A 142,969-nucleotide genomic window follows, 5' to 3' on the forward strand; every position below is an offset into this window, starting at 1 on the left:
CATTGCCTTTAGGGTCTTTGATGCATTGAAGAAGCCATCACAAGCTCATGATTGTTACCGGATTGAAGTGATGGATTGCATTGACAAATTTGTGAAGAATATACTCATTGAGACATCAACAAAGGATCCTTTGGAAGCTTGTATCATGCACAATGGCATGAATTTCATGGAAGATGAGACACTTGAGGCGTTGAGCACACTTGAGGCCGTGAGGCCCTACACACCACACTTGGCTCCCAAGTTTGAGGTATATCCTTCTAACCCTACTCCTTTACGCCCATCAATTGCATGCCCCCCTAATCTTGAGCTTAAACCTCTTCCTACACATTTACAGTATGCTTTTATTGGTGAAAACCACACGTTGCCCGTAATTGTGTCTTCTTGTTTGAGTGATTTGCATTAAAGTAAGCTTATGAGAGTGCTTAGAGAACACAAAGGAGCACTTGGATGGACCATAGCCGATATCAAGGGATTGAGCCCTAGTTTGTGCATGCATAGAATTCTCCTTGAAGATGATATCAAGCCAATAAGGGATGCTCAAAGAAGACTCAACCCTCCTATGAAAGAAGTTGTTAGAGGGGAGATCATGAAGCTACTTGATGTGGGAGTGATATATCCCATCTCGGATTCAAAGTGGGTGTCACCGGTTCAAGTTGTGCCCAAGAAAGGTGGAGTGACCGTGGTAGCAAATGAGAAGGGAGAGCTTGTGCCACAAAGACTCCCCACGGGTTGGAGGGTGTGTATTGACTATAGGAAGCTTAACAATGCTACAAGGAAGGATCATTTCCTATTGCCATTCATTGATCAAATGTTGGAGAGATTGGCGGGCCATTCCTACTATTGCTTCCTTGATGGGTATAGTGGCTACAATCAAATCCCTATAGCACCGGAAGATCAAGAGAAGACCACTTTCACTTGTCCATATGGCACTTTTGCATATAGGAGAATGCCCTTTGGTTTATGCAATGCTCCGGCCACTTTTCAAAGATGCATGATGTCAATTTTTAGTGACATGGTGGAGCGCTCCATTGAGGTATTCATGGATGATTTTAGTGTTTTTGGTTTTTCTTTTGATGATTGTCTTCACTACTTGGATCTTGTACTTCAAAGATGTGAAGAAACCAACCTTGTACTCAATTGGGAAAAGTGTCATTTCATGGTTCAAGAAGGCATAGTTTTGGGGCATGTTGTTTCTCCAAGAGGGATTGAGGTTGATAAAGCAAAAGTGGAGCTCATTGAGAAGTTGCCGCCACCTACAAGTGTGAGGGCCGTGAGAAGCTTCGTTGGCCATGCCGGTTTTTATAGAAGATTTATCAAGGACTTCTCCAAAGTATCAAAGCCACTTTGTGATTTGCTAGTCAAGGATGCACAATTTGTGTTTGATGAGGCTTGCCTACATGCTTTTGAGAAGATCAAGGAGTTACTTATCAAATCTCCTATCATTTGTGCACCGGATCGGAGTATGCCATTTGAGTTGATGTATGATGCTAGTGACTATGCACTTGGAGCGGTTTTGGGACAAAGGAAGGACAAGTTTCTCCATGCCATCTATTATGCAAGTAGAACCTTGAATGATGCTCAACTCAACTACACCACAACGGAGAAGGAATTGCTTGCTATCATCTTTGCTTTGGAGAAGTTTAGAAGCTACTTGTTGGGTGCCAAAGTCATTGTGCACACGGATAATAGTGCATTGAAGTATCTCTTGTCCAAGAAAGATGCAAAACCAAGGCTTATAAGATGGATACTCTTGCTACAAGAGTTTGATATTGAGATCAAAGACAAGCCCGGAAAGGAGAACTTGGTTGCGGATCACTTGTCAAGATTTGCAGAAGGAGGTGATGATTCTCACATCCCTTTGTGTGAATCTTTTCCGGATGAGAGTCTTTTTGTCATGACTACTAGAAAAGATTCTTTGCCTTGGTTTGTGTATTTTGTGAACTACCATGCTAGTGGAGGCAAATTTGTGCCTAAAGAGTTTGACTACCAAGCCAAGAAAAGGTTTTTAAAGGAGGCAAGACACTACATTTGGGATGATCCCTTCTTGTTCAAAATGTGCAAAGATCAAGTAATGAGAAGATGTGTGCACCAAGATGAAGTTCAAAGCATTCTTAAGCATTGTCATTCATATGCGCTTGGAGGACACTTTGGAGGGAAGAAAACCGCACTAAAGGTACTCACTAGTGGATTCTTTTGGCCTACCATATTTAAAGATGCATATGCTTAATTTTGTTACTAGTTGTGATAGATGCCAAATGGTTGGAAACATTTCATCAAGAAATCAAATGCCCCTAACTAATATCTTGGAAGTTGAATTGTTTGATTGTTGGGGCATTGACTTTATGGGACCATTCCCTAGTTCCTATGGCAATCTATATATTCTTGTGTGTGTTGATTATGTGTCAAAGTGGGTTGAGTCCGTGGCATCCAAGACAAATGATCACAAGATGGTTATAAAATTCTTCAAGGAGAACATCTTTTCAAGGTTTGGCACTCCTAGGGTTCTCATTAGTGATGGAGGATCACATTTCATCAACAAGCCCCTTGAAGCCTTACTCAAGAAGTATGATGTGAAATACAAAGTGAGCACTCCCTATCATCCACAAACTAGTGGACAAGTTGAGATTTCAAATAGGGAGATCAAACATATCCTAGAGAAGATGGTGAACACTTCAAGGAAGGATTGGAGTTTGAAGTTGAATGATGCTTTGTGGGCATATAGAACGGCATTCAAGACACCTTTAGGAATGTCACCTTATAGGGTTGTGTATGGGAAAGCATGTCATCTACCCGTGGAACTTGAACACAAAGCATTGTGGGCACTTAAGAAGTTAAATTTTAACTTTATCAAGGCCGGTGAGAAGAGGAAGCTTGATCTTTGTGAGCTTGATGAGTTGAGGTATGAGGCATATGAGAATGCCAAGTTATACAAGGAGAAAACCAAAGCATATCATGATAAGAAGCTTGTGAAGAAGAATTTTAAGCCAAACCAACTTGTGCTTCTTTACAATTCAAGATTAAAGTTGTTTCCGGGCAAACTTAGATCAAGATGGAGTGGTCCATTTCAAGTAGTTCAAGTCTTTCCCCATGGAGCCATTGAAATCAAGAACATGAAGAGTGGGGATGTGTTCAAAGTGAATGGCCACCGTTTGAAGCCCTACGTCTCGGCTAGCTTCAATGAAGAAGAGGAAGTTCTTTACTTTAAGGATGCTCCTTGTGCACCATAAAGGCAACCCAAGTGTTGGAGGTCTACAAAGGGGAGTTTTTCTTGACCCTTATCTTGTTTTAAATTTATTTATTTATGCTTTGTTATTTTATGTGTTGTTATTGTGTGTTGTTTATCTTTCACCCTATGCATGAATTTTTCATTACAAAACTTTCAAAGTCACTTTTTAACATTGAGGACAATGTTAGATTCAAGTGTGGGGGGAAGGTAACTTTTGTTGAAAATTTTTAATTTTTGTTGTTTAATAAGGGCTAAGAAAAGAATGAGCATGTTTAGGTCTTAGAAGTTCCTCTCTTGTTAATGGTGAGTTATGAGACCTTGTTTGAATCTATTTACACAAACTTTGTCAATTTGATGCATTGTAATGAGAGAAGCATAGTAAGACTTGTGTGAACCAATTATGCCATATATGTGAGTTTTGAGCCTAATGGAAGTGCATGTATTGTTCCTAGCACTTTGTTCTTCATGTGTGATCAATCTTGTGCATATTGCATCTCTAGAACTTGCTTAATATCTCTCAAAGCTTTGTGTCATGTATGAATCCATTTTGGAAATGATCTAGGCATTAGGTTTCCACCATGGCCAAATGAGCATAATCCATAAATATGTTATATCTATTAGATTGCCATTTTGTGCCTTTATGTTAGCCTTTCATTTCTTTCCACTACAAATGTCTTACCCTTTTGCTTAAACACTAGCCTTACCCTTTTCAAGCTAACTAGTGAGTAATATGAGATTGAGTTATGTTAAGGTGCTTGCAAAGAAATAAGTTTGGGGGTTTTGGGAAAGACAAGTGTGGGGGTGTTCTATGTATGCAAAAAAAAAAAAAAAAAAAACAAGAGAATCGTGATTGTGATTGCATGTCCAATTGTCAAACAGGGTGTAGATGTGATAACTTTGAAATGCAATTGCATCTCTGGCTTGAAAGGATTGGATAAAAAAAAAAGTGTTATTCAAGAAATAAAAAATGTTTTTAGTTTAAGTTTGGGGGAATGATTTGAGGGTTGAGTTTTGGCAAGCATCTTAAAGTCTTTAAAGTTTTAAAATCCCAACAAGAGAATTGCTTATTATGTTTGCTTAGAATTTGTGATAACCTTTCCTTTTTATTTCATTAATCCCTCACCCTAAACCCCATTACAACCTAATAAAAGTCCTTTTGATCCAAAATATTTTGTGCATGACTAGTGGAGATGAGATTGAGTAGCAAGAATATGGAGGCATATGCACAACATTACATTGAGTGCATACACTAATCCTTAAACACTTGTGTCAAATAGAGAGCATTCCAATGAGTGTTTGGTTATCCAAATTTGAATTGCATATCTTGTGAATGCATTGAATTGACATATGGTTTATAGTGCACACACTCACTCAAGCATGTGTTTCATGTCTTGTTATTAGCACTAGAGGAAAATCTAGAAAATATTTTGTGCTTATGAAATTCATAGCCCTATCTTGTATTTTTCTTTCTTGTGTGTTTTGTTTGCTCGAGGACGAGCAAAACCTAAGTTTGGGGGTATTTGATATGTTCATAAATATATATCCTTTTATATTCCTCTTATTTAAATTTTGTGAGTTCATTTGATTAAAAGCTTTAAATTTCATTTAGTTTTGTGTTTTTAGATTCCGAACAATAAAATGAGAAATTTCACCATTTATTCTCCTTAATAGATTTTAACATGAATTCAATTAGAGATAGAAGCTAACACCTTGAAATTATTCCAGGTTAAATTTCGTGACATTTGAAGACTTCTAGGGTGTTCATTTTGAATTTCAAAGTCAGCCCAAAACTGCACCGGAGAAAAACTAAGTTAGCTGTATTGTGTGGGGAATAACTTTTTGGTTTGAGCTTGGATTGAAGAATATAATATATGGTTGGAAAGAAGACATCCAGGGCTTTCTATTGATATATAAAACGTAAATTTCGGAGTTGGTTAAGGCCTCCAAATTGCTCTTCAAACACAGCTCAGAAATCCTGTCAGCAAAAGGATAAAGTGGTCCCAAGGCATCTTTCCATTTTGGGTAATTGCCTATCACATGCTCTCTTTCCTTCCCCTTTGTTTGCCCATTCTAAGCAAAATTCAGAAACCACAATGTGAAGGCTCTAAATGAGGCAAAGAGAACATCTACCTATCTCAACATCCTTTAAGGATCATCCATTGAGGGATAAGATGAAAGATTCTCATTTTTGAATTAACCAAACCTTATCCCTTCATTTTCTTTTAATCCTAGCCACATATTCTAGACATTACAACTCACCCAAACCATAAAACACTCTCTCATTTTCGAGCTCCCCCCTCCATCCTCTCTAATTTCACTCATTTCATCATTCATTTCATCATCTCATCTCAAAAACACACATCTCATCTTCCATCTTCCAAAACCCTAGCCTTTTCTCATCTCTCTACATCATTTCTTTTCTCCATCTTCCCTCCATTAACTCTTCCTCTCCAAAAAGCCAAACACTATCACAACACCCATCTACCATATTCACCACCATTATTGCAAGAGGAGCTTGGAGGCACTTGGGACAAGAAGCTATTTTGGGCATCCTTGGAGGAGTGACACCCCTTGGGAGCTTGGCTTCAACATCTAGAGTTTTCTCTTTTCCTTCTTGTTTCCATTTATGTTTCAATTTGTGATGTTGTTTGTAACTTTTATGGCTAGTGAGTAGTTTCTTGATTTGGGGCTAGGGATCTAGCCCTAGCCCAACCATGTAATGATTTTGTGATTTTTGATATAAATGTCATTTTGGATATATATGCTCTTATGCTAGTTTAAAGATCATGACTTATATGTGTGAATTTACCACTTGTGCATATGAGAAATGTTGTCATGTAGAAATTGAAGATTGGTAACCTTTAGTTTCTAAAGTTTGTTGCATAAGAGCATGGTAATTTAAAAACACCTTGGTTGAATTGTTTTAATTGCTTGGATTCCTCATCCTTAGAACTTTATGCACCTAGGGTTTGCTATGGCATTAATCTTAGGTAGTTATCTATCACCTTGGTTAGGATAGTTGATAACATGAAAGAGGATGTGCCCTAATTTACCTTGATCGGGGGTTAGGAGGGAATTTAATCTATCTAATTTGGCATAATCATTAATTGCATTGTTTGTTACATGGGAGGGTTAGTGTGAACCCCTAATAACCCCGAATCCTTCATCATCATTGAATTTAATTTGTACTTCAATTTGCTTGTATTTTCATTTGTTAGTTTCAAATATTCTAGTGTTACGTACCATCTATCAACCGAACAACAACTCAACACTACACATTTGCACATACAATTATGTTTAGTCTTGACTTTACATATTACATAGTAGGTCGTTTGTTAGTTTTATAACCCTAAAATCAATCTAGCTTATGATTGAAATCCTAATCCAATCTCTTGGGTACGACAACCCCCTACTTCCATTTCTATACTAAAACTTGACAACCTTGCACTTGAGGTAGGATAACAACACTTTTCTGAATGAGAATTTGAAGGAAGATATATACATGGAGCAACCTGAAGGGTTTGCAAAGAAAGGAAAAGAAAATTTAGCTTGCAAATTAAAGAAATCCATTTACGAGCTTAAACAAGCTTCTAGGCAATGGTATATAAGGTTTAATGATATGATTACCTCATTCGGATTTAAGGAAAACACTGTTGATCAGTGTATATATCTGAAAATCAGTGGGAGTAAGCTTATCTTTTTGGTTCTGTACGTGGATGATATTTTGTTAGCTAGTAGTGATCTTGGGTTTTTACACGAAACCAAGGAATATCTTTCCAAAAACTTTAAGATGGTTGATATGGGCAAGGCAGCTTATGTTATTGGCATAGAGATCTTTAGGGATTGATCTTGAGGGCTACTAGGACTGTCTCAGAAAGGTTATATCAATCGAGTTTTGGAGAGATTCAATATGCAGTTGTGTTCAGTCAGTGATGCACCCATAGTTAAAGGTGATAAGTTAAATGAAAAACAGTGTCCAAGAAATGACTTAGAAAGAGAAGGAATGAATAAGATTCCATATGCATCAGCTGTGGGGAGCTTGATGTATGCTCAAACTGGTACCAGACCGGATATCAGCTTTTCTATTGGAATGCTAGGTAGATATATCAGAGTAACCCAGGAATGGAACATTGGAGGGCAGCAAAGAAGGTTATGAGATATCTTCAAGGGACGAAGGATTATATGCTCACATATAGTAGATCAGATCAATTAGAACTGATCGGATACTCAGACTCGGATTTTGCTGGTTGCCAAGATAGCTTAAAATCCACATATGGTTTTGTGTTTATGCTAGCTGGTGGGGCAGTCTCGTGGAAATGTGTAAAATAGTCTATAACTGCTTCATCGATGATGGAGGCCGAGTTTGTGGTTTGTTTTGAGGCCACGAATCATGCTTTATAGTTATGGAATTTTGTCTCAGGACTTGGTGTTGTAGACTCCATTGCCAGGCCACTGAGGATATATTGTGATAATACTACAACAACTTTCTTCTCTAAGAATGGAAAGTACTCTAGTGGTTCTAAACACATGGAACTTAAGTACTTGGTTGTTAGAGAAAGAGTCAAGGAACAACAAGTGTCAATCGAAAATTTAAGCACCACTCTTATGATAGCTGATCTGTTAACTAAGGGATTGCCTCCAAAGACATATAAGGAACATGTTGCAAGGATGGGTCTTTTGAGTAATTCATGATATGTGGTTTTGTGTGTTTTAATAATTATTGACATATTGAGTAAAAGTTGTTTATGTTTTTTTCCTGTTTCAACTTGTGCACATATTGTTTTGGCTGTTTTATTAGCAGGAAATGTCTTAACAAGACAAATTACAGGGGTTGTTAGGCATAATAGACTGGGTTACAAAAGGTTATCAATTTTGTGGTACATAGAAAGGAATATGACGTAGATGTTATACAACCGCTATGACTCATGTTGATGATTTGGACTAATCATAGTATCATAGCTTTAATAAGTATGGACTTACTGGCTGTTTTGAAAGATTTTTGTGATCACATATCTTTTTAGTGTGGAATCCAACTTAGTCAAAAAAGTTTTAAAATTGCATGTTTTGAAATATTCATAGTCTGCAATTCTGCATCTTGATAGATTAATGGGTCAAGTGCGAGAATTTTAGTTTCACGTTGGTGACCCATTTACCCACTACATGTTTTCATGTATGTTGGACTCCACAAATTAAGGAAGCCAATAAACACATAACTGCTTTTAGATAAAAGTCCATGTGATGAGTGGTTTTCTTAATAGCACGTTCTTATCAGTTTCTATGGCCCTCTACTCTCCTCTATAATAGACACAGACCCTTGAACATATTGTGTAACTTAACTATTCCATCAGTAAAAGAAATAATCTGTGTAAAGAGAGACAGAGAGTAGAAGAAGTCTTAGGATTAAGATTTGTCTAAGAAGTTTCAATCATCAGTCTCCATCAATTCTCAATGGCCAACAACGGTATGTAACTCTGATCTTAACTTCATTATCCTTAAGATATATTGTATTCAAGTATTGAAGTTCTGCATAATTTTATTCATTAATTTTCTAATATATCTTGCTCAAGTAATCTAGGTTTCTAGCCCTAGTGATCTAGATTGGTCAAAGAAAATAGGGTTTCAAGGTCAACTTTGCAACCCTTGGTATTTCTAGTTATCAAATCCTAACACTAGGCATATATAAGTCTCATATACATGTTTGTTCAAGCAAGAATATGTATGTGATCCGAAAGGATCACTTGAGTGTTCAAATAATCATTAAAACATGTTATAAAAAAATGCATTAAAACAATTTTTTTGGATGAAGTAAAAACATACAAGCTCTTGCCATTCTTTGGGATTCGAAATCACCAATTAGTAAACAAAGTCATGCTAATAATTAAATTATCCAAACATAAGCAATTAGGTCCAAGTGTTGTGCACAAGTGGTCATGTTCTTAGTTTTTGTGAAATGCTAAGCAAGAGACATACTTAAGTTTACTCTAGTCAATTGTTCATGAGAAGAAATTTCTCAACTGAGCTAAGGTTGCTCGATCACCTCTTTATAGATTTTGCAGGTACTGAAATAGAACCTTAAAATTTCTGAAGCATTAACATAAATTGTATAAATGTATAAAGCTGTATTGTGTGGCTAGTTTATGTAAAATATAGTTTATTTTTGAATTTTATTTATTTTATTTATAAGTGGTTACCTATTATTTATTTTCGGATTTTATTTATTTTCAATTATATCTTGATTTTAGAAATCATATTTCTTTAATTAAGATATGATTCATTCCTTAACTCAATAGAATTAAATTAGTACGAGTTGGGGCGTGACACATAGCTCAAGTGGTCTTCGCTTCGATTTGACTTATAGAAATTAGTGTTTTTCTTGCCAGTTAAATTCTCTAAGATTTAGACACCTGTAGGTTAAGACACCAAGACTATACAAATTAAATTTCACAAAACCATCCATGTAACATACAGCCCAGCCAAGTTAAAAAGGATGGAGAAATTATTCGTATAGAGATCAAACCTCTGTAACATAGAGATAAAATATCTTCGAATCATACATAACAGCTACAAGGACACTGATGATTTATTTCATTTTTTTTAAATAAGGTTCTCCTTTCTAAAATCATTTCTTCTGCTGTAAATCTGTTTTCAAAGTTTTAGTTAAATCCAATGTCGTGTTTGTGAGCTCTAATCACCAGTACGGCAACCGCCTCGAATTAAGGCCACCGAAAGGCCCTGTGTCGTGTTTACAAGCTCTAATCGATGGTCACAACTAACCCCTCGAATTAAGGCCACCGAGTACACCCCACCTTGTTTACGAGCTCTAATCGATGGTCACAGGGGCCGCAAAGCAATGCTGGATCTGACATGGTGCAAGTAGTGCAACCGCATAGGGCCAACCACAATAAGGGCCCCCATTTTTTAGACCAATGTTATATAGGTTTTATTGTTCACTAAACTCTGAAATAGGCAGATAACTTGTTGGGCATTTGTCTTATGACCCGTGTCTCCAACTAGCGTGTTGAAAAGCTTCCAAGGCCCTACAAAAAGAAATAGCGTGGCACAACTTACATTAATAATCTGATGTCAAACTAATTAAAATTTGTAAAAGTAGCCATAAAAGATAAATAAAAATAAAACGTTGGACTTTAATAAATTATTTTATAAGTTTTATATTTGGTCCAAAGAAAGATAATTTTACTCTTCATTTTGAATTATGATTTTTCTTTGTTTTTTATTTAGATGTATTGGTATGTTAATTCAATGCTTTTCTTTGATATTGTTAGGGTTAACAAAATTATAATTTAGCTCTATATTCTTAACTTCAAACATATTAATTTTATATTTTATATTGTCATTGTTTTAAAGAAATGAACAAATGTCATATTATTTCTTAAAGTTTGGATTTGCTTTCTAACTCAATACTAAGCATAGTTTCTTTGTTTTCTTAGTAAATGTTATAGACTCATTTCATTAACTTAATACTAATGCATTTTATTGTAAATAAATATTTCAAATAAGCATCTAATATGTTGCAAAAAAAATTCTACAATAATAAGGGCCCCATTTTTATATTCCGCACAAAGCCCTGTAAATCTTATAAACGGCCTTGCCACCAAGTACATATAGTACAACCACATTCCTTTTGGGTCTTTCACCCTAGTGGGATACCCTTCTTAATTTCATGCCTGGGCCAACCAGTTCACCAATTCCATCACAATCTTTCATTTTCTTTTAAAGCTATATGTCATTCAACTATACAAACATATGAATAAATAATAGGTAAACAAAATCCACCATAAATCAGAGAAAGGACTTTTCTAGTTATATTATGGATAAAATCTTTTCACTAGAGATAAACAATTAGATTACTATTGTTCTCTTTATATATAATACTGTTAGCTTTGATAATAATATTCCAATATACAAGGCCAAATTTATTTCTCATAACCAGATAATATTTAACTCCATCCTTTTAATATCTCAACGTCCAAACAAAATGAAAGGACTTAGAGAAAAATGTAAATGACTAACCTTTGAACTCAATCAGCCATGAATTTCATTACAATAAATGACACAATGCTTAAGCACTAGTGGTAAATTACAAAGCCTTGTTTGTTTGATTAGTTGTTCTTTTTTTTTTTTGGCCTAAAGTCTGATTAGTTGTTCGAGTGCAGGTAATTTAAAGGTGTTGTTTGATTACAAAACCCACTCAAATTACTTGTGTCTTTCTGGCCAAAGAAGGGTGTTCTCTTGTCTGAGACCCCGATAATTTTCCAAATTTATTTTGGACTAAATTTTATTTTTGGTAATTTTCTAGAACTATTCTAGAATTATTTGAGTTTTTCAAGAATTATTTCAATTTTATGGAATTTATTTGGAAAAGTTGAAAATTTTTTGAAAAATTCTGGAAGTCAAAATAATATTTTGATCCCATAGATAATTAGTACTCATTGAGACGAGTCCGTATAATTTTTTGGTGAATTTTTCCGAGTCCCAAGCTATTTTTGGCGAAATTTTATGAAGTTGAAAAAAATAAGAAAAAGTTAACTCGGTGCCACGTGATTGGGCTACGCGTTTTGACATTCAGCCCAACCGTGTCTCTCTCTTTTGGGCCGCCCATTTTGAATTGTGTTTGTTTCCCAACTTTGCTATTTTGAGACCCAATAGGTTTTGAGATCCATTAGGTTTTGAAGCCCATGTCCATATTTCGAAAGCCCATTTGATTTTCTTTAGAAAGCCCATATTATTTTTGAAGCCCAAAAAGTCCAACAAAAAAAACACTCTTGATCCTATTATTTTTTGAATTAATTAATTCAAAAATTAATTATTTTTGGATCTAGATTCTATCATTAGATCCTATCCATTCATCTGAAATGAATCATAGCCATTAATTCTACCCTTGCCCACCTATAAATATCTCAACTCATCCATCATTTTCATTCACACCTATTTGGAATTTTAAGAGCTCTCTCTAAAATTCTCTCTCTTTCTAAGTTAAAGAGGTTCTCTCTCTAGGATCAAATAGAAATTTTTTTCCTTTGATCATAACTAGAGTTCTGGAGGTCCGATTGGAAAGTAGGCGAAAACGCGCTCATGGAGGTGAGCTCTACCATCTAGGGGCATGTTTACCTATCTGGAATGTGAATGGGAAGAATGGGAATCATTCCCATTCCTGTGTTTATTAACATTTGTGAATCATTCTCATTTTCATTTCTGTGTTTACTTAACAGTTGGGAATGATAATCATTCTCATTCCCTTGTTTACTAAACTTGGAGGGGAAATGGAATGCATGTGGGGCCCAAGAATAAGATTCCTTAGGGGGGTCCGGAATGAGGAAGGGGGAATCAAAATGAAATTTTCATGTCCAAAATGCTCCCATTTTTTTTATGAAAAACCAAAAATATCCTTTAAATGAATATTCATCTTTTTGAATATTTATCATTTAAAAAATTGTAATTAATAAATAGTTGATAGAAATATAATAGAAAGCCTTTGGTAATCCATTAACTCTAGTTGATGTTCTGCCAAATATTTCTTAGATTAATCTCTTGTTAATTAGACTCTTTTTGTCCTCTAATTAGCAACTCAACTAGTATAAAAACTCTACCTGTGCAAGGTTTTCGTCAGGTAATCCCTTCAACTCAACTTATTTAAAAGTTATTTATTTAAGTTGAAACGCTACCCAACTTTTAGTAAATAAAATCAAGGGTTTTTTTTTAAGTCTAAAACGAAAAAGGCAATGATCGGCCGACCCACTTCCAAAAACGCGGTGACAAGTCGATCTAATTTAATGCGTTGAGCGCTCGGTACTATTCACTGATCTCTCTGCAATTGCCATTGTACGACAATACCTATTTTAATTGCATAAAACACCTGTGTTATAGTACTGTTATCAATTGCCATAGTGTGACAGTGATAATTTGCCCAGTTTAAAAAAAAAAAAAAAAAAAAAACACGCCGAGCGGTCGCCACCAAAAACATGGAAGAAAATATAACGTGAGATTTATTTGTACAAAGTGGACCTATTTATCATTGCAACTTTTTAGGTGGGTTTGTTTAACATTAAGAAGTGTAAAATGAAATTTAGAGTAATTTACTTTAAAATCAACCTAATTAAATATTGAGACCATATCAGTTGTAACCAAACGACGTGATGACTATAGTCAGTCCATGAGTATACTAGCGTTGGGTATTGTGCCAGAGCTCCTTTAGTTTCCCCATGCACTAACCTGATCACGTTGTAGGTTCATAACTGATTAATATCCTCTACCTAATGAAAAATGGAATTAATTAGAAACCCATTAGGTTCCATAAACCAAACCGTTACTCGGAAACTGGAAGATTTTGGAATGACTTGACCTTATGAGTCAAGTCATGCCAAAACAACGATTCTGAGGAGCCTAGCAACTGAGCTAGTGCCAATCCTTTGAATCGGTTAAACCGGATCTTACACCGACAAGGTCATCAGTTTATGTGGAATCGATTATTAACGCCAGTTTTTGTCGGACTATGGACTCCAGTTACCCAAAGGTGAACAAGTTGACATTGGAAAATCTGTAAGTTGGATTTTTCGTGGGATCAAGCTAAGCACTGGACTCCATGTAGGGGAAACTCACACCCTGTCTAGAAACCCTTTTTATTGCATGTATTATTATTATAAATAATAATGCATGTAAAAGTTGCATTGTTTTTTGTTAGCATTTGTGAATGGTTTTTATGATGAGATGATATCTATTTTTGTTGGATGACTTTAGAGTAAGGGGTCACGATGATGATCTTGGATTTCGATTCCCTAAACCTCCGAAGGGGTAATAGGGACGGACTGGTCAGATTGTGCATACTTTCAAAATGTTTTTCACTGGCTATATATGTAGTAAATATTTTTTGCTACTATTATTAAACCTAGTCAAGGTCCCCCGAGGGGAAGCTATGGTGGTTAGATCCTTTTGCTAATATTTTCTTGTCAGCTCCAAGACTTATCTGGTTTAGATTCTTTCTCTAGGCAGGTCTACCTCGTTGCTGTTTAGTACCATCTTTTGTGGTTTCCTTGTTTATATATTTTTCAAACAACTGTTGTTTCTGTTGGGTTGGTTGTATTCTAAATATGTCGAACATCATATTATTTATGCATTTTTCTCAAGGTTACTTTTCCTAATTAAACTCGTAACCTTGAGAGGTTGGTTTTTATTAAATATATTTAAATGTTTTATTTTATTTCTCTTGGCACAAAAACTCTGATCCAACCCATTTTTCGCAAACTCAAATGGCTTAACTTATTTTGGGAATATTCGGGATTACAATACTCGAAGTACATGTATTTTAGTCTTGGGTGTTATCAAGATAGGTGCCTTTGTTACATACCCAGATTTTGGGGCGTGACATCTAGGTGGAGCATTGGGCTCATCCACTAGTGCAGGTGGGTGTGAGCTAAAAAACGTTTTGTGTTGGGCTATTGTATCCTGGAGGGGACAACTCAAATGACAAGACTGCCCTCGGATTTCACCCTGAATATCGGAGAGGTCTTGTGGGAATCCAAAATCAAGAAAAATTCTACCGAAAATTCGGCAGAATCTCACTTGAAAATGGACTAACCCAAAATTTATTAACCTGTAAAAACACTTCTAAAAACATCAACCGCCTCTACTACAACCAAAAAGGGTCTCAAACCCTACAAATACAAAATAATCTTAGAATTTAAGTATGATTATCAAAGCCACTAGTCCTATTACAACAATTTTTTTTACAGTTAAAGAAAAGGAACTTCCAAATTGGAAGCGATGCCTACAAAATCCGAGTAGAGGAAATGGACGCTATGCCTTGACGTGATTGGCTCGACCTCGACCACTGCTATTGCCTGAGGGGGACAATTTAAGACAAAACAAGAAAATTGTGATATAAACTCAATGAGTGATCTGTTTAATGGAAATGAAATCAAAGGTTAATTATCTTTTTAAAAGAACCCTTTATAACCATGTTTAACTCTAAGAGAAGATAAATTAAAGTACACTTCTTAACAGTCAACCATCTAAAATACAAGAGTCATAAAAATGATAAAATCGAAAATCTTTATAAACTTGAAAGGTCTTTCTCACTTAAATATCATACTTTAGTTACTTTTGGAAATAACGATTAAATTCCACCATGCTTATACCCTGAAAAACCTGACCATACACCTGTACGAAATTCTTGCATCGCACAGGCAGGCAATATCATGGCCATACACACGCGCGGAGTAAAATCCATACACGTGCAGTCAATCCTGGTCATACGAGCACGCATAGCGGCCCCCAAAGGACTAAGCATCCGACACACGGCCCAAAACCTAAATGTGTGCCGTGATGGGTCCCAAACACTTGTCAAATCCAATAACCTGATGGGTACTGAAGCGGTGGTTTTGAAAGCCGATAACAACGTAACAAATCACATTCCTTTACCCTTAAAATTTCAGCTCTCAAACATTTTACAAAGTTTTTTTCTTAAAAAGTAATTAGTCGATATAATTCAAATCCCATCTTTCTCGCAATAGGCCAAAAATAAAATAATCATGAACTTCAGAAAGAGAAACTATAATATGTTCCAAGAAACCTCTAACCCAAGAAATCAACATATAAAAATCAAGGTTTAAAAAAATTACTCATGAATATAATCGAAAGCCCAATGTTCAAATCCATACGTCAAATCTCCAATTAAAACTCATATCATGAAATAATTGAAATAATATAGTTTTCATAAACTTAGTCAAAAAATCAAACATCCAACTCAAAATTCTTATTTCTCTATCAATATCAAGAAATCAAATATGAATTAAATCATAAACATTCATAAACATTTTCAAGACAAAAGTCCACTCACAAAGATAGCCCTAGCTTCGATCCTCTGCCGGATCGTCTCGAGCCACGGTTGTCTCGCCTATAACATAAACAATAAAATAAGAAATTAGTCTCAATCCCCAAGACGTTAAGTTTGTGTGTGTGTGTGTGTGTTACACCTAATGTCCCACCCGACTTTCGTTCGTACACGATGGTTTACGATCTACACAAGTTGACCAACAACACCTCCACAACCGCCCCTAAAGCCTCATGGCTCAACCTAACCACATTCAATATAACTAATATCGATAACCCACTCAACTAATTGTCATAAATACTCTAAAATTATGGAATATCAGTGGGGGATCAAAATCACAAAGGTTGCTGCCCAAGGTGGCTGTTTCAAGCACAAAATTAACTAAATATACAAAACATTTCTCAATCTTCGCATACATACAAAACTAAGATCAAATTTTTGGTTTCCTAAAGATGAAATTGTCCAAAACCACACCAAAATTACCCCAAGCCTCAGCCAAACCTCAACAGACCCAAAATGGGTTCCAACCATATAATTCCAACCTCCTAAAACTTAAAGTCCTCCAATTTCAGTCTAAGTTTTGGGTTCTAAATGACCAATGGGTATCTTAGGGATATAATTCATCTCAAAAAACAAAGAGAAAATCCTTCAAATTCAAAATCTACAGAGGAACCCAAAATTGGCCTTTCAATCCTCCAAATCCAAGTTTCTAAATACTCAAAATTGATCAAGATAGATATAGGGAATTAAAGCCCATAAGGAGTGGAGAAAAACCCACCTAAAAACAAGTTGGACTGAGGCCGAAGGTGGCCTGAATCAACAGAGAGAGAGCGGTGGCTAGTGGTTTTTCTGGCGAATTTTCGACGTGCATGCAGGGGGGCTGGGTTGCCTGGAGGAGAGGCTGAGGAAGTGGTCTCAGGTGGCCGGAATGGCTGACGACTGCTAGAGGTGGCAGATGGCTTCCTCTGGCCTTGTTCGCTCGCGTGTGAGGGCTGGGCTGCAAGCGGGTGACTGAGAGGTGGTGGTCGGCACGGTGGGGTCACGCTGGTGAGGTTGGGTCGGCTGGTGGTGGTTGGCGGCGAGAGTGGTGGTGTTGGCTGGTGTGCTGGGGTGGGTTGTGGGGAAGAAAAGACAGAGAGAGAGTGCGGGGAGAGAGAGGAGAGAAAAATGAAAAGAGAGAGAGATAGAGGGGCTGATTTAATTGAGGTGTTTGGGTTTTTGAAATTACTCAAATGTCCTTTTCTAGAAAAAAACTCTTCACACTTCCTACCAAAATTTTCAATTAGAATACCGCTTTCGCCTACACGTTTGGAAACTCGAGTTCTAATTAGCCGACTTGAGCTTAAAGGCCACAAATTTAAATTTTTAAAACGCCCCTCTAAATACTAGAATTCCCTTCCTAAATTTTAATAGTCCGCCCAAAAAGATTAAATTTTTATTTAAAAAAAAATAAGACTTGGTGTCGGGTCGTTACAACCTCCCCTCGTTAAGAAAATTTCATCCTCAAAATTTGTACCTGTCATTCGAAAAGATGCGGGTATTGAGCTCTTATTTGTTCATCCGGCTCCCACGTTGCCTCTTCCATAGTGTGGTTCCTTCATAAAACTTTAACCAGGGGAATGGTCTTAGTACGAAGTACCTGATCTCTACGATCCAAAATCTCAATGGGCTGCTCCTCATAAGACAAATCATCTCTCAACTCAACGGGTTAGGTCTCTAAAATATGAGAAGGATCCAGTCTATACTTACAAAACATAGATACATGGAACACATCGTGGATCTGAGAGAGCTCCATAGGTAAAGCAAGTTTATAGGCAACTGGACCAATTAGCTCCGTAATCTCATAAGGTCCAATGAAATGAGGACTTAACTTCCTGCGCTTCCCAAAACGCACTACACCCTTCCAGGGTGATAACTTCAAGAAAACACGATCACACACCTCAAACTCAAGATCCTTCTCTGATGTCATCTGTACAAATTCCGGCCCAATAATTTTTTTCTCACCAACTTTGTCCCAACAGATAGATGTCCTACACTGTTACCCATACAAGGCCTCATAAAGAGCCATACCGATACTCGAGTGATAACTGTTGTTGTAGGCAAACTTCATCAATGGTGGATGAGAATGCCAATTGCCCTTAAACTGTAGTACACAAGACCTCAACATGTCCTTCAAGGTCTGTATAGTTCTCTCTAATTGTCCATCAGTCTGTGGGTGGAAGGTGGTACTAAAATGTAACTTTGTACCCAAAGCTTGCTGTAAGCTTTCCCAAAACCGAGAAGTAAACCGTGAGTCTCTATCCAACACAATAGACACGGGGGCACCATGCAATCTCACAATCTCATCCACAAATAATTTCGCCAGTTTGTGCAAAGGGTGAGTCTCACGAACGGGTAGGAAATGCCCAGACTTCGTGAGTCGATCGACAATCACCCAAATATCATCGTGTCCACTCTGAGTACATGGAAGTTTGTATAGAAAGTCCATAGTGATGTGTTTCCACTTCCACTCAGGAATCAGAAGTGGTTGTATGAGTCCTGAAGGCTTTTGGCGTTCCGCTTTTACTTGTTGACAAATCAGACATCTTGCAACAAATTCTACTATTGCTCTTTTCATTCATGGCCACCAATAATGTTCTCTGAGGGTACAATACATTTTGGTGCTACCCGGATGCATGACATAAGCTGAACTATGAGCCTCCTCCAAGATCTTCCTCTTAAGCGCCTCATCTGCCGGAACACATAACCTCGTACCCATGACCAAGACTCCGTCATCTCTAACCATATAATCAGCTTTCAACCCACATCCCGCTTCATCCCTTAACTTCATCAACAAGGAATCCTGAAGCTGTGCCTTTCCTACCTTATCAATCAACACTGGTCTTACTCGAAAGCTTGCTAACAAGGCTCCAAAACGATCTACATCCAAAGTAGCTCCTGAAGTCCCCAACTCAACTAATAAAAGTAGGCGTATCGTCTTAAGATGTGCCAAAGAGTCTGAAGTCTTCCTGCTAAGAGCATCCGCCACCACATTAGCTTTTCCAGGGTGATACTCAATAGTACAATCATAATCCTTAATTAACTCTAGCCACCTTCTCTGTCTCAAGTTTAATTCTTTTTGAGTGAATAAGTACGTACTTGAGGCTCTTATGATCACTGAAGATTTGACAAGTCACTCCATATAAATAATTTCTCCAAATCTTAAGAGCAAACACGACTGCTGCAAGTTCTAAATCGTGGGTCAGATAGTTCAACTTATGCTTTTTGAGTTGCCTAGAAGCGTAAGCAACCACTTTACCATGCTGCATTAATACACAACCTAGGGCTTGGCGTGAAGCATCGCTATAAATCACAAATCCACTGCTGCCATCAGAAAATGTCAAAACAGGAGCAGAAGTCAGTCAGTTCTTAAGCTCTTGGAAACTCCGTTCACACTCATCGGTTCACACATACTTCATCCCCTTCCTGGTCAACCGTGTAAGAGGTGTTGCTATATATCTTGGAGAACCCTTTTACAAAACGACGATAATAACCCGCCAAACCAAGGAAACTCCTCACCTTGGTTACACTAGTAGGTCACTCCCAATTCATAACTGCCTCAATCTTCTGTCGGTCAAAAAAAACACCCTCATCTGAAATCACATACCCAAGAATCCCACTCTATCCAACCAAAATTTCCACTTGCTGAACTTAGCATACAACTGATGCTCTCTCAAAGTCTGCAAAATTGTTCTCAAGTGCTCCACATGATCTCTGTCACTTTGAGAATACACCAATATGTTATCGATAAATACAATAACAAATCGATCTAGGTAAGAACGAAAAACCCTATTCATGAGGTCCATGAAGTCTGTTGGGGCATTAGTCAACCTAAATGGCATGACCAAGAACTCATAATGTCCATATCGAGTTCGAAAGGTAGTCTTGGGTACGTCGGTCTCTCTAATTCGTAATTGATGATAGCCTGATCTCAAATCAATTTTAGAGAATACCTTAGCGCTCTGCAACTGATCAAACAAGTCATCAATACCAGGCAAGGGATATCGATTTCGCACTGTGACCTTATTAAGTTGTCTGTAATCAATGCACAACCTCATAGTTCCATCATTCTTCTTCAAAAACAACACTGGTGCACCCCAAGGAGAAACACTAGGTCGGATGAACCCTTTCTCTATCAATTCCTGTAATTGAGTTTTCAACTCCTTCAACTCGGCTGGAGCCATTCTATATGGTGCTAAGGAAATGGGTGTTGTGCCGAAAGGTCGTCTGGAAATACATCTGGAAAGTCCTGTACCGCAGGTATGTCCTCAAGTCTCACCTCACTAGCTCGACTATCAATGATGTGGGCTAAGTATCCTGTACAATCCTTCCGTAACAGATGTCTAGCAGTTAGAATTGAGATCATACAAGATGGAAAGATTCTAGGCTCACCATGAAAAACAATCTTCGGTTGCCCTGGAGGTCTTAAAGTCACTATCTTCTGAAAACAATCAACAGAGGCATGGTGAGTAGCAAGCCAATCTATACCCAAAATAAGGTCGACGTCAAAAATGTCCAAATGAATCAAATCTGCCTCAAGTTCATGGCCGTCAATTAAGATGGGGCAACCTCTAAAAACGTCACAAGCTAAGAGTGAAACCCCGGCTGGTGTAGCTATAACTAACTCAGATTCCAACAGAGTCAACACCCTATCGACGGATAAAGCAAGTCTACGTGCAACAAAAGAGTGTGTGGCACCAGGGTCCATCAAGATACATGCAGTTTGTCCAAAAATAAAAATTGTACCCATAATGACGTCTGGTGAAGCTAAAGCGTCCTGCTGTGTCATGGCGAAGACTCTGCCCTGAGCTCTGGGGCGTCTTCGCTGACCTCTCTGCTGTCCTCCACCTCTACCAGCATGACTAGATTGTGCGCCACTACTAGACGTGGCACCCCCAGTCTGTAAGGCCCTCTGACCCTTACTCTGGGCTCCTGAAGTCTGTCCCTATTGGGGGGGCGATCTAAAAGATCCTCCATCACCCGGTCGTAGCATCGGACACTCCCTCATAAAATGGCCCGTCTGTCCACAATGATAACACCCAGAGCTGCCTATATGACACATCCCATCATGATATCTGCCTCAAGAACTAGACAGAGGACGACCTGTCCCACGAATTCGACTACCCTGAGATCCACTCAATCGTGCTATACTACGAGCTGACTGATGACTAGAACTCTGGCTGTGCCCGCCAGATTCTCGGCTACCCCCTGAGCCATGTCTAACACCTCTGAAACCACCACTTCCTGAAGAACCTGAACTGAAACTGCCTCTCTTGGATAGTCCTTAACTGGGGCCACCCATAGTAGTACTTTGATAATGACGATGTCTCGCCTCGCCTCTGCTCCGATCTGATAAAGACCTTTCAACCCTCATAGCAGCTTCTCTCAAAGAGTTAAAAGTAGAATGGTTCGCTGTGGGCTATTCAAAATTTGAACAAAACTTGGAGAGCATAAACCCCTGTCTAAGCCTCAGGAACTCAGCCTTCTTCTCATCATAATAAACCCACGATAGTACTTCTCATAAAAGACTCTCCTGAATCTGTCACAAGTGATCTCGGCTGCCGTGAGTCCCAAACAATCGGAGTCCCACCAGTGATAAGCATCATCCACAAGTAGGAAAGTAGCCAAGACCAACTTCCGGTCATCGGGGCATCCCATAACCTCAAAGATCCTCTCAAGTCGTATCATCCACTCATTAGCCACATAGGGATCCAAAGTACCTGAAAAATTTGAGGCCCCCAGCTTAGGGGCACGCTCAATGCTGTATTCCTCCTCAAGAAAAGCTCTAGTGCGAACAGCAGTAGTCACTGCCTCAGCTAGCCTATCGATAGACTGTTCGAAACCTTGTGCCGTCTCATCAACACCTTCTGCAACCCTATGGTGGGTCCTCGGTGGTCGGCCACGTCGAGGAGGCATAATACCTTTATGAAAACCAAACACTTATCAATAATGGGGATGCACATTCAGTGCACAATTAAGGAATCTAAAACCTAATACTTTGATACCAAGTTGACAAGACCGCCCTCAGATTCCATCCTGAATCTCGGAGAGGTCTTGTGGGAATCCAAAATCAAGGAAAATCCGACCAAAAATTCGGCAGAACCTCTCCTGAAAATGGACTAACCCAAAATTTATTAACCGGTAAAAACACTACTAAAAACATCAATTACCTCTACCACAAACAACAAGCATCTCAGACCCCACAAATACAAAATAATCTTATAATTTATGTATGGTTATCAAAGCCACTACTCCTATTACAACAATTTTTTTTTACAGTTAAAGAAAAGGAAATTCCAAAATGGAAGCGATGCCTACAAGATCTGAGTAGAGGAAATGAATTCTATGCCTCGACGTGATTGCGCGACCTCCACCACTGCTATTTCCTGGGGGGACAATTTAAGACAAAACAAGAAAATTGTGAGATAAACTCAATGTGTGGACAGTTTAATGGAAATGAAATCAAAGGTTAATTATCTTTTCAGAAGCACCCTTTATAACCACGTTTAACTCTAAGACCTCACGTCACTCTTTGAAATTCCCTAATTTTACAAACCATTTTCAAACTTTTGTAAAACTAATAGAACTGAAGGAGAAGATAAATTAAAGTACACTTCTTAACAGTCAAGTACCATCTAAAATACAAGAGTCATAAAATTAATAAAATCGAAAATCTTTATAAACTTGAAAGGTCTTTCTCACTTAAATATCATACTTTAGTAACTTTTAGAAATAACGATTAAATTCCACCACGCTTATACTCTAAAAAACCTAGCCATACACCTGTGCGAAATTCCTACATCGCACAGGCATGCAATATCCTGGCCATACACACACGCGGAGTAAAATCCATACACGTGCAGGTAATCTTGGTCATACGTGCACGCAGAGCGGCCCCCAAAGGGCTAAGCATCCTGTCACACGGACCAAAGCCTAAATGTGTGCCATGATGGATCCCAAACACCTATCAAATCCAATAACCTGATGGGTACTGAAGTGGTGGTTTTGAAAGCCGATAACAACTTAACAAATCACATTCCTTTAACCTTAAAATTTCAGCTCTCAAACATCTTACGCAGTTTTCTTCTTAAAAAGTAATTAGTCAATATAATTCAATTCCCATTTTTCTCACAATAGGCCAAAAACAAAATAATCATGAACTTCAGAAAGAGAAACTATAATATGTTCCAAGAAACCTCTAACCCAAGAAATCAACATATAAAAATCAAGGTTTAAAAAGATTACTCATGAACATAATCGAAAGCCCAATGTTAGTATCCATACGTCAAATCTCCAATTAAAACTCATATCATGAAATAATTGAAATAATATAGTTTTCATAAACTTAGTCAAAAAATCAAACATCCAACTCAAAAATTCTTTTTTCTCTATCAATATCAAGAAATCAAATATCAATTAAATCATAAACATTCATAAACATTTTCAAGACAAAAGTCCACTCACAAAGATAGCCCTAGCTTCGATCCTCTGACGGATCTTTTCGAGCCACGATCATCTCGCCTATAACATAAACAATAAAATAAGAAATTAGTCTCAATCCCCAAGACGTTAAGTTTATGTGTGTGTGTGTGTGTGTGTTACACCTAATGTCCCACCCGACTTTCGTTCGTACACGATGATTTACGATCTACACATGTTGACCAACAACACCTCCACAACCGCCCCTAAAGCTTCCTGGATCAATCTAACCACATTCAATATAACTAATATCGATAACCCAGTCAACAAATTGTCGTAAATACTCTAAAATTATGGAATATCAGTGGGGGTTCGAAATCACAAATGTTGCTGGCCAAGGTGGCTGTTTCAAGCCTAAAATTAACTAAATATACAAAACATTTCTCAATCTTCGCATACATAGAAAACTAAGATCAAATTTTTGGTTTCCTAAACATGAAATTGTCCAAAACCACACCAAAATTACCCCAAGCGTTAGCCAAACCTCAGCAGACCCGAAATGGGTTCCAACCTTCCAATTCCAACATCCTAAAACTTAAATTCCTCCAATTTTAGTCTAAGTTTCGGGTTCTAAACGACCAATGGGTATCTTAGGTTTATAATTCATCTCAGAAAACAAAGAGAAAAGCCTTCAAATTCAAAATTTACAGAGGAACCCGAAATTGGCCCTTCAATCCTCCAAAATCCAAGTTTCTAAATACTCAAAATTGATCAAGATAGATATAGGGAATTAAAGCCCATAAGGAGTGGAAAAAAACCCACCTGAAAACAAGTCGGACGGAGGCCGGAGGTGGCCATAATCAACAAAGAGAGAGAGATCGGCGGCTGGTGGTTTTTCTAGTGAATTTCTGACGTGCAGGGGGGGCTGGGTTGGTTGGAGGAGAGGCCGAGGAAGTGGTTGGCGTTGGGGGAAGCTCGCCAGAGGTCTCAGGTGGTCGGAATGGCCAGCGACGGCTGAAGGTGGCAGATGGCTTCCTCTGGCCTTGTTCGCTCGCGTGTGAAGGCTAGGCTGCAATGGAGTGACTTGGAGGTGGTGGTCGGCGCGATGGGGTCACGCCGATGAGGCTGGGTCGGTGGGTGGTGGTCAGAAGCAAGAGTGATGGTGTTGGCTGGTGTGCAAGGGTGGGTTGCGGGGAAGAGAAGACAGAGAGAGAGTACGAGGAGAGAGAAGTGAGAAAAATGAAAAGAGAGATAGTGGGGTTGATTTAATTGAGGTATTTAGGTTTTTGAAATTACTCAAATGCCTTTTTCTAGAAAAAACTCTCCACACTTCCTACCAAAATTTCTAATTAGAACACCATTTTCGCCTACGCGTTTGGAAACTCAAGTTCTAATTAGCCGTCTCGAGCTTAAAGGCCACAAATTTAAAATTTTTAAATGCCCCTCTAAATACTAGAATTCCATTCCTAAATTTTAATAAAGTCCGCCCAAAAAGATTATATTTTTATTTAAAAAAAATTAGACTTGGCATCGGGTCGTTACATCAAATGTTTTATCTGCTACACCGGTTCGTGGTCTTACTAAATCGCGCCTCAGCCGAATTATTAATGTGCTACTCGAAGACAATCCATTATTTATTTGTAATTTCTTCAAAAATTTTAAGGAGATTCAAATTTCATGGAGTCTACAGTCGAGAAACCGTTGGACAATCTCAGATATCTCAACAAGCCTTTTCTGTTCAAGGGAGCACACTTCAAGAGATGGAAGGGAAAAATGTTGTTTTATCACAACCTTCTTAAGGTTGCCTATGTTCTTACGAACAAAAATTCAAGTAAGGTGAATACCGAAAACATGACTAATAATGAACTCCTTGATCATGAAGAGAGAATCCAAAAATTTGAAAAAGATGAGTATAATTGTCGGTATTATCTCTTGAATTGTCTAAAGGAATTAGTAAGTGAATGATGCAATTGGTTGTTGTCATTTTGCAAAAAGGAATTATGGGTCTTTTTTGTCTAAATTGATCAACCTTTTCGCATGTGCAAATAATTCCACACATAATTTGACAACCAATTTAGTCAATAAAGTGCTGAACCTAGTTGAAAATAAATTGGTCTAATAAATTGGCTAACTCAAAAGGCACCCTGTTTCATACAAAAAACATTATCTCCATCTAGCTTCACATGTTGCCATCAAAAACCAATATCTCCATCTAGCTTCGCGTGTTGCTTACAAAAACCAATATCTCCATTGTCCAACTATGAGACCCCGAAATTTTTTTTTGTATTTTATTTCCTAAGTTATTTATTTATGTGGTTACTTTAAATTTCTTATTTTAAATGTTAGGATTTTTGTGTAAATCCTAGAGATCCAAATTTGGTTTTAAGTCCATAAGAAATTAGTATAAGTCGCTACGAGTACGTAGTACTTTTCGGGACATTTTTGGATGACCGATTGTATTGTTAGCGAGTGTTTGAAGTTGGAAATGTGTGAGAAGATATAAGTGGATGAGATGACAAGATCTCAACCATTGATCAAGTTGATCAAATGGCTGAGAAGTTGACAGCCAATTTGGAGAGAGAGGTAGGCAGCTGGCGCGTAGGAAGGATGGAGAAGTGAGGAGAGAATAGGAGAATTCGGTGGAAGAAAGTAGAATGCACCACTGAGGGCTCGATCAGTGGAGCCACCAAGCGATTGGAAAGGCCTGCCGAGCGCTCGGCAGCCAATCTATATATACCCCCCCTCCCAGCTTCATTTATGACATTTCGCAATTCAGTTTCTTCATTTCTCTCACCCGCAAACACCAACTCACCATCTCTTTGATTAATCAAACGTTTTGCGTATTGAATTCGACAGTGAATTCAATAGTGGAATCAGATTGATTACTCAATCCTTTGGTAAGATTTCCAAAATGAGGATTTGGTTATTTAATTTCTGATTAAAGTTTTATTATGATTTGAATTTAGATTTAGATTTCTGATTATAATAATTGTTCTTGTTTAGAAGTTAACTAAGGATTACATCAGTTTCCCAATATTTGGACCTGGTGAAGTAAAGAGCTGTAAATTGGATTTGTATTGTATACATCAAGCTGAGCAAAGGATTCCAGGTAGGGGGAATCTCACACCCTGCTAGTGGCCTTATTTTACTGCATGTATTATGCTAGTATAAACTGAATGCATGAGAAATTTGCATTTTGTGATTGCCATCTGTGGCGTGGTTTTTATCCTATATTGTGATAATTGAATTGTTAGGATGACTTGAGAGTAAGTGGTCACCATAGAGTTGACCTTGGGTTTCGATCCCCTAAACCTCCAGAGGCGATTATACAGTTAGGCTGATAGCATTCAATTTATCTTGGCATCCAGTCTAAAGTTGTAGTAACTAGGAATGGATACTCTCGCTACCAAATCAGTTTTTACTGATAATCCAAGTAGAATGGTAGTTGACCAATTTTGAGTTCGGTCATCAGGTATTGTATTAGGAACATTCTGAAATGTTATTAATGATTTTTTTGAGCATGCAAATGGTTTCGAACTGATATTGATTCTCTGGTTGTGCATTGTGCTATTTTGATGTGTTTCATTGGCTATTTAGTATAAATATGTTCGTACTATCTTAAAATCTAGCCAGGGTCCCCTGAGGGGAAGCTATGATCGTATGTGATGCTTACCTCCTACTGTACTCTTTAAGTGCAAAAAACGTAGCGGTTGACGACTTGGACTGAAGGTGCGGCCTTTCTACTTGTCAAGTCTCCGATTTGTTGGATTTTGATCCTTTCTTTCTGGGCAAGTCGGTTATGATATTTGTGGATCACTTTTGCTTTGTAAATTAGCGTGATGTTGTCTTTTGGGTTTGTTTTGTAAATTATCAAACATTTATCTTCGGGTTGGTTACCTTTGTAAATTATCAAACATCTTTGTTTGTATGTTCCTCGAGGTTACTATTGAACTTATTTGTAACCTTGTCGGGTTGGTTTAAATGTAAACACTTTATTTACATTTTATATTTCCACCGGCAATTTATCTTTGATCCAACCAATTTTCTTTATTATTAATAAGGCTTACCTATTTTAAGAATGTTTGGGAGTAGAATACTTGAGGTTTGAGTATTATATTTTCGAGTATTCTCAAGATAGGTGCCGTTGTGATGGACCCGGGTTTTGGGGTGTCACATCCATGAACTTCTAATTTCAATCTCGACCACAGCAAATGCTATAGGAAACATGCCATAGTTGGCATTAACCCAATAACACTCAGTAGTTGCCCTTGGTGGCCCTTTAATGAAGCAGCCATCCAAACCTATCACCCTTCTGCAACCCTCTAGATAGCCCTTCTTGCATGCTCCAAAACAAATGTAAATCATCCTAAACCTGGAACAATCACCTTCCCAATTAGACATTACCTTCACTGTTGTGTTCTCATTAGTCTGTTGAAGAGTATCAAGGTAATCCTATAACTGTGCATACTGCCCCTCAAGATGACCCTTAAGCTCTTTCAGAGCCAAGTTTCTTGCTCTGTAACACTGAGATATGGTGACAGTAATGTTGTACTTCTTTTGTATACTCTCCTAAGATACCCTCACATCCTACTTGGGGTTGTTCCTGAAGTCATCCCCATACCTATTGACCATCCAAACTGCATTGGCATACTGGTTATACAGAGGAGCTGTACAACCATCATTCTCATCAACCAAAGTCCTAACCCCAAACACTCTTTTCTTTCTGTCAATAGATGTAAAAATCCTCCATGGACAGCCATCTGCACATATTGTCCTCACAATGAATCTATGGTTTTTGGCAAAGATGATGTCCTTCCCATTGACAATAGAATATTCCTTCACAGCCTCCTTGAATAACTCCCTAGACTCAAAGCATTGTCCAACTTAAATTTGGGGTCCCTCATATCGGTCTCTTTCCTGAAATAGGTGAACTTGGGAAGCTTTCTCTTTGGCTTTTGACCTTTGCCATCATTGTCACTTTCATCTTCATCACAACTCTCAACACTCCAAGTGTCATCCTCATTGGCCATATCATTAGAATCAACATCCCTAAAAACCCCAACCATCCTCATCACTCTCAATAGTCATGTCTACATAGTCATTATACATCTGTCAACATAATCATAATCTTCATCTTCATCATCAACCTCAGTCTCACCTTCACCAAGCTCATTAGAAGTAAAACTATCATCTTGATCATCCTGATCATCCTCCACAAGTGGTTCTTTTCCCTTGTTGTTAGACATTGACACAGAAGCTTCCTGACTCTCATGTTGTACCTCTATTTTGCTCAACTGAACCTCAATATCATATAACTCAAACAACAACTAACTAGCAAACTCATGTTGATCAAACAAACCATCATCTTCCCACATGTCTGGTATACTAGTCTCTTGCAAATTAGGTGCTCCATCTTGGCCATTCTGTTTCTCAACCTCTTTTTCATCTTGCCCAGACTCTTTAGCATTATGTCCCTCTTCTTCTGTAACAGTATGTGGATCACTCTCTCAAGCATAATGACCCTCAACCTCTTTCTCATTTAGACCCCCCACTTCTGCCTCATTATTTCCCTCAATTTCTGCCTCATTGTTTCCCATAACCTCTGCCTTATGTTGTCCTTCAACCCCTTTCTCATTTGGACCCCCCACCTCTGCCTCATTATTTCCCTCAATTTCTGCCTCATTGTTTCCCACAATCTCTGCCTTATTTTGTGGCTCATCATCTGAATCCAAATTTATTGGTTCAGGTTGGTTTGCATTTTAAGGCTCTCTATTACCTAGCATAACTTGTCCCTTTTCAGATATGATGTATACCTTTGCCACCCTATTAGCATCTTGAAATCTACAGCACCTCAGCATACATTAATTTATCAACACTTAATTTGGTAACTGTATATAACTGAATAAGTATTGTTCTAACCCAAATTAGGTACTACTTTGACCTGTAAACTAGCTAATAAGGTAACTGCATAATTACTAAGTATCAGTTTAACCCTAATTAATTAATAATTTAATCTATTTACTAACTAATTAAATAATTTCAAACCCTAAACCAAGCATTTCTACACCTGCTACCATAAGAGACCATTTATGCAAACAAGTATATATAATGATACTAAAGTTCCCAGCATTTAATCCCACCACAAAAGTTCCCAACTCTAATGTATATACAACCCTAGACCAAAATGATACTAAAGTGCTAAAGGCAAAAAGCACAATAAAGCCCAACAACAGAAATCGACACACCCACACTGTGAGACCCCGTATTTTGCAAGTTTTATTTTGAGAATTTATTTTAAAGATTTTGGAAATTGATTTGAGAATAAAAAGGTTTTGATTTAATTTTAATTTTTGTTTTCAATTGGGCTTGACCTGAAAGTTGACTTTTAAAGTTAGTGGGCTTTCGCTTTTAACTTTGGGCCTGTTGGATAGGTCTCGAGTCCACGAGTTCGTAGACACAAAACACGCGTAAATCAGAGTTATGGTTTGAGAGATATTGACGATTGTTGTCGGGGGCAATTTTATAAAATTGCATTTAAGAGACTTTTAAAAACCAAAATCCCATTTTTTTTCAGAAAATTTCCCATTTCTTTTTCTCTCTTTTCTCTCTCCTCAGCCCCGATCTCTCTCTCCTCTCTCTCCCTACGCGTGACCTAACCGGCCACTACCTCCTTCGCCGGCCACTTTCTTGGCAACCCAAGGCCACCAACGCACTTCTTTCGTCGGCGTCGACCTCCTAGTGGGGTCCGATCAGTCGTTCAGGCTGCGACGACGTTGCAACATGCTAAGACCCGATTGCCAACTCTGTCGATGATCTGCAGTTTCTGGCGACGATGAGACTCCGGACCACCTGGGTCCTCCTCCCCTCATTATGGCGAGTCCACTCATGGCCATTCCTGGCTCCGACGACCCCTCACAGCGGTGAATCGAAGCTTCATAGTCTGACGACTTTTTGAGGTTTTTTTGGCAACTCTGACGGCCTTTGGTCGCGAGTGAGGTATCAAACTTGATCTTCTCTCTCTGCTCTTGCTATTGGTGCTTTTGTTTCGAGTTAATTGTGATTTGAATTCGAACTCATCGTTTTGCAGCCACGGCCACTGTAGCTCCGCCTTGTGTGGCAGCGTTTTGGAGGGTTTTCTTCGGTGGTGAGTTTTGTGCTGTTTTGGGGTGATTTGATATCCGAGCAAAGGCTTCAAGAAGAACAATTTGGTCTTTTTACGTGGTTACACTGTGAGTGAAATTAGATAGTTGATTGTTTGCTTGGTTGCATTATCAGGTATCAGCCAGGTCATGCTACACGACTTAAGGTATCAGCCAGGTCATGCTACACGACTTCAGTTAAAAAGAAAAAAGAGGTTAAGCCCTCTATGGTTGTTTCTGTTCCCCCACCTGCCCTACCCTAGACCCTCCCGAAGATCCCCGCGACGCATCTTTCAAAGCCATTGCCCAACCAGATGACGATTATGTGGAAAAAGTTCTCATCTTGCCTACCTACCCGGACCACAAGGTTCAGGTTAGAACCCAGCTAGCTGTTGGTCTCAAAGAGGAACTCATCCACTTCATTCATGCCAATGCTGAAGTCTTTGTCTGGCCCTATGATGACATGCCCGGGATCTCTCCGAGGTAATCTCTCATCGCCTAAGTCTTAATCCACAGCACCGTCTCGTCCGACAAAAGTGTAGGCAGTACAGACCAAAAATCTATGCTGCTATGAAGTACGAAGTTACAGAAAATCAATTTCATCAGTGAGGTCTCCTACCCGGATTGGCTCGCCAACGTTGTGATGGTCAAAAAGCCTAATAGCAAGTGGCGCATGTGCGTGGACTTCACTGACCTCAACAAAGCCTGCCCCAAGGACAGTTTTCCCCTTCCAAGAATTGACCAGCTAGTTGATGCCACAACAGGCCATGCACTCCTTAGTTTCATGGACGCCTACTCCGGCTATAACCAAATCCTTATGCACAGCCCCGACCAGGACAATACGGCTTTCATTACTGACCGAGGCGTATATTGTTATAAGGTTATGCCATTCGGGTTAAAAAATGTCGGGGCCACCTACCAGCGCTTGGTCAACTAAATCTTCTCAGAGTATATTGGCAAGTCCATGGAGGTTTATGTGGACGACATGCTTGTCAAAAGTGTCCGGGCGGAAGAGCACGTCAAGAAGTATCAGATGCGCCTGAACCCTGTTAAGTGCAAGTTTGGCATATTTTCGGGAAAGTTCCTTGGTTTCATGGTTAGCCAAAGGGGGATAGAGGCAAACCCTCAGAAAATCAAAGCCTTGATTGATATGCAATCCCCAGGACTCAGAAGTCCAAAGCCTAACAGGCCGAATTGCTGCCTTCACAAGATTCATATCCAAGGCCACCGATCGTTGCACCCTATTCTTCAAAACTCTCAAGGCTCAGACAAAATACATTAACTGACTCCGGAGTGTGAAAAAGCCTTCAAAGACCTCAAAGAGTACATGGGCAAATCACCTCTACTGTTTAAACTCCAGCCAGGGGAAGAACTACTCCTTTACTTGTCCGTCTCCCAGTCAGCCACCAGCTCAGTCCTAATTTGACTTGAGGATAGGGTCGAGCACCCGATGTATTATACCAACAACACCCTCCAAGATGCTAAGACTAGGTATCCAGAGATAGAAAAATTAGCCCTCGCCTTGGTCACATCTGCCCAGCGCCTCTGCCCATACTTCCAGACTCACCCTATCATGGTTCTGACCAATCAACCACTCAGGCCGGCTTATCAAATGGTCCATCAAGTTGAGCGAATTTGACATTTCCCACCGAACACGTCCAACGGTAAAGGGACAAGTCATTGCAGACTTCATTTCGGAATCCACATTCCTACCCAAGGCTGAGCCTTCATCTGCCATCGAATCAACCACTGACCCACCTACTTCTTTAACTCCCGCAATCAGGTCGGACTGCCCAATCTGGTCTTTGTATGTTGATGGATCTTCCAACTAGCAAGGTAGTGGTGTCAGACTTGTTTTGATTGCCCCTAATCAGACCACCATCGAGTACCCTTTGCTCGAAAACTTGGGGGACTTCTGTTCGTACCACTTATCCTCTTAGCATAACGACAAGTCACATTAGACTTAGCATCATGTCATGTGGGCCTAAGCAAGGTCTTTATAGGCCCAAAGGTTAAGCCCTTTCTAGGCTCCTGGACTTCTAAGCTCCGACCTCCTAGGCCCAAAGGCTAAGTCCTTCCTAGGCTCCGGCCTCCTAGGCACAGATCTCTTAGGCCCAAATGCTAAGCCCTTTCTAGGCTTCTGGGCTCCTAGGCCCTGACCTCTTAGGCTCTAACCTCCTAAGCCCTAATCTCCTAGGCTCTGACCTCCTAAGCCCTGACCTCTAAAGCCCAAAGGCTAAGCCCTTTCTAGGCTCCTGGGCTCCTAGGACCCGTGTCAACTTATTCAAATCCCCGAAACGGGTGACACGTGATACTCCCACAGAGCAAGTTGTCACAGGGGACACGTGCCATCATTGGATTGGTTAACGCCCTTCCAAAAGTACTATAAAAGAAGTACTTTCTGTCAGAAAAGGACAATTCAATCATTATTATACTATTCACTCACTCTGCTCAAATATTCTCCTGACACTGACTTGAGCGCCTGAGGAGGTTCGGCCGGTACCACACCGATGCCTTTCCCGCTCACTTTTGCCCAACACAAAGACGCAGATCGGAGGGGTCGAGGTCGTGCAGCTCGGGGAGGAGTCGCCCGAGACATTTTTCTTTTAGAAATATTCTGTCGAATGTTAGGACTGTAGGAAGTCACTTCGGCTCGGACAGAGATTTTTACAGACCTGATAAGTCTGTACTATTCTGAGCATCGGGCCGAAAATGGCGCGCTAGCTCGGCACAGGAGTTTATAGACCTGATGAGTCTGCAATATGCCAAGCATTGGGCTGAAAATGGCGCGCCAGCTCGGCACATAAGTTTATAGACCTGATGAGTCTGTAATATGCCGAGCATTGGGCCGAAAATAGCGCCCCAGCTCGGCACATGAGTTTGTAGACCTGATAAGTCTGTCAGTTTGTTATTTTTTCGAAGGAAACACTTAGATCTTTCTTTTTTGTTGGGGGTGTATAGGAGTATAGTCCCCAGTGTTTACTTGGAAAAAATAAGAGTGGATGGGTCAAAAAGGGTGTTCTTCTTTATTGATTAGAAGGATGTTAGGTCGGACAGTCCCTGATCCTAACTACATTTACTGGTAGTAAATCTTGAGGTGTTCAGCATTCTAGCTATGTTTGAGAGGTTTCCAAGCCAAAGTGGCCAAGTTGTAAGTGTCAGGCTTGACTATGCCTGTGATTCTTTAGGGTCCGGTCCAATTCGGATCGAACGAGCTTTCCTTGATGGCAAGAGGGTTCTTCTTCATGACGAGACTGCCCAGTCCAAAGCTTCTGGGTTTGACTCTTTGGTTGTAGTATTTGAATACCTTCTGTTGGTAGGCGGCTCGGCAGAGATTGGCATCGGTTCGCCATTCTTCGATCATGTCCAGGCCGAACCGAAGTTTGGTGTCGTTGGCCTCTAGGTTGTATCTCCCGGTCCAGAATGAGGGAGTCCCCATTTCGACCAAAACAACAGCATCGACGCCGAACGGCAGTGCGTAAGGTGTTTCCTTCGTAGAGTTGCGATAGAAAGTTCGGTAGGACCATAACACCTCTAGCAAGAGTTCTGGCCAATTTCCCTTAGCATTATCAAGTTTGGACTTCAGGGTCTTCTTGATGATCTTGTTGACAGCTTCGACCTGTCCGTTTGATTGCGGATGGTAAGGGGCAGCGAAGTGCAAGTTGATGTTCAGATGTGAACAAAAACTCCTGAACTTTTTACAGTCGAACTGTTTGCCATTGTTCGCGATGATGGTGTGCGGCATACTGAACCAGCATATGATGTTCTTCCACACAAAAGTTTCCATCCGCTCGGCCATAATGGTGGCTAGGGGTTCACCTTCAGCCCATTTGGTGAAGTAGTCGATTGCTACTATGGCCATTGTGGTTTGTCCCTTCGCCTTCGGCATAGGGCCGATCAGATCGAGTCCCCACTGCTCGAATGGCCAGAGACAGGATATGGAGGTCAGCAATTGAGGAGTCTAATGGGAAACCACGGCGAACTGTTGGAATTTGACGCAAGTGCGCGACAGATGATCCGCATCCTTGCTCAGCGTAGGCTTAAAGTAGCCCTACCTGATCGTCTTGTAGGTAAGAGCTCTTCCTCTCGAGTGTTTCCCGCATATCCTTGATGGATTTCTTTCAGCACATCCTGACCTTCCTTAGGCGTGACACACCGTAAGTAAGATAGGGAGAAACTTTTCTTGTAGAGCTAACCATCGATGATGCTGAACCAAGCCGATCTGGTTTTCATGAGACGTGCCTTGTCTTTTTCCTGGGGAAGAATCCCGGAGACCAAGTAGTCGGTGATTGGCGTCATCCAGTTCGGCTCGGCATGGGTCTGCATGACGGTAGCCTCTTCGTCGGCAGTGCTAGGCCTGTCCAGAATTTCAACTGGGATATGCCTGGCAAATCCGGTATTCGTGGCCGAAGCTAACCGTGCCAAGGCGTCAATTCTGCAGTTTTCTGCCCTTGGGATTTGGGATACCTTGTATTCTTGAAACCCCCTAAGCAGTGAGCAGGTCTTCTCGAGATAGGCCACCATGCTTGGTTCTCGAGTCTTATATTCTCCCAATATCTGATTGACGATGAGTTGGGAGTCGCTGAAGATGTTCAGCCTAGTTGTGCCGAGCTCCTTTGCCAATCTGATTCCGGCGATGAGTGCTTCATACTCTGCTTCATTGTTTGATGCTTGAAATATGAAGCGAAGAGCATACTCCATCATGACTTGTTCTGGGGAGATCAAAACAAGTCCGGCTCTGCTTCCCATTGCGTTGGAAGATCCTTGTACGTACAGGGTCCAAGTGAGGAGATTATCTTGGGTATGATCACCATTTGTGTTCGGATCGGACGTGTTTGGGATAACGTCGGCGTCAAGTGGATCTTCTGCTGTGATGGTGGACCCTGACATGGCTTGGCCCTTGACAGCCGTTTTGGGACGATAGGTGATGTCAAACTCGCCGAGCTCGATTGACCACTTGATGAGCTGACCCGAAGTCTCGGGTTTGGTCAGGATTTGCCTGAGTGGCTGGTCAGTCAAGACGACGATCGAGTGAGCCTGGAAGTATGGCCTTACTTTTCGAGCCGAGCTGACCAAGGCGAGGGCCATCTTCTTGAACTTAGGATATCGGGTCTCGGCGTCGAAGAGAGCTCAGCTCGTATAGAAGACCGGATGCTGTACCCTGCCGACCTCTCTCACCAGAACCGAGCTGAGAGCCGAGTCAGAGACGGATAGGTAAAGAAAAAGTTTTTCACCTTCCTCTGGTTTGGATAAGATGGGAGGTTCCCCCATGTGCCTCTTTAGATCTTGAAAGGTCTGCTCGCATTGGAGGATCCATTCTATGCTATTCCCTACTCCCTTCAGAGCTTTGAAGAAAGGGAGGCACCGGTCAGTGGATTTTGAGATGAACCGGTTCAAGGCGGCAACTCTTACAGTCAGGCTCTGGATCTCTCCTTACATGTCCTTGGGGACTTCATGTTAATTAAGGCCTGGATCTTCTCCGAATTGGCCTCGATTCCCCTCTAGCTGACCAGGTAGCCAAGGAATTTGCCTGAGCGAACTTCAAAGACACATTTAGCTGGGTTCAGCCGCATCTGATATTTCTTTAGGACTCCAAACATGTCTGAGAGGTTCTTGACGTGTTCATCTGCCTCGATGCTTTTGACTAACATGTCGTCCACATAGACTTCCACCGATTTATCTATGGAAGATCTGAACATATGGTTGACTAGCCTTTGGTAGGTAGCTTCAGCGTTTTTGAGGCCGAAAGGAATGACTTTGTAGCAGTACATGCCGCGATCGGTTATAAAAGATGTGTTCTTTTGGTCGGATTTGTGCATGAGAATCTGATTGTACCCAGAATAGGCGTCCATGAAGCTGAGAAGCCTGTGTCCTGCCGTCACATTGACGAGTTGATCTATCCTGGGTAGTGGGAAACTGTCCTAGGGACATGCCTTGTTCAGATCAGTGAAATCCACACACATCCTCCATTTACCATTGTTCTTCTTTACCATGACCACGTTGGCAAGCCAGTTTGGATAGTTGACTTCCCGGATGAACCCGTTGTTTTGCAACTTGATTACCTCTTCAGCCATAGCTGCATACCGGACTGGATCATACGACCTCCACTTTTGACTGACCGGTTTGCATCCCGGGTTAATGTTCAGCATGTGGGTGATCACGTCAGACGATATGTCTAGTATGTCATCATAAGATCAGGCGAACACTTCCGCATTTGCACGGAGGAAGTCAAGTATGGCTGATTGCTGAGCTAGGCTGACCTGAGTTCCTACTCGGACGAGCTGATCCGGGGGGTCCTCCGAGATCGGTACCTCTTCCCAAGCCTCGGCTAGGAGAGGTCAGGAGCCTAAGTTCGGCTTGGCTGTGAAGTCGAACGGCTCCACCCTCGACCATCTGCCGGAATCAACGATGGAGGCAAGTTCCTGGGAGTTCGGCAGTTGACCCTTCTGCTTTATGGAAGTGGCGTAGCAAGACCGAGCTGAACACTGGTCTCCCTGAATGACTATGCAGTCATCGCCCACCGGACATTTGATGAGAAGGTTGGCATAGTGGACGATGCAGTCGAGGTCGACCAGAACTGGTCTTCCCAGGATGATGTTGTAGGCTGAAGGTCGCTTGACGACGATGAAATACGTTATGCAAGTTTTCTTGACTGGTTCTTTCCCGAGCGAAAAGGAAAGATAGATGTGTCCGAGGGGTTGGACCACTTCTCCCCCGAATTCGATCAGGGCGGGTGTGTCAGCTTCCAACTGGTTATCGCCGATTCTAATCTGCTCGAACGCACAATGGTAGAGGATGTTGACCGAACTTCCTCCGTCGACAAAGGAACGAGCGATGGTGATTCCGGCCACTTGGGATCGATTCGAACTCCCCACGAAAGTTGGTCTTCTGCCGATCGATCCGATGGCGGCGTCCCGTATGTCAATAGTGTTGGTGGGCCTCTTCAGAGTGGCCTTAGGTACTCTTGGCCCGCCGGTCAGGATTTGATTGATCTTACCCGCCCGGGCAAGAGTCTCAATTCCGTCGCGGAAGGCGTAGCAGTCACCCGTGACATGGCCATGATTGGAATGGTACTTGCAGAAGATGTCATCCTTGATCTGATCTGGAGGTGGCCCCTTGATCTCCTTTGCAGCTGGGAGTTGATCCTTGACCTTGGAGAAGATTGTCTCCAAGCTGGCGTTGAGAGGGGTGTACTCTGTGTATTGGACAAATTTAGGCCCCTTACCCAAAAGTTGGCGTGGTTCCTCAATCCTGGTCTTTTTGGTTTGGACCTGAGGCTTGAGGCTTACGACCTCTCCCTCCTTCCTTTTGGCCAAGGTCGGCTTGGATTTCAAAGCCTCCACCTGAGCATCCCAATCCTCTGCTCGCGCCCATTTGGTGGCCTCGGCTAAGAGCTCGTCATAAGTTGAAGGAGGGTTCCTCATTAGATGGGAGCGAAGTCCCCCGGCGAGCGGACCTTGCATGAGAGCATTTTTGGCGGATCGGTCGTCGCAATCATCGCACTTCATATATTCAATGTTGTAGCGGATCATATAGGTTTTGAGACTTTCTCATTCCTATTGCTTGATCAGCGACATATCATTCAAATTGTAGAGTCGTTCAGATACAACTCGATATCTCGTAAGGAAGGCCCTTCGGAGGTCGGGGAAATAATCAATGGAGTTCGGCTGAAGGGTGCGGAACCAACCTCGCGCCGTTCCCTTCAAGGTTGAAGGGAAGATTCTGCATTTCGTGGCTTCAGACGCCTGGCGAGCTTCCATGGCATATCTGAAGCTGTCAAGGTGGTCATAGGGGTCCTTAGTCCCATCGTACTGATCCATCTTGGGAGGTTTGGTATCCCGAGAGACCTCTGCACCCATAATCCTGCTGGTGTATGGGAGGGGAAGATTTTCCCATTGATCAGTTCTGCTCAAGTATCCCCTAGAGACCTCGACTTGGCCGAGCCGATCATGGACACTCTGGATTTGGTTTTGAACCAAAGTCCGAACAAGATTTTCGACATCGGGTGTGGTCGGCTCGGGAGAAGTTTCGGCCAAGCACTCGATTCGGTCACCGAGTCTCTCGTTCACCGGCTGACGAGTGATCCTCTCGCCCGCAAGATGCCGGTCATACATGACCATTGTAGGTCCCAGCCGATCACCCGCGGATAGTCTCTCAAAATGTGTTCCCGACATGGAAGGGTCTGGGTTGGTCCCGGCAATGTGACCGATGATAGGGCTGAGCCTGGTTCCGGCTGGAACCCTGGGTTCGGTCGACCCAGTTGGATTGACAGTCCCTAATCTGGATCGGATTGGAGGTCGCTGATCCGCGATTGGTTCGGATCGGTCTCCCCCAAGCTTTCGGGAGAGTGTTTCCTGAAGGCCGCCTGCTTTTGCTGAAGGACACAGTGGGCGTTCAGGAACTCGGCCTGTTCGGCCGAGGGCATGTCCTCGAAGCCTGGGAAGGTGTAGTCCGTGTCCTGCCGAGCTGGGTGGTCATCCCGATTAGTCTGGACGTTTTGCCGAGAAGGAGACGGCGAAAGAACCTCCTGATTGATTCGGGTCTGACGTGATCGAAAACCCGATCTCCCACTGACTTCGAGCTGAACACGATGACGTGCGAGCTCCTCAGCCTGTTTGGTGAGCAGCTCATTGTTTTGCTTGAGAAGTGCATTCTCAGCGGCCAGGTGTCATTGGTTTTCCCTAAGGAGTTTGTGAGCAGCCATGATCTTCAGAGGACTTTTGGACTTTGCTGCCTTAGGAAGTTGTGCTCTTCTCGTTTTGTCAGGCGTTTCAAGCTCATGTTGTTGATTATTCTGGGATCCTCCTGAAGAAGAGTTGCTGTTATGAAAGATGGTAGTCATGGCGCAGGGATTGCGATAGTGATGATTTGTTGAAGGAAAGGTCCAGCACTCGTGGTGAGAAGAGCTGCTGTCATGAAAGATGGTAGTCATGGCGCAGGGATTGCGATAATGATGATTTGTTGAAGGAAAGGTCCAGCACTCGTGGTGAGAAGAGCTGCTGTCATGAAAGATGGTAGTCATGGCGCAGGGATTGCGATAGTGATGATTTGTTGAAGGAAAGGTCCAGCACTTGTGGTGATGAACACAGTGGCTGAGGATGATCTTCCCACAGACGGCGCCAATCTATTGATGCAAATTTCCGTAAGATAGATGCAACAACTTAGAATTGATATTTTGGCTGATCAAAAGCCTTGTTGGATGATGCCGTAGATGTCGACTTGAGTTCTTCCTGCATGAAATACAAGATCAAAGAAGATGGACCGGTGTGGTACCAGCCAAACACGCTCTGATGATGAAGTCAGTGATGTGTATTTGGAGGTGTTTGAATGAAAGTGAGGAAGAACAGGTGATGAACTTGGGAGAATAGGGAAGAACAAGATAAAATGTTATGGGTTTATTCCCAGCAAATTGAGTATGCTTTTGGTAAGCCTTTTTAGTGAATGAAAGTTGGTGTATGTGTTTGCTTGGTGACAAATAGATAGATAGATCCCCCCTTAACTTTGTGCATACAAGTTGGTTTATATAGACAAGGGAAGTTGTGAAGAGTAAGTTACCTGCATGTGGATGAATGGTTGAGAAAGATCCACGCGTTCGGTCATGAACAGTGGCATGCACAGCTACCCACCTCCTTTACATTCAATGCTGCATTGAATGCAAGGATGGAAGATCAGGTGGAATATCCCAATATTCATGGCTGTGAGCTGGAATATCTCATCTGTCAGAGAATCCTGTCAGGTGCACTTGAGTATGACGGTTCGTCCTAACATGATCTTGTTTAGAATGGCGGTGGGAAGCCGAGCCGATCCGAACACATGTTCTCATGTGTAGACATGAAACTCATGTGTGATCGGATTGGACATGGATAAGCCGGCTGAGCCGAGCTGGTAGGTAGTGATCCCTTCAAGTCGTAGTTGGCTGTGACTAGAGTTTGAAAGGACGCTCGCCCAAGGCCGAGCTGAACCGAACTGGGATAACCAAGAAAAGATGAACACTCAATTCTTTGGAAGATCCTCATATCGGGTCGGACCAGGCGCGAGGGATTCGCCATGACGAGCCGATCCGAGCTGGCAAAAAAGGTGCCGAGCTGGTGTGATGATGTGGAGGTCCAAGTTTGACCATTGAAAAGTCAAACTCCGAAGTTGGATCTGACCAGCCACGTGTCAATTCATGGTTGGTTGTTGAATCCATGTGGATTTATCCACAAACACTAATACTATTGTGTTTATTTACAGATGTGAGGCTATATATGGTGATGAAATTACATGGCTTGATGAGAGGCTATGGTGAATAATGCATATGGCAGCTTATATGCATTATGTAGAAAGGTACAGAGCTTTTTTTGACGAAGCAGAAGGGTATTCTTATTACTACACCTAGGACTTCCACAATGAAGGCCTGATTTTGATTTTGATTCCAATAAATCAAACTCAAAAATAGAAATTCACTCTCATAGTGGGCCGGAGAGGGCTGGAGATATTGATTTCTATTTGTGATGTTAATTCCTGAACATCAGTGAGGTAGCTGGCCCATCAACAATCAAAAGCAGCATGCCAACAAATAAAGCAGCCCACGTGATTTGCATTTTTGATGCGGGACCCACACTGGTGCGCCTCCATACCAGTTGCACACTCATGCGTGGATATCACGCATGGCCATGATGTGTTTACTGTTGAAATCCAACGGCTCTTATTCAAAGAATTTCAATTTTTTTTTTTCAAAAATCAACGCTCCTGACCATTGCAATCGAACGGCTTTAATGACTTGTCCATTGGAGATCAACGGACAAGATTAAATGCTACGTATTTTTAATTGAATAATTAATAAAAAAATTACATAAAAATTATAAAAAAATTATGGAAATTATGGGATAAACTCCAACGACTAGTTTCATATTTTTTCTATAAATACATCCTTCTCTTCATCCATTTTCACACATTCATCAATTTTTTTCTCTAAAAAAAGTCTTACATAAATTTTTGTTTTTTCATTGATGGGGAAGAAAGGTCCGCCGTGGTCGAGCGATGAAGAAATTGCTCTTGTGAAGGCTTGGCTAGCAAAACCATTGAATCGGGTCCTTGGTGCCAATGAAAGACATCTCGAGTGGTACGTGGGTAGAAATTCACAACCATATATATTGAGAATTATCCCCAAGCCCGCTCCTTGGGTCGACAACCCGACACTCTCAAATCTCATTTTAGCACAATAAACCATGATTGCACAAAGATGTGGACTAACTACCTTGCTGTTCAAAAAGAGCGTGCTAGCGGCGTCAATAATGACATGTTGGTGAGTTTCTTTTTTTAACGAATTATTTGAGTTCTATGTTTTCCGTATACCTAATTATTAATTTCTTTGGGATCATTTGTATAGGTGGATCAAGCATATGCTCGGTACAAATCTTTAAATAAATAAAAAATCTTTCAAGTTTCCCCATATATGGCCGTTATTACAAGACACTGTGAAGTGGAGTTCTTCAAACGTTGCCGATACCGACACCCCCAATGACGTTGACGAAACACCAAATGACGACTCCGATGCAGAAACCCCAGATGAGGATGCATCGGCATTCCATCCACTATCCAATGCGTGTCCTAGGCCACCTGGAAGAAATTTTTCAAAAAAGGCTAAACAAGATAATCCGAACGTGGACAAGATTGCTGATCACATGGAGAAATTCTACCAAAGGGCGCAGGTTCTTGATGCTCAACGCCTAGTTAGAGAGAAGATGATTGATAAGGAGTAGAGAGAACTAAAAGACATGGAGGTCATGATAATGGACACAGATACCATGCACAGGGCACGAAAGGCATTTTGGGAACAACGTCAAATTGAAGTACAAGCAAAATGGAGTGCACATGATTGGGCTAATGCAATGAATGAGGGCACGTCAACATCCGCCGGGTACTACTATCCAAATATGGATTTTCCACCTCCCGAGTAGTTTATCATTGTATTTTCAATTATGTTGTATTTTCGATTATGTTGTAGGCATGTTGTATTTTCAAGTGTTTTTGTAATTTCAATTATTGTAATGAATCTACATTCGACTCCAAACGTGCCTTACCATAACTATCACCCCCTAATATAATAAGATTACATACAACTTGGATTTTGTCAAGATAAGGTTCAGATTCATTTAGATTTTGAAGAGATATGTCAAATTGACATGATAAGATTACTTACGGATTGGATTTTGTCAAGATAAGATTCAGAATCGTTTAGATTTCAAAGAGATAAGCTTCTAACATGATAAGATTTTACATCCACTTTTTTCTTTAAATATTCATGTGTTCACCTAGTTTACCAATTAATAACTTCATTTTTCAAGATGCCGTTCATAAATCCAAACTTGGTGTTTCGTCACGATACCACTGAAGAAGATGAGTTAGAAGAAGAAATTCAAAATTTAAAATTTGATGGTGATTGAAACCGAAGCTGTGACCCAATATTATGGTGAGCAACAACCGATCCATGGTGGTACCTCCAACACATGGCAGTACGTCCCTCGGGACCGAGCAACCGAGCAACATCTACTTATGACCAACTACTTCAATCCAAACCCTATATACACCGATGAGATGTTTCGAAGACGCTATCGGATAAAGATGGACATGTTCCAACAAATCATGGGAGATATTTGCACGACTCATATCTACTTCACACATAGACAGGACGGAGCAGGAAGGTGGGGATGCATGCCTCAACAAAAAATGTGTACAGTTATGAAGATGCTCGCAAGCAAGGTCCCAGCTGATTATCCTGATTAAGGGATGCAGATTGCCGAACCAACCGTTCTTGAGGCGTTCAAGAAGTTCCTCTGATTGATTCCAGAGTTGTACGGTGCTATGTACCTCCGTAAACCAACTCCAGCCAATCTTCAACAGCACTTGCACAAGGGTGCACAACGTTGATTTCCATGCATGTTGGGCAGTTTAGATTGCGTGCACTAGCAGTGGGAAAATTGCCCTGTGGCCTGGCATGGAGCATATCGAGGTCATTACGGTACTTCAACTATAGTACTTGAGGTATTTTTCAGGTATGACACATGGATTTGGCATGCAAACTTTGGTTTTCCTGGGTCGTATAACGAGAAAAGTATCCTGGATGCCTCTCCCCTTTTTGATGATATGGAACAAGGTCGCAACCATCGTATCAAGTACATTGTCAATGGTAATAAGTACAAATTGGGATATCATCTAGCGGATGAGATATATCCTAAGTGGGCGACTCTTATGACCACGATATCATAGCCTCGATCAAAAGAGCATAAAAATTATGGAACGTACCAAGAGGCATACAAACACTACAAGAAAAACATATTTGGGCGACGAACATATATTCGTCGCCCAAAGAAATTTAGGGCGACGAACAAGAACATTTGTCGCTCAATGTCATAAAGGTTTGGGCGACGAACAGGTCCGTCGCCCAAAGGCGGTTTGGGCGACGAATAACACGTTCCTCGCCCAAAGTTACTTTGGGCGACGAACTCATCTCGTCGCCTAAACATACGCCACAAACAATTAATTGAGAAATACATTGGGCGAGGAATATACACGTTCGTCGCCCAAAGTGTCTTTGGGCGAGGAAAAAGTAAATTTGTCGCCCACACATACTTTGGGTGACAAAATATTTCGTCGCCCAAAAGCTCTTTGGGTGATGAAATTCTGTTCGTCGCCCAAACATAGTTTGGGCGAGGAATTTGTTCGTCGCCCAAAGGGTCATTCCCTTTTTTTTTTGTACAATTATATGTATGTTAATCATACAATGCGATCGTGTTTCCAACGATCCGAACCGTTCAATTTTTAATTCTTCATTGAAAGATCAGCATTGCAAAAAATTAGGATTATTGGAGATGTAAAAGTTATGTAACGGTGCTCAAATGTATGAACGATCAAGAAATTGCTAATACTAATCAATGGAGTAGATGAATTCCGATTTGGGCGATTTTTTGCAGAAATGATGTTTGAGTATAAACGAATAAAATGACCGGCTCCGATCGTTGAAATTACAGTATAGTCTTCACAATTCTTGAATCGACAAAGTTTCAATGAAAAAACTATAGAATTATACTCTTCAAGTGTATTTGTATGTAGTAGATCACTTTTGTATTGTGTTTTTAACGATCCGAACCGATCATTCCTTAGTGCCACTCAAAGATCATCCATGCAAAAAATTATCTCAATTGGAGATGTAGAAGTTAGGTTTAGCATTTAGGATGTATGAACGATCTTCATTCTTATAATAATAATCGAACGGGTTGATGAATTCCGATTGAGCCGATTTTTTCCAGAGTTGATCTTTGAGTATGAACATATATGATGAATGGCTCTGATTGTGATAATCACGTTGTGGTCTTCACAATTATTGAAGGTACAAGGTTTTAACGAAAGAGTTTATATAATTTTATTCTTCAAGTGCAAAAACCACTGATTTATATGTAGAACCTTATATGTCGATTGTGTTTTTAACGATCTGAACCGTTCTTTTATTAGTTTGTCACTCAAAGATCATTCCTCTAAAATATTAGGTCAATTGGAGATCTAGAAGTTTGGTATTGGAGCTCGAACGTATGAACGATCATGGTTCATAAAAAAATTCAACTTTGGGCGACGAAATGTAGCTTTGGACGACGAACAGTGCGTCGCCCAAAGTCTGAAATTATGGCGGGATAAAACGGTGCCCTAAAGTCAACAACTTTGGGCGACGAACATGATTCCGTCGCCCCAAGTATCTTTGGGCGACGAACTTGTTAATTCTTCGCCCAAAGTGTCTTTGGGCGACGAACTTGTTAATTCCTCGCCTAAAGTTACTTTGGGCGACGAATTCATGTTCGTCGCCCAAAGTCTTTAAGTTTAACTCATTTCTGGGTTCACTTCAGTCACTCTCTCTCACCCACTCCCTCGCCCTCGCAGCGCGCAGTCCCTCCTCCTTCCCTCAGCTCTCACTCCCTCTCAGCGCGCCGGCCACTCCCTCCTCCTCGTCCTTCCCGCCTCCTCCCTCCTCCTCCTCCCTCCTTCCCCGAAACCCAAAACCCCCCCCCCCCATCGGCAACCCACCCCCCCCTGAAAACCCACCCCCCTTACCGAAACCCACCCCCCCCATTGGCAACCCACCCCCGCCGAAACCCACCCCCCACCCGAATACCCACCCCCGCCGAAACCCACCCTCCCCCGAAAACCCACCCCCACCGAAACCCATCCCCCCCCAGCCGAAACCAGCTCACCCAAACCCCCCCCCCCACCGAAACCCATCCCCCCCCAGCCGAAACCAACTCACCCAAACCCCCCCCCCCCTCCAAGCCGAAACCAGCTCAACACCCCCCCGAAACATAGGTATTTTTTTTTTTTTAATTTATGGTATTTTCTATTTTTTTTTTGTATTTTCTGTTTTTTATGGTATTTTCTGTTTTTTTTTTTTTGTATTTTCTGTTTTTTATGGTATTTTCTGTTTTTTATGTGAGCTAATATTGTGGATTTTGCATAAATTGGTTGTGAAATTTCTGATTTTAGTGGTAATTAGTTAATGTTGTGGGTTTTTTTAATTTAGTGGTTTGGTTGTGAAATCTGAATTTAGATTGATGTTAGGCTCATATTTGACAATGATTTATTTTTTTGGTGAAGGAAGGATAGTGTTGCATTTGTTGTGAAGGATAATTGCATTTTTGGTGAGGTATGTGTTTAATCTATCTTTTAGTTAAGTTTTTGTATGCTTTAGTATTTAATGTTTCATATATAATTGTATTAAATTTTTGAGTGAATTAGTTTGTATGTTAAAATTAATTATAAAATTGATTAATTAATTTGTATGTTTTTATATGCTAAAATTTAATAGTTTGTTTGTATGCTTATATGTATATTGTTAGATTAATTATAGTTTAGTTTGTATGTTACATTTAGTTTAGTTGTAATTGCAAAATTTCTGATGACGTAGTCCAGCACTCCTCGAGTACTGGGTGAGGTCATGTGGCACGAAGCGCTTGTGCGAAGTTATCAATCGATAACTTTGTACATTTAACTAGTCGTGCGAAGTTATCAGTGGATAACTTTGTACACTAAATTTAAATTCACCTTAGACCCGTTCGAGAGTCTATTGGACGCGCGCATGGGCGCTGGGCGTGACTGCGCTCCAATATGATTCTTGAACTGTCCAAATTACCCATGGACAGTTTGGGAGTGCACAATTATGTGTTGTGGTTAGCGGTTCATGTGATGTGGTTTTGATCTGAGAAAATTTCGGCAACATCTCCTTATGTGTTCTTCGAGTGCATACTAGATATTTGTTTTAAATATCTACGTCGTGCACTTGGAGAACCATAGGGAGATGCTGCCGAAATTTTCCCAGATCGAAACTACGTCGTGTGAGCCAACAACCACGACACATATGTGCATTCTCGAATGAGATAGAGCCCTTACCGGAGGCATAAGGAGACGAAGAATGGTGACGCATCGTTTTCTAATTGTCGTGTAATATGGAAACAGGCATCATGGATCGACAGTGGATACGTAATACGAATCGTGTTAGTGATGAATATTTGTATGGGATCGAGTCATTTATCCAATTTGCACAGGAACATGTCAATGCTCAGAATAATATAAGGTGTCCGTGCCGGAATTGTAACAACTCTTTATGGAAGACAGTGCGTGAAGTCAGAATTCATTTGGTGACATATGGGATGTCACACAACTATACGACATGGTATTATCATGGTGAACCGAGAGTTTATGCTTCGACTTCCTCGGAGACCCGAACAATTCTGCAGCCTACTGAATCTGTTGCTGATGATAATGACCAAGTGATGGGCATAATAAATGATGCTTATCCATATGCATCGCTAGATCACGAAGTCAGTCAGGATGATACAGAGAGCGATAATATGGATCAAGATGATGGGTTGCCCGAAGTCCAAAGAGAAGAGTTTGATAAGTACGAGAGATTGTTGAAACAAGCTCAGCGGGAATTGTACTCTGGTTGTGAAGAGTTCTCAGTGCTAACTACTGTTGTGGAGTTAATGCATTGGAAAGTACTTAATCAACATTCGAATCGAAGTTATGATCAGTTGATGGGGATTTTGAAACGAATGCTTCCAAAGAACAATCATATACCTGAAACCCATTATCTTGCGAATAAGGTGTTGAAAGATCTCGGTTTGGGATATGAAAAGATTCATGCATGCAAGAATAATTGTGTATTGTTTTACAAAGAACACCAAGGGAAGGATAAATGCCCTGTGTGCAATGAACCGAGATATAAGAACAAGTCTGTAGAGAGAAAGAAACAGGTTCCGCAAAAGGTGTTGCGTTATTTCCCACTTAAGCCAAGGTTGCAACGATTGTACATGTCGACACATACTGCAAGTGACATGAGGTGGCACAAAGATAAGCGGGTTGAGGATGATGTGATGAGACATCCTGCAGACGGAAGCGCATGGAAAGAATTTGACAAGATATATCCGGATTTTGCAGCAGATGCACGAAATGTCAGATTAGGACTTGCTACTGATGGATTTAATCCATTCGGAAATATGAGCACATCTCACAGCACTTGGCCAGTGGTCGTGGTTCCTTATAATTTGCCTCCCTGGATGAAAAAAGAATTCACAATTATGATGCTATTAATTCCAGGACCGCAATCCCCTGGCAAGGAGATCGATGTATATTTGCGGCCGTTGATTGATGAGCTGAAAGAATTGTGGCAAAATGGTGTGCCGACATATGATAAGTCCACCGAAACAATGTTTTCCTTGCGTGCGGCAGTCATGTGGACAATAAATGATTTCCCAGCTTATGGGAATTTATTAGGCTGGAGCACCAAGGGTTATATGGCATGTCCTACTTGTAATAAAGATATAACTTCCGCTTGGCACAGTGGTAAAGTATGTTATATGGGCCACCGAAGATGGTTGCCGGGGGATCATAAATGGCGTCACAGTAAGGAGGCCTTTGACGGAAACAAGGAGATGGGCGTGAAACCTAAAGAATTATCTGGTGATGACATCTTCAGGCAGTTGAATAACTTAGAATTTGGCCGGATTGGTAAACATCCCTCTAACAAAGAACGAAATATGCCAAGGTCACCTGCACATCTAAATTGGACAAACAAGTCGATATTCTTCGAGTTGGAGTATTGGTCGAAGTTGAAAATCAGGCACAATCTCGATGTAATGCATATTGAGAAGAACGTGTGCGAAAGTTTGGTGGGGACAATCTTGGGCATTGAGGGAAAATCAAAGGACACAATTAAGGCTCGACAAGATTTGCAAGAAATGGGCATCAGGAAACATTTGTGGTTAACGAAGAAGGGTGATAAAATGATAAAGAAACATCCATTTTATACCATGAAGCCTGTGGATAAGAAAGAATTCTTAAAGTTTCTTGCATCGGTCAAATTTCCAGATGAATACGCGGCCAATATCTCTCGAAATGTGAAAATCGACTCTGGAAAAATTGTGGGCTTAAAAAGTCATGATTGTCATGTTTTATTGCAACGTCTGCTTCCGGTGAGTATTCGAAAGTTTTTGCCCGAAGATGTGGTTGAACCGATTGTTGGGTTGTCGAGGTTCTTTCAACATATCTGCGCTAAGACGTTGCGCGTGTCGGACATGTCAAAATTGAAAGATGAGATTGTGTACATCCTATGCAAATTTGAACAAATATTTCCATCGGCCTTTTTTGATATAATGATTCATTTAATGATACATTTACCGCAAGAGGCAATTCTTGCTGGGCCGGTCAGTTATCGGTGGATGTACCCAATAGAAAGGTAACAATTCCTAAACTATTTCATTACTATTCTCCAAGTTCAGCTCTATGTTACTCATAAAAGTTTTCTCACTATGTAATTACATTTGCAGAATGTTGGGTAATTACAAAAGGTACGTCCGAAACAGGGCACGCCCCGAAGGCTCCATAGCAGAGGCATACATTGCAAATGAATCCATCACGTACTGTGCAATATATCTCAGCAGTGTTGAGACGTCATTCAATCGCCCCCAACGCAACGACGACGGTGGTGAAAAAAATGAGACACTTTCTGTCTTTTCTCAAATTACACGACCATTTGGCGAAGCCCCTAAATCAGCTGTTGAATTCTCGAAACACGATATGGAGGTGGCTCATTGGTTCATACTCAACAATTGCAAAGAAGTTGACTCTTTACGCATTGAGCATGAGGAACTAATGAAGCGCGACTATCCAAGATGGGACATGGAACGTGTACAGAAAAAGCATCGGGAATTGTTTCCTAAATGGTTTAAGGAACATGTAAGTGATTACTGACAATAATGATCAGTTCGTTCATGTGTTTGTAAATTTTTTGTAATATATTAATTCCATTGTCTTTTAACAGATGGAAAAGCTGACTGATGATAATTCGCCGTTATACAAGGAGTTAATGAGTTTGGCGAGTGGTATTCAATGTGTTGAAACGTTTTCTGAATGTAATGTGAATGGAGTCAAGTTTTTAACTGTAGAACGAGATGCCATCTTGAGCACTCAAAATAGCGGGGTTTGTGTAGAGAACTTGGAGACTGGCACGGTTGATTTCTACGGCAAGCTGACGAGTGTACATCAAGTCTTGTACTCGCATCGCTTTGAAGTTGTGTTATTTAAGTGTCATTGGTTTAATACAGACCCGAATAGGAACAACAGTATTAAACTCGATTACGACTTAATATCTGTGAATACAAACACTCGATGGTATGAGAATGATCCATTTATTCTTGCCACAATGGCAAAACCAGTATGTTATCTGGATAACCCTAAGGCAGGTGTGGGTTGGAAAGTAGCTCAGATGATTCAGAATCGAAATATATGGGATATTCCGGAAAAAGAAAATCAGGATGACATGGCCTATCAAGAGGATTCATCTTCGACCATACCCAATCCATACAACAATGATGTTATCATACAACAAGTCGAGATACATGACGTTCCTCCAATTGAGATCGATGCCTTATCAATTGATCTTGGGCCACTTCCCCGAATTGATGTTAATGATTTCATCGATGATGATGATGATGAAGATGAAGATGAAGATGAATATGAAGATGATGATGTTGATGATGAAATGAGTATTTCTAGTGGTGATTCAGATTAGTAATTGATAATGGTGATTCATATTAGTAAGTGATAATGATGATTCAGATTAGTAAGTTATTACTTTAGTTTTCTTTTTTACTAACATAAATATTTATTGAATTGTGCAGATGAGTTTGATCTCGAACAGGGGTGGATCTCGGAGGTCCACTTCAGCATCCATGTCCGCCCCTGCAGCCCAGCCCGCCCCTGCAGCCCAGCCCGCCCCTGCAGTACAGCCCGACCTCATAGCCCAGGGCGAATCGACCCCGGCGATACCCCCAGATCTCTCATCTAGTACTGGGTCTGCGATTCAGTCGGCACGGAGGGCCCGACGTGGTCACCGTTATGGTGCATATGATAATGTTGCATCATCCACTCGTACTGCCTCATCATCAGAGAGTAAGAAAAATGTTTTCACATCACTTGTGTTTATGTTTAATTTTATTTAGATGTTATAAGATTACTGTGAAATTAATATGTTATATTTGCTTTTCTAGGTACCAAAACCACGAGGGGGATAAGTAGAGGGTTGAAGGCGTCGCGAATCACTCGCACGACGAACGAGAGGATTCGAATCGTTCTTGAGCAAGATCACCTACGACCGAGCAAGGAGGTCCATAGTACTTTCGCTTCCTTTGTTGGATCGATTATCCGTGGTGAATGCCCCATGCTTTTCCCCAGTTGGGAAAAGGTTGATGACGCCATCAAGAGGAGCATTATGGGCTCCATTTCTGTGAGTATATTTCGATTAATATAAAATGATTAATTTGATCATTCCTAACAATTTGATAATTGCATTTTTTTCAGGTAAACTATGACATTCGGATGGAGGATCCGGATGTAGCTAGGTATATGGAGAAGTTATTGAGAAAAGTGTACACACAATGGAAGCACGAGCTGCACAGAGAATATAACATGTTTGGATCGGCAGCTGAGGCATTGGCCAGCCCTCCTCCGGAGATGGCAGCTCGGCTTGATCAGTGGCAGTGGTTGTGCACTCATTTTCAGAGTCCGGAATTTTTGGTATGTTATATCATTTTAGGACTTCAAAATTATTTTTTCTTATGTTATTCCTTTATTGTGTATGCACTAATATGTGCATTTACAATTTGCTTAATATTTAACAGAGGAAGTCGAATGCCAATCTTCAGAACCGGAAAGCGCCCGCAAGGATTGATCATCATGGTGGTTTCATGCCCTTCTCATACCGGGTGGAGTCGTATCGTCAGGTGCGCTATTATTTAATTTAATATATATATTTCTTAGTATTGTTTGAGTTTTTGTCAACATTACATTCTTTTTCAGGCTGGTTCGCAATTTCCTGAGGTCGACAACTACGGGGATGTTTATGCCCGACCCGGCAACGACAAGGGCAAGGCGAAGCACGTTAGTTTTTTATATTTTAGTTTTATTTCACAAATTTAAATATTTGTATTTGATTTCTTAATTCCTAACTTGTGTATAATATTTTGAAGACTGAGATGCTCGCCAAGAAGGCGAGTTATTTGGAGGAGGTGGCTAGCCAGTACCCTCCGGACACTCCGTTGGAGTCGATCTCAGTCCCCGATCGCGATGCCGGTCTTCGTATTATGACGGAGACACTGGGTGATAGGCGTGGTAGGGAGATACGCGGAATGGGAGCGGGTCGGGTTCGTGATCTCAGCGCCGGGTCTTCATCTCAGCCATCTGCAGAATTAGTCAACCTGACCACTGAAGTGCAGCTGTTGAAGGGTCAACTAGAAGAATCGAGAGCGGCATATGCGGAGCAGACGAGTAAGGTGCAGCAGATGCAGCAGATGTTTGGCCAGTTGGCCAGGATTGTACCTGGGTTTGTGCTGCCGCCCAACATTGACCAGTGCATGCCAGACTCCTCCACCGGTGTCGATGATGCTACTGACCTAGGGGGCCATTAGTTATTTGTATGTATGTATTAATTAAATTGTTTATACTTTGTATGGATATTTTGGATATATAAATTTATTAATTTTGTTTTATATAGTTTTTGAATAAAGATTTTTTTTTAAAATATTAAATTCATATATATAATTAAAATAAAAATTTTTTTTTTAAATCAAATATATTTAGTTCGTCGCCCAAAAAAGGTTTGGGCGACGAATCACCTTGTTCCTCGCCCAAAGCATGTTTAGGCGACGGACAAATTTCGTCGCCCAAAGAGGGTTTGGGCGACGAACACCCTTATTCCTCGCCCAAAGACTGTTTGGGCGACGAAATTTCTTCTTTGGGCGACGAATAAGGGTGTTCGTCGCCCAAAGAGGGTTTGGGCGACGAACGAGTTCGTCGCCCAAAGCACGTTCCAGTGAGGAAATTAGTTATTCCTCTCCTCTCGTTCGTCGCCCAAAGCACGTTCCAGCGAGGAAATTAGTTATTCCTCTCCCAAAGCTTGTTTAGGCGACGGATAATTTCGTCGCCCGAACATGCTTTGGGCGAGGAATAAGTGTGTTCGTCGCCCAAACCCTCTTTGGGCGACAAAATTTGTCCGTCGCCTAAACATGCTTTGGGCGACGAATTTTATGTGTTGGGAGACGAAAAAAATCCGTTGCCCCAGGTGTCTTTGGGCGACGAAATTTAGTAGTTCGTCGCCCAAACTCTTGGGCGTCACATTTTGGGCGTCCAAACGCTCGACGAACCCATTTCGTCGCCCAAACGTTTGGGCGACGAAACTCTACTTTGGGCGACGAATTTTATTCCTCTCCCAAACCCTTTTTTCTTGTAGTGAAAAAGGATATATGTTGAAAGGGCATTTGGTATTTTGAAAGCGAAATGGTAAATTATAAAACGCTCCGCCAAAGGATGGGCCGCCAATGAACTTGGGTACATCATGAAGACGTGAATCATTTTGCAGAACATGATTATTCAGAATGAGCGGCCAGATTGCGAAGAATATGAGTTAGATGATGACTTGGATGTTCCGACAAGGATGAGGAGGGCTGAAGATAGATATGAACGGGTGGAGGCATGTCCTGTTTATTGGACTCCCCCCTCAGTAGAGGAGAGGCGCTTAGACGTCTCTATTTGGTTAGGTCATCTCAACAGAACCTAAAACTTAAGCAAGATCTAATTGCCCACCTCTGGAGTTGCGAAGGGAGTCTCGTCCAAGCAAATTGAAGCCGTTGATCATTGTTGTTTCTTTTCTTATTTTTTTTGAATTACTATCTATGTGTGTTGCTTATGTTTTGCTTTTTTATTATATTTCCTTATGCAAGTTGCTTATGTGCCCAGTTTATGGTTCATGTTTATGAAATGAAATAAATTTGTGTGTTGTGTGTGAAATTTTGGTGCATTAACCTTTATTAAATGGTGCATTAGATCAAGATTAAAAAAAAGAAGTAATTCTCTGGCCTTCAATTAATTAATTTGTAAATATATGAAAAATTGGACTCTTTTTAAAGATTTTATTAAAATAATGACATTGGTATAATTTTCATAAATAATTGCCTTATCAATTAAAAATTAATGATCAATTAATCAAGATTAGGCCTAAATTAATTTGGTACAACAATATTACTCTCAAATATTACTCTCAAATATCACTTTCAGCACCACTATTGATACAACAAATATAGGAATCAATCTCAACACTATTCAGGTAGGAATCATGTCACTTTTTACATAGAAATCATAATCAAAATCACTTCATCACTGTGGAAGGCCTTGATGGTTGAATGTTGCTTGAACTAAAGGTGAACAAATCAAGCTCCTTGAATTTCTTTTAGTTCATAATTTTTCAAGTTCTTATAATTTATGACCTTGAAATGCATGTGATCCAATCTGAAATTCAATCATCTTTGGTTTTATCTTGTATGGAGAATGTTACTTTGCATTAATCTATAAGCATTCTGATCCAGTTTTGTAATGCTGCATTGCAAGTGTGAGTAAGTTCTTACCAATTAATATCCTATAGAACCATTGATTAATGACTTTAATATTTGTTTTTTGATTAATAATTAATGCAAAGCAGCTCAGAAATTGAAGAATGAGACACATTCTAATTATTGTAAGTGGTAGGGGAAGCTTTTTGACTATCTTTGGAGTTTAATGTTATTCTAAGATTCCTCACTAAAACATTTAAGGGAGTGTTACTAAGATGAAATGTATAACTAAGTGAAACATGCATTCCAATAACTCAACATATTAGTTTCTACTTATGTAAGGAATGGCAGTTATTCTTTTTCCTTAGTGACCAATTGTGGGCTTATATTCTTTTGATCTTTGCTTTATAGGAAAACAAAGAGGCTCTTGAACTGCTGAAGATAGTTTCCGTGGCTAAATCTGGATATAATGGGAAGGTTAGAACATTTTAATACATAGCCAAGTTTCCTACATCTGCATATATTTTCTCTTTTTATAATTTCCTACAAAGGGCTAGCACCAAATTCATGTCAGGTTACTGTGTTGATTTTATCTTTTTTTTTTTCTTAAAAAGAAATTGATTCAGTTGTTGATTTTTCCAAGTACAGGTTGCTGTGTTGATTTCTTGTTCTCTCTTTATTTTTTGTCAAGTGTTTTGTTTCTCCGATCGAGCTTTTACTTTCTTTGGGCTATACGCTTAGCTAATACTATTGTGTTTGTTTGCAGATGATTGAAATTACATGGCTTGATGAGAGGCTATGGTGAATAATGCAAATGGCAGCTTATATGCATTATGCAGAAAGGTACAAAGCTTTTGTTGACAAAGCAGATGGGTATTCTTATTACTACACCTATGATGGAGGGTAAGAAATTAACATTATGCAGAAGCCTAAATTTTCTCACACAGAAAAGCTCTTCCTTCACCACAAATAATTTCTCTGTGTTTCATCTTTCAGGATTTTGACTTCAGGGTACATGACTCTGCATTAAAGGACCGATATATGCAACTGCAAAATGTTAAGAGTGAAATTCATATCAACAACTAAAACAGACATCCATGATTTGGGTTTAATGGAAGAGGTAAGTAAAATTGCATTTTTGTTGTGTCTTTTCTAGAAAGTCTAAATGGTCTTCAAAAAGTTGTATCCATTTTGAACAGGTTGTTTCCAATTTGCTGAAACATAAGTTTGCTGCACCCAACCAAATAGAAAATATAATGGACATGCAGTAGGTTCTATTATTTATATATATCATCTTTAAATACAACAGTACTCTTGTACTATCCCACTCTAAAATCTTGACAATTCCTTCATTAGGTATCCATTGAATGCATTGGCCATAGATTTTGTTGTTTTATGCTGATGCAATGTGCTCAAGCAGCATTATTTTAGCTAAATACTAAGGTGACTAAGATAAACCTATAAATAATTACTAAAGAGAAAGACATTAATGTTTATATAATGGACCCTCTTGCAAAACCGACCTTTGACCAGGGATGGATGGACATTGTCAACACATGAGTTGATGCTCCCTTATATATTTATTAGTTTATGCACTAAGAATAATTTGTTAGGGTGTAACTTATTGTGGTGTATTGTTGATTAATTAGACAATTCAATGTACTTACGGGTAGGCAAACTCGCAAAACAATACAGTGGAAGCATCTTTCAGTATGTATTCCAAATACTTCATTATTGTTTTCCCCATTACTATTTTTGTCATTCCTATTTAAAACCTGTATGAATACACACTAACTCTATATGCCACTGTTTTCTTATTGTGTTTAGTGTCCTAAACAACCTAGAGGAGTTGAATGTAGTTACTACATTATGAGGTACATGAAGGATATCATTGAGGATATGAATCTTGAGTTTGAGAGCACGGTGAGTATCCAAATAACCCTGACAATATATATTGGACCTTGTAATTGTTATGAACTCCGGATTTTGGATTTCTAGCTGGTCTGCATCATTTTTGAATGATGCATTCATGAAATTGAGTTAACATATATGTACCTTTATATTTCGACCAAAAAAAAACAAAACATGTACCTTTATAGTTTTAATTAATATTGCAACATATTTTGACCACTTTGAATGGACCTATATGCATTTTGGGATGATAATTGAGATGGCTGATGTTTTAAGTTTAATGGGATGATAATTGAGTTGCATGGCTGCTGTTTAATTTTTATCTATGGATAATGTACTTGAAAATCAGATCAGTACTGGACTAAGAAGTGGGTGATTGGACTGTAAGATGGTCCAAATCTGGTTAATTATAGTGTTAATGATTTTGAAAATAAGAGAGGGATTGCTTGGATAAAAAGGAGGTCTGGGAATAATAGTGTTGTGATGTAAAGGTGGTAGAAGCATGTGATGCAAAGCTCCACATGCGTATAAAGCAGAAGGAAAAAGGTGGGGTGGGAATATATTAAAGAAGCATCACTGCACCACAAGCACCACCCTCTCTGAAGCTTATATTAGATGAAAAAAGCTACTGCCAACAGTTACAAACAATGTATTTAGTTTTCGAAGTATATAATTGAGATGGCTGCTATTTTTCTATTATTGGGCTGATAATTGGGGTGAAGTTGGGATGATAATTGAGATGGCTGATGGTTAAATTTTATTGGGATGAAAATTGACAGGAAATTATGATGATAATCGAGATGATCTTATTATTTGAATGTTATATGGCCCCTGTGTATATATGATTATTATTTGAGTATAGATGTGAATTTGCACAAGCTAGCTGCAAGTATTATTTTAGTATGAGCAAGCTTTAAGCTACCTTACTATTGAGCTAATTAAAATAATTCAATTTTCCTTTGTGTTTTCAGTGGAGCAAATTGAGGATCAAGCGATGCAGTTACACCCAAGACCAAATTGATGATGTTTGAGTTGAATGGGGTGACTTTGTTAACTTGAATTATGCATAGGCTTTGATCTATGTGGATAGGTTGGATGTGCCATTTTTTGGATATTCTAGAACTTAGATCAATTAATTAAAATTCTACCATGCCCATATTTTGTAAAGGGGAATGGGAAAATTAGAAAATACATGCCTAAGTGCCTAACAGTTTTTGTAAATGGTCTTTAAGTGATGCCTAGCCTAGCTTAGATATATTTGAAGGAAGGGGTTAGCGATGATGAGGTCTCCCCCTAATTTTTGTGATATGTAGACAACTTTTGGGGTCCTAGCTTGGAGATGTTGAAATATATGACAATTAATGACTTTTGAGATGAAATGGATGTTTAGCACTTGAATGTGCAGGTTGGCCACTAAATAAATATGCAATAGATGTTCAATAGTATTAACCAATTATATCAGTTTTCAAAAAATAAACCCGATATCAAAACAGATGTTACATAACACTAATTTCAAAATATATAAGATCAGTTCTTTCGAAAAACTAGAATGGTATAGAGTTTAGATATCCATTTTGGGAAAATAAACTGATACCAATCACAACTTCAAAATCAGTTTTCATAATTCAAATACATATAATTCATCTCTAAGATATTAGTTCTCATAAACAATACCGATGTATATGGCTATATTTATACTAGTTCCACACCAAACACATATAATTCAAATCTAAGATATCAGTTCTCAGAAACAATATCGATGTCTACGGCTATATTTACACCAGTTCCACAATCCAAACACATATAATTCACATCTAAGGTATCAGTTCTTGAAAACAATACCAATGTCTCTGGCTATATTTATACCAGTTCTACAATTAAAACACATATAATTCATCTCTAAGATATCCGTTCTTAAACCCATACCGATATAGTATATTCAAAATATATCAGTTATTGAGTTTTTATCCATCCGAGAAGGAAAAAACTGACTTCATAAATATCGAATTTACATAAAAAATTGATTTAAAATCACTTTTAGATATTAGTTCAAAACTGATATGTAAACACATGAGAATAGATATCACGTCATTCAATATCGAATTTTAGGGGGTTTAGATATCAGTAAATTACTGAGATATATGAGCTTTTTTGTAGTAGTGTTGTTTTTCCCAAAAAAAAAAATGGTAAACAACATTTTTAGTCCCTATGTTTTGGTATGAAATTACATTTGGTCCTTATGGTTTTAATTTAATTTGCCAATTTGATTTTTGTGTTTTATGTTGTTTACCATTTTAGGAAAATTTTAACAAAACCCAAATTTTCAATTTGGGATAAATTATTCATTTGTTTTTAAGAAAAATTTTGTTGGATGATTGAAAGACCATCTAATGTGCTTTCGAAAACTAATTCCTATTTTCATTCTCATATATATTTGCTACATAAAATGTGGCTCAAAAAATTTAAAAAATTTGAACTTCAAGTTTAAAATTTCTTTCAATTCTTGTTTGAAAATCAAATTCAAAACTACATACATGCTTTTCGGTCATTATTGAGTAAAATTCGCGAGTGTAAACAATAATTAATTTCGATTTAATAAATATTTTCATGGTGAGTGAAGAATGTCCTAAGATTACAAACAACATAAAACACAAAGACCAAAATGAAAAAATTGAAACCACGAGTATCAAATATGATTTCAAGCCAAAAAATGCAGTTTACTCAAAAAGAATACTAAAATAGATAAAATAGCATGGCCCAAGTTTTCTTGGATCAATATAAGGAGATCAGGCCGAGCTGCTAGCCCAATATAGAGGTTGAGTAAGTTGAAGAGCAGTCTGAACAACTAAGGCCCATTATGGCACTAAAGGCCTTTTTAACTGGTCCAATGACCACAAAATTTCACAATTGGTCGTTTTGGCTTTCGCTCAAAAATTAAAAATTAAAAACGCTACTCCGTCAATGTCGGCCGAAATAGAATGTCTTTTATGCATCCAGCAGCCAAAAAATCACCTGTCGTCGGTTAAGTGCCGAATAAGCTAGTCATCACTTGCTGGTGTGACTTGTTTTACTCACACTTCTATTTTCGTGTAATTTTATATTTGATACAACAAATTGATTGTTACAATTTGGGTTCAAAACTAATTTTATTTTCATGCAGTATCCATAATTAATTTGAGATGTTAAGAAAGCTTTTGAATGCTTAATTTTACATTTATTTTCCGCGTTACATGATTCTTATATATAATTTATTAATTTAGTTGGTTTTACAAGCAGAGGAAGCTTATATTCATGGTTCACAAACATACAAGTAAATTCACTAAAATACTTATCCATGACCTCAAGTTACTTTTTCACACAACAAAATGATCAACCAAGATCTGTTGGTAAACTACATATCACAGCATGAATACCTGGACTTTCCAAACAAGCTTCTATGACTATAATAAATCACAAGAAAACAGGAAGAATAATAAATAAAAAAATATAAAACAGAGATATTTTTAAAGAGAAAGAAAAACAAAAAAGAATACTATTCTTTACACAAATGAATGAGTACGTGTCTACTCTTGATGGTGATCAGAACCTGCCAATGCCCGAACCATAATTTGCATGAGCCTGACTCTACTTTGCAAAGACAAAATGTAATCAGCTGTCTCTCTGAAAAGCCCATCAAGGCCCATGGAATCATTAGTGTTTGGAATGAGTGTCTTCAATGTTCTCACCTTTCTTTGAATCCCAATTTTTCTGCGCCTTAGCGTTGCACCTTGGAGGCCTGATCTCCTCCCCCTCTTCTTTAAACTCCTTCTTGGTAATCTCTTGTTCTTCAAAACAACCCCAGTACTTTTCTTAGTGACCCTTTGTCTCATACCTTGGCTTTCCAGTGCTTTGTTGTTGATCCACAATGCCCCATTTGTGTAGGACTCTCCCTTATTTTCTTGGACCATACCTTTCAAATCAAGGGAAACAAGGAGAGGACGTTGTTGAGAACCCATATATGTTTGAAAAGTACTTGATTATTAATCTCAAACAAAGATAGATTAACCAGCTTCCTCAAGATTAGTACTGCTCAAGGCTTTTTAGGTTAGCAGCTAGCTTTGGTTGTGTGAGATCAATGAAAACATAACCCTATAGCACAAATGGCACAAAGGGGGGTTTTTATATGGTACAACTGGTGAATTGGGTTGGCGGCCATTAAGGATAATAAAAATTAATTAATGCCACAATGAGGGTAGGGACCACATGAGGACAATTTCATAGAAGGCCTCCAAGGGAATGGGGATATATATTAATTGTCATTACATGTTGCCAAGAGTACCAATTGGTGTGGCTTGTTTGCTTTGGGCATGTTCTCCAACTTATGCACATGCAACCACATGATTCTTCGTCACCACCTAAGCCCCCCTATGGCATGAACCACCACCTTTCATCACGCCCATCCCATTAAAAACACCCTGGATTATTCTTCTCCATCCCCCACTTTCCAAATTCAATGCTTTACATAATGTGAATTTGGGGTCCTTAATTAATTCCCTCATTCCAGCTCAATCAAACATGGCATTCCCACATTTATAATTTCCTCATGGTGGTTAGGCCATGTTTCCAAACAGGAAACCTATAATAATTAAAACTATAAGCAATTAATTAAGTGGGAGTACTACAATTAATTGGGAGTGCTGGCCTATGTACATAACATTACTTGTCAATGTTTGGGGTTGAGAATGGTGGACAAATTAGATCTTAATGTTGGGATAAGGTATTGGTTCTGACATTCATTAACCCCAATTTCCATATCAAAGTGATATGATTGATGTCTAATGTGTCTTAGAAAAAACAATTCCTAAAGCCATGTTTGTAACATGTCTGCATCATAGTACCCCCATGAAACTTAAAACTTGGACAATCTTCCAGACAAATTAAGATGCATGCATCTTCTGTCACTCCCACTTTCGGTGGAGATCATACGTAGAAGGATTATTCAGATTGATATATTGGAGGATTAATATTTCTTTTAATTCTTCTAATTTCTTGCATGCATGTTTCTCTTAAAAACAATTATATTTATATGATTACCAATACCTTCTAAATTAATTTTATAAAAAAATGTCATATATGATATTGTTGAAATTAACAGCATGACGACATATATGAATCAAATATATATATAATATGTAATATATAAGGGGTATGGTTCAATTTGGACCATTATTATGGATATTTTTTTAAGAGACTTAGAGTGCAGTTCATTTTATGAGTCTTTCTTAGACTAAAACCGGTAGTGATTTAGAATTTTTAATTAAATCCTTTTATTTTTCTTCTTTGACAGCTTTATGTTAGGTTTTAACTCCAAGATTTTTGGGCGAACTCGAAGTTAAAACCTAACATGCAACCTCTACAAAACCCACTTTATACCCTTGGAAAGGAAATACCCTTCAAATAGGCGGAAATACCATTCAAATCCGGGAACGACTTTATTACCAATTAAAATAATTTTCTTATAAATTAAAAAGATTTTATTATGAATTAAAAGGATTTTCTTATAAATTTTAAAACACTCCTGATCTCAACCTAATTGTTTTTCTAAAATATCTAAACCTAATTATTTCTATTTTTTTTCATGTTATATATATGATATATACATAATGATGCGTGTAAGACAAAACAACCCTATCGGTTATTATGATAAATTGTAAGTGGGCAATGAGGGTCATAAAGTTTTGATCCACGACGTCCTAGAATTAACCAAAACTCTCATTTCATATTAGATAATCATAGAATTCTAAAACCTTAATACCTAGATAAGAAAAGGGATGAATAATATACATTAAGCTAACTAGCTAAATAAAAATAAGGACAAATTAGTTAAATACCAATTAATTAATTAAATCAAAGTAATTAAATCATTTGTACCGAATTAACCACTTGAATAAAATTCTCTTAAAGCGGAGGTGTGGTGGTTCCATTTTCCCTGAAAACCCAATTATCCCCAGTATATCTACCAGCTTAATTAAGCATGAGGCAGAGAACATGTTGCACATGCATATGCACTTGATGGTACTTATCTGGCCACCATATTATCGATCGAAGCTAATTGACCGAATGGTTCTAAATATGCAACGTGGCGAAACTGAGAACATGCAGGAGGGCTGGTAGCCTTCACCTTTTGTGGCCTCTTGCTAGCTACTTAATTATAATTTGCAATATATTGTCTATTGAACAAATATATGGATATGAATTAATGTACAGTGCATGTCCTTTGGCTGGTTATTAATTATATATTGCTTAATGTATATTAATTGGTGAATAAACTCGGTTGCCAAACAAATTAACAAATGTTGTGACGGCTATGCACATGGATTATCCTAACCTAATTAATAAATAAATATATATATAGACTATATATAGTCATGTCATGCAATGAATTATTGATTGGTCGTTCGATCTCTTTTAAGTTTTAAACATGCAAGCATGTTGAACTTTTCATTAGGTTTTATTCGAAACTAGCTAGCTAGGTACGTAGCTTGTTGACATACCTCTATCGATCTCTGCAAATTAACCTTCTAGGCTATGCGACAAGCATGAGAAAAAATATATTTTATGTTGAAATTTTCAGTGGAGGATGGACATGGAAGCTGACCTCGATGATATTCATCGTTTTGGGGTTAATGTTCTAAAGGCTTTTTTACATTTTATCCACTTGAATTTTGGACTCAATTTCACTTTACCATTTAAAACAAAAAATTGTGTTAAATTATCATTTGAATTAAAATTTTTTTTGCAAAGTACCACTTGTAACAGTAATGAATCTAGGAATTTTATCTCGGGGGTCATAGTGTAAAACTCGACGAGAGGCAGCAGGTCACAGACGGGTGGGAGCTGACCAGAGATGACTTGTAGGTAGGTGGAGCGTTCCAATCTCGAAGGTTATGATAGACAGTGGTGTCACCGTCAATGTCATTCCTTTTGGTTAGATAAGAAAATTATACAAGACAGAGGCAGATCTTATGAGTACAGACCTTGTTCTCACTAGTTTCGCCGACGAGAAAATGAGAGCCAAAAGGGTCTTGCCTATGGAGCTCACTGTAGGGAGTAAGTCACGCCTTACAGCGTTTTATGTGGTTGAGTCCACGACTAACTACAATCTGCTACTCCGTCGAGATTGGATTCACACAAATTGGTGTGTACCTTCTTTGTTGCACCAAACACTAATATTTTAAGCAGGGCCTTAGGCCTGTCTTCCAGAACCGTGATGGATCCGCCTTTCAAAGGAACGCCAGATTTCTCGACGGGTTCTTCAGCAATCAAAGGAGTGTTCAAGAGAGTATCAGCTATGGCAGCCTTGCGCACTCCCCGATTAGTGGGCATTGGGATCGGAATCCCAGCCCCGATAGTGATGGTGACGTCGGCGGTGGTGACGGAAGAAGAGGAAATAGAGGCAGATGAGGAAGCCATCGATGATCTTAGGAAGTAAAAGGAAAGGATTGAGGTAGTTTTCTAGAAATGGCAAAGAACACAGAAAGGAAATTGCAGGGAATTCTGGGAAATTTGAAGATTTGAAAGCGTTAAAGGGAATGAGGGATTTTCAGTTTATATATAATGTGGAATGTAGAAATTTTTGAGTGGGGTTTGGTGAGAGATTTGAAATATAGATTAATCTCTCATCGGATAAGGCAGGGATTTAATGCCTTGGGCGCAAAGAAAATTGATTAATTAAGGAAATAGGAGTCCATAGCAATAAGGAAAGAGTTTCTTAACTTTAGGGCCTGATTACTATATAAGCAAGATATTGGAGGCATAAAATCTCTCAACACATCTGACAAAAATCAAGCACAAGCTTTTCAACACCTCAAGTTCTCGATTTCTCATAGATTTCAGTGTTCTTTAGTTTATCTGTTTCTCAAGACATAGTTCTTTGTTTTTGGCTCTTCGATCTAAGATCTTTTCTTAGTATCAATTTCTTTGTTATTGTTCCTTTTTATTGTTTATTTTTCTAGTATGAGAGTTGTGGTGCGAACTACTATTGTTACTCAATTCCAAGACAGTAAGATTATTCATACCTTTTATATTAAAGTTCATAGCTTTTTCTTGCATCCAATCACTCAAGCACCTATTCATCGCATCTTTACTTTTGAGCACACAATCATAGTTTCACCGAGCATCTAAAGTCCTTGAGGATCAAGGCAGTAAGAACCTAGGCAAGTTTCTTGTTCCTTTCTAGCCAAGCAATTGTTTGGTTGGAAATCAGGGTCACAGCGCAATACATAAAAATATTCAGTCACAAACTTTCTGTCAACGGTCTCTCAGCTGAAAGGCAGTGGCACACCCGCAATTTCATTTAAAGGACTGCAGTGTTCTTGCTAAGGGTCTCGGCAATCCTTGCCGTGATTTTTAGAGGTAACAGAAGTGTAGCCCAATTTGTAGTGAATAGTGGTTCTTAATTTGTTCACTTAAGTCAGTGATTTCAATCCCTTTTGTTGCAAGATCAGACCAACTAAAATTTGTTTCATTACATGAATTCATTCTTGGCAATTTTTTAAGTATTCTACAAGACAATGGTAAGCAGGTAGTGGTGTCCCTCATAGTAGGTTGCCCCGCCCCTAAAATATTGAAGTCTTCAAATTTTATATACTTATTAATCCCAAATTATGTAAATATTGTGAGAGTCATATTTTTATGTTCTTCTCAAGTCTTTAAAATCTCATAACCATGGAATTAAATTTCGAAAATTAATTTCCTCAAAATTTCTTCGAAATTTTCATTTTTTTGAGGTTTCGAAATATTACCGAAACAAATTTTGTTAAAATTTTCACTTGTTTTAATTTAAATTTTCAACGAAATCGAAAATTCTTTTAAAATTTTAATATTTTTAAACTCTCAAAATCTGAAATTTAATTCTTTTCTCATAACCACACCTATAAATAAGGCCTTAATTTAATTTTTTAGAGCCACGAAATATCAGGGTTGGCCCTGGCCTAGACTAGGCCATTGATTATTTGTAGGGGTGGGCATAATAATCGGTGCACCGAAACACCGAACCAAACCGATCGAATAAAAATTGAAAATACACGAGTTGACCCAAAAAGTCAACACCGTAAAACAATCGAACCAAACCGTATATGGACGGTTCCGGTTCTGGTTTCATACTCACTTTGCCCGAACCAAACCGATTCACACTATGTAATTTTAAAAAAATATAATTATATATTATTATGCACATTTTATACATTTTTGTACACATTTTTTTACATTTTTATACACATTTTATACATTTTTATACACATTTATACATATTTATTTTAGACCCTAAAATATATTTTATATAACCCTATGGGTTTCATATTCTATATATATAATAATATTTTAGTATATAATTTTAGTTATATCTTATATAATAAAATTAGTATATTCTATTTCTATATACTCTATACTCTATACTCTATAGTCTATATAATGTTTTATGTATATAGAGTTATATATAAACTTAGTATATAACTATATAGTTAGTAACTTAGTATATAGTTGTATATATACTATAGTAGTTATATATAACTATATAAGTAAAATATAGTTATAGTAGTATACTAGTATATACTATAGTAGTATATATACTATAGTAGTATATAGTAGTATAACTATATAAGTAATATATACTATAGTAGTATCAGGGCCCTTCCAATAAGGGATCCCTCATTTAGTGTTAAATAAGGGATCACCCTGTGTGGCCCACACGGGTCGTTTTGTGTTAATCCGAACGTCCATTTTTTACATTTCCATTGATAGATCATCCCTGCAAAAAATCAGCCAAATCGGAAATCATTTACTCGTTCGTTTAAGCGGTCAAAGTTTAAATAGTTATATATATACTAAACTCTATTGTAGTTATATATAATCTTATATATAGTTATAACTTATAACCTCAATTTGCCCAAATTCTAAACGAAACCCCAAATGAATTAACTAAGACAGAAGAAACAAAAACAAAAACAAAAACAAAACAAAAAAAAAAAGTTAAAAACAACCAATCCTTCTGTATATTTTTAAAATTTATTTGGTCAAACCTCAATCATAATGTATTTGGCCAAACCCAAACCCAAACCCCAATCCTAATTTTTTATTTATTTATTTGGCCAATGTTCCAAAATCCAAACCCCAATCCTAATGTATTTATTTATTTTTATTTGATTTGGAAAACCCCAATCCACGTGTGTTAAGGGGTTCTAATTGAATACACCCCCATTAGTCTCTGTAACTCTATCTCTCCGCCTTTCTCAAGTCTCACCTTCTCTCTGCTGCTCTCAGCCTTCGTCTCTCTCTCTCTCTCTGTGACTCTATATCTCTGTCTCTCTCACCTCCTCACCTTCTCTCTGCCGCTATCAGTCACTGTCTTTCTCGATATCTCACTCTCTCACAGTCATAGTTTCTCTCAAACTCTCAATCTCTCACTCAGAGTACTACTCGTCATTTGAAGGTATCATTCTCACCCTCTCACTCTGATTAGTTTGGGGTTTTTGGTGATTAGGTTTAGTTTTGATTTGTACATTTAATTTTTGCTATGGGGTTTGATTTGGTGCAGTGCAGACTGTACTGTGAATTGGTGGTGCAGTGCATTTGGTAAGTCAAACCTACTGCCTACTAAGGCCAATTGTAACATTTGGGCTAAGGCCCAGCACCAAAATACAAACATCGAACTGCACCGGAACCATACAGGTCTGCATTGGTTCAGTTCTCCTGCTTATTCTGCGGTGTTTAGCACCGAACCGCACTGAGAAGGCACTTCCTGCACGGTGCACGGTGTCAAGGGAAAATCGGGCTGAACCGCACTGTGTCCACCCCTAATTATTTGTTTATGGTCGGGATTGGGTGGTGGGCCATATTTGTGTTATTATAATTTGTTTTTATCATATTAGTCTTATAATTGAGTGCCACCTTTACGTACACACATATGAGTCAAAAAAGTTTCTCCAAAATGAAACTTCAAAGATTCAAAATAGTTAATTTCATTGAATTAAAAAAAAAAAAAATCAATCTTTCCATTATTTCTTTTTAATTATTTGCATTTTCTTTCTAACTTTTGGTAAGCATAATTTATTTGCATTATTTTAAAATTTTATATACTATAAATAAAATTATATATTCTACTAACCGCAAAACATTAATTTATGTGCTTTTTTTTAATATATATTATGGATAAATTACATGAATAGTGATGTAATATGTACATGTTGTTAAAAATAATATAAAAGAGTAATATTGTTAGGCATATATCCCAAATGATATGATAATGTTTTATTGATTGATACATACACAACAATTAAAATATACAAATATATATAATGATACATCATCATTTGGGATTCAAATTTAAAATCCAAATTTGATCCCAAATATTATTGAAAATAAAATAAATATTTATAGAGTAACTTCATTTTTTATTCTCATGGTATCCCATAAACCTCAGGAACAACCATATTTTGTGGAGGCGGCGCTATTATTGGTGCGCAAGTCCCAGAGCAAGAATCCACACAAGCTTGCACCTCTTCAACATCTGACAAACAACAGATAAAAAAGAAGTGAGTCATGTCTTTTATTTTGCCAAAAAAATACCCAAAAGTGAGTCTAACAAACACACATTGTGGTCGTATATATAAATAGAGAGAGAGAGAGAGAGAGAGAGAGAGAGAGAGAGAGAGAGAGAGAGAGAGAGAGAGAGAGAGAGAGAGATGTAGCTAATTACGAGGGTTATCTATGGTGCTGATATTGGCACATGAATTGACAGCACAACCAAGCTTGCAGAAGTAGTTTTGAGGGTTTGCTTGCAGCTCTAAAGGAGGAGGCAAGAAACACGTTTTGAAGCATTTTACGGCACAATTGAGAGGATTGTGTGGGGGTCGGATAACACATATGCCAAAGCAGCCAACAAAGCACACAGAGAATTGAGCTTTGGATTGCCCTATGAGCAATGTAGCCAGCACAAACCAAACCAGAACCATAGACCTAACTTTCTTATTTCCTTCCATATTTTGCTCTCTTCTATTAAACACTTAGCTAGCTTGCTTGCTATTTATGAATGCTGAATGACAAGCTTTCCATACTCTATCAAGGTTTATATAAGGCTAGCTAGTTTGGTATCATAAATGGAGGTGGATCCTCTTCTTTACTCTTCTTCAATTTTCTCAAATCTCATTCTTAATTAAACAAAATCCAATCCTTGATTTTCTTAATTATTGAGTTATTGCTTGTGTGATGGATCTTTTAAGCTGGCCATGGACTTTTTAACTTTTCTTTTTAAACTGAATAGTTTTGGTTGAGAATTTAAGGCTCCGGCCTGTAACTACATATTGAGAAATTACACAAATTAAATAACGTTAATTCTTTTTGATGTGGCTCATACCTTTTTAAACCAGTTTGGAAAATCTTTACTTTTCTAACCATTTTTTGACTTTAAAAGACTATAATACCCTTGATATAAATACTCATATCAAAGGCCAAAATTTGCCATTCTGACTTCTTTTCTCTCCAACCCTAGTTCTCTCTCTTCCTCATCATTCCCTGCACAACCCCCTGTTAGTTTTTAGGATTTTGAATTGGCTTTTCCTTGTCAAAATTAATGTATTTATTTTTTAATTATTCCCTCACAAGCTCTAGGCTAGAACTAAGGTTAAGATCACTTGTGATGAAGAAATCAAAACTAAAGTTGCAATGCAAAAGGCTCTAAGGTATAATGCACTTCATGCATTTCACGAAAAATAGTTTTGTATCTATTTGACTAAGCACTCACTAATCATAAGGACAATTTTCTTCACACGTGCACTGCACATGCATTTTTATCACTTAAATAATTGTTGATACTTTAGAAGGCCATTTCGTGACTTGGCTTTTAAAACTCATTTCAATTAAAGCCCATTTCCTGTTTTTAAACAAGCATGTGCACGACACATGAACTAGATTCTCATTGATTCAATCTGTAAAAGACATGTGATGTTTTTCAGCTTGCCTTCACGCACTCACACACATCTTCAACACTATTCATCTTCTTCCTCTTTTGTTAATTTTGTAAAATGAGGAAAATATTGATTTACAACTCCACATTCTTATCTACAGCTGTACTAGGATTAATTCCTTTCTAGGACAAAAAGAATATGTCTTCAATTTGTCTCTTGCGGACAACCATTGTTTGGCTTCCATGTGACATGGGCAGACAAGGGTGTGTGTGTCGTGGGTATATGGGTGTCTTGGTCTGGGTTTTGCAGCGTTGATGAGCATTATCCTTGGGAGTGCTTGTTGTTGTGATTGCTTAGGTCATTTTGTGAGTGCTCATCTTTTCAAGTAAGAAAATGGTTTTGATTTTCAAAAACTAAAATAATTTTCTTAACTTGTTTTTCTATTCTCTAGAATCTGAATGTGTTTGAGTGTGTTCTAAAGTTTTCACAAATTTATAAACACTATAATTTAGATTTTAGATCTAGGATTATCAATTAGCCTTTTTATGTCTTTAGCTTGAGAAGGTTGATTTTTAAAGAATCCGAATCTGCATTTCATGTTCATACATTGAAGAATCTGCTGTGCCTGGTATGAATCGGTGTCATGGGTTTATGAGCTTGAAGATTGATCTGTCTTCTTCCTGTTGACTGATTGCCTAGCTTTTGGAAGTTGCACAAAGGGGTAAGAAGCTGCCACTTAGTTTAGGACTTAGTGATTAAGCTTGTATGTTGTCTGCTGTCTGCTGTCTTTGTATTGAACTTCCTATATAGTGGATTGCCCGGTCAGCTGAAAAAGACCCTCAGTTTTTACCCTTTGTGGTTTTTCTGGGTGAACATCTTGTATGCCTTCGTCTTGATTCTGTGTCTTAATGTTTACTGACTTACTTAACTTTTAAACACAAATCTGCCTTGAATATCTATGCTTTATATTGTTATATGTCATATGGAACTATCTAGTTAATCACACACCACAGTAGTTGTGGATAACACTGAGATGCCTACTGTGATAGGTCCTCTGAGTGTATAAGTTGTCACTTAATCCTTTGGTGTGTTTGATTTGTGTTGGTTACAAAAGTTGTATTTTGTTTTACAAGTGTTAATCTGCAACTTCAAATTTAAGTCTGTTTGATTAGTCCTTGAGTCATCACGTAAACAAAAAATTGGGGTCTGGTTACTGACTGTGGTTTTAATCAAGTTAATTAGGTAGATAAATCACCTAATACAAACTTTCACCCCCAAACCCTAATCCAACCCCAAAACCAACAGCATCATAATCAACTCCCAAAAGCTTCTCGCTCGCCGCCGCCACCCACTCTAATCCAAGCCCAGAAGTTTCTTGACTACCAGGCCTTAGAGCATTGCACCGCCACCCACCTTAACTCTTCTCGCTGCCACCCTCAAGCTTCAACTAGTACCAACACCACCACCAGGAGCTCCACCACCGTGTTCTCTGAGCTCTCTCCCCTCAACCAGCTGAAGTAGCGCGGGGTCACCATTAGAGACATCGTCGAGATTGCGCTTGACAAGGTGGACAAGACCAAGAAGGCCGTGCTCAAGGTGTTGATAAATTTTATTTGTTTATTTTTCTTGCAAGTATGCGAACCTTGTAGTAAGCGTTGTATACTAGCTTAAGATATTTGATGGCTGATTTTTTAGGTAACTAAAACAAAAAAAGAAAATAAACGCAAGAAACTAAAGTGCAAAAATAAATACAAGAGAGAAAGGTGTAGAAATTTAGACAATGGTAGAAACCAAGGTCTTGGATTCCACACCACTATGTGACAACCTAGAACATTTATCTAACAATTTCCCAAAGAAGAGCACCAAAGAATCAACTTGATGCTCTATACAAATATTTTTATATGTTAAGCACAAAAATTACAATTAATATCTTTAGCCTTTAGGTATGTCATTGTCTAACTTAGGGATGTAAAACTTCTAAGCATTCCATATAAGGAATCAAAGGGGTTGCTTATAAAAACTACAAAACCAAGCATATTGTAGGAGTAGGCTCTAACTACCCAATATACCCATATAATGGGTGAAAGAAACCATTTTTCTACTTTAATAACGAATGATATTTATTAAATCTAAGTTAAGCACATAGAGAAAAAATGTTAAATAAATAACTAATGGGTCATACCATGGTGTGTTTCCTCATCAACCTTAATGAGAAACCATGATGAGTTTCATCTCCATAAAAAAAAATGCAAGAAATAAAATAAGGAACTACTAAGTTAAAGAGAGCAAGAGAAGGAAATAACTAAGAAACATTAAATAAAAGCTTAATATAAAGTAATACAAAATAATAAAATAGAAAGGAAAGAACAACTCTCAAACTCTCCCATAAATTCCACCCCCAAAGGGATGGATAATTCCTCACCAAAACAGAAAATAAATTCAGAATTTAAAAGCTAGGAAAATAAATGATAGGAGATTATGGTATAAAGCTGCCTTTCATAGGAAAATATCCAAAGGAATAGAAGACAGATCTAGGAAGGTGCCCTAAAAATATCTAAATGGAAAGGGAAGGGATCAACAAAAAAGCTAGAGACAGCTATAAAGCAGCTATCATACGCACTTGCATTGGATGGGAGGAGAAAAAGCAAACCGGCGGCTGGCTTGTTGCGCGTGGCTTCAGAGACAAACGGGAGGGGGAGGCAGGCACGGGTTCAGGCTGGCTCGGCTCAGCTGGTTTCAAGTTGGTGAGTGCGTGACAACTGAGAGACGTTGGGAGGGAAGCTTCCATGTGGCTTTTGGGCTTCCCAGGCCGAGTTGGCTGCTGGTAGACCTGGCAAACGGGTCGTGTTTTGCAGGTTTGGGTTAAACCCGACACAACCCGTTAGTGTTAACGAGTGACCCAACACAACCCATTAACTTTCGGGTAGCAAAAACTTCAACCCAAACACAACCCGAAAAATAACGGATAAACACGGCACGACCCTTTAAGGAAAAATAAAAAAATAAAAAACTAAACAACCAACTGTTACAGATCTGCCCCAAAGTCCAAACACACGCACACCCTTCCTTTCTTCTTCTCTTTTTTCTTTCTTTTTCTTCTTCTCTTTTTTCTTCTTCCTACAAATACATATAGAAAAAATCTGCCCCAAAGTCAAACACACGCACACCCCTCCTTTCTTCTTCTTCTTTTTCTTTCTTTTTCTTCTTCTCCTTTTTCTTTCTTTTTCTTCTTCCTGCAACCCAACCCCCTGATCTACAATCTCCCAAACCCAGTAACCCACCCCAACTCTTCTTCTTTCTTTTTCTTCTTCCTAGTTCCTACAAATACATACAAAAAATTAAAAATAAAAATAAAAAAGCCAAGAAGCACTAGAAGGAGGCGCAGCCGCACAGGTGGTGTCGACGGGGTTGGAGGAGAGAGATCTCGGGGGGAGAGAGGGAGGTGTAGGTTGAGGTCCTTGAGGCGTCGATCTCGTCGGCGAGGTTGCAGAGGAGGAGTGGCACGGGGAGAGAGAGGAGAAGGAGGTGAGCTCGATAGTGGTGGTCTCGCCTGTGAGAGAGAGAGAGAGAGAGAGAGAGAGAGTCAGGGAGCGGGTGATTGCTGTGATTTTGGTTAGGAAGTTTAGGGCTGTGTTTGTTAATTATATACAATTACTTAAATGCCCTTATTTTATCGGGTCTAACGGGTTTCGCGGGTTGGCACCGACACGACCCGTTATCTTAACGGGTTGTTATCGAGTCAACACAATTTTGACACAACGCAATAACCTTCAACCCAAACCTGCAAATTTACGAGTCGTATAGGGTCGTGTTAACGGGTTGGGTGATGTTTTGCCAGGTCTAGCTGCTGGGGCTGGTTGTGACCGTTTGACTCCCATAAGTGGGCTGGGCCAAGCTGGGTTGCTGTGAGCTAGAATGGGGGCCTACTTCTTCTTTTCAACTTAGGCTGGGTTCTTTATTTCTTTTAGGCCAGTTTTCTTCTTTCTTTTCTTGTTTTGATTTTGGGCCTTTAAAACCTACAAAATTAAAATTAAAATAAACTAATTAATAGTAAAAACAAATAAAATAAAATCTAATCTAGAAAGATAAAAAACAATAATATCTAGAAGCACTATGGAGTCTGAGCTTATATATAGCTCTAAATATTACTTGTATTGAGGCTGAATGTGGATTAAGAATTTTTTGTTGGATATGCCTTTAGTGGATAAACGTATCCTTACCTGCTATTTCTATACATTGTACGTGATTGTAAGGATGTTATAGACTTGGTGAAATAGTCTCGTACAAATAAGAAGATAAATAGGCATATACAAGTGAGATATAAATCAATGAAGAGCCTATTGAGTAGGAGCATTATCCCCTTGGAGTTTGTAAAGTCGCAAAATTAACAACATTGCCGACCAATTGACCAAAGATCTTTCTAGGAGTTGAGTCGTAGAATTGTTGAGGGAGATGGGTGTACGTTCATAAGGGAGTCACCTTGGGAGGCAACCCAATTTCCATGACTGGAGATCCCATGAAGGCAGTTAAATGCGTAGAAACAATCCATACTGCATGACTTGATCGTTTAGCACCGTATATATAACATGGAGAAATTCTTCAGCTCATCCTTATGACACGATCGAGTGCTATATTATGTGACGTTAGGAAGGGACTTATCCCTGAATGAGTTTCCAGGTGGACAATCTCCCGCAGGGTTCAAGTCACATGTACCCTTGGATAACTGACCTAAGTGAGAGCCGTCGGGAGGCCGCGACCGTGAGAATTGGCTTGCTCTCTAAAAACTCTCATGAGAATCAAGGTATACGCCATTAAATATATATAGGTCTATTCTGTTAAGGAATTCCTTAAATAATTTTATTTAATGGATCTCTCGTAAGACTAATTCTATATTGTATTTTAACGATCAAAATCATCTATTTTGTTGGTGTCTATTCAAAGATTATCTCTACAAAAAATTAGATAAATTAGAAATCATTAAGATATCTTATATTTATCCAGTTATTTATTTTTAATTTTATTGTTTGATCTAATTATTTTACTATCAAATTGCTGTGTAAAATGCATTTTAGAACCTCAAGTATACCGCATTTTCCAACTTGGTACCCTATTTTTAAAAAGTGGGATTTCGATACCTGAATTTCATTATTGCGATAATTTCATACCTTTGTTAATCCCTTCGTTAAAAGAACCGTTAACTAATGATGTGGACGCTGACATGACCATGCAATACGCACTGCTAGCGTCCACTTCACTTCTTGAAATTAGCCACGTAGATTAATAATGCCACTTGGATAAAAACTTTTAAAAATTAAAAATAATAAAACAACTTTAAAAAACCCAAAATAAAAATTAAATAATTTAAAAAGCCCAAAAAAAACCAACTGCTCCACCTCCCTCCCCACCTACCTTGAGCAACCCCTCCTCCCTCCCCACCCCCACCCCCACCCCCACCCTCACCCTCACCCTCACCCTCACCCTCACCCGCTCCTCCCTCCCCACCCTCACCCTCACCCTCACCTTCACCCACCCAACATCCGGTCCCATGGCTCCCCCTTCACTGCCGACCGATCTAGATACCGCCAAGCCTTTATCTCTCGCTCTCTCTTCCTAGCTCTCTCTTGCCTTCTTTTTCTCTCTTTCTTCCTCTTTCTCTCTCTCAGTCTCTCTCCCACTTTCACCATCTGCTCATTCTAGATCAAAAACCAAATAGAGGAAAAAATATTCCAATCATAAACCCCAAAAAATTAGAACTAGAATGGTTTAGGAGGGACTATTTAATTGAAATTCTAATGGATTTTAAAAGAATTTGAAAAATCCATAGAAATTTAGGTGTTTTCAATTCATAATTTTAAGGTATAAAATTATCGCAAAAGTACACTTAATTTCAAAAAGTGGGATTTTGATATCTCAATTTCATTTTTACAATAATTTTATACCTTTGGAATTTTTATCTATTTGATAAGTAGTTAGTAGATTTTCTAACAGAAAAACTAACAAAGGTATAAAATTATCGAAAAAATGAAATTGAGAAATCAAAATCCTATTTTTTGAAATTAAGGTACCAGGTTGCAAAACACGCAGTACTTGAGGTACTAAAACACATTTTACTCTAAATTGTTTTATAATTTGAGGTTTTACAAAAGAAAACAACAAATATTTACAACAGAACATTGGGCTCCAAGCACACTCAAAAGCACATAAGCACTTCTTGATTGCACCTACTGACGTCTTATGTACACCCACAAACTTCAAGCAATCTGCCATGGTACGTTATAAGAAAATCTGAATGATAAGAATTGTATAATAAAACACTTGCAATGCCATTAAGATCATATATAACTTCCGCAGCTTCAAGTGAACGAACATATTCACTTTTCTCATTCCAAATTAGCAATAAATCCAATTCACATCAAGCAGTACCATAAGCATATTCGTGAGCAAATAGGAATTAATCAGATCCAAACAACTCTGTACTTCCTCTTGCATGCTTGTGTTCCCACAGTGGTAAATCTTCTTCGGCATTAAATTGCACTTTTGATAATAGTGGTCACTCCCCATGAATAATCTCAACCAAATTACAACTGACCCCAATACTAGCTATCAACAACAATGATTTTTAGACACAAATATAATAAGTCAGACTGTAAAAAAATAAAATAAAATACTTTATTTTCTTCGGTAAAAAATAAAACAAAATACTTTCATTACTCAATAATTCGCTAAATACATCCTAGCTAGCTAGGTCTTCCTCAAAGAGTTTAAATTTCAACAAAATCAACTCAAAAGCTTAGCACAGTAGTTTAAATTAATAATTATACACTCGAGGTCCATGTAAAAATTCCTCATCACCGTACAGAATTTGTATAATCATCATAATAATGGGTACTGGATTTTCTAGGGTAGTATTCAAATAATACAAGATTAAGCTTGCCAACTAAGAAGATAAACATTAAGAAAGATCGACTCATGTTAAAAAGGTAAACATAGAAGAAAAAAAAAAAATGAAACCCCAAAACTGTAAAAAAATAAAAAGTACCAAGCCTAATTAATTAGAGTAAAAGTCCTCACTTTATTCAACATCTTTGGTGAAGTACGCCAAATATTTTCATATCTCTCATCTAAAAGCTCTTCTTGTACTCCTTCTGATTATAATGATGCCTGCAATATGTCCCATTAGCTTCGAAGGCCTTCACAAGCTTGAAGAACAACAACTTCATTGCCTTATCTCCATCCTCACAAGCTTTATAGTTCAAAAGAATGTGATGAGCTCTTGTTCTAAAATATCCCAACACAAAATCCTCAAAATGCATAGGTGGGCGCTTCAACATATGAATCATGGCTTCACAAGCTTGCATGAAAACCCTTTTGTTTAATTTTGAAGATTTCTCTTCAACATAGGGTTTAATACCATACAGAACCAATTGTTGAATTGCAGCAAGTGTTTGCAATATAGAGTGATTTGGATTGCCTTCAAACCAAACGGTGCCGTTTCTGTTGAAGTTTGGACTTAAATCAAGGCCATAAGAGTGGTAAAAGAGTTGGAGAGGCTGAGAAGGATAATTGCTTGGAATGACTATGTCAAAGAAAAACAAGCCTTGGTGATATGGAGTGCCTTCTCTACCGACTATCAAAGCTCTAATAAGATCAATCCTTGAAGCGTAAACCCTAACAAAAATTGAATTTGGGAGACTTTCCTTCAATCCTTCAATACTTTTGCTTAGTGATGGTCCTTTATAGAACGGTTTGTTGAGGAAATGATGATCATGAGGAGGGTAAGCAAGAATATCAAATTTGTTGAAGTGTTGGAACCTCCTCTCAACCCCATCTTCTATTTCTTCAATTTCTCCATAAAACTTTGTTGTTGGCAATTTGGGGCTTTTCTCCGATACCTTCTTGTTCAATGATTTGATTGACCAAAAATTATCAACTCCATATTGACAACCCGCCATTATTTCTTTCTTCTCTTCATAAAGTTTTCTTGCATCCATTACAAATTCATCGCTCTGGCGCAATTTCAAAATCTCTGTCTCATTAAATTTATGGTTGGATAATAACTCATATTTTTTTGAAAACTGATCCTTTACATCTTTAACATCTCCCAAATTCTTTTCTATTTCATCCATTCTTTTGACCCAACACAAAAAATCTCAAAGGTAAGCGCAAACACAAGAATGCATGTGGTTCACTTTATTCACAAGCGATAACAATGATCCACTAAAGTTGTCTAAAGAAGTTCACTAAATTCTCTAAACACTTGCTAAACAATTGTATTTTGTCTATGCAAATCCTATATATAGGCTATGAATTCCTAGAAAATTGTTTTCCAAGTGACAATGGAAAAACCAAAATCAACTAGGAAACAAGTTACCAGAACTGTTCCTAATTTCTCTTAATTGAGTTGAGCCGTAACCCAATATAACCTTAAGAAAAAGCAGCCCTTGTGGCTTCACATTCACGATAAGCATAGTTGGGTTGGAATTACTATAAAACCAATAGAACTCTAAAGACAAACAAACTCTTCTTTATAGGGCTCGGGATTTGATGCCCCAAATTTTGGTGGAGGCCCAAATTTTAGTCTATAACATATCTGTTTCTCCCTTAACCATTTATGGGTCAAATGTAGTTTTAGTCCATGTAAAACTGGCCCAAATCTCCTAAGGCCTTTTATCGTCTCATCAAACTTGCTCATAAAACCAATCATTTACTGGAAGGGGAATTTTATCTAGATCAGGACTTCAATTCTTTTAGTTTCTACTCTATTGCAAAATGATTAAAAAGACGGTCATTTATAAATGAACTAACAAAATTTTTTTTAATTACAGATTCTCACTAATTTTTTTCATAATCCTACCATAGTTACTATTGATCAAAATGGAATAACACAAATTATAGACACTAAAAACCGGACATAGAAAGATGCATAACCCCAAACAAAGATAGCTAAACATTAATCATCATGGGCCTCAACAAGCCCACTATTTTTTCAAGCCTCTGTAACACACAATCCAGTAGACTAATCAATTAGAGTCTTTGAGAAAAACTTTGATCGGGACCGAGCGTGTCACCTCATTTTGCTAAGTGACACAATCACCCACTTAAAATTTGCCACATAAATAGTCTTAATTACTATTTTTTATTTCCTTCTCTCTTTTCTTTCTCCAAACAATCTTGTATTATGGTTAATTATAATAAAACTAAACACGTGACAAGTTTTAAGTGGGTAGTTATGCCACTCCTCAATGTAAAGTGGTGGCAGCAAACTCCCCACTAAATTTTTTATTTTTTTTCAGAATTTTAATCTTTGGCCCATCACAATCCTAACTCATACTACCACCATTCCTTATTAGTTATTACTCAAGTGCATCCTAAGGTCTTGAACTGATTAAAAGGAGATTAGATGCATACAAAATTAACCCTAAAGGGCTTGAATTGATTAAATCATCAAAGTGTTTAGAAACGAAATCAGGTTTGGGACCAAAAGAAAAAGTGTTTTGAAACAATAACTCATCCCTTTGTCAATTGAACGAGAAGTCATGACCATAAAATTATCCATACCCGAAAATCATTTTCTTGTTTGAAGGCCCATAAATCGAGCAAATAATGCTGCAAGAATCAATCTATGTCCCTATATGATCCCATTCATGTATATGAGAAAACCATTCATGTAGCTACATAAATTAATTTAGTAATCCACCGGATTATAGACCAACTTTTGGGGGTCAAATGAAAACGATTTCTTGTTCGAACTTCAAACCCACAAATTACGCGTCAGTTAATTAGTTAGTTAGTTAACATGACAGTTGGTGGATTTAATATTTACTTCAGTTTAGTTTTCCCTGTCGGTTGGAATAGATGAGGGAAACTGGCCTAGTATTGGGCCGACCAAAACACATGGATAATTCTATATATTATTCTATAATACAAATATGTTTGAACGGCTCTTCACAAGCAAATGGCTCATCACTTACTACTTTAATTTGTAGTACATTCCCATTGGCTTCTTAATTTGGATTAACCAACTTTTGTTTGTTTCCCAGGAAAATCAAGGTGGTTCAAGTCGACAATGACCAAATGGGTTTATCCAACTTGTTGATTTTGTACAACATGGTCAACATATACACCGCACGGGTATTCGTGGTATATTGTCATCAAGTGTTCCTATAACAAAATCAAAAGCATTAAATCAAGGAAAAATTATAGGGTATAACCGATATACCGTTACGTGGTATAACCGATATACCGTTACGTGGTATAACCAATCTAACGTGTAAGAGTATTATTGGACGATATGTTTATATTAGTATGATATAATATTAATAACATTCACTCATATTATAACACATAAACTGATTATACTACATGTCAATATATCGGTTATACAAAATAATTTCTCTAAATCAAGATGGAGATCTTTAACCTCTTCTGATACAACCTTCTACATGCATTACTTTTAATCCGGCCAAAAGTCTGATAATTTTTTTGTATTGGATTTCGGTAAAATTAATAATCCACTTGCTTATTATGCCTATTAGAGAATTAACCATTAATTCTTTACATGTATAAAAACTAACATGCCTTGAAATTGTGCTTGGAGTATATTGCATATTATAGGAATATAAATAACTTGTGCATTATAATATATAATGTTTTTGATTTTTTCGTCCATTGTCAATTGATTTTGGGTTAGATATTTTAAAATTACATGGTATCAAAGAAGATAATCTATGTGTCAGCCTCAACAACCACACTTATTTCCAAACTACTCAACATAAGTGCTTACGTGTTTAGTTCAGGTCATGCTATATGTAATGAGACGTATTGAGAATATATCTCATATAGGCAATGTAAAGCCTTAGCATTCATTTTTAATTGGTTTTGAATTTAATGTTCTAATTTCTATGACATAAATGTTATATGATAATTAAGATTGAATCGGGATGTGAATTATGACCGCTCACATATTGTGATGTAGAATAAATGGCAGAACGGTTCATGCAACAACTCGACCGCCAGAAGGCCAAGAAAAGAAACAAGCTTCAGCCCGACCCAGTGTTAAAAATGAGTCCATGATATATCGATTCGAAGGGAATGACGAGACAAATTCAAACCATTGCCTTAGGCAATAACTGAGGGCCTATTTTGGCCAAATTCCTTCGTTTAGGGCTTCAAATAAGCAATTTAGTGTTTTTGAATAGGTTTCCTAAATTGCACTTTATTTCCGTTTTGAATTTCGAACGTCTAGGGTTATGAATGTATTTAAACAACCTTTTGGGCTGTTTGTAAGATTCAGTTTTATTATTTTCAATCAGAAAACCATGAGATTTCTCTCATTTCTCTGGTGGATTCCAGATTCTTTCTTAAGGTTAACGCTGGTTTTTCCTAATCTATTTTAATTGTGTGTTACGCTGCGTCATATTGAATTTGGTTATTTCAAATTTAGAACCTTTTTTTTGACAAAAAAAAAAAATCAGTAACATATTGTTAAATATCTCACATTATTAGATAACAGTTGGGTTATACAGTATATAAATCTTGGACAATTCTCCCTTTACAGATTTTAATAGTTATTTAAGTTTACAGGGCTTTAACATGGTATCACACCTAATGGTCAATTGATGTACTCTGGGCATTGGGCTCATGTGGCTTTAACACATTAATTTTCTAAATTTTTTAAAATAAGAATTTTTTTTTTTTTTTTTTTTTTTGGTGACGAAGAGGATTCGTTTTCTAATGAGCTAAGTAAATTGGTTATTTTTGACATGACCTTTTCAATGTTTCATTCAAATATATATTAGGTTTCTAGACAAGACGCTCAAATGTTCTAGTTGCATGTGGCTGCATTTGCTTTGCAGGTGAACTTTGGGTTTTTCCATTTGCCCAAGTGTTCAGCGAAACCGTTCCTTCTCCACTAAAGCAATAAAAATAATCACAGGGATCAACTTTAGTTTATCCAGACGAAACTAGAATATATTTTTATAAGATTTGTAAAATAACAATAATTATAAGAAGCAAAACTAGAAGTATAAGGACTGGTCTAGACTCTAGTACCACCATACCAATACCCCACATTACAAAAGGTAAGAAATTTATGGTTGGGAGTTTCTAGCGTCTACGTTATGTTAATCTTATAGTAATTAATATTTATATATCAATACATATATATCACTAATTAATTATATGACAATCAAGAAGTATATATCAGACTTATCAGTAAATAAATAAGATGAAAGATTCTGACCTGTGAATTCAAGAGAGGCACGGCAGTCGCTGTCCTAAAGCCGTAGACACCTTCCTACATGCAGGTTATAGCGGTCGCCTACAACTCTAAGATACAACCCAATAAACTCACAGATGTCTGGTCCGCTATGCATGTCAAATGGCAGACCGGTTGTCAAGTCAATATCGATTGCCCAAAAATAGAGTATGAAAGTTGAGAGAGTAGGATATGGAAGAGGATGATGGAGGATGATGAAAGTTAGAATAAAAGACAAGTGTAGAACGTTATTTCTTCAGTCTGATGAGATTTCTATTAATAGAAATCTACGTGCCTCTTTTAAAGAGTCATGACTATTATATTAGGCCCATAAGAAGTTACCTTTAGTGAAAAGTTGTAATTGTTCAATTAAACTAACAGAATATTTAAAATCAAATAAATTAGTTTTGAATCTTAAATATAAATAAATAATATTATATTATATTATACCAACACGTTATATACACCCACTTCCGATTCATATCTTAATTTTCTCAAGTCTTAAGATTTAAGGTCTCATATTCAAATTATGTATTGCAAATTATCAACCGACAATTTTCCTAAAAAAAAAAATTATATATATCAGCCGACAATCTCAAAAGCAATAGAATAGAACCAGCCATGCACTTTGGCTTCAAAAGAAATAGGATTAAGCCACTAGCTTAGTAGGTGACTAGGTGAGTAGATATTTTCCTCCAAAAAATCTTAAAAGGAAATTTTGGACTGACATTGATGTTGTGTCGGTCAACAACTATCTGGTGCTTAAAATCAACAAATTTCTCTTTGAAATATTTTATAGAATGTGTGTGTGGTAGAAAGGTTTGAGTATCTTAGAGAGTCCCCATGATTGCCCTTTGTTATAATTCCCTTTTTATTTAGTTCTTATGTGTTGGGTATTTATGGTATTGAGACGTGTATGTGAGTAAAAGAATGATAACAGATATTCATAACATTTGTACAATGCGAGGGTTCATTGTCTCAAGATTAATGTAAAATGTGAGAAATTATTTCGAGGCTGAACCATAAATTATAAGTGTCTAAATGCTCTCTCACATTCTCTATTAATTTTACAATTTTTCCGAATTTTCATAGAAAAATCCTTATTCATTTTATTGATTGAGAGTTACTTTTGCCTCAACCATCGTTACATTAGGACAATCATGAAACAATTACTATGAATGATAACCTCATTTTTAATGGGTGTTGAATTGGTACGGTGATTTTAATATGATGGAACAATGTGTATTAGACTATTATGTATGTGGCCCAAAAATGAAGTTATAATGCCTGAAGAGTAACTTCAATTGATTCGTTTTGCAGTGGAAATGCAAGCAAAACACATGCAGAGAATATAGAATAGACAGTTCAAAGTAGCAATCAAATATTTAGGCACTTTACATTAATTTAGTAAATAGAAGCAGATACATTGTTCCCTGTGCAACTGCTAAGTGCTAAGTTCAATCTTAAAGTGTCTTAACTTTCCACACAAAAAACAAAAAGAAAAAAAAAACATCTGGATTAATCATACTAGCTACTTATTTTGCTCAAGGCCTTGAGCAAAGTTAATAATTAGGATTTAATATCAAAACGCAAAATGCACATCAGAAATGCCAGCAGCTTCTTCAACCCAAGGAAGATTCAGGGTCAGTTTGCCATCAGTTGACCATTCAAAAGCTACCTCAGCACCATTCAAATAACATTTCTTTGGGGACTCACTTGAGTAGGCCAAGAACTTGCCGCCACCTTTAACCTTCATCTTGGCACTGAACTCAACTGCATTTTTGTACTCCAACTCTTGAAGGGTGCCTCCACTGTTGAACATGTTTGTAAGTCCAATTGGCGCGAATTTGATGCTGCGGCCGAGCTTTTTGATTGGCACGAAGCTGAAAAGCTCAAATGAGGATGGTTGGATAGTGATTTGAATTGCATCAGATTTTGGGGTCATTAGGGAGAGTTCATCTGCCTGGTTGAGATAGACCACATACTCCTCAGCCTTACCCAGATGGGCTGCTTCTATCTTTTGGTCCCATTCAATTTCACAAACATGCAATGAACATGACATTGGCTTGTAGCATTCTGAGTAGCCTTTGATCCTTTGCTCCTTGGGGTCCCAACCAGCGCCTTGGCAGTTGAAAGCTCCAATCACACCACCAAACTGTGGAGTATGTAATAAATTGAGTATGTACGTTTATCAACTAAATTGGAACAAACATGTATAATATTCTCTTACCAGACAGTCTAACATAGGCTGTGATTTTGAATAATTGATTATATGGACTCTTGTTTCTATGTATGGTCCAAATTAATTCACAGTCTAACAACATGATATGCCACATAAAAATTTCTGTCATGGTAAAGCAATACATTAACTTGATGATGGAAACGTACCTTGTTGAAGTTCCAAATTTTTAGAACAGTCTTGTTGTCAAATAAAGGGTTTCTGAAGAGGCAGTCCCTGGTTGGAAGGGCAAAATGCTGGCACTTGGGAATGGTACCATCTGGGTAAACAAGCTTCTTAAGGAGATTGAAATCATGGCCGGAAACTGAGTCGCTTACATACACCGGACCCCCACAGATAGCCCTAGATCCTGCATGAAATTTGGCACATAGATGGTCTGATTGGAACATATCCCAATCAGGCTGTATCATCTGACCCATCCACATGCTGTTGTAGGCACAGTGGATCATATGAACACCTTGTAACCAGTAAACTCCCATAGGATCTCCATTTGGATCCTGGAACCAAAAATCATCACCTGCAACACAAGAATAACATTCATGAATTGATCTCATTAAGAATTTTACTGTTGTTTAAAATGAAATTATAGGTTGTACAGAAGAACAATTTGTTTTGGACTTTCTTACCAACTCTTCCCATAGAGATTTGCTTTGTCCCAAGGAAGAAGAAGTCATTGCAGTGTTGCATGCTAGCAATAAGTCCAGTCCCTTTAAAGTTCTTCTGAAGAGAATGACTCAACCCCTTGTAATAAGCCTTTGCAAGCTCCACACGACCTCCGTATTCCTCAGATATATATTCAAGAGTCTGTATATAAAATTCATATTAACAATTAAAGTAAGCAGTTGAATTTAGATAATCAAAATAAGACATTATATAGTAGAAATTAATTAAAATTTTGATATGCAGAAGACTTACATGAATAACATCCACTTTGACTCCTGTGATACCAACTTCAGAGAGGTAGGAGTGCATAGAGTCATACAAATTATCCGCTTGATCAGGATGAACAAGTCCGACCCCGCCCTCAACGATTTTCACCACAGCAAGATCATTCATCGTCCCGTTGAGTCCAGGAGAGACTTTACAGGGAATGATCTTTGAATTGAGATGGGTTGAACCTGGCCTAACACCACCCCAGGCACCACAAAGAGCATGCCATACATATATATCATCCAAGCCTTTAAATTTGGTTCTCAAGTCCCTTGTGAAAGCCTTCATTCCATAGTTTTCAGCACTGCAAGAACAACTTCCACAGCCTTCAATAGAAGCACTGCTTTCTTCTCCACTAATCTCATTCAGCTCTTGCTTCAGCTTCTGAATCTTTGTTTCAAACTCGGATAAGTCTGTGACGCCAGATCGAATGGCCTTGTCCCGGTCCTTCTCAGCATGCTCTATTTTGATTGCCTTGGCTATCTGCAGCTTTGGCTTGTTGGGATCAAAAGAAGGAGCGTCAGGGCCCAACATTGACCCACCTCTGTAGTTCCTGAACTTCTTGCACTCCTCAAACCTGTGAAGCCTAGCAGTCATTTGAGTCCCACCAAGAACTAGATTTTTCGCATCCTCATTCAGGTCCTCACCATCGAAATTGATGCTTTGCCAGCCATCATCAATGATGATAAACCTCGGGGATACACCACCTTCAACAAATTCATTCACGCCATGCCAGACACCATCAGGTTCTACAGTTAAGTAGAAGGCATCCCAAGTGCACCAACCAAATTTATCAACTAGATTTGGGACGGTTTTCTCTTCTATCAGCCTAAAGGTACTGAGATACACCCTTAGAGCACTATAGGCCTCTTTCATCAAGTTGTAGGGATTTTCGGAAGCATGAACATAAGCGATGGCATCAAACTTCGATCCTTTCACTTGGGTAGAACCACTCTCAGCACAAATCATGACATGATCATCTGTGCCAGGATGAATAGCAGACCTAAAGTTTCCTTCAATAATGGGTATGATTATGACATAGGACTTGATTTCCGGGACATCTAAGAGCACCCATTGGGTTTCCATTTGCAAATTTGAGCCAGAATTTCCCACCCACATGGTAGACCACCATGTCTTGAACCTAAAGCTGCTAAGAAAATCCCTGTTACTGAATTTACCCAAGGAGTTTATCAACCTATCTGAGGGTTCCTCTTTGTTGAATCCAAGGAATCCGCCCTTGTGGGACAAAGAACGAACACGTTGGAGCAGAGGAAGTGGAGCATCAGAAGATTGACAGATTGAATAGAAGTGATTGAAAGTAACATTGCTTGGAACTTCAGAGAGCAATGGAACACCTCTGACACTAAACTTCCCATTAGACAGATCAAAGTATTCGTCTAAACTCTCGGACCGGAACACATTGAGAATTGAATTAACAGGATCATTAGGAGGTGCCATGAGGAAAACAGAGAAAAGAAAAGATTACAATCACAACTTTAGAAGTTCTAAAACTCAAAGCTAGCTAAAAGAAGACCTTGGTTTGAACTTTGAAGGTGGAGTATAACAAAACCTGACAGGAATTATCTCTGCACTATGATTATAATGTAACAATCTTTGATACACTTGACTAATACAGAAGCTATAAAAGAGAGAGAGATCACAATTCACAAAGAAGATTAATTGGCTTTGACAATAGCAGAAAACAAAGAAAGTAATGAATGAGAGTTGGAAAAGTGATTTACAAAGCTTTGTGAGTATGAAGTATTGAAGTGTTTGAATACACAGAAAGAAATGGGAAGGCTATGCAGGTATTTATAGACAGAGGTAACGGAAAATTGAAATGGGTGAGTGGAAAAGTTGAATAAAAAATAGAATCAAGGAAGGTATGAGCTATCCAGAAGAGAGAGTTGGCCAGTTGCTGTACAGTGATGGTTGGTCTCTGGGTTTTGAGACTACTTCATGCTTTTTCCTCTCTCTCTTTTGGTGCATGAAAACAAACCGACTCAATGGACAGTGACTGGAAGTCTGGAACTTATTCTTACAACCCAGAAAGTAAAAACCAGTCAGAGATATTTACAATAAAGAATTTAAAGTTGAAACATCCATTTATCATGTATGAACGCATATAAGTTGGCAAATTAATGAAATGGTCATCCACACATGACACATGTATTGGAGCGGCAGAGTGGACGTAAGAAAACTGCAGCTTTCTGTTAATTTGACTTAATTTGATTTTCTTGGCTTTTGTCATCAACTTTTGACTCTCATTGGATGCTGAGTTGGTGATTGAGGAAATAGCTAGTTTTTTTATTTTGTATTCTTTATATTTCAGCTATTGCGAAACTGGAAACGGATAACTAAATATTGATTCTTTATTATCCTATCCAAACTGCCAACTTCAACACGAATCTGGATCAAGTTGACAGACATCCATATCTTAATTTTAACGAGAGTGATGTGATGACTTGAGAGAGGGATCGCGAATGGGACTAATAGGAGTGCTCTTTACAACTAACATTCAACTTTCTTACTCGGCCCAAAAAAAAAACATTCAACTTTCTTGAGGAATTTTGATTCTTCTTACATTTTGCTTTTAAATATTTTTTATTTCTTTTGGTCGAACTTTCTCGATGGATTTTAGGCTCTGAATCCCCTTGAGTTGTGGGGCCAACTTCACCTAATCTCAGCAAACAATATATACACAAATCACTTAATTATTTCTTAAAAAAATTACTTAATTATGTAGGGATTTTAGCCTTTTATCAAAGAGGCCAATGCAAACGCACCCAAAACATAGCATAATTTAGATAGGTCAACTTCAGCCCAACCCGACCCAAGGCAACCAAGAGCCAGACCGGCCCAATGGATTGGAACATCTCCTGCCATCCACGCTTCTGTGTAGTAGAATTGTTCAAATGAGAGACAAATTTCGAATGAAATGTATAATCACTGTCGGATTGAATTTATAAATGCTAATATTAATAACTCATTGACTTGTTTTATTATATCCAACTAATTGAATACAATATGTATTCACTAGTGCTCAACTCAAAATTTATTATTTAGATCAACATGACTGGAAAACAGAAGCATATATAGATTTTCAAGTGAACTCCAGCCCTCAAGTTGAAAGTTGTTTTTTTTTGTTTTTTGTTTATATCAATGCAATTCCTTATGAATTTTGATTTTCTTTTGCATAGTTTTATCTACTTCGTTCTCTTGACATCAAATTTTATAATATTCATCAATTTAGAAAAGAAAATGAGAAAACTGCCTTTATGCTTCCCATATTATCGCACTTATATCAATTTGCTCCCCAGACTTCTAATTTGGAAAATTAAGATACTATACTTTTCAATTTTTCCAATTGAGGTAATTTCATGAATTTGCTCGGTAAATTAATACAAGTGAAGGCACATGACTACCATTTTTCTCTCAATAAGGATCCTTCGTGATAGGCATTTGACTTTGTGTAAACGGAGCATGTGACTACTATTTTTCCTCAAAGGATTCTTCGTGAAAGACATTTGACTTTGTGTAAACGGAGCTTTGGATGGAAAGCAAGCAAATTGACGAAATTACCTCAATTGATAAACTTGAAAAGTCAAATACCTTAATTTTTCAAATTAAAATTCTGGAGAGCAAATTGATACAAGTGCAATTATCTGAAGAGCAAAGTAGCAGTTATCTCAAAGAATATTGATAAAAAGAAAAACTATCATAGCTAGCCGCTCTTTCTTTTCATGTTAAGTTTGTAAAAAAGAAAAAGAAGGAAAAAGAAGAGGTGGGATACAATGAGGCAAGCTGAAAAAATTAAGGGAAATAGGGACATGGAGATAAAAAGCAATGACGATGATAGCTCTGAAAACTTCTTTTTTTGTCTCAGTTTTATGAAAACTAACAAATCATTGAAAATTTACTAGCGGTGGGCGGCGGTTGGCTTGGGTCGGCTTAGGGCTCAACTCGCCACCACCTGCACAACCATCGGTCGGAGCAAAGCGTCTATCAAGTTGGCGGTCAGAGCGGTCAGGGATGAGTTAAGCCGACAAGGCCTTTCTCTCTTCGAAAAAAATGGCAGCCGCTGCCACACACACACACACACACACACACACACACACACTCTCTCTCTCTCTCTCTCTCTCTCTCTTGCAGGAAAAAATGGCACTTCGGCCATTCTTTCTCGCCTAGGTCTCTGTCATTCTCTCTCTCTCGGGTCGGCTCAGGTGTCGGCAGTCGGTGGAGGACGAAACCCGAGCCAAAGCCGACATCTATCGGGTTGGGTGGGCTTCGGGTTTTTTAGTCGGCAGGTCGATCAAAGCGTCGGCTCAAACTGATTGATGCCCACCCCTAAAATTTACCATTCTTTAGACGAAAAGAAATGACTTAATATTGGACTAGTATCTACATAAAGATTCTCCACTTTCGTATAAAATAGATGGACGTGTATTTGTACCTAAAATAAAATTGTTAGGGCGACTATTTTCACTCCTATTTGGTAAATGGCTTATTCACATTTTACTCACCTAAACTTTGAGGTCGATTTTATTTTACCACCTAAAAATAAATTGAGTAAGTTTACCACATGAATTTAAAATTTGTTGCAATGTGCAGCCTTTGTCCGATTCTGTCACTATTTCCGTTAAAAAAAAAAAAAACATATTGATCTTTTCAAGTCAATTTTATATTTTAGAAAAAAAAAAATTCATAAACCCCACCCAACCCCCCCCCCCCCCCGGCATCCTCGACCACCCATTCCCCCCACCCCATCAGCCCTCTTCTTCCTTTCTCACTCTCTCTCAACAACACAATTGCCGGAGCACAAACAGAGGCCGGCGACCTCCAGATCAAAGGTCACTGGTCTTCGATTTAGAGGCCGGCAAAGTTGTCGACCTCTCTTTGTGCTCCTGCGAGTGTGTTGCAAAGAGAGAGAGTGAGAAAGAAAGAAAGAAAGAAAGAAAGAAATAGAGAAAGAAAGAGAAAGATAGGGAAGGAGGAATGCGGTGGTTGGGAAGGAGGTGGGGACCATGGGTTAGCTGCTGGCTGTGGGGGGTGGAGGGGGGGAGGTTGGGGCCATGGGTTTGTTGTTGTTGTATTATGTTTTATTTTTAAAACTTTATTTGTGGGTAAAAATAGAAATTTTTGGGTATGAATAATATTACTCTAAAACATATCTCATGAGGATCCAAAAAGACCAAAATATCTCTTAAAATTGACTTAAGAAAACCAATACGCCCTTTATCTTTAAGGGAAATAGTGAAGGAATCGGGCGGATGCTACACATTGCAACAAATTTTAAATTCAAGTGGTAAACTGACAATTTTTTTTAGGTAGTAAAGTAAAATCGACTATAAAATTCAAGTGAGTAAAATGTAAAAAAACCTTTGTACATTTGCACTCTTTTTTATGTTTTCATTCTCTTTTTATTTATTCAATGACTGAAGTATAAGAAGAGTACAAATCTATAAAATTTGAGTGTGAAAAATGACCACTTCCTTCTTTTTTTTGGCGAGTACACAAAAGAAGAATTTGAGTAAAGTAGGACACCAAGATTCTCTGTATATCTCGCTCTTTCAATTTAATTACAGTAGCAAAAACAAGAACTCTTACACGCAAGAAGGCTTAATAATGATTCCTTAGTGAATCAGTTGAAAAAAAGAAAAAAGGACACGGGAGAAATGATTCTATCCGTAATTTACTCAACCTTTTTTTTTTTTTTTTTCCGAGGATATATGTTGGTAATTTGGTATTGTGTTTGTATCAAAAACTCTTTTAAGCTTCTATCATATAAATCTTAAATACTAAATCCAAAACCTAAAATGCTTAATCATAACCTCAACATAGTTTTGGACACAAAATATAAGCACAAAAGGCATAAGCAGAACCTATTTCCTTTTGGGAAATACTTAGGTCCTCAAAGAGGACATTCTCATCCTTAGTACCAATAATCTGATAACGTGTGTCATTTCCTTGAAAAAAAAAATAACAATTACTGAATTGTGAGATAAACTTATTTAAAAGAAATGACATGTGTTAAGATTATTGGTATTGAGGATGAGAATGTCCTCAAAACCGAGGACCCATGTATTTCCCTTTCATTTTTATTATCCTCGGTGACTTGTCTTTTAAGAAATGGTGGAACATATTCCACCCAAATTTGCCTTGGCATATTCTCTTTTTTTTTTTTTTGGTTTGTCCTTTGAATATTCAGTTCTTCTTTTCAGTTACTAATTGAAAATGATATTCTCTCCACTTTTGAATAGTGAGTACACAAACGAGCGACAGTTAGTAGCATATACTTAGTTCACTAATTTTAAAATACTACTAACGAATGTACTAGTACCTTATTTTAAAAAAAGAAATGAGGTTCATGTAAAATTTGAGACCAAATATGTATAAATAAAACAAGAAAAAGGTAAATTAAGTTGATCTTCACAATGAAAATTGAAGTGCCGTGCCTCCTATTGTCACTAGTTACATGATGAAAGCAGTCATTATACTTGAGGTTGAATGTACCTAGTTATCAAGAAGATTGATTGCTAGGACGCAGAAAGCAAGCATCTTGCACTGGATATACGCATCATGAAGAAACACCAACCCCATACGGTAAAAGTGCAGCAGCCACAATCCTACTTTCCTCATTCAGTATGTTGTAAGTTGATATGGCGTTTCTCTGATACAAAAGTAAGACATTATTATGAACTTGGTAGTAGAACCGACCACTATCATCAAGCCAATTTCAACTGGACCACCAATTGTCATATCAGGTTGAAAGAAGATGAAAATAAAAACTTATCAGTAAAATAGAGCAAATTACAACTTACATCCCTAAGGTTTAGGGTGTTTCACAACTTGCATCCTATCATTTCAATTTAATACCTAACGGATTTTTTTTGGGCACTTAGTACCTAATATTTTAATTTACTTACAATTGACTAATGTCGTTTGTATGACCGTCCAATCAAACATTAATTGATAATATGACAATTACGGGTCCCACATTTTTGTTGACATGTAAAGCTAAATGACCTCCCAAAATGTCCCATAAGAAGTGCTTCAGCTGTTTGATATGGATTTTGGTTTTTGAACAACCTCCCAAAATCCAAATCAAACTTGATGTACCGAAAATGCCCATGAAGAGAGACCAATTGGCCTTATAAGTCGGCAAAAATGTGGGACCGCAACCACCAAATCCTCAATTAACGTCTAATTAGACGGTCAAGCAGATGACAGTAGTCAATTGTAAGTAAATTAAAACGTCATGTACTAAATAGAAAAAATTGAAACGATAGGGTGCAAGTTATGAAACACTTTAAGCCTCAGGGATGTAAGCTGTAATTTGCTCTAAAAATTAACATAAGAGAAATAGCAAATAAAAGTAAGAATATTCATATGTATATGTTAAAACTAAACGACAATTGGTGTTTGAATTTTAAGTTCAACACTAAGATTTTGCTGGACACTGACAAAAGTTCGCATCAATGCCTCAACTTGGTTCATTAGAGGTTAATTTGGTGCTAAAACTTGATACATTGAAACTTGGTAATTACAGTGAGAAGCAAAATAGGCCTTGAATATGAAACTGTTTTTCAAGTTAGAGAGAGGTATGTAAATAAACTAGGGACTCTGGATAAATAACTACGAGAATGTAGAATTTTGTTTAAGCCTTTAAATTCAAATTGTGCCCCTGCACATAAAAGACATTCACTGATAACTCAAAATTTTGACAGTTTTATTTTACCTATAACTCCTAGAGGCTCAACCTCTGAAACCTGATAAGACTCATCTCCATCTATTGTCCCATGTGAAACTACACAATAAAATTGGGTACGAATTTTACATCAACTGTCATTTCGCTTCAAACTGGTACTTTCCATTAGTTCTGTCAAACTTTCCATCCAAAAGTGATCACATGCCACAACCGTAAATGGAAACTTTTGGACGGAAAGTTTGACAAAACTAATGGCAAGTACAAGTTTGACACGAAATTAAAATTAAGGTAGCAAAATGACACAAAGTAAAATTTATATCCTAAACTAGGACAATGGTCAAAGTTCATGTACTATAGCAAAAGTTTTCCCACATTCATAATTGCCAACTCTGAGATTTAAACACTATGCAGTGGATAAGTCTTGCATTTTAATCATCAGCCTAAGATTGAATTGAATTGAAAGTGAAAATTTAATTGTTTTATCCCTTGTGACATCAGCCAATTTCAGCAAAGCAAAGCACACCTGTAGAGCTAGTTCATAAATGCCTATCAGCGAAATTGATGGTCCCATGTTTAATGTATAACTATGTAAGTGACCAAAACAAGCATAATGTGCAAGAAATAAATCGAGTCATACAAACAAAATAGAAGCAATGATGAAATATACCGAGTCAAGGACTTCTAATTTCATTCCGGTAGACCGAATGAAGCGTTGTAGTTCAGGATCTACAGGTTCAATGTATCTCCCACAGCCAAGAATCAAAATCTCTGATATAAATTATCAAAATAAGAAGTCAATGAAAATTTAAAAAGCAGTTAAAAAGGAAATAGTAAGAACCAGTACTAGAACGACAACGATAAGAACAATAAAGAGTAAGATCTGTCATTATTTCCAGTACTGTGACAATATGTAAGAGATATTAACATACAAGTCTTCATTAATTATTTAGGACAGCAAAATTTACAGTATAACTAAGTCATGCACATGGGGGGCGGGGGGGGGGGGGGTCAGCATCTCTTCTTTCATCAGCACACAGCATTATCCCCGTATATAACAAGACCAAAAGAATTACATCTGTTACGTTTCAAGTTTCTAAAAAGTCTTTTTTTTTCTTCTTTTAAAGAAAAATGTGTTTTCCCTTATCTTCTCATTTTCATTGCCCTAAATTCATCACGAACACCACAAATTCATTACAAACACCAACTATATCTATTATCCTAAGATCCAGAAAAGTTGAGGGCATTCTACCATGAAACAGACTTTAATTACAATCCTTACCAATGTCTAAAAGATTAACGAAAATCAGGAATAAATCAGGCAGAAAAGGGACTCAATCAGCAGACAGCACCAAAGATACAAACATGTCATAGAATTTTAAAGTTGCTGAATGAGAAAAGTTCTACCATCAACTGTTGTTGCATTTCCATGGGGGGGGGGGGGGGGGGGGGAGGGGGGAGGGAGAGAGAGAGAGAGAGAGAGAGAGAGAGAGAGAGAGGATCCACTACAAAGACTAACACTTAGGCATGACAGCAACCACATTTCCAGAGTGACTTTTAAGAGCCATGGCAATAGCATTTTACTTCACCTTCATCTTCCAGTGAGTAGGGGATGGGAGACTACAAGCAGTGATGGAGATGAGGGAAAGAAAATCTTTTAGGTGAAGAAAATTACAATGACCCCTTGATATCATTTTAGTTGACATTCAATTTTTCCCATCAGGATAAAATGTACTGTTAGGTCATTACTGTGTCAGATTTGGAAGCAAAAAATAATGCATGACAAAAATATTATGCATTTCTTTACACAAATTAACTATACCAAAGAAGTAAATAAACTTCCGACTGAATATATTTAGCATTTTTGCTGATTGCAGACTACTTTGTGAAACAAAAAAAGGAAAATTCAAAACTTACACAATATTGGAAAATACTGTTCTATCTATTTACCAAAAATAAGAAAATCATCTGCAAAAATAAATCATTTTTAATTGATTTTATATCAACACTGACAAAGAAACCAAAATGAACAGAAAATGAAAAGGAAAAGAAGCAGTTAGATTTCTACACCAAATACAAGAAAATCATATTAGAGGCTGTCCACATTTGAAGGGTAGGACATACAGATTAGACCATCAGAACACAACCTTCCATTAACTTCTTTCATTTCTGATAAAACCAAAATGTAGAATACTCTTGGAAACACATTTAATGGCCTTTTTTGGTCAGGCTTGCATATCTTGTGCAATATAATAACATCAGAAAGAGTGTGAAATGGGACTTTTAATATATTTCTTTGTTTTGACATAAGAAAAAGGGGCTCTGTACTTAGGTGATGTGAAAGGGAAACACAAAATAAATTTTGCACAAAAATGACAGGATTGAAATGAAATGAGAAATTTACCTGGTATAGGGCGCACAAGTTGGAAGATTGATAAGCTGCATCACAGCACAAAATAGATGAAAATTCAGATACTCTTGCTGAACAACATTGCCAATTCACTGCTCTACTTAACTAAGAACATATATATGAAGACAATTCAATGTGTTAACCAATTTGAATATTGGGGCATAATCTTCAGAAAGAAAAAAAAAATCAGAAAATATTAAAAACAACCTTGAGGCACATCCTTCCCTTATTCTAATTATTATTCTGTCTTTTCCCTTAAAAAAATTTGGCAAAATGATTAATCTTTACATTAAGCATTTGTAATCAAATTATATTAAAAAAAACAAAATTATTATTCCAAGCAAAGTGAAAATTTTAATGGAAAGAAAGTATATAGTAAGGACCTATCAGGAGTGATATCGGAGAATTTCAGGGGAGCCCAAGACATGATCATATTTCCAACACAAAGCAAGCTTCCTTCATAGTCCACCCCATTCACTGTGAATCCTGCGTCAGTGTATCTTCAAGCAAAGGGGTAGAATAGTAATTTAGCGGTTGCTCAGCTTAGGGCAAAATTGAAACAAGGGGATACAATTAAGAAATGGAGGAGGAGTACCGTTGAAAGCGAAGCTGGTCGTCTGGGACGTTGTCGATGAGATTGATCTGATCATAAAGAGAGAAGGCGCGTCTGAGCGAAGGAAGGGATTGTTGGATTCTGGGCTTTGGGTGGGTTTCCTTTTGGAGGCTCCGAATGAGGTTTGGCAATGTCCCCACTGCTCTCGCTCTCAACCCCATTTTTCTCTATCCGTCTCTCTTACATGTTTGTGCGTAGCTGCAACATAATTGAAGGCGCAGTAGTGAATTAAAAAGGATATTACTCAAAAAGAACCGTACGTTTGATTTACATGTTTGAACCGTACGTTTGAACCGTATAATTTAGTACTTCAACTTTACATGTTGTTTCAACTTAGGCTTAGTTTGAGATTGTTGTGAAGTAAAGCAGCTGTGAAATAAAGCAGTTGAGTGTTTGGTAAACTATATTTTCAAAAGTGCTGTGAGTACAAAAAGCAGTATGAAGGTATTTGGTAAATTATAAAAATAGTACCTCTGTTAGTTTTTCGATCAAATAAACCATTATTTGCTGATGTGGCAGGAGTATTTTCGTCTTTTCCTTAAATTTAAAAAATAATAATTTTTTTTTGAAAAAAAAATTTCTTAAAATTTCAGAAAATAAAAAAAAAATCATTTCCCCCTTCCCTAGCCATGCCCCACACAGAACCACCCCCGGCCCACCCAGCCTTTCCCCTCCCCTCCTCTCCTCCTCCCCCACCCAGCCACCACTCCCCCACCCATCCCCTCCCCAGCCCAGCCAGCCCACCCCTACCTAGCCAGCTCTCCAGCCAACCCCTCCCTAGCCCGCCCGCACCCCCTCACCCTAAGCCCAGTGTCGTCGCACCCTCCACCCCCAGCCCCCGTTGCACCCCCTCCCCCAAGCCCTAGCCCCATCGCACCCCCCCAACCCCAGCCCTAGCCCCTCCCCTCCCCTTCCCGCCCCCACCCAACCTCAGTCCCACCCCGCACACCCCATTCCCCAATCCAATGCCGACCCACCCCCTCCCTCTCACCCAAGCCCGACCCACCTCCTCCCTATCACCCAGCCCCGACCCACCTCCCTCCCCACCACCCAGCCTCCCCGCCCAACCAAGCCCCGCCCTACCCAGCGCTGCCCCGCCTCGCCCTGCCCTGCCCCTCCTAGCCCAGGCAGCCCCTCTTTCTCTACGCGCTGCCGCAACCTCTCCCCTGCACCGGCCTCTCCTCTGTCACATCTCTCTCTCTCTCTCTCTCTCTCTCTCTCTCTCTCTCTCTCTCTCTCACTCCTCATCTTTCTCACTCAGCGTCGACACACAGCCAATTGCTCAATACCCAGAGACGAACCGCCTTCGATTGCTCAATAGATTTGCGCAGCCTCGGCCACGGCATCAGTGAGCAGAGTAGTCCAGTTGGGGGGAGAAGGTTGACGACGCAGAGGGATAGGTCACTGGAGTTTGGGGCTTGCCGGTGCCCATCTCCCTCCCCTTTTTTTTTTTTTTTTTTTTTTTAATTCAAAAGTTTTTAAAAATATTATTATTTTTTAAATTTAAGGAAAAGATGAAAATACCCCTGCCACGTCAGCAGATAATAGTTTATTTGACAGAAAAACTAACAGAGGTACTATTTTGACACAAAATGAAAGTGAGGTACTTTTTTGCAAGTTTTTAAAGTTGGGGTACTAAGTTGAAACAACATGTAAAGTTAAGGTACTAAATTGTAATTTGCTCTTTGATTTATTACGTTAAAAAAAGGGTTAATTTCAGTTCAGTATCTTAAGTTTGTTTTAAATTTTAATTTAGTACCTTATGTTTAAAATATTACAATGTCATACCTTATCTTTTTCAATTTGTTACAATGTCATACCTCCGTCAGTATGACTGTTAAGAGATCTCTTAAATGCTGATATGGCACTTACGTAGCACTCCCACAATACTGACTAGATACCACGTGGTCTGATAACATGACACATTATGCCATATGGCTAAAAAACAATTTAAAATCTAAAAATTGAAAGAAAAAAAATTAATAATTACGTGCCATGTTTTTAGATTTTTAATTATTTTTATGTTACATGGCATGACGTGGCTTGTTATCAAACGACGTGACATCTAGTTATCATTATGAGAGTGTCATGTAAGTTTCATATCAGCATTTAAAAGATCTCTTAACAGCCATATTGACGGAGGTATAACATTGCAACAAATTGGAAAGATGAGGTATGATATTGTAAGATTTTAAACATAAGGTACTAAATTAAAATTTGAAACAAACTTGAGGTACTCAACTGACATTAACCCTTAAAAAAATAAGCATAACTAAAAGGGCTATTTTACAACAAAAAAAAAAAAGTTAATAAAACATTTCATAATTACAAATAGGTGAATGAACAATTTCTAAATTTCAAAACAGTCACTGTTGACCTATTTGCAATAAATGAAATTATGCATTTTGCAAAAAATGACATAACAAAACTACAAATTACAACCACTGCCACTAACATCACTAACTAACATATGAAAATTTCAATAAATTACAAAAAAGTCAATTCACTGCCACGTGGCAATACTAACTAACTAGAAACTGAGAAGCTGACACGTGTCCATAAAAAACCTAACAAAATAACTAACTAATTGTGATTAATTAGTTAATACAGTTTAATAATTTTTTTTCCTCTCTTATTTTTTTACCTGCAGTAACATGTAAGCTTTTTTTACTTGCAGTAACGTGTAACTTTTTTTTTCTCATTTCTCCTCTTTTTACCTGCAACGTGTAACTTTTTTTTTTCTTTTTTTTTTTTTTTTCTCATTTCTCCTCTTTTTACCTGCAACGTGTAACTTTTTTTTTTTTTTTTTTCACCTTTCTCCTTTTTTTACCTGCAGCAAAGTGTAATGGTTTTTTTCTCCCTTTTTTTTCTTTGCATCTTGTTTCTCTTCATCCTCTTGTTTAAGATGCAAATTAGACACTGTTTTTGAATTGAAAACTATCGCACAGTTACCGATTTTAAATTGGAAATTGTCACATAGTTTCATAAACATATTAGACGCTGTCAGCCAATGTGCATATTAGGCACTGTGTGACAGTTACTGATTCGAATCAATAATTATGTGACACATATACTGAAATAGATACTGTCGCATCGATACTAAAAATAGATAATATCACACAAATACTGAAAATCAGTATCTGTAGAAACCTAAACAAATACTATCACACAGATACTGAAGTATCTGTTTCAATATCTGTAAAAACCAAAACAGATATTGTCACACATACACTGAAACAGATACTGTCACATAGATACTTAAACAAATACAGTCACACATATATTGAAAATTAGTATATGTGCATATTAGACACTGTGATCTGTAAACAACAAGTCGTGACTGTATAAGAACGAAAATAGTGATTGTCTGACAGGGTACGAAAACAACAAAACCAATCTAAAAAGAATTAGATTAGTAATCATCCAAAATTTTATTTCTGAAAACAAACTCATTTAGTAACTGTTCAACAGAGATTGAAAATTTTAAATCATAAAACCAATTAAAAATCAATCCAACACTACAATGGAACATGAAAAATAGTATTGCATAGTCTCATATACTACAAAAATTAATTGAGTAACTGTACAACATATACTAAAAATATAAAAAATTCCAAATTCACACACTACATAAATTCAGATATTGTCATACAGTCACAATTAGAATATAAAAAGATAAAAAAGTTGACCTTCTAAACTATCCCAAAACCTCCACTGCCAATTTTCTTTTTGCGGGTAAAATTTCCAGTAGCAACTATTAATTCTCTAAGGGTAACATATTTGATTTGACTAATATTTATTTCTGCTCAAAGCAAATACAGAACAAGGACATATGTTAATATATCCAAGGACGAAAATTCTGTTTTTTGGGGATGGCGAAATTTTATCCAAATACCAAATAATTTTCATTTAGATTTCATAATATTTCTTCGAAATTTCAAAAATTTCCCCGAAAACCTCGAAATTTTGGCAAAATTTTCGTTGGGTGGGATTTCTGGGTTATGGCGAGGCTGAGGCCGTAGAGGAGGGAGGAAGAGAGGAGAGGCTGGGTTTTGGTGGCAGGGGGTGAGATGAGGGTGGACTGTGATGGAGATGCCAAGAGAGAGAGAGAGAGAGAGAGAGAGAGAGAGAGAGAGAGAGAGAAGCACGAGGGGATGGACTAATGGAGAGGAATGAAAGAAAGGATGTTAGTTTTAGGCTTTTCAATATTGGCATTTTCCTTGACTAAAACATTGTATCAATTATGAATTTGTCAATCACACTACAAGCTCTAAGCTAGATTTAAGATGGGAACAATATTGGATCAGTCTTGGAATAAAGAGGTCAAGTTGCTAAAGCCATTACATGCAAAAGGCTCTAAGGTATAGTGCACTGCATGCATTTCAAGAAAAACTGTTTTGTGTCTATTTGACTAGTCACTCACTGATTATAAAAACAATTTTCTTCCCCTGTGCACTGCACATGCAGTTTTAATATTTAAATGACATGTGCCGTGCACATGAGGATTGTGTGTCTTAAATTAGTTCTCACGCACTCACACACACTGTGCACTATTCACCATCTCTCTCATCTCACCCATTCTCACCCTTCACTGAATATTCCCTTGTAAGAATTATTCCTTTGTGTCATTCCCTTTTGATGAAAGCCACATCACCAATTCTTATCCTTAGCCATTTTAGGATTCCCTTCTTGGACACTCCACACACAGCTGTCAGTTTTGTCCTTTTGCTTACACCTTTGGGTGCCCACGACTTGAGCGTGATTTTGATTGAAACAAAACAGAGGTACAGCTTTCATTTTTGGGTAGCTCTTTCATTTGCATTTTTGGGTGAGAAAAGTTGTTTTTGAAAAGAAAGAGAGTTCCTTTGGAGTGAAAAATGCTTTTTCAATGAAAAATGATTTTTCAATCCATGATTTTTATTTTTGCTAAAATTTGAGTTTGTTTTTTAGCTTGAGAAATTTCCAAACACTCATATAGATTTTAGGCTTGGGTTCTCCATCAACCTCTTCAAGTTATGATTGCTTGAAGGACATCATTTATATAGAACTCATATCTGCATTTCATTGACATAATCTTGGAATCCACCGTGTTGCTTGAAGACCTTTGGTGCCATGCATTGATGAGCATATGACGTTGCTGCCAGTGACATGTTTTGACCAGTCGGTTGGCACAAGGAGTTTGCACAAGAATGCACAAGGGTATGTAGCTGTCACTTAGTGTTAGGACTTAAGTGATTGAGCTTGTTGTGTGATTCTTGTATTCGAAAATCTCTTGTTAGTGGATTGTCTGGTCAACTGAAAAGGACCCCCAGTTTTTAAACCCGTTATGGTTTTTTTGGGTGAACAATCTTGTGTGTCTTCTTGTGTTTGATTCTCTTGAGTTATCCATTATTATACTAAAAGTATGAACACAATAACACCCACTTCACTCATGAGCTGACAACATGAATACTTGTATGAATTGTTCATAAAATCAATCACATACCATGTTAGTTATTTCTAGCACTAGGGTGCCTATGATGATGGATCTTTGAATGCTTAGGTTGTCACGTGATCCTTGTATTGCACATCACTTTAGTTGTTGACAACACTGGGATGCCTACTATGATGAATTCTTTGAGTGCCTAGGTTGTCACATGATTGTTATATGTATTTGATATAGATTGGGTGTAAATCTGTATGGGTGCTTGTTAAGTCTGTATTACAGATTTAAGTTTGTTTGATTAGTCTCTAATTCAACAGATAAGTAAAAAATTGGGGTACGCACACTGAGTGTGGATCTAGCTCAGTGATTTAGATGGTTGTGCCACCTAATATCAAACTTCAAAGGGGATGAAGAAAAAAGAAGGCTGAAAAAGAAAGCCAGAAAGGAAAGAAGAAGGAAAAAAAAAATTGCTAAAAGAGAAAGCCAGAAAAGAGAAGAAGAAAAAAAAAAAAGGGAGGAGAGAGAAGAGAAAGAATGAGTGTGTCAGGGGATAGGGGGGTTGGCGTGATTGAGTCAATGAGGACAGAGAAATAAAGATAAAAATATCTGATTTTGGGTTTTTAAAACTCATGTATGTAAATTTACAAAAATGCCTCTCGCTTCAAATGCTCGTATCTTTCAAACCGTAGCTCCGATCGATGCACAGTTTGCGCCCACGTGTTCGTGTGTTCAAGACCTTTCCAACAAGTCACAAATCGAAGTCAAAAGCCCAATAGTTCAAAAAGTCAAAGAACGGGTCAAACTAATTTAAAACTAAAATTATAAAATTAACCCAAAATATTTTATTTCTCAAATAAATTTTTAAAATATTTAAAATACTTTTCAATATAAGACTTGAAAAAATACGAGGTCTCACAATCTTCCCCCTCTTAAAAAAATTTCGTCCTCAAAATTTCAAGGAAAGTAATAATGGAACAACTTCAAACAAGCACAAATAAAAATAATCCAAAGCTTTGAAAAGTTCTTTTCATTTATGAAAAACTGGAAAACAAATTACACAAGATATGAGGTGTTTTTTCAATCAAATTTATGTAATTATTAATTAGTGAACCATTTTTTTAACAGTATTTACCTCCAGCGCGCATTATATTCATTTTATATCATATGAAACTTAATATATAATTTAGTTTTTTCAATATTTTTTTATCAATGTAGTAGATAATATGTTAAATAAACATATGATAAAGTTTCATTCAAAATTTTCGTATTTTAATAACAATTTTCGTCATTTTTGTTTAATTTTGTCGAAATTGAAATTTTCGTGAAAATTTCCATCGAAATTTTACTCTTTGAATATATCAACCAACTTCATTTATTTTCATTTTTGTGCATTAAAAGGAGGGATTCTTGTATATATAGACTCACTACACCACATTCCGCTTCCCAGCCAGCCAATGGGCTGGAGCGCAGTAGGCCATTCATTAAAATAAAAACTATGGGTTGGGGCCCGCATAGTATTGACCAAAACGTAATTATTTGTAACTAGGGGCAAAAGCATAAATCCAACTAAAAAAAACTAGTAATGGGCTGGAGTCCACAACCCTATTGACCAAAAAGTAATTTTTCCAAATATATCATTGACTATTATGGGATATGAAATTATGCATTGACCTATTTGTAATTTTCAAATGTTTTTATGACTTTTTTGTAATTTTCTATAACTAAAAATGAAATTTTGTGAAGGGATAATATTAGTAAAGTACTTTACCTAATGGAGAAGAATTTATGACATCATATTTTTGACAAAAATTTTCAATGAGGCCCACTCTATATATGATTTTAACGATCCTAACCGTCTATTTTTTAGTTCTCCATTAAGGAATCATCATTGCAAAAAATTAGGTAAATCAGAAACTATTTACCATTTCAAGTGTTTATTTTGTTGATCATTTAATCTTTGTAGGTAAATGATTTCCGATTTACCTAATTTTTTGCAAAAATGATCTTTTAATGAAGACCTAAAACACAAATGGTTCGAATCGTTGAAATTATATATGGAGTGGGTCCTATTGAAAATTTGTGTCAAAACTTGTGTATAAAATAGAATGTCACAGATTTGCCTCCTTAACTAATAACTATAGCTCTTGTCGTAGTTGAAGATACCACATTCAGTTTATTCTAAGTAAGGATTCCAAACTTTTTGTTTGGCTCAATTAAGGGTTTTTAATAAGAAATACCAATTTTGAGGGACAAAAACGTCTTTTTACTTAAAAAATTATAAAAAAATAAAGGTTTTTTTTTAAGTCCATTTTTAAAAATGTGTTCATCCGGTCCACCTGCTACAGTGAAGTACTGTAGCGGTCTACTTTTAAAAATATGGCGCTACAGTAACTACCTACCGTTACTGTAGCGCGCTATAGTTTTTTTTTTTTTTTAACACCATTTTTTTTTTGTTTTCCACATCTTAAAAAAAAAAAACCCAACAGTGGCACTTATTATTTATTGTCATTGTCAAACATTAGCTATTCTTCAATTTTTTACTGTGCAATAAAACCCAAAAACAATGCAACTATATATCTAAAGGTTATGATCAACTATATATTATTTATTTTCAACTATCTGTTTGTATGTATTAGATATATTTGATCTCAAGTCTTATTATCAAATATATATCTAAAGGTTATGATCAATGTTTTAGGGGTTTTTGGACCAATTAAGCAAGCCTCTCGCGGCTTATTTGGTTTAAAAAGGCCCTAAAACAAAGGTGTATTGATCAAATTGCATTATCAATACATGACAGGTGAAGTAATTTTCTTTCCATAGAAGATTATTACTTCATCATGGTCGGTATGATTATGGCTAGCATAGAAAATAAAATTATATAGGCTATTAAAGGGTCTCCTTCTGTCCATAGATGTAGGAGATTCTTTATAAAGCTAGTTTATATAGTTTTATGATCTAGTGCTACAACATTGTTTACTCTCAGCCTATAGGTGTGAGTTAATTGTGTTTATAAGGCTTTTCTTGGGGATTAAGTTTAATGATTAAATTAAATTTTCAGTTATGAATTTATCTGCTATCAATTCCATTGAAGTCATCCATTGAACCCGGTAGCAATTTTAAGAAGTGGAACGGGTTTTGCATATGTTTTTCCGTATGAAAATTGACAAAGCAAAAACACTTAGGCATCAAACAGATAGATATATATATATATATATTGATTAACTTAAAATATTGATCTATAAAGAAAAGTCTCATTAGATGGCTTATGTATGTGATCGGTTTTGACCAAATTAATATGTGTTTTGATCATCTATTAATTGTTTGGATTTCCATGCAAGGTTAGATTTATATATATACGTCTATCAGGTTTTGCTTTGGTGTTTCTCCAAATGAATTCTAATGCATGATACATGAGTGATTTTTGTCTTATGCATGTATATTATTAAGACTGATCATGAATAATATTTGTATAGGTTTGTATGCATTGAATGTGGTTGATATATGAATATGAATGTCAATTTTGGTTTGGGCTAGGCACTGTCTGCACCTAAAAGAAATTAGGTTTCTCATTTTATTATGTGATAATTGTTGTGACTATATATATAGACGAAGACATTTTTTTTGATTATGTAAATATGTTTTGGGTTTTTGATTAATTATATGATGAATGGAAGGTGCAAGTCTTCAAATTATACTTATGTATATGGACAAAATACTTATGTATATATATATATATATAGCAGTTTTGATTTGAAATTTATTTGATATATATTATATATATAGGGAAAAATTTACAAACAGGACACATACTTTGATGATTGTTTCATTTCAGGACATTAATTTTTCTTTGTGTTAATAAATGACACATACTTTCATTTTGTGTCAATTAAGGATCATATTTTTTTTTTCAGTTTTTATCTCAACTTTGGCTCGATGTTGGACCATCAAAACTCCACCAAATTTAGCAAACTTATACTTGGTTTAAAAATATGCATCTCCTCTTTGCAACTATATACGATCACCCAAATAGGATCTCTACAACTCTAGATAATCGGCCCCAAAATAGGGTACCTGAAACTGTCCGATTTTCCAAATTTTTTCTCAAATGTTAGATATGATAGTTTCGGGTACCCAACTTTTGGGCCAAGTATCTGGAGTTGTAGATGTTCGATTTGAGTGATTTTGATATGGTTGTAAAGAGGAGATGCATAGCTTTAAACCAAGTATAAGTTTGCTAAATTTGGTAGAGTTTGATGGGTCCAACGTCGGACCAAAGTTGAAATAAAAACTGAAAAAAATATGGTCTTTAATTGACACAAAATAAAAGTATGTGTCTTCCATTAACACGAATCAAAATTAATATCTTGAAATGAAACAACTATCAAAGCATATGTTCTGTTTGTAAATTTTTCTCATATATATATTATTCAAACATGAAATTTATATGTGAATTTGGAGTTGGCATTTATGCTGGCATGTCGCTTAGATATATTCATTTAAGCCTATATACAATTTGCAGACTGGAATTACTTCTCAATTGAGAAATTAATGGATTATTATGCTGTATGGTTAGATTCTTTTCTAACACGTAAGAATAATTTTAATTGGCTTTTAATTGACAACCGCAAACATCTATTTATATAATAACATTTAATTTTCCGCATGGCAGTGGCATGATGAAATTAAGGAAAAGGAACTTAAGATATATACAAGGATAAGGATAAGGTTAATATGACATATATATATATACATAATGTTAAAGGTTAAGTGCTTGATCTCTACAAATGATCAAGGAGGCCATGGAGTATATATATGTCAGATTGTTTTTTTATCGATTGCCAAAACTGATGTATATATATGTACCCGATTGCTTTGACATATATATGGGTTGACTTTTGATTAAGAGAGCAAATGTTAATTTAGTCATCTGTGACGTCGATTTATCTTTAATCCTTTGATTTGCAGTATGTGGATTGCGTGGCTAGAATTAAGAATTATACATGTTGTTCAATTTTCATGATCTGAATGGTATCAAAGATATATTATTAAAGATATAAAGCAATTATGATAAAGGCACATTGACTTTAGGTACCAAATTATAATGTTTTTTCATTTTAACTACTAAAACATTTATGTCATTTCACTTTAGGTACCAACTTTAAAAAACATGGTTATATCGAACTGTGACTGTCTAACAGTCATAACTTTTTTATTGATTTATTATTTTTTCAATATTTGCAAGGCTTAAACTTTAATATTTAGTTTTTGGGTTATAGGACTTCATCCCTCAAATCTAAATCAAAAGTATGAAACCCTTAAAAATTTTGATTTTTTATAAATTTTAAATAGTCACAACTGTGACTGTTCGACAATTACAATTGTAACTGTTCGACAGTCACAACTGTATAACAAACTGATTTGTGACCTAATCCAAAATGTTTTACTCTAGGTTAGTACCTAAACTAAAAAAAATTAGTGTCTTGCTGCTTTATTAAAAAACTATTGATATTTGGTATTTAATCCTAATTTTCTATTATGATAATGGATGATTAGAATTTAGTTTGATGCGTTTATCGATTTAATGTGCATATTGGACTGTAGAATGGAATAAGTTGCTTACTTGATATATATATCCGAATCTTACTTGACATATATCCGAATCCATGTAATTAATTTGTAAGATCGTTACGGTTATTCATTTAATTTTGAATTCATATTAAAGATTGTTTGTTAGTCACCAAAGTGGCCAAGCGGCCCAAATTAGAAGGTTTTATGAATATCAAATTAAGTAATAATTAAGTAATTACTATAGTTTTACGGATGCATATAAATAGACTTAAATTTTGTAAGTTTTAAAGGTTCGAATAACATGGAGTCATTTTGTGAAGACATATTTTAAGTCTTAATTTACTGTTTTTTATAACTATAGGAATACATTAAGTACATGGCTACCATATATATTGTTTTTTATGAGCATATTATTGATTGTTAAATATTGAACATTTTTGGTTTGGGGCCGGGGAATTGATGTACAGTGTTGTTTTGATCAATCCTTATAAACCACAATAATTGTTTTTGTGCTAATTACTTTTGCATCAAGGAATAGTAAATGTTTATGTGAAATTAATATAATTTGGTAGTTTGTTCACTGTTAACACTAGGGGTGTGTTTCGGCCGGATCAAATCAGAAATAGGTGTTCCAATTCCAATCCAAAAAATTTTGGAATGGAATTTATGTTCCAATTTTCATTCCAAAAAATCGGAATTTCAACATCTCATTCCGATTCGGAATTTTCGGATTTCTCGCAATTTTTGGAATTTTTCGGAATATAACATTTTCGGAACTTTCGGATAAACATTTGAAATTTTCGAATAAAAAATCAGAATTTTCACATTTTCATAATATTTTTTAGAACATGTTCGGATTTTTTTTCATAATAGTTTGGTCTCCCAAAGCGCATCAACGAAACTCTCTGCCGACAAAATTCTACATTTTGTCGGTTCAACTCACTTGTTAGAAAAAAGCTTTCGTCGGCCACCTAAATCGGCTATTAGCTATTGTATGTTTTCGTCGGCATCAAATTTTTAGGCGCGAACTAATCCCATTAATGTATGGTATATATTATGTATGTTATAAGAGAAATAAATTATGTATGGTATATATTATGTATGTTATAAGCGAAATAAATTATGTATGGTATATATTATGTATGTTATAAAAGAAATAAGGGTTTTTTTTTTTAAAGCCCAATTATTAAATAACAGTGATTGTGCGGCCCAGTTGCAAAAATGCGGTACCAACGCGGCCCACTTTTAAAATGGCCCGGAAGACTCGCAACAAAAACCATTAAAAAGCAGCAAATTTACGGGCCCTGCCACCGGTTCCTTTAACTATCCGTTAATTGCCATAACTGCAATTAACCTCTTAAAACTTCTTTAAACCGTATTAGCAGATGATTATATATAAAAAAATAAAATCAAAGAGCCCTCTGGAATCAAAAACACCAAGAACAAAAACCGTCTTCAATTGCCTTGAAGAATAAAAAGTCACAGACCTATTCTGAACGAGAGATTCAAGCAAAGAGAAACAAAACCTGATAGCTACTGACCACCATTGTCGAGGAAGAAGAAGAAGCGACACCCAATTTCTACCTCAATAGCTACTGACTTCCAGGTACAATTTCTTCTACAAAACATTACATATTGAACCGAGTACCAAAAACAATTTTCAACGAAAAACCTAGACCCATTTCAATGAAAGACAGTATTGTGATCAATATCTACCAATAGCCATAAACCCATTTCGATATTTACTAAACGGTTGCTTTTTAATGGTTTTCCAGACCCATTCTCGAAAAGAGATCCGAGCAGAGAGAAAGGAAACTCTAATAACTACTGACCAACATTGTCCAAGAAGAAGAAGAAGAAGCTACCTCAATAAAACATTGAAGAAGAAGAATTGTCAGGTACTATTGGGTTGCTTGGTAATATATGCCATTGTCTGGTTAAATTGTCTATGTTTATGTAATATTCCCCAATGTCAAATATGTGGGATACTAATTGATCTATATGCATATAGTAGTCGTCTAATTGATATAGATTAATATCTAATTTGTGAGATTCTAATTGTTACTGGCTGGTAGTAACAATTGGAATCTCACGAATTAGATATTGGCACTGCCTATGCAGATTTTCCAATAACAAATACGTGGGATTCTAATCGTTACTGGATGGTAGTAACAATTGGAATCTGACAAATTAGATATCTCCACTACCTATGTATTGCCACTGCCTATTTATTGCACATTTTCTTTGAATTGGAGACTAGGGCATTCAGTTAGACTTAAAAACAGTGTTGCATTTGAATTGTTACTGAGGGAAAACAGTGAGGATTCTTAGAACTGAAAAGTGGAGGAAGTGGACTTGTTACTGGCTGGTAGTAACAATTGGAATCTCACAAATTAGATATTGGCACTGCCTATGCAGATTTTCCAATGACAAATATGTGGGAGTCTAATTGTTACTGGCTGGTAGTAACAATTAGAATCTCACATTTGGTAGTAACTATCTGCTTTTTTGCAACCATATTGCAGGATTCAAAGAAAATGGCCACAAAAAAGGCAATAACAAGTGCAAAAGAAAAAACCATTATTCCAAAAAAGTCCGGAAAAATTCAATACAGGTGCAACATGGTTGCATTCCAAAGTACTATGGACAAAATTAAAGATGACCTGACTGGCAAGGCATATGTGTAACGACCCGACCCAAAGTTGACTTTTAAAAATAATGGACTTTCGTCTTTGACTTTGGGCACGTTGAAAAGGTCTCGAGTCCACGAGTTCGTAGACACGCGGCACACGTCAATCGGAGTTACGGTTTAAAAGATATGGGTGTTTGAAGCGAGGGGCAATTTCGTAAAATGGACAAATTGGGTTTAAAAATTTAATTTTTCTAGAAGTTTCTCCCTCTTTCTAGAATATTCTCTCTCTCATTATTTACATCTCTCTCCCCGCACTCTCTCTCTCCTCTCCCCCCGTGCCAGTCTCTCTCGCCCCTCACCCTCGCCGCGCCTGTCACCGGCGCGTGACGGCGCGTCCGACGGCGGCTGGGCTCGGGTTTTGGCCTGCTGCCATCGCCTCCCTCCCCTCTCTCTCCCTATGGACTCCATTCCACTGGCCGATCACCCACGACGGAGAAACGACACAAAATAGGGCCGAGCCACCCCGCCGGCGATCTGTGTTTTTCGACGGAGTTGCGGCGCCGGACCACCTGGGTTCTCTTCCCCAGGCCACGGCGAGTCTGCCCATGACCTTCCCTCACGACAGTGACGCTCCACGACGATGATTCGACGCCACAAGGGTTGCGGCTGCACCACCGCGATTCCACTGTTCCGGCAGAAATTGGATGGCCGGACCTACTAGGCTTTGTTGCCCTCGTCATGGTGAGTTCAACCATGGTCTCCGTTCGTCCATACGAGGCTCCACGACGGAGCAATGAGCTCGGGAAGCCAAGCCAGCCGCCGGCTTCCGCCGCCGATTCCGGCGAAAATTGGCCATCGATCCAGTTGACAAAATCGATCCTCTAGGTACGGGTAATCTTTCCCCTAAGGTGTTGATGTTCAATTTTAAGATTTTAGAAATTCGATTTTATGGTTTATGTTATTTTCGAATATCTTGAAATTGGACTCAAATTCGTGTTGTTTTTGTGCAATTAAAGGTTCAATTATATGATTAGGATTGTTTGGAATTGAATTTGGGTATTTTTAAGTTTGTGCCGCCGCTGCCACCGTCGGCTCCGCCACTTGTGGCGGCGGGTCGGGTGATTTTTCCTTGTCAATCAGCCTCCCCAGGACATCTAAAGGCCAATTCTAGGGTTTGTTTGCATATTGGTGAGTGTTTGTGTGTTGTTAGGGCTGGGCAGCCACCGTGCGTGGTGGTTACCGTCCATTTCGGTCGTTGAACGGAAGTTGTGAACTCTGAGTTTGCATATTAATGAATTTCTGTCCTTTAGAAAATGAGTTTGAATCGAGCAGCTTTCACAATTTGAGAATAATTTTATTTAAGCGGATTTATGGAAAGATTTAAATTTCAGTTTTTATCTGGAGGAGTAGTTTTGAGAGGTGGTTGATTGAGATATACAGAAGCGGTTTCAAACCGCCATACTAGTACCCCCTTCAGCAGGTACATAATTGCACAGGTATACAATTGCTCTGCACTCGCCTAGAGATGACTCGGCGGTGTATGACCAGCACAGGTGTATATTTGCTCTGCACTTGCCTAGAGATGACTCGGCAGTGTATGACCAGCAGTTTCCCGGGTACTAGTGTGGCGTGAGATTTCAGTTTGTGGAGCATTTTGAGAAATGAAATTACAACAGTAAATATTTTAAATGACAGTTTCAGTAGAGTTTTGTGTTTTTATTTCAGTTATTTTAACAGTTTTACAACTTGAAAATACTATTTAATCTTCAGAGTTCGAACCACAGATTTGAGATGACTTAAAAATGGATTTGAGAAATAGTTTTAAAGTTGGAGGGTTTCAAAGAGCGTCGTGAGTGAAATTGGATAGATGTTTGTTTGTACCGTGTGTTGTATGGCTTTTGTTCGTTAGGACTTGGGCTGGTTAGAACTTGGTAAGGTTTAGGCTTGAAGCTTGAGAAGGGAAGCGAGGGTGATTATGCCATGAGGTTATTAATTAGGATGTGAATGTTTGAGGTTGATGTTGAGGTTAATAGTAACGATTATGCAATTGATTTGCAAGAATACTTTATTATTATTATTGATGAGATTTGATGTGCATATGAGGAGTTTTTGATTACCTTGATGCTTGGATGATTGGTGGTGGAATGTTTTGTGATTAAGTAATTATGGATATTTTGTGGATTGTTTTTGAGTTTGGGGATTGAGAAAATTATTGAGGACAATTATTATGTCACTTCACTCATACGAGCTCTAGTGAGCTTACCGGGTTTGTTGTATAACCTGGTACACCATGGATGTGGTGTATGATTTGTGTTTTGCAGGTTAAGCAGGCTGAGAAAGCAGTGGGGAGAAGACGATGCAGTGGGACCTAGAGAGATTTATTTAATTGTTTTTACTAAGTGGTTTGTTTAAAATGTTTTTGACAGAATTATATTTACTTACATTGTTGTGCATGGCTCAAAAGTAAGAGAAAACAGATTTGACAGTTTGATGTTCAGTATTTTCATGGGCCCGAGGTTCGGGGTGTTTCAATATGAAAAGCTACAGAAAACACCTTTTTGGCCACTTATAAATACATTTCGCAATGAAATGATGGGAAGCAACCCTGTGAAATCAGATGACGGTGTTGGATTCTTCATCCAAGCATACAACAAGGAAACAGAGAAGTTCCATTTTGGTAAGAAGCAAGTAGAACTTACAACAAGTGACATTGCTGATTTATTTGGGCTGCCAGAATTGGGAAATGAAGTTCTCTTGACAAAAAAAGGTTTCAAGAAATCCAAGTTCATTACAGATCACTTTAAGGATGATGAACAAAGGATAAATAGAACCTCAGTGCAAAATGCTCTCTATAAAGCAGTAGAGGAAGGAAAACAACCTCAGACACCAGCAGGGAATCAGAAAACTTCAAGGAAGAGAAGACTGAAAGACAACAGTGACGATGTTGTACGTCTGATAATTTTGTACCTGTTGGCTACTTTCCTATTCCCAAACTCTGGATACCACCTTGCTTGGGACTTGGTCAAGCATGCTGAAGACTTGGATGGAATGGTACATAAAGCATGGGCAAAGGGAGTGCATGATTACTTGCACAAATCATTGTGCAAAGACTGTAAATCAATGGCTAGTTGTGTTGTTGCCATACTGGTAAGCACTACACTGAATTCATTAAATATGAGTATTATTTTAGACACTATGTTTAACCATTTTTGTACGATTTTTCTCTTTGATGAATTCCAGTATTGGATATGCAAAAAGACAAACATCATTAATCCAATCAAGGGCAGAGAGGAGGAAACTCCTGGCATAGTCAAATGGGATCTGGATGATCTCAATCTCAAGTTGAAACATTACAGACTTGAAGACTTTGAGGTAAAAAACCAAAACAAAATATAGTTACTTTATACTAGTAACTATTTTCAAAACCAAAATACTAACAATCTTCACTTTAAATTGTGAAGAACATGTTTGATGATGAAGAAAGAGGGGAGAAACCAACTAATGAGGAAACATGCCGGCTAGGAGACACAGAAGAATCAGAAGAAGAGAAAGATCCACAACCGACACTCCAAGATTGGTTAGATAAAAAAGACAAAGAGGAGGAAATGGAAGTAGAACCGTCACTCGAAGCTTGGGTAAGAATTCAAAAATAATAACAAAACGCCACTGCATATTTATTGTGCATTTTTGTTCTATAAGTTGCCACTATTAGACAATAACAAACACCTGCAAACCAGAAATTGCCACTGCCTATGCATATTTCTTAATTGTTATGTATATGCCATACTTCCAGGTAGTAACAACTGGAATTTCTCATATTGGGGTGTGCCTATTTCCTACTGTCAAATATGTGAGATTCTAATTGTTACTTCCAGGTAGTAACAACTGAAATTTCTCATATTGGGGTGTGCCTATTTCCTACTGTCAAATATGTGGGATTCTAATTGTTACTTCCAGGTAGTAACAACTGGAATTTCTCATATTGGGGTGTGCCTATTTCCTACTGTCAAATATGTGGGATTCTAATTGTTACTTCCAGGTAGTAACAACAGGAATTTCACATTTCCGTTTGTAATAAAATGCCACTTTATCAAAGTAACAATATGGCAAACACTAACATTTTCTTTTATGCATGCAGTTAGACCGCTTTGAAAGTGAGCAAATCAATAGAGGAGATAAGAAGGACATGGAAGAATTCCGTAACATCTATGAAGAAGTCATAAAGGAATTAAAGACATTAGTGGTAAATGAAGATGAAGATGAAGATCACAATGAAGATGAAGATGAAGTCACAGGCAAAAAATTGATTAAACAACTCACCACTTACAATGCCATACTTGATGAGAAAAATGCTAGTTATTGGCAAATGGTTCTCACTGCAAAGGATGAAATTGGGAAAATCAAAAGTGACAATTATGAACTGAGCCAAGAAAATAAGAAATTGAAAATGATGAACAACAAAGTTAAGCAATTACTCAATGAAGAGAAAGAAAAGAGAAGAAGTGATATAGAGGAACAACAAGTCCAAGAGGCCAAAACAAAATCACTCTTTGAAGAGATTGAGAAGCTGAAAGAAACAATTTCAAGAAAGAAAGAGATGATAGAGAAGTTGGATAACAGTGGGAACATTGAGTGCCAAGCACAAAGGTCAGGCCCACTTATCTCACCTGAAAGAGACGAGCAAATGGAAGGAGAGCATCCAGCTGAAGATTCTTTTGAGCATCAACATGAGCCTCAAGCTGCAAGGACTCCTCAACAAGGGCATACAGCTGAAGACTCTTCTGAGCATCAAGATGAGCCTTCACCATCTTTTGCCTTTGAGAATGCTGCATCAGTTGAATTAACTCCCAATCAACCTGCAGAGAATCAACCTGAACAGTCTTCTCCCTGCCTTGCAATTGTACAATACTCAATGATGGGAAGGTTAAAGGAGAGAGAAGACAGAGTTAGGAAGGTTGATGATATATATGAATACAACTTTGAACCAAGGAAGAAGAAGAAAGATGCAAGAAAAGACGTACCAGAATTGCCACACAAAACAAGAAAGATAAAGACAAGAGCTGAAAAAGGCAAAGGAAAAAGTGAACAACCAAACTTTGATTTGGACCTGGACCTGACCCAAGAAACACTACAAGCTACAAAAAGACCAAATCTCGAAAACATAAAGTGGTCAAAGTATCCGGTCTTCAAATTATTGAATGAAAGAGTTCAACAACTCTTAATTGAATTTTGGACAAATGCCCCACACAGGTACTATTCCATTTTTATGTTGAATTTTAAAACACCTGATTGCCACTACCAGGCAGTAACAATAGCTTAAGTTACTGACACACACTGACTACAATATACTATTTATGCAGCACCTTACTATGGCAAAAAGGAGAAGGTGGAATCAGTGCAATCTCTAGACAAGATGTTCTAAACTTGATCATGGACAATGCAGTGGCAAATAATGTAAGACCAATTTCTACGCAAACTCAAATTAATTTAAAGAGTAAAAATTATTGTAAACTACTTAACATTGTTTAAATCTTGCATACTAGGTGATTGATGCATTTAGAGAACTACTGCAAGAGGAAATGGACAAAATAGAATCTGAAACACCTGCAAAGTCAACATTCCTCACAACCTTTGCTTCAGTAAGTTTATTTAAAACTTCATTACTCAAAATTAACCAAGACTTCATCATTGTTACTGACAGTCAGTGGCAATTCAATAACAGATTAAGGATGCAGAAGATGATCAGTTGGGGATAGAACAATTCCTTTTTGAACCTCTCCTTAATTGCTTGGGGAAGTCGGACAAGATATTCATCTCAATGGTCACTTCTGAAGCTTTTCATCATACACTACTTATGATGGACAAGGATGCAGGAAATTGGCTTCACTTCAACCCCCTGAAGCAAAAAAGGATCGAGATGGATATATGCTACAAAAAAGCTCAAAGACTGGTATGAAATGTGTTTAAATTTCATAAAACTAAATTCTATGGACTTAAAGATTGATATGAAATGTGTTTAAATTTTTAAGAACAATGTACTTTAAAATGCAGAAAGCGCGCGTGGACAGCTGGATCTATGTCATGCAGGAAGTAGCGGATAGTATTCTAGAATCAAGAATAAAAAGAAAGCTAAACAAAAGAAGCACTGCAAGAGAGCTCAAATTCACTGAAGTTGAGCTCACAGATGACAATGAAGCAACACTCAGATGGTTGAAAGACTTCAGCAATGACTACGAACTTCACCAATCTAAAATTTGTCCACAGCAGTCAGAGACATCGTAAGTTGTCTACCATATGCATACAGATCAATTTCAACAAAATTATTAAAAAAATAATCTTAAACTGATGCCATTCAATTTTATAATTTGTAGATTGGATTGTGGGGTCTTTGTCATGTATTATATGGACAAATTTTCAAAAGAAGAGCTGAATAACAACAAAATCACAAAAAAGGACATTCAAAAGTTCAAAGCAAATGTAATTGAAAGGTTCATTAACCATGAACAAAGCTGGACTTCACAGCAACTTCAATACTTCAAGAAAATCCAGATCAAGGACTGATCACACTCTGTGCTGTGCCGAAGAAGGACTTTACCTACTGCTTTTTTATGTTTTAAAATTCAAGTTTATGTATTTTTGTTTCAAACATATTGCAGAATTTTATTTCTATGTTGAACTCTTTTGTCTTTTTTATATTGAATTTTAAAATGCATAACAGGTTGACACTACCACACAATGGAACAATATGAGATTGCCACTGCCAGGCAGTAACAATATGCAATTGCCACTGCCAGACAGTAACAAATAACGTGATTAAAACAGTAACAAGGGAACCACAAAACATGCATGGACTTCACAAACCACCATATTAAAACAAGCACAACAATTTAAAATCATAAGAATAACATAAACAAAAATTAAGAGATGAAAAAATATCATTTCCAAAAGCCAAAAAAACATAGTAACAAAATGTTACTATGCAACAGTAACAAAAAATATCTATCCAAAATATCATTTACAAATGGGCTCCTATTAATCAAGTCACATATTGCCAATGCATAAAATTTCCTCAATTGTTTAAAAACCTATAAACCAATAAACTGTCAGGCAGTACCATTATTACTAAAACCTAGAGCAACCATAAAACTAAATTGGCTCTCTACATGTCTTCCGGTTATGACCATCAGGTTTTCCGCAGCGACTACACTTTCTGGCACGAGCAGCTTCTTCACCTATAGACTTCGCCCTGTTTGTCTTTGGCCTACCACAAGGTCTCTTAGTAATAGGAGGCTGAACTATCATAGCATCTTGACTAAAATCATATAATGCCTGAGAAATATTTGGAACCGAAAAAATTGGAAACTCATAAGAACCCTTAAAAGACTCCGTCTTGAAATAACTGTCAATGAAACTGTACATTGAAGCTCCATGTCTCTGAATGGCAGCCAAAGCATGAGCACAAGGGAAACCTGAAACACGCCACTCATGGCATGAACAAAGCTTCTTTTCCAAATCTACACACACAGTCACCTTTCCTTCAACTTGGTAGACATGAGATGAAGATCGAATCACCTTCCAGTGCAAACCAACTTTGGATCTCTCTCTCAACTTCAGTTCCAAATTAGGACAAAGCTCAGTAGACCACGATTCTCCCTCTATTTTTCGATTTGCCATATTCTCCATCACTTTGGTTCTAATGCCTTCAATCATATCTAAAATGGGGAGGGACCTCAGCTCCAAAATCCAAAAATTAAATGACTCGGACACATTGTTGCACATTTCCCCATACCTGTTACCTTTAAAAAACGCATTAGACCATTTTTCATATGATGCTTATGCCAAAAAGTCAATAGCAGGACGACCACCCTCTGCCTCCAGCTTCCCAGTAGATAAGTTAAATGCCTCCTCAGTACGTGCATAAGCACAACACATGAACAAATATAAAACCCTCTCACGCATATACTTATTGTGTGTTGTCGGATACCTATTTGCAAGGTTACGTTTCAAATGCTGAAAACAAAAACTGTGAGGCCAACCCGGAAAAACAGTAGCAATAGCATTGATGAGACCAGCATTCCGATCAGTAATGAAAGTAACTATCCGCTTTTGAGGAACCAAAACATCAGCCAACCTTTCCATGAACCACGTCCAATTATCTTCAGTCTCCGAATCCACAATTCCAAAGGCAAGAGGATAGAAACCTACAAAAACAAAGCATTATAAGAAAGCTACTAATTGACAGTAGCAATTAAATCAGACAGTTTTAACACTTCAAATCAAAATGAAAACAAACCAAATTCACAAAATACAATCACATTAAAAGCAAATAAATTACCTTCATTTCCGTTCTTTCCAGTAGCAGCAAGCAATTGGCCCTTGAACTTGTTTTTCAAAAAAGTACCATCAAGAAAAAGCATTGGCCTACATGCCATGAATCCCTTCTTGCAAGCACCAAAACAGATAAACAGCTTCTGAAAACATTGTGTCTCACCATCCACTTGCAATTTCGCATCAGTACCATCATTACTCAATTCCAAAGATTTCAAATACCAAACAAGCTGCTTGTACGACTCCTTGTCATCACCATAAACAACATCTTTTGCCAACTCCTTAGCATACCAGGCAGTACGGTATGACACATCTAAACCATAGCTATTTTTAATGTCTTTCACAATATCAATTGGCCTCTTCCCAGGATTAGACCTAATATCATCAACGACAATACTTTTCACAATACGAGAAACCAATCTTTCAGACTTTGTTTCCCGAATCACACCACGACATGTGTGAACATTATCCAAATGCCTAATGTAAAAACAACCATTGACTCTACAAAGATACGCCTTTACATGCCAATGACAACCATCATAAAGCTTCTTAAAGCACTCAGCATACACACGAGTTTTTTCATTTTTAATATACACAAACTTAAAACCCATCTCAATAGCATACTTGCACAACTTCTCCCTAAACTCGATGACACCACCTTCACATCTTTGACCAACACCTTCAATATACCCTTCCTAAGCCTTGGTCAAATAAACCTTCTCCGCCTCAGCCTTATAACACCCTAGATAATCATTTTCAACAATTGCTGAATCACTTGTTGAAATCCCACCACTATCAGCAGAACACAAAGAATTGCTACTAGAACCACTGTCAGTAACAAAAATATCAACTATTTGTGCATTGAATAATGACAAACAAGTAAACAACATCTTCAAGTCCTGATCATCTGCCAATACATATCCAGATTGACCGTCAAGAACATATTTCAACACAAACGAACCAATCTTCAACATACTAAACTTTGTGCAAATCAAATTGCACAAACCACAAAAACTCCAACTAACAGACAGTGGCAAAACCATAGTCTGAGAACAGTAAATAACCCTCGCAACAAAATTTGAATCCATGATACCTAAAAAAGCAAAAAAAAAAAAAACCAAAACTAAAAAGTTACGAACATGCAGTAACAATAACAATAACAATTCAAACAGTACCAATTCTAATAACAACAACAATCACAATGAAAAAATAAAACAAAAGCCACACCCTAAAATCATTAATCAAAACAAAAAACAAACAGATTCTAAACGTAAAAATCTTCAATCGATGTAAAATTCCAAACATACAAAAATCGAAAATCAAAGAACAATACAAAAACCATACCAGATGAAGCACAAACCGAGAGACAGAGAGCCAAAAACAAACGGATTCTGAATCGAAAATCTTCAATCAATCAATCTAAAATTCCAAAAATACAGAAATTGAAATCAAACAACAATACAAAACCCGTACCAGATGAAGCACAAACCGAGAGAGAGAAAGAGAGAGAGAGAGAGAGAGAGAGAGAGAGAGACAAAAACCATACCAGATCGACTAGACAAAGCTTGATCGACCGAGTAACGAAGCTCAGTTTTACGAGCAGAGACACAGAGCAACTATGATCGTGCGACATTCAAATATAACGATTTATAACAATAAGGGTAAAAATGGCATTTGAAAAAAAACAGTGGACCGGAAGAAAATTAAATGGGCCGGCAAAGAGAAAATTGGGCCAAAGTAGAAAACAGAAAAATCACTAGGGCTGCAGAGAAAGCGCAAGCCCAAAATTGGGTGTTATAATCATTAACTTAAGAAATAAATTATGTATGATATATATTGTGTATGTTTAATGGTATATATTATATATTATAACACACATAATATATAAGAGAAATAAATGTCACTATGAATGTATAACAGGCTTAATAGCACATATCTTAGAGGTGGGGGATTAATCTTTGGACCTCATCCAACATTGTTAGAATAAATGTCACTAGTAGATACATGTTACTCATATATATATATATCATGTTTGAAATTTTGAATATAATAAGCTTAAATATTTAGTAATTAGTAATTACAATTGGTGGGATATTTCAGTTGGAACAACTGTAGAATTGCCCCATATCTTCAATTCCCCTCCCTAATAAAAAAAAAAAATAGTAATTACATGTACGGAAAAATGTGGGTGTTTGTGTTACCAACTTACCATTTATGTTATTATGATACACATATATTTATAATGTACATATATTTATATTAATAGTATTAGTCATCTTTTTTAAAATATATGTTATATGTATCATACTAAATAAATGATAAAATATATAATATTAATATAAATATGGAATAAATTGGCATAATTTCGGAAATATCGGATCGGAATTCCTTCGGAACATTTCGGAATTTTTCGGATCCGAATCGGAATTTACATAAACATTCCAATTCCAATCCAATTTTTTTCGGAATTTTCGGATTTCGGAATAAAATTGGAAATTTTCGGATAGGAATCGGATTTTCCAATCCAAATCACACCCCTAGTTAACACATTAACAATCTTATTGCAGCGTGATGAAGGCTCTCCAATCATTTATGTGATTATCATATATGGACTGTTTATTCTTGTTTTTGTTCTTATAGTAGAAATTGGGGGAAGATATGTTCATTAAATTTCTACTTTATAAATGGCTTTGTGAGACCTTTGATTAGTGCGTGGGAGCTAAAAGTTTTGTAAACTTAATTAAGGGTTAATGGTCACTTATATATGATTATGAATATAAGGGGGTAACTTGTATGTATCTTATTTAGATTGGTTTTGGATGTCCAAATATAACAAACCCTTCTGGCTTGGACTATAAAATTACCAATAAGGAAAATAAATCATCACTCGAAAGAGACTTGGGTATCTAAGTATATACTAATCTATGATATATCATGTATTGTTTGCTTCCTATTAAATATTATTATGGATGATTAATTTTATTGGATGAAACATTGTTCTAGTAGAAGCACTAGCATTAAATGGCTTATAATTGACATGTGATCATATACATGAGTTGTGTGATTCTTGATTTGGCTTATGTGAATTAATTTGATAGAACATTGTTTAATTAGTATGCACACATATATATAATGATTACAGTTTCATTCAAAATAAAATAGATCTATTTTGATTATCTGATAGGTACATTCAATTATATATGTATCGTTTGAATTTCTTTATTGGTATATTATTCAAAGATTGAGAAGGAAATTCATACATGAGCTATTTTGCCTTGTTGGTTGTTTTTCATGTACCCTATTGTGATGGGTGTTTGGTTCTCTCCTTTACTGACATGGGTATTGCTTGGAATTACTTACGGCACAAAAGGCATATAGCATTCAATTACATATGTGTTGCATATTTATGATAGGCTTATTCACACCATTGCCCCCTGTAAAATACATTTTTTCTCACTTTGCCCCCTGAAACTTAAATCATCTCACTTTGCCACCCGAACTTCACACCATTGTTGCAAAAGACCCTATGCCGTCAACTCCGTCCAGTAGTCCGTTAAAAGAGCTGACGTGGCGCTTACGTGGAGGGGTATTTTAGTCTTTTCATCGTCTTTGAGCATGACTTGGACTGACACTAGTCCAAGTGGCTTCCACATCAGCTTTTGTGGGACCCACCCCTTTCTCTTTCTCCTCTCTCTTCCCCTCTCTCCTTCTCTTTCTGGAGTCCACCCTGCGCGCTGCCACCAGCAGCCCCGATCGAGCTCCACCTACCAGCAAGCTCACCTCCTCCACGTCGCACCGTCGAAGCCCAGAACTAGGACTCGAGCTTCCTTCATGCTGCGTCTCACCGCCAAGAAAGACGACTTGAAATGGTGTAATGAATTTTTTAGATCAGCCTCTTTTCCTAATCCACTAGAATGTTAAGACTATCCACTTACCTTTTTCTCTTTCACGTCAATTATCGCACTAGTGTTACCATCTATGCCAATCCATGCATTTTCACCACTAGTATGTTATGGAAAATATTGTGGTCAGAATATAAATGATGTATTAGAACGCATAGAGAAATGATACAGTGATAGCAAAACAGAGCAAATCCAAAGAGTAGAGATTCAATCATTTTCTTGCAGTGCCGTCATTGTTCTAAACACATTAACCCCACAAACTTCTTCTATAGAAAAAAAAGCATTGCAATGGTGTAATGAAAGACAACTTGAAGAAATCAGCCTCTTTGTTTTGGTTTTCCATTTCTGAAACGTTATGGACATATTTTGCAATTGGGAATCACATGAAAAAAAAAAAAAAATTGCTTTGAAAAAATGTTGATTTTTAGAACATGATTACATGAAAGAAAATGAAGGAAAATAGGCCTCACTTGTAGAACTTGACTTACATATTGTGCACTTAAAATTTGCAGGAAAAAAAATAGTATGTTATAAATGGTCATTTTAGAGCATTTTCACAACAAAGCATCAAAATGGATAATCACTACCAATTGAGTAACAAGAACCAATCTGCGTTGACAATGAAATTTACAAGGCAAACCTGTTAAATTACATTCCAAAACATCCAAAATAAGTTCATACCATATAGAAATTTACATGTACCAAACCAGTTAACATAATAACTTGGATTCTTACTCCAAAAGTAGTACATCACCATAGACAAGACTTTACAACATTATGTCATGTCCAAAAGCAGTTCATATTACATTCACCATATCTAACTTCAAAAAAAATTCTAACCATTCACCATTTCTAACTCCAAAAGCAATTCAAAGACACCTAAGACTAAAACATAAATTCAGTTCCATACTGAAGGACACCACAAGTTAGCTTTATATCTATCTTCCTCTAGGCATCCATTTTTTTGCTTGTGGGTTCATCTTTCTCTTATGTCCTGTGACTTGGGATGGGGATGCTTCAGCAATCATGGCATTGGGTTGAGTAGGCAAGGGCTGAGATGGTACTGTTTAGGCATGCTGGACATCTCTGTGGGCAAAGTGAGTCAAGGGTTGAGATTGTTGACCTTGGGCAGCTTAGGATGCATTGGACCTCTGCCTTGTGGGCCTTTGTTGACCTCCACCTTTTTTTACCTACACAAAAACCAATATTATTCATTCAATGGCCCATAACTCTATTAAATACATCATAAAGATGCAACCTACTCACCCTTGTTTTATGAACTTTATCCTGCCCTACCACTGAGGTGGATTGAGATGTACTAGCCTGAAACAAGTAAGAAAATTTATGACTTATTCACTTGTACTACATAGGTTAAAAAATTTATGACTCATTAAACACAATAATAGTTTGAAATTTTCTTATCAATTTTCAGATACCTGATTGCTTCCTCCTTGCTTTTCCTTAGGACATGATCTCACATTATGGCCTTCCTGTCCACATCTGCTGCATTTTATCTTCAAGTTGAACCTCCTTAGTTTGTGTTGTTGACTAGGTGGTCTACGAAATTCATTTGTAGCTCTAACCCGAACCTTCTTAGGCCTTCCAGGTTGCTTATGATACACAGGTGGCATCAGTGGAGTCTTGTCACCCTTAGGCCACATGTCTCGACTTGTCATTGGCTCAATCATTGGCTTATAAGTCTTCTGGTAAGCTTCCTTCTTATAATAATTACTCACAAAGTCAATTGGATCCCCATGATAATGGCTAATGGCAGAGCAGACATGCACACATGGAATGCCACTAACATTCCATGCTCTGCATGAGCATGTATGAGCTGTCAGATCAACCACATGAGTAGTGAATTCATGTGTTGCCACCTGGAATTTGTTTTCTCCTGCAAACCTTGGTATGCACCAGAGTGATTCCTCCTTAAGCTTTTCTACTATCTTGAACACCCTAGGGCCAATGTCATGATGCCACCGCTCAACTCCTGTTCGCCTAGATGCTGTCAACAACATTAAGTATAGCCTTATTCTCTCTAACATTGTGAGAATAGGCTTATCTCTTGCTCCTAGAATTGCTTTGTTGAAAGCCTCACAAAAATTGTTGAGGAGCTTGTCACACTTAACATCAGTCTTGAAATGAGATAAAGCCCAATGCTTTGCAGGCCTCTCATGTAGCCATTTAAATGCTGCCTCATCCATGTCAAGCATTTTCTTCATCTCTGTATCAAACCACTGAATACAAGTTGCCCTTGCTATATTTTCCATTTGATGCTTCAATGCAAGGCCCTTATGAACTCCACTGAAATTTGCATAAAGATGCTTCAAGCAGTGTCTATGCTTTGAGTTTGGGAAGAGATCACCTATTGCATCTACCAACCCTTTTTGCTTATCAGTCATGAACACATATCCATGACTATTCTCTATCTTCAGATCCTTCTCCAACAACTCTAGGAACCATCTCCAACTGCTGTAATTCTCCACTTCCACCATTGCATAGGCAATAGACATGCCATTATTGGCATCAACCCCCACAGCAGCTAGAATCTGACCAGGGTAGGGTCCTTTTATATGGCAGCCATCTAACCCAATGAATGGTCTGCACCCCTCAATAAAACCTTTTTTTAGGGCAGCAAGGCATATGTAGATTCTTTGGAATCTAGGCCTATCACCCTCTAGTTCAGACTTGATCACCACTGTGCTGCCCACATTAGTCCTCATTAGCTCATCTGCATAATCCCATAAGGCTTCAAATTGTTCTGTGTAGGTGCCCTCCATGATTTTTGCTGCCTTTTCTTTGGCTTTATAAACCTTAGCAGTAGAGATTTTGACTTTGCATTCAATACTTGTTCCTTGAATGCTTGACAATTCCAGTTAGGATTACAACTTAGTTGGTATGCATACCTCCTTGCTATATAATTAGCATTGACAGCTTTGTTTGTTATAGACTTTGAGCACCAATGCACACCCTTATAGGTCTTCACAATAAGATCTTGGCTCCCATTTATTGCAGATGCAAAAATCACAAAAGGACACTTCTTATGGACACATCTTGCCCTGATTGCAGTGGGATCATTCTTAACAAACTTCAACTCTCTCTCAGATTGTATTGAAAACTGTCTCACTGCATCTCTAAATATTGTGGCAGAAGCAAATCTCATCTTCAGGCAAAATTGCACATTTTTCATGTCCACTTCAGGTCTAAATACTGGACACTTGGATAAATCAAATGATGGCTTTTCATAAACATCATCATCATTCTCTGATGAATCCTCTGGAGTATGGAGCCCCTCAGAATGAGTAGAATCCGAAATCTGATCATTTTCATCTAAATCTAGCTTGTCAGGTGCTGTATGGTCCACATAACTATCAAATAAATCATCATCCTCCTTCAACAGCTTCAAGTCCTCGTCACTCTGCTCATATCCAGGATCCTCAAAGTCTTCATCACTCTCAGTGTCCTCATTCTGGCCCACATTCTCTGCAATCCCTTCATATTGATCATCTTGGTTCTCATTGTCTTCTACATCTGCATCCTCAACATTATCACCATTTTTCTGTATTGCCTCATTAATAAAATCATCTAGTGTGGTGCTTTTTATAAACCCAGGCTGGTGTTTTAAATAAATGCTCAACTCCCTACGCCTTTCAGGTGGTATTCCTTCCACTAAATCACACACCATCTTATCAGTTGTCAACATTACCATCCCTTCAGTCCCCCTAAACCAGAATCTCACATTTTCATAGCCTAAAAGCTTAGCCATTTCATCTAACTCTAGAAGGGACATAAAGTCCACACTGCAATGGTCAAAATATCTGATGCTACCACCTACATATGAACTGTTGCCATCCAACTCTACTAGTTCACCCCCATGGTACACCTTAAAAGTCACTTCATCATCACAAACTACAAACAACAAAAAAATAAATAAATGAATTGTTACTAACCATGAAATAATTGTTACATGTTTATATGCACTGAAACCTATATAGTATTACATAGACAACAAAAAGTGGACATTTTTTTTTTTTGCCAACAAATTCAAAGCATAATTAAAGCATAGTTAAACCAAGTCAAATACTATTCACGTACAAGACAAAGCAGAGGGGATATTTTGGTTATAAAATTGGACAACTATCATTCACATAACTTTTTTTTTTGCCAACAAATTCACACAAGTTCAAAGCATAATTAAAGCACACTTAAACTAAGTCAAATACTATTCACGTACAAGACAAAGCAGAGGGGATGTTTTGGTTATAAAATATGACAACTATCATTCACACAATATTTTGTTTTTTCCAAAAAATTCAAAGCATAATTAAACCACACTTAAACCAAATCAAAGATTATTCAAGTACTAGTACCAAGAAAGCACAATATTTAACAAAGAAACTACTGCATAGAGAAAACGTATTTTCTGCACAAACAAACACATATTATAGGGACTACCTAGCTATAGGATTTTATAGGATTATATAGTGCAAGTCTTCCATAGTAATAAATTGACAGAGAATCTCAACCTACACATAAAGACAAACAAAAGCACTAACTGAATTCCAATAACCCTTAAAAGCAATATAAAATCCCTAACAGTCCGACATTAAAGACCCATTCACACGTAGGTAAAGCAACAGAAACCCTTAAAGCAGAGAAAAATCCAATAAAAAACCCTAAGATAAGGACCGCTGCCATCGATTCACACACCAAAAGGAATGGGTCCACTTACTTTCCACTGGTCCTTCAGCTCTAGATTCCCTAAGTACCACCATCTCTTCAAGTCAGGGAATCCTTGTGAAAAAACCCTATACAATCGATTCTTTTGCTCAGAATGATGTGAATTTTCTACAGACTTGAAGGGAGAGGAGAGAACCTAAGAGCGTGAGAAGACTTGAGTGCAAATTTTTGGATTAATTGGAATGAAAGCTCAGTTAGTGAGTGAGTGCGTGCAAATTTTTGAATTAATTGAAGACTCAGTTTGTGGTGGGCCCCACAAAAGCTGATGTGGAAGTCACTTGGACTAGTGTCAGTCCAAGTCATGCTCGATCAAAGACGATGAAAAGACTAAAATACCCCTCCACGTAAGCGCCATGTCAGCTCTTTTAACGGACTACTGGACGGAGTTGACGGCATAGGGTCTTTTGCAACAATGGTGTGTAGTTCGGGTGGCAAAGTGAGAGGATTTAAGTTTCAGGGGGTAAAGTGAGAAAAAGTGTATTTTACAGGGGGCAATGGTGTGAATAAGCCTTTATTATATATCATTCATCCATGGTCAGTAATTATTGTAAGCCACTAATTTTATTCATGTTATTTGGTCATACATTATATTCTAAAATAACCACCCATCATCTAGAATAATAAAGAAAATAAGGAATCATCACTCAAGAAATATGTATGATATTCTTTGAATCATCATCCGGTCAAAAGCAATTTTTGGGACTAATAAGGATAATTGAAGTTATTCTCGCATATTGGTTTGGTGTGCTTATATTCATATTCAGTCATGAACTCTTCTGCTATAAATTAATAATTATGTTTTCATTGAGATAAGATTTTTATTTGGTTGTTTGGCACTTTGTTTTTCTTGTACCTATAAAAAATTTTGGAATACAATATCCATTAAAGAGATTTCTCAGATGCATTGATGTTATGAAGGTACATATTTTTGTTAGGACATGTACGTTAATGCTTATGTTATTGCATATTGCTTGTTTAATCATCAAAACCATTATTCAAGAGTTCTTAAAGTGATGCATAAAGTGAATTTTATATTTGTGAAAGGGTCCCTAGACTTGATAGCCGACCCATTGAATAAAGTTGTCCCTAATTCAGTTTTTCAGAAGCACGTCACCAACATGGGGGTACTATCCAGTTTTCAAGATACTCTAATTTAGTGGGAGTTTTTTTTAGCTTTTAATTTGCTAATATTTTGATTAAGTTATTTGTTTTCTTTTAAGTTGGTGATTCATGGATATATCTTAAAGTTAAGGAGATACTTATGAATAAAAGTTGATGTTCAGCTAAAGAAAGCATGCTATAGGTTGTTTTAATTATCTTTGTTTTGCTGAATAAAATTCATTAAAGTTTAATGTGCTGTTTCATTAAGTACATAAAGGCAGATTTATTGAAATCTGATAAACGAGGATCTAGTGGAATGATAATATCTTAAGCATTTCCATATGCATTCAAGTAACACATCAGGAAGATACATGAATCATTCTATTTCCATTGTCTTGTTGGCATCTCATGTGGATATGAGTTCTTGCATATGTAGTTTCTAAAGCTGGATAATGTAAGTCCAAAAGTTTTTGAAGCTCTATATATGTAACAGGTCTTATTTGACAAGAGGCATGCTAGGAATTTAATTCAATTGAATTATGTGCACACTAAAGGATCAATGCTGAAGCTACATTGGTACCTATTCGACCAAGTGGGAGAATGTTGGAGTTGTACTTCGACACAACCTATTGTGGTCTCATAGTTTCCTAAGGGTTTTGTGGCCTAAGTAAAGATCAGGAGTTCAATTAGAATTATACCTTGGGGCCTATATGGATTTATGTATTTTTGGTTTATTAAGGCTAAAGGGATTCCTATTACTTAAAGGACAATGAATTAGAGTCCTAGGTTAATATGGTTATCTTATGAGTTCAGTTATGGGTTAGACTCATAGGCTGCCACTCTATATAAAGTCGAGATCCCCTTACACACAAATAATCACAATTTAGTTTACTCCCCATCAAGTAGTTTGTGTTAAAAGTCTGTAAGTGCAAGGAAGATTCTTGACTCTCAATCATCGATGGTTGCAGCTGTGGTGCTGTGGTAAACTCAGGTATGTGTTTTATTTATATAAGTTACTAAAGTTAATAGTTATTACCCAAACTTCACGCATACAAAAAGGTAGAATATTCTAAGAAAAACTCCAAAAGGAGAACAGAAAAGGTAGGAAAAAGAAAAGAAAAAAGAAAAGTTATAAATGATAATTTCATACTGAAGCTCAAGATAAGTATGATATTATGGTAAACAAACACTTCAAAGAGAACAAAAAAATCAGATACCTCATGAACAACCAGAGCCTTTGAGAAGCTTATAATGAATGAGTATCCCTTTGATGCAACCTCAAAGGGGTGGTTCAAACCCTAAAAACTTCAAACAATAACATATTGTTACTGACTCAAATCATAAAAATTTCAAAATCATAATTCCTCAAAATTGACAAGCAAGACCATGGGGCGAAAGAAAGGTCATGATCAGAGGAGTAGGAATATACCATAATCGAGTTGATTCGCCGCCGAGTTCGCTGAAAAATAGGTCGGAAAGCCACTAGCTTCTCGGCGTCGATTCGCCGCCGTGGCTAGGTGAATGGGCGATCGGAGGGTACCTTTGTGTTCAGAACGACGAGAGGAACAAACCCGATAGGTCTGGTGCCTCGTCGTGGCCGGAAGAAGTAGATCTCCGTCGGAGTTGACTCTCGATTTTCACGTCGTTTTGTCACTATTGGTGACTGGATAGACGATCGGAGGCCATGGGAAGAAAGAGGCGAGCACGAAGAGGTAGGTCTTGCCGCCATCCATGGCCGGGCGACGATGCATTGAGGAGAGAAAGAGTGATGGTGAAGAGAGAGAATGGGGGGAAATGAGATAAATGAAAGGAGTGGAAGAGAGATGGAGCGAGGCATAAAGAGAAACGGAGAAGGGAAAGAAAATAAAAATGCATGTGGACCGGGCAAAATAAAATATGGGCCGGAAGAAAATCAATTGGACTCGCTAGGAAGGCCGATTAAGGAGCAGGACTTTAGAGGAATTAGGTAGCTCAATGTGGATGTATTAATAATTATCTAAAAAATAAAACTAATTATAAAAAAATTATTAAATAAAAATAATCATAAAAAAAATTTGTAAAATAGAACTAAAAGAAACAAAAAAAAAATCCACAAAATAAAACTAATTGAATTTTAAAAAGTAAAAAAATATAAAAAAAATGGGGCATCCTCCTTCCCCCACCAAGTCCCCGCCCACCATTCCCCCCACCACCCAGCCCCACCCTTTCCCCCACCACCTAGCCCCTGCCATCCCCCTTACTCGCGGCCCTTTCCTCCTTTTCCCTTCCCCCACCCAGCCCCACCCCCTCTCCTCTCTCTGCCTCACTTTCTCTCTCATCTCTCTTTGCCTCTCCTTTCTTTCTCTCTGTCCCCAGCCAACTCTCCCCCACCTCTTCCCCGTCCTTGTCGCACCTTCCCTCACCCAGCCCGCTCGCCCCTCTCCTTTCCCTGCCTCAATTTCTCTCTCATATCTCTCTGCCTCTCCTCTCTTTCTCTTTCTCTTTCTCCCCAACCAGATCCCTCCAACCTCTCCCCACCCCATCCTTCCCCCATCCCCGTCGCAACCCAGTCCATCCCCTTCCCCATCGCAACCCAGCCCATCCCCTTCTACTCTCTCTCTCTGCCTCACTTTGTCTCTCCTCTCTTTCTCTCTGCCTCCCTAAACATATGGTCACCATGTCGTCACCATATGTTCGACATAGCGACTGAAAGGGTGTTTTAGTCCCAAAAGTGTCAAAAGAGCCAAAAAATATTATTTTGTGGCGGAAGGTCAAAAAAGTTATAAGAGCATTAAATGAGGTTATTTCACAAAATTTCCCTAACTAAATTCCATAGCAATAAGAACAATTTTCAAATATGTCAGGGGGATCTTAGACTGCAAACGATCTGCGTAGGTACCAATCGCTCAACAATTGACATGTAGCTAGTGATCTATTTGTTTCTTTATTTTCTACTTGAATCATAATATTTATGGGGTTGATTAAAATTTTATAGTGTATTTAAGCTCCAATTGCAGTTGGCTGGATCAATGTGAACCGTCAATTGATCAGTTTGAAGCGCTGAGCAATCAGTATTTCTCTTTGTCCATATCATTTTGACTAACAAAATCTATGGTTTGTCACTAATATTAACAACCTCTTAAAAAATGTGAATGGTAAGCGAAATTTAATACTGTTTTCCATTTTTTGGTTTGAACTATTGTTTTCAAGTAGGGAAAGTTTTAGTTACAATACTTGAACTTTGATCGTTTTGTCAATTCAAGATATGAATTTTGTTTTGTGACATTATGCTCCCTTAGGGGCAGCTTCCATTTGTGTCAAAATAGTTCATCCTCCAGTTATATTACTCGTTACACATGATCACTTAGCCAAAATTATCGTGCCACAATTAATTTTTTAGCTACAGTACATGAACGTACGCTGATTGTTGTGCTAGTTTAGTATATAAATTTCTTTTATATCATTCTGCCCCATAAACTTTCATTTTGTGTCAAAATGACTCATTCCATGAGTTATGTCACATTTTTTGTCCCAAAGTGATCATGTACCACCCTCCCCACCAACCTGCCCCGCCTAGCTTGGCCTCCTTCTAGTACCAGGTGGTCCAACCAAAAGGTACCTTTTTTGGGATTGTGATAGAGTTCTAAATATATATATATATATATATATATTCTTATCTAACTTGTTCAAGAAATCAACATCTTATAATTTCATGTACGTGATTATGTGTGTGACATGTGATCACTTTTAAACGAAAAATTTGACAAACCTAATTGAATGTACTATTTTGATACAAATAGTCTAAAACTCTAAATGATTCCACTTTTTTTTTTTTTTTTTTTTTTTTAACATAAAACAATTTCATTTTCGTGTTTATTTGATAGAGAAATTAAGATTCACAAAATTCTCAAAAATACTCGTCTTGAACATCCTCTTCTTCTTCAGCTTCACCACCCGCCTCCCACCTCCTGTTCTTCATCAACTTTCAATACCTTTCCGCTCTCTGAATGTGATATATCTGAAGCTTTGTTTGAAGCATATACCTGAAGTTTCTTTCCAAAACCAGAAAAAAGAAGAAAGCTTTTTTCAAGCATGCACTCAGTTTTACATTCATTGAGATTTTCGGTGGAGAAGGGGGCGAGGATGCCAAGAACAGGAAGCCACCACCAGGATGGTCCAGTTGGGAATTTCATCGAACAGCTTGCGGTCATCACGATATTTGAATTGCAATCTTCATGGAGATAAGCTAGTCCTTTAAACTCCAATGCCATATTGAATCATGTGTCCCAATCCGTTTATCCAGATACCCATTTGCCAATGATGCTAACTTCCTCTTTCCCTCACCAAAACTTCTTTCAAGGATGACAGTTATTCAGATTCATAAACTGTTGTAAATCTGTTAAATTGCTGATTTCATATGCTTTTGGTTTCATCCATTTATTAAAAATTATATATTTAGATTTGAGACAAATTCAGACGTGTGTGCTAATGATGCCATTGACTTTAATTATTCTATAGACGTCATTCTTGGTAGGTGGCTGACTTTGATCATCCATCCATTCTCATCTCTCCATTTGCATATAATACCCAGGTCTCTTCTTCTTCTCAATGGCTGCTGCTAGAATCCCACAGGGCGCTTCTTCCTCCTCAAACAGGTGTAGCTATGATGTCTTCTTGAGTTTCAGAGGCAAAGACACACGCAAGGGTTTTACTGATTTTCTCTACAGAGCTTTGGAGTGGGCAGGATTCCACACCTTTAGAGATGATGATGAAATTGAAAGAGGAGCAGAAATCAGGGCTGAGCTGCAGAAAGCCATACAAGAGTCACGAGTTTCCATTATTGTCTTTTCCAAGGACTACGCTTCCTCAACATGGTGCTTGGATGAACTTGCCATGATCATGAAACGCACAACAACTGATGGCCACATGGTTGTGCCAGTCTTCTACCATGTCGATCCATCTATGTCCGGAAGCAGAGTGGGAGTTTTGCAGAAGCATTTGGTAGACATGAACAGCGCTTCAAGGCGGAGATGGACAAGGTGGAAGACTGGAAAAGAGCTCTTAGAAGTGTTGCAGATCTGGGTGGGATGGTTCTAGGAGATGGGTAATCATTTTAAAGTTGGCATCTTTTTATTATAAATGTTGGATTTTTGTTCAATCTTCTTTATGAAATTCATGTACCTTGGCACATTTAAATTTAAGATTCATTTGTTCATATCTTATTAAAGATAAAATTAATTATCATCAATTGTTCAACTTCATATTATCATCAGTTGTTGCACCCTTCTATATAGAAAATAAAAATTTATTTTTATTTTTTTTTTTTTGGGCCAAGAAAAATTTATTTATTTCATATATGTTGATATCAGTAATATATTTATAGGTACGAGGGGAAGTTTATCGAAGATCTTGTTGAGGAGGTTGGAAATAAACTGGCTCACAAAGCATTATATGTTGCTCCCTTTGTGGTCGGAATGGATGATCGTGTGAAAGGCATAAACATGTGGTTGAAAGATGGATCGAATGATGTTGGTGTAGCTGTGATCTGTGGGATGGGCGGAATTGGCAAGACCACCATTGCCAAAGCTGCTTATAACCAAAACTTCAATAGATTTCAAGGCAGCAGCTTTCTTGCAGATTTAAATAGAGAAAGGTCAGGAAAACCCAGTGATTTGATTTGCTTGCAAAGACAACTTCTTTCAGATATCCAAAAGGGGAAAGCAAGGGAAATATACAGCACAGATGAAGGAATGAGAATGATCGAATCTGCTGTATATGGCAAAAGACTTCTTATTGTTGTTGATGATGTAGACCACTCGGACCAATTCAATGCAATTCTTCGAATGCGGAACTGGCTGCATCCAGGAAGTAAAATTATCATCACAACTAGACGTGAAAATTTGTTAAATTCTAGTGAAACTTGCAAAATGTTTAAGGTTCAAGGATTGTATGATTGTCAATCACTTGAGCTTTTCAGTTGGCATGCCTTCAGACAAAACCATCCTATTGAAGGCTACATGGAGCTTTCAAGATCTGTAGTACAACACTGTGATGGGCTTCCATTAGCTCTTGAAGTTCTAGGATCTTCTCTATCTGGAAAAGGTGCAGATGTCTGGGAAGATCAATTGAAGAAGTTAGAAGTGATTCCTCATGGAGAAATTCAAAAAGTTATTAGAATAAGCTATGATTCTCTACAAGATGATCATGACAAAGAGTTATTCCTTCACATAGCTTGTTTCTTCATAGGAAGGAAGAAGGATTATACAATTACAATACTGGACAGCTTAGGATTTAACACAACGAGTGGAATTGAAAATTTAGTTGACAGATGTCTAGTGAAAATTAATTTCGAGAATAAGTTGGTCATGCATCAATTACTTAGAGATATGGGAAGGGGAATTATTCGCAAGGAATCACTTGACCCTGGAAAACGTAGTAGGGTGTGGCATCATATAGAAGCGTCTAATATTTTTGAGAAAGTTAACTGTAAGAAACATATATACTCCTCATGTGTGTCTATTGGTTTTTGTGTTATGCATTTTTTATAACTTGTTACAACCCCAACGTTCTCATGTGTTGGCAGGGTACTGACACTATTAAGGGCTTCATGCTCAATGTTCCTTTGTTGATGGAAGATGAGTCTACTGAGTCAATAATTGGTAGAAGTAACAAAAAACGATGCCATGTTGAAGATTCTGGTGAAAATTCTTCCAAGCGACGCAAGCTTGATTTCTTCTCCTGGAACCCAATTAACTTTTTCTCAATCAATTCAAGTCTTGCTTCAAATGAGGTGGACTTCAGTACAGAGGCATTTAGAAGGATGCACAATCTTGAAATTCTCCTACTCAATAATGTAAAAATCAGTGGAAGCTATGAAGATTTTCCAAAACATTTAGTATGGTTGTCGTGGCAAGGATTCCATTCAAAATCAGTACCAGCCAATTTTAATTTGGAAAAACTAGTTGGTCTTGAGTTGCAGAATAGCTGCCTGGAACACGTCTGGAAGGGAACCAGGGTACTAATTCTAACTCTTCTCTCTCTCTCTCTCTCTCTCTCTCTCTCTCTCTCTCTAATTATACTAATTATTTCTCTTTTAAACAGTTTCTTCCAAGTCTGAAGATCCTTAATCTCAGTCATTCACACAGCCTTATCACAACCTCTAACTTGTCAGGCCTGCCTAGGCTTGAGAGATTAATTCTTAAATATTGTATAAATTTGGCTGAGGTTGATGAATCCATTGGAAAGCTAAAGAAACTTGTGTCCTTGAATCTTAAAGGCTGCAAAAATCTCATAAAACTTCCAAGAAGTATTGCCATGTTGGAATCTCTTAAGGAGCTTATTCTCTCTGGTTGCTCAAAGCTCAGCTTTCAAGTCAATACAACTGCTAGAAATCAGCCACAATGTACATCTACTGATATGAAGATAGTTCCTCTGTTTTTGAGTAAGTCATGGCTATCAGTCTGGTCTGTGGTATCACCAAGAAAAAGTCTTGAGCTCAGCAATTTCTCATTGTCAAATTTTCCACATTTTTTGGGAAGGTTAAGACTCGATTACTGTAATCTATCAGAGATTCCCAGTCATATTTGTGGTCTGTCCTCGTTGAAGCATTTGGATCTAAGTGGAAACCCAATGATGAGACTACCAGAAAACATTAAGGATCTTATTATGCTCCAGAGTCTTGTGGTAAACAATTGCACAACCCTCATAATGATTCCAGACCTCCCACCAAGTTTAGTGAAATTGAAAGCAAACTCTTGCACATCATTGAAAATAATAGGCAATTTACCAAAGGTGCTTCGATTATTTATTGATATTTTGGGATGCAAGCGATTAGTTGAAGTTCAAAGCAGGTTCAATATAAAACCGTTGAGAAGTGTTGACATAAAAATGATCAAAGATATGGGCTTGTTCAATTTGGAATCCATTGGGAGCACTGATGAGGTCTTAATGTTCAACTTTCCCACATTTACAACCATGAAGGGTCCCCTCCAGGTTCTCTCTCTCTCAAGTTGTTATTAGTATGATTTTTATAGCTTATTATAAAATAAGTGATGTGCATGAAACTGCAGGGAGTGTATGAACCTGGCATATTTAGCATTTCCCTTCCTGGACACAACATCCCAGAATGGTACATGTACAGGAGAAAGGGTGACTCTGAGTTGTCTATTACTCTACCTTCACACCCCCATAATCTCAAGATCCGAGGCTTAAATGTATGTCTTGTTTATTCACCGCCAGGAAAAGAATATGTATATCTTCAAGTCAGTAATGATAGCAAGGGTCTTACGTGGACCTACTCTCCAATCACATGGGCTTGTTCCGAAGAGCATACTGATGGTACATGTCTATGGCTAAGCCGATGGAGGTTTGGAGATGATGAATTGGAAGCTGGGGACAAATTACTTGTTTCATTAATTGAAGGTTCCAAAATAAAGGAGTTTGGAATCCAGCTTGTGTATGAGCAGGATATAGCAATCCAACCAGAAAGAGCTTATTGGAGGCAGAATATCGACGTCGACGGTGATGAAGATATGTCAGTGACACTGTCAGCTTTACATACTTGTCAAGGCCACTACATTCTATGTAATTACTGATGACAATCTAGAAAAACAAATCAAGAAATAACTTTAAAACTGCTTCACATTATTAAAATTCAAGTAAAACTCTAAACTTAAAAAAAAAAAAACAAAAAAACAAAAAATCAAATCCAGCCAATCCACCCTCACCCCCGATGTGAGACTCCGTAAATTTTTTAAATTTTATTTGAGATTTATTTTGAGATTTTAATAATTTATTTTAAGAAGTTGTGATTGTCAAAAATAGTTTAGAAGTCAAAAATAATATTTTGATCCCTTAGCGAATTAGTACTCATTGAGATAAGTCCGTATGATTTTTCGGTGATTTTTTCTGAGACCCGAGCTATTTTAACGAATTTATAAAAATAATATTTAATTATACTTAAGGGCAAACAAGGAAGTTTGAGAAAAAAGTTGATGATTTAACAAAAATATGGATGACAAGTGCCACATTGGTATATATTGATAATTTTAGATGATAAATTGGCAAGAAAAAAAAATTAGGTGTTGCAGGAATACACTCTCTGTAGTCTAAGTGATATTTGAGTAAAAAAGCCTTTATTTAAAATTATATATTTAGATTTGTGTTGTAAAAGTATGTGAAAATTAGGGTTTGTGGAAGAGAGGAGGCAGAGAGAATATGATCAGTCTATCTTATTCATGTTATAAATATCCTTATATAGAAGTAGGGTTTACTAGGTTTTGTATATTTACTAGTATGCCCCTACAACTAATTACAGGGATAGCCACATATAACAATATATTTACAACACTCCCCCTTGGATATTCCATGTCATTAGTGTTGTCTCTGCTATGCGCTTCTAAGTTGCCTCGTTAAAACCTTGCCAAGTAATAAAAACCCTGTGGGAACAAAAACAACCTTGGTCGAAGGAAAAAGAGTGCAACGCGCTTGAGTGTGGAGTAGTTACATCAGAACCTCGAAAGTAGGTGAAGTCATATCTTCTGGATCATAGGCAAATAGTATGTCAATGGGAGCGGGGTGCATTAGAGTTGCTACACCAAAACCTTGCCCGGTAAACCCAATGGGAAAAACCCGTGGTCGAAGGGAAAAGATGAGCAAATGCATATATATCAGATCAACACATCTTCAGGATGTAGTATGAGTAGGGTGACCATGCCAAGATGTGCCTCATTAAAACCTTGCCAGGTAACAAAACCCAGTGGGACAAAATAACCCTGGACGAAGGACAAAAGAGTACACGATGGTCAAGTGAGTATGCTTCGGGATACTCCCCCTGATGTCGACTCCCCCTGAAGATTACATACTAGGTAAATCAGCCAATCTACGCAAACCAATACCTCGAACATGAATCAAGAACGTGGACTTTGGTAGTGACTTGGTAAAGAGGTCTGCATGGTTGTCTTGAGATCGGATCTGCTTGACTTCAATCATCTGATGCTCTTGTTGCTGTTGATTGAAGAAGAACTTCGGTGCAATATGCTTGGTGTTGTCTCCTTTGATGAAACCCGTCTTCATCTGCTCGATGCAAGCGGCATTATCCTCATAGATAATCGTTGGTTCATCAGTGGTGGAATTCAGCCCACACGTACTTCGAATATGTTTGGAAACTGCTCTCAGCCATATACATTCACGAACTGCTTCGTAAAGGGCTATAATCTCAGCATGATTCGAAGAGGTAGCAACAAGGGTCTGTTTCGTTGACCTCCAAGATATTGCTATATTCCCAATGGTAAAGACGTAACCAGTTTGAGAACGCGCCTTGTGCGGGTCTGATAGATACCCTGCGTCAGCATATCCAACAAGGCGGGCATCGTTCCGAGGATCGAGGGGGTTCGATCCATTCCTTGATGCATAGGAATAGAATAAGCCCATATCCGTCGTAGCTCTAAGGTAGCGGAAAATGTCTTTTATGCCATTCCAGTGGCGGCGTGTTGGCGCAGAGCTATATCTAGCTAACAAGTTCACAGCGAATGAGATGTCCGGTCTAGTACATTGAGCCAAGTACAATAATGCGCTTATTGCACTTAGATATGGGACTTCTGGTGCCAATATCTCTTCGTTATCATCTGCGGGACGAAACGGATCCTTCTTAGGATCTAGACTACGGACGATCATGGGTGTGCTAGAAGGCTTCGCTTTATCCTCATTAAAGCGCCTTAACATCTTCTGGATGTAATTTGATTGATGGACTAGAATTCCATCTGCACGGTGCTCGAGCTCCAGGCCGAGACAGAAATTCGTTCTCCCAAGATCTTTCATCTCGAATTCCAACTTCAGGTGTTTAGCAGTTTCCTTGATCTCTTCAGGAGTACCAATTAGATTCATGTCATCGACATAAACAGCTACAATAGCAAAACCAGAACTTGTTTTCTTAATAAACACGCAAGGGCATAGATCATTATTCACATATCCCATCCCGATCAAATACTCACTTAGACGGTTATACCACATCCGTCCGGATTGTTTCAATCCATATAGTGAACGCCTCAAACGAATGGAGAGCGTGTTCCGTGGTCTGGAACTATTTGCATCGGGTATCTTAAGTCCTTCGGGAACTTTCATATATATCTCTGTATCAAGATCCCCATAGAGATAAGCAGTGACCACATCCATAAGCTGCATACTCAGTTTTTCGGAAACTACCAAACTGATAAGGTAGCGGAACGTTATCACGTCCATTACGGGAGAATATGTTTCCTCGTAATCAATCCCAGGGCGTTGAGAAAATCCTTGCGCCACTAGACGAGCCTTGTATCTTACAATCTCGTTTTTCTCATTACGCTTCCTTACAAATACCCATTTAAATCCTACAGGTTTAACATGGGAAGGTGTAGGAACGACAGGCCCAAACACCTTTCTCTTTATCAAGGAATCTAATTCGACCTGGATTGCTTCTTTCCATTTTGGCCAGTCGTCTCGACGTTGACATTCATCAACGGAGCGAGGTTCGATGTCATCGCTAGTTATGATTTCGGTAGCTACCGCGAATACAAATATATCATCGATGATAATCTCGTTTCGATTCCAGAGCTCACTTAAGCATGCATAATTTATAGAGATCTCTCTGTTCTCGGGAGTGGGTTCAGATGTTGGAGCGTCCCCCAACACCGTCTCTTCCAGGACGGACCCATAATCCGGAACTATTTCGTGAGATGGATCGGTTGAGATTGCGATGTCAAGAGGACTCGTTTGTGCCAAATTTATCCTCTTCCGGGGATAAGAGTCCTTCGAACCTAGTGGTCTACCTCGCTTCTGGGCAGGGACATAAGACTGGTTAGCCGCTATGGCCGTACCTCGTCCATCTGGGACGACACGTCCTTCGGGGACAGATATCCTTGCAGGCACGTTTGCAGCAGGTATATGTGATCTCGTCACTTTAGCTAGATCAGAGAAAGCGTCTGGCATATTATGAACTACACTCTGTAGATCTAGAATTCTCCGCACTTCACTATCACATTGTGCGGTTCGGGGATCGAGATGAGACATAGTGGGGACATTCCACGTCAATTCACGTCGTTCTTCAGGAACGGTGACGTTCTTATCTCCCCCTAACGGCGGGAAGACTGTCTCATCAAAGTGACAATCCGCAAATCTGGCGGTAAAGAGATCGCCTGTAAAGGGCTCTAAAAAGCGTATAATAGATGGGGATTCATAACCGACATATATGCCCATCCTTCGTTGAGGGCCCATTTTGGTACGTTGTGGCGGCGCAACTGGCACATAAACTGCACACCCAAATATGCGTAAGTACGAAACGTCAGGTTCGTACCCAGTCACCAGCTGTAACGCAGAGTAAGGTTGGGTAGCAGTGGGCCTCAACCGGACCAACATGGCTGCATGCAAGATTGCATAGCCCCACGCAGAAATTGGAAGCTTGGTGCGGTGTGGTACCAGCCAAACACCCTCCGATGATGAAGTCAGTGATGTGTATTTAGAGGTGTTTGAATGAAAGTCAGGAATAACAGGTGATGAACTTGGGAGAATAGGGAAGAACAAGGTAAAATGTTCTGGGTTTATTCTCAGCAAATTAAGTGTGCTTTTGGTAAGCTTTTTATGAGTGAAAGTTGGTGTATGTGTTTGCTTTTTTTGATAGATAGATCCCCTGAACTTTGTACATATAAGTTGGTTTATATAGTCAAGGGAAATTGTGAAGAGTAAGTTACCTGCATGTGGATGAATGGTTGAGAAAGATCCACGCGTTCAGTCATGAACAGTAGCATGCACAGCTACCCACCTCCTTTGCATTCAATGCTGCATTGAATGCAAGAATGGAAGATCAGGTGGAATGCCCCAATAGTTATGGCTGTAAGCTGGAATATCTAATCTGTCAGAAGATCATGTCAGGTGCACTTGAGTATGGCAGTTCGTCCCAACGTGATCTTCTCAGAATGGCGGTGGGAGGCCGAGCCGATCCGAACACATGTTCCCATGTATAGATATGAAACCCATGTGCGATCGGATAAGATGTTTAGATGATTGGGCCGAACTGATCAGGTAGATGGTGCCGTGATCCCGTCAAGTAGAAATCAACTATGACTTGGATTTTTAAGATGATGTTCATCAATGCCGAGCCGAACCGATCTCAAATAACCAAAAAGATGAACACTGGATTCTTGGAAGATTCTCAGATCGGATCGGATCGGGTATGAAGGATCCGCCAGGATGAGCCGATGTGGTAACATGGAGGTCCAAGCTTTGACCGTTGAAAAGTCAGACCTGAAGTTGGATCTGATCGGCCACGTGTCGAGCCATGATTGGCTGTGGGACCGATGTGGGTTTATCCACAAACAATAACAAACTAGAATAAACACAAATATTTAAAAGGATTATAAAAACATGTAAGTAGAAACGATATAATAGCAGGAATCATAAATTTCATTGATCGAAAGTTTACATAATAGCAATAAAACACACTTGATACAAACTTTATTACAAAGCAAGCAGATATAAATATTCTACATAGAAATTTGGTGATGAAAATAGACTGATCCTCAAGGAAAGGAAAAACGGACAAACCGAGCACTAGAAATAGATAGGAATCTTATTTTTCCTACAAGAAAAGGAAAAGGTAGATTCAAATAAGATTTGCTTTATCAGCCAATAATTAGTTTGTCTAATAATAAGACAGGGGACACATTACTAACTGGAGTCTATAAAAGTCATATAGTATTCAATAATAACTTTTAAAAAGTTGTAATAAAAGTCTAAGTATATTTAAAAAGTCATTAATTTTTATGAAATTTATTTAATGATAGATTTTAATAGACTTTGAAAGACTTTAATATATATTTCAAAGTCATTATAAATTCGACCTCTCCTCTGCAGATTTCTAAGGATTTCTATAGACTCTCTAGAACTCTGTGAAAATCTGTACATTTTGCAAAAGTCTATCACTTAAAAAAACTCTACAAAAGTCTATATAAATCTATATACACTACACCATCCTAAAAAAAAAATGTTAAATTTTGAAATCCATAGAAATCTCTAAGAAGAAGACTGGAGAATTGATGGTTTAAAAGTCGATGACTTTTTGAATACCACGTGACTTTTGTAAACTTTAAAAAAGTCTGCATTGAATACAACTAAACTTTTATAAACTCTTTAAAAGTCTAGATTGAATACTACTAAACTTTTATAGACTCTTCAAAAGTCTAGGTTGAATACATCTAGACTTTTAATTTCCATTAAAATCCATCAAACTCCGTATTGAATACAACCCTCTTAATTCATGTTTAGTTTAATGCTTTAATTGCTATTATTGAAGGAGGTTTTGTTCAATCCATCGCTGAATTGAAAATTGATCGAATGGAGAGCGAAGGAATTGAATCTTCGAGGAAGCACTTGAAACTAGATGTACGTGCCATCTTCGATCCATGTCTTGTATGTATGTGATTCTGATTGTGTTAATTTGTATCTAAAATCTAATTGTCAGCAAGAGTTTCAGGAAGGAGGTGGAGCAGTCTCGGACTCAGAGATTAAGCTGCTGCTGCTGCTATTGATCTCGCGTCTTCGGCCTCCAAAGCTGTGCACTTAGCTCGCCACTATGCTCGCTGCTATTGGGAGCTCTCTAAAGCTCGCCTCAGGTACACATGCATCTACACAACATATTTTCATGATTTTTTATTTATTTATGTAAATATAGAAAAAAAAAAAAAGGTGTTTCTTGGGTTGGGGTTTTTCTATAATTCTTTGACTGATATTGAAGTTGTTTTGTGTTTGTTCTGATTCAAATTGTTACTATTACAGGTTGCTTTTTGACAAAAGAAAAATGTTAATGATGTAAACTGCACTACCGAATAAGATGTATCCAAAAGTTTGCTGATCGATCATGATAAAAGGGCCAATATTTCTTAAATGGACCTCTCGATTTAGCAACAAAATGGAGAGGATCCAAATCCTTGCCAAATCTACCCAATCTTTGACTTTGCTATATTGCCTTTTGTAGCTTGTAAGTTTAAATGTCTGCAATGGTTTAGTGCTTTTTGGGTTCATCAAAGCCTATAATTGTTTGTTTGTAAATTGTAATTGTGCGACAGTGTTTAATATGCACACTGTCTGACAATATATAATATACACATTGTCTGACAGTGTATAATGTGCACACTGCGTGACAGTGTATAATATGCACACTGCTTGACAGTGTCTAATTAGTATGGTATGCAGTAAATTCAGTCATTGTCGCACTATCACTGATTTTACTATTATTATTTTCAAACTGAATTTGCATATGTTAATTATCATTTTGACACTTTTGTATAAACTAATGATGCTCTCAACAACATAATAAACAATTTTGAATTGGTGATTGTCACACAATTACTGATTTCGAATCAATGATTGTCTCACGGTATCTGTGTGACACTATCTGTTTCAGTAAATGTGTGACCATTTCTGTTTCAGTATATGTGTGACAGTATCTGTGTGACAGTATCTATTTAGGTTTTTACATGTGTGACAGTGTATGTTTCATTATCTGTGTGACAGTATCTGTTTTGGTATCTGTGTGACAATGTATGTTTCAGTATCAATGTGACAGTGTCTATTTCAGTATATATTTAGGTTTTTACAATTTCCAATTTCCAATTTAAAATCGGCATTTTAGACACTATCTGACAGTGTCTAATATGCACACTATCTGACAATGTCCAATA

The 142,969-nt window shown here is 37.7% G+C and overlaps 10 protein-coding genes and 1 pseudogene across 11 annotated transcripts; 2 read left to right on the top strand and 9 right to left on the bottom strand.

Annotated features, from left to right (window-relative positions):
- Nucleotides 1-20,307: 20,307 nt before the first annotated feature.
- On the bottom strand, nt 20,308-20,901 carry LOC147285944 (uncharacterized). The gene has a single exon (XM_086239276.1). It carries the CDS (start codon nt 20,899-20,901, stop codon nt 20,308-20,310), a length of 594 nt encoding a protein of 197 aa, XP_086095402.1.
- Nucleotides 20,902-34,861: 13,960 nt separating this feature from the next.
- Nucleotides 34,862-35,758, bottom strand: LOC147285945 (uncharacterized). Its single transcript, XM_086239281.1, has 2 exons — nt 35,482-35,758; nt 34,862-35,322 (listed from the first exon to the last, which is right to left on the bottom strand). The coding sequence occupies exons 1-2, from the start codon at nt 35,756-35,758 to the stop codon at nt 34,862-34,864; spliced, it is 738 nt and encodes a 245-aa protein (XP_086095407.1).
- Nucleotides 35,759-37,008: 1,250 nt separating this feature from the next.
- Nucleotides 37,009-38,202, bottom strand: LOC147285946 (uncharacterized). Its single transcript, XM_086239282.1, has one exon. It carries the CDS (start codon nt 38,200-38,202, stop codon nt 37,009-37,011), a length of 1,194 nt encoding a protein of 397 aa, XP_086095408.1.
- Nucleotides 38,203-47,154: 8,952 nt separating this feature from the next.
- LOC147285947 (uncharacterized) lies at nt 47,155-52,660 on the top strand. Its single transcript, XM_086239285.1, has 9 exons — nt 47,155-49,430; nt 49,522-49,930; nt 50,016-50,723; nt 50,875-51,145; nt 51,244-51,479; nt 51,554-51,769; nt 51,874-51,975; nt 52,052-52,132; nt 52,222-52,660. Exons 1-9 carry the CDS (start codon nt 47,155-47,157, stop codon nt 52,657-52,659), a joined length of 4,737 nt encoding a protein of 1,578 aa, XP_086095411.1. The 3' UTR covers nt 52,660.
- Nucleotides 52,661-59,906: 7,246 nt separating this feature from the next.
- Nucleotides 59,907-60,595, bottom strand: UPB1 (transcription factor UPBEAT protein). Its single transcript, XM_086242416.1, has one exon. It carries the CDS (start codon nt 60,480-60,482, stop codon nt 60,051-60,053), a length of 432 nt encoding a protein of 143 aa, XP_086098542.1. The 5' UTR covers nt 60,483-60,595; the 3' UTR covers nt 59,907-60,050.
- Nucleotides 60,596-67,922: 7,327 nt separating this feature from the next.
- Nucleotides 67,923-68,504, bottom strand: LOC147285949 (thionin-like protein 2). The gene is made up of 2 exons (XM_086239286.1): nt 68,222-68,504; nt 67,923-68,032 (listed from the first exon to the last, which is right to left on the bottom strand). The coding sequence occupies exons 1-2, from the start codon at nt 68,502-68,504 to the stop codon at nt 67,923-67,925; spliced, it is 393 nt and encodes a 130-aa protein (XP_086095412.1).
- An 8,045-nt stretch (nt 68,505-76,549) lies between these two features.
- LOC147285950 (putative ubiquitin-conjugating enzyme E2 38) lies at nt 76,550-77,554 on the bottom strand. The gene has a single exon (XM_086239289.1). It carries the CDS (start codon nt 77,552-77,554, stop codon nt 76,550-76,552), a length of 1,005 nt encoding a protein of 334 aa, XP_086095415.1.
- Nucleotides 77,555-83,068: 5,514 nt separating this feature from the next.
- On the bottom strand, nt 83,069-86,666 carry LOC147285951 (stachyose synthase-like). The gene is made up of 4 exons (XM_086240272.1): nt 84,839-86,666; nt 84,550-84,727; nt 84,073-84,440; nt 83,069-83,839 (listed from the first exon to the last, which is right to left on the bottom strand). Exons 1-4 carry the CDS (start codon nt 86,309-86,311, stop codon nt 83,267-83,269), a joined length of 2,592 nt encoding a protein of 863 aa, XP_086096398.1. The 5' UTR covers nt 86,312-86,666; the 3' UTR covers nt 83,069-83,266.
- A 4,503-nt stretch (nt 86,667-91,169) lies between these two features.
- On the bottom strand, nt 91,170-95,778 carry LOC147285952 (uncharacterized). Its single transcript, XM_086241245.1, has 5 exons — nt 95,564-95,778; nt 95,352-95,468; nt 94,963-94,997; nt 93,229-93,329; nt 91,170-91,523 (listed from the first exon to the last, which is right to left on the bottom strand). The coding sequence occupies exons 1-5, from the start codon at nt 95,740-95,742 to the stop codon at nt 91,431-91,433; spliced, it is 525 nt and encodes a 174-aa protein (XP_086097371.1). The 5' UTR covers nt 95,743-95,778; the 3' UTR covers nt 91,170-91,430.
- A 20,577-nt stretch (nt 95,779-116,355) lies between these two features.
- LOC147285953 (uncharacterized) lies at nt 116,356-116,988 on the bottom strand. Its single transcript, XM_086239291.1, has one exon. The coding sequence runs from the start codon at nt 116,986-116,988 to the stop codon at nt 116,356-116,358; it is 633 nt and encodes a 210-aa protein (XP_086095417.1).
- Nucleotides 116,989-131,867: 14,879 nt separating this feature from the next.
- LOC147285954 (disease resistance protein RPV1-like) lies at nt 131,868-135,853 on the top strand (annotated as a pseudogene). Its single transcript, XR_015121667.1, has 6 exons — nt 131,868-132,363; nt 132,643-133,738; nt 133,843-134,274; nt 134,361-134,630; nt 134,682-135,251; nt 135,329-135,853. The product of XR_015121667.1 is annotated as a disease resistance protein RPV1-like (transcript).
- The last annotated feature ends 7,116 nt before the right edge of the window (nt 135,854-142,969 follow it).

This window comes from Dryas octopetala, chromosome 4, assembly GCF_963921425.1.
Source record: "Dryas octopetala chromosome 4, drDryOcto1.1, whole genome shotgun sequence".
Lineage (NCBI taxonomy): Eukaryota > Viridiplantae > Streptophyta > Magnoliopsida > Rosales > Rosaceae > Dryas > Dryas octopetala.

Bases quoted from the DNA above. Each gene is read 5' to 3' on its own strand.
- LOC147285944 (XM_086239276.1), bottom strand. From the start codon at position 20,901: ATGACACAGCAGGACGCTTTAGCTTCACCAGACGTCATTATGGGTACA.
- LOC147285945 (XM_086239281.1), bottom strand. From the start codon at position 35,758: ATGGCCCTCGCCTTGGTCAGCTCGGCTCGAAAAGTAAGGCCATACTTC. The intron at 35,323-35,481 runs GTGATCATACCC...ACAATGAAGCAG, and splicing joins GTCCGATCCGAACACAAATG to AGTATGAAGCACTCATCGCC.
- LOC147285946 (XM_086239282.1), bottom strand. From the start codon at position 38,202: ATGATCCGCTACAACATTGAATATATGAAGTGCGATGATTGCGACGAC.
- LOC147285947 (XM_086239285.1), top strand. From the start codon at position 47,155: ATGGATCGACAGTGGATACGTAATACGAATCGTGTTAGTGATGAATAT. The intron at 49,431-49,521 runs GTAACAATTCCT...TTACATTTGCAG, and splicing joins TGGATGTACCCAATAGAAAG to AATGTTGGGTAATTACAAAA. The intron at 51,480-51,553 runs GTGAGTATATTT...CATTTTTTTCAG, and splicing joins GCATTATGGGCTCCATTTCT to GTAAACTATGACATTCGGAT.
- UPB1 (XM_086242416.1), bottom strand. From the start codon at position 60,482: ATGGGTTCTCAACAACGTCCTCTCCTTGTTTCCCTTGATTTGAAAGGT.
- LOC147285949 (XM_086239286.1), bottom strand. From the start codon at position 68,504: ATGGAAGGAAATAAGAAAGTTAGGTCTATGGTTCTGGTTTGGTTTGTG. The intron at 68,033-68,221 runs GTAATTAGCTAC...GTTGTTTGTCAG, and splicing joins CAGCACCATAGATAACCCTC to ATGTTGAAGAGGTGCAAGCT.
- LOC147285950 (XM_086239289.1), bottom strand. From the start codon at position 77,554: ATGGATGAAATAGAAAAGAATTTGGGAGATGTTAAAGATGTAAAGGAT.
- LOC147285951 (XM_086240272.1), bottom strand. From the start codon at position 86,311: ATGGCACCTCCTAATGATCCTGTTAATTCAATTCTCAATGTGTTCCGG. The intron at 84,728-84,838 runs GTAAGTCTTCTG...TTTTATATACAG, and splicing joins TCAAAGTGGATGTTATTCAT to ACTCTTGAATATATATCTGA. The intron at 83,840-84,072 runs GTACGTTTCCAT...CATACTCCACAG, and splicing joins AAATTTGGAACTTCAACAAG to TTTGGTGGTGTGATTGGAGC.
- LOC147285952 (XM_086241245.1), bottom strand. From the start codon at position 95,742: ATGGGGTTGAGAGCGAGAGCAGTGGGGACATTGCCAAACCTCATTCGG. The intron at 95,469-95,563 runs GTACTCCTCCTC...CTTTGCTTGAAG, and splicing joins GACCAGCTTCGCTTTCAACG to ATACACTGACGCAGGATTCA. The intron at 94,998-95,351 runs GTCCTTACTATA...GCTGTGATGCAG, and splicing joins TCCGATATCACTCCTGATAG to CTTATCAATCTTCCAACTTG.
- LOC147285953 (XM_086239291.1), bottom strand. From the start codon at position 116,988: ATGTGCAACAATGTGTCCGAGTCATTTAATTTTTGGATTTTGGAGCTG.